The sequence below is a fragment of the Astyanax mexicanus genome, chromosome 6, assembly GCF_023375975.1.
Source record: "Astyanax mexicanus isolate ESR-SI-001 chromosome 6, AstMex3_surface, whole genome shotgun sequence".
In the NCBI taxonomy this organism is placed as follows: domain Eukaryota; kingdom Metazoa; phylum Chordata; class Actinopteri; order Characiformes; family Acestrorhamphidae; genus Astyanax; species Astyanax mexicanus.
The window spans coordinates 57110328-57254506 of record NC_064413.1 but is presented as its reverse complement, the minus strand read 5'-3'; the positions used below and the strand labels follow the sequence as shown (position 1 = coordinate 57254506).

The window sequence follows — 144179 nt, the reverse complement described above, 5'->3', positions numbered from 1 at the left end:
TATTATGCAAATTTAAAAAAAAAATAAGTGGGTGGAGCATAAACAAGAATGACCCAGGCGGCTGACCAGCATGAACAAGAAGGATAAATATGTTCAATTAAGCAAGACAAGCAAGATTGAATAAGTTCAGCAGAGCTTTAATTTAGAATAATTCACCTGTAGCTGTTTCACCAAATGACCACCAGAGCGCAGCAAGAGACCACATATAACCTGCTGGAAATCTATCACTCTATAAGTAAGACAGAACATTCCCTATCAGTGTGTTTCTATTTATTAAAAAGAGAAGAAAAGTCCGATTGGGCTCCAAATTGGTACTCATGATCAAGTCGTCTGTATATACATGTATGTAAATTTGTGTGTTGATAGGGTCAAAGGTTCCTGACTTCTGTCCATTTAGATTTGAAAAAAGCGATAATACAGCCTTGAGGCCTACAAAATCGCTGTAGTTTTCCAGCCGTTGTAGAGGCAAAACATGTCCGATTTGGCTGAAAATTTGCAATCAAGATCAGATTATCAGTCTATATATGTGTATAAATTTGTGTGTTGATAGGGTGAAAGGTTCCTGTCTTCTGTCCATTTAGGTTGGAAAATAGCGATAAATAGAATAAATTGAAAATAGTTATTTTTTCACTGTAGAGCCTACTGAAGACTTATTTGGCTCATACTTGGCACATGTACTTCAAATGTCATTGTTAATTAGTAGCTTCAACAGTTTTGGCATGTTTTAAACTTTGACAGAGTTTTGGCCAAATAACTCTGAAAAGGCTTTCACGTACATGTTTGATCAAGGTTTATGGGCCTCAAATAGTTAAAATGTCAAGATTTTTTTGATAATTATTTACCTACAGCGTCTCAAGATTGCATCAAGACCAAATTTGTTTTGATTGATTAAGGACTTAAAGACGAGTTCGAAAAGAGCAATTTTTACTCTTTTGGCCACTGATGAAAATCTTTGCATTTTTGGTAAACATATGTAATTACAAAGTTGTAAAGGCTACAGCAGCGTATACAACTAAAAAAGAATAACAAGCCTAGGCCACTTGTACCTTTAGATATAACTGATTTTCTGCTATAGCGCCCCCTTGAGGCCAATCAACGCCATATTTTAATGGATGATAGAAGGCCCTGAGATACATGTAGGGTATAAGTATCGTCCTGATTGGTCATTGTTTAGCCTGTCAAAAGCTTGCTGGAATCTGATTGGCTAATAACGATTGCAAAAATTTGCATATCAAATTTTCCTTCTGTAAAACATTAGGACATAGGCCATAGATGATACATGCCAAAGGAGAGCTTCATAGATTGTACGGTTCCTGAGAAACAGATTCTTAGCTTTGGCTCCGCCCCCTGGGGGCGTATGTCTACACAGATTGACAGGCTACCTCAGAATCATGTTGGCATCAAAGTTGTAAAGTGGCATTAGTGTAGGTTTAAGCATTCAAAAGTTACAGCTGTTAGAGTAAATTTGGGTGTGCCACGGTAAGATTAATTTGCATATGGCGGCCATATTTTTTACAAATTTCACAATTTTTTCGATAATTATTGAGGTTGGGACTCTGCTGAGTTGTTTGACACCAAATATGACAGGATTGGTCAATGACCCTAGGACAAGTTCTCAAAAGTAGGTTTTGCATATTATGCTAAATAGCAAAAAATCTAAGTGGGCGGAGCTTAGTGGTTCTATTGACCTTTTTGATTTGCCATTAACCAAGGAATCATATAATGCAAGAATTTTTGCTCGATCTATCAGGGCGTAGGAGTTACGGGGCCAAACGCGTTGACCTTCGCCATAGCGCCCCCTTGAGGCCGATCGGGCTCATCTTTTGAATCTGAGTAGCGGTGAGAAGTACTACCATATGACCAAGTCTCAGCCCTGTAGGCCTTACGGTTTCTTCTGCCCAATCACTTCTATGGCAGAAAAAGAATAAGAATAATAATAATAATAAATATAGCCGCAAGCGGCGATTTACGGGGTTCGAGCGTCACAGGCAAAGAGGCCCCTGGAGGCCAGTTAGGCTTAAAACCTGTTGCTGGTTGACCGTCATCACCAAACTGGATAACCAAGCTGGGTAACCAGCGTGACCATAAAGACCAAAATGACAATGCTAGATGAGTGGTGTGAGTAAACTAGTTGAAAAGCATTGATAAATTGAGCTGTAGTGTTCATCAGGTTTTATGTGGTGTCTTGCTGCACTCTAGTGGGCATTTGGTGAAACAACTTCAGTTCTTAAATTCAAAAAACACAAGGCATAAAAAGGGCATATAAATAACCCATATATAGTGTATAAGTTTTGACCTGATAAACATTCTGCCTGTCAAAAGCTTGCTGGAATGTGATTGGCTAATAGTGACCACAAAAGTGTCCATACCAAATTTTCATTTGGTGTACCATTAGTGCATGGGCCATAGATGATAATTGGCAAGGATGACCTTGATAGCTTGTATGGTTGTAGAGAAACAGCTATTGAGCATTGGCTCTGCCCCCTGGGGGTGTATGTCTACTTAAACTCACAGGGTATCTGAGAATCATGTAATGATCAAAGGACTGAAGTGGTATTAGTGTCAGGTTAAGCATTCAAAAGTTATAAGTGTTAAAGACATTTTACTGCACCATGGTAAAACTAATTTGCATATGGCGGCCATATTGTTTATAAATGTAAAGATTTTTTTTTATAATTATTGAGGAGTAAGCTCTGCTGAACTGTTTGACACCAAACATGTCATGATTGGTCAAGGAGGCAAAGACAAGATCTCAAAAGTAGGTTTTGCATATTATGCAAATTGAAAAAAAATTAAGTGGGTGGAGCATAAATAAGAATGACCCAGGTGGCTGACTAGCATGACCAAGAAGGATAAATATGTTCAATTAAGCAAGACAAAAAAGATTAAATAAGTTCAGCAGAGCTTTAATTTAGAATAATTCAAATGTAGCTGTTTCACCAAATGACCACCAGAGCGCAGCAAGAGACCACATATAACCTGCTGGAAATCTATCACTCTATAAGTAAGACAGAACATTCCCTATCAGTGTGTTTCTATTTATTAAAAAGAGAAGAAAAGTCCGATTGGGCTCCAAATTGGTACTCATGATCAAGTGGTCTGCATATATATGTGTGTAAATTTGTGTGTTGATAGGGTCAAAGGTTCCTGACTTCTGTCCATTTAGGTTTGAAAAAAGCGATAATACAGGCTTATGGCCTACAAAATGGCTGTTGCTCTTTGGCCATATTAGAGGCAAAAAATATCTGATTTGGCTCAAAATTTGCAATCAAGATCACAATATCAGTCTATATATGTATGTCAATTTCTGTGTTGATAGGGTCAAAGGTTCCTGACTTATGTCCATTTAGGTTTGAAAAAAGCGATAATACAGGCTTGAGGCCTACAAAATCGCTGTAGTTTTCCAGCCGTTGTAGAGGGAAAACATGTCCGATTTGGCTGAAAATTTGCAATCAAGATCAGATTATCAGTCTATATATGTGTATAAATTTGTGTGTTGATAGGGTGAAAGGTTCCTGTCTTCTGTCCATTTAGGTTGGAAAATAGCGATAAATAGAATAAATTGAAAATAGTTATTTTTTCACTGTAGAGCCTACTGAAGACTTATTTGGCTCATACTTGGCACATGTACTTCAAATGTCATTGTTAATTAGTAGCTTCAACAGTTTTGGCACGTTTTAAACTTTGACAGAGTTTTGGCCAAATAACTCTGAAAAGGCTTTCACGTACATGTTTGATCAAGGTTTATGGGCCTCAAGTAGTTAAAATGTCAAGATTTTTTTGATAATTATTTACCTACAGGGTCTCAAGATTGCATCAAGACCAAATTTGTTTTGATTGATTAAGGACTTAAAGACAAGTTCGAAAAGAGCAATTTTTACTCTTTTGGCCACTGATGAAAATCTTTGCATTTTTGGTAAACACATGTAATGACAAAGTTGTAAAGGCTACAGCAAAGTATACAACTAAAAAAGAATAACAAGCCTAGGCCACTTGTACCTTTAGATATAACTGATTTTCTGCTATAGCGCCCCCTTGAGGCCAATCAACGCCATATTTTAATGGATGATAGATGGCCCTGAGATACATGTAGTGTATAAGTATCGTCCTGATTGGTCATTGTTTAGCATGTCAAAAGCTTGCTGGAATCTGATTGGCTAATAACGATCGCAAAAATTTGCATATCAAATTTTCCTTCTGTAAAACATTAGGACATAGGCCATAGATGATATATGTCAAAGGAGAGCTTCATAGCTTGTACGATTCCTGAGAAACAGATTTTTAGCTTTGGCTCCGCCCCCTGGGGGCGTATGTCTACATAGATTGACGGGATACCTCAGAATCATGTTGGCATCAAAGTTGTAAAGTGGCATTAGTGTAAGTTTAAGCATTCAAAAGTTACAGCTGTTAGAGTAAATTTGGGTGTGCCACGGTAAGATTAATTTGCATATGGCGGCCATATTGTTTACAAATTTCACAATTTTTTCGATAATTATTGAGGTTGGGACTCTGCTGAGTTGTTTGACACCAAATGTGACAGGATTGGTCAATGACCCTAGGACAAGTTCTCAAAAGTAGGTTTTGCATATTATGCTAAATAGCAAAAAATCTAAGTGGGCGGAGCTTAGTGGTTCTATTGACCTTTTTGATTTGCCATTAACCAAGGAATCATATAATGCAAGAATTTTTGCTCTAGTTATCAGGGCGTAGGAGTTACGAGGCCAAACGCGTTGACCTTTGCCATAGCGCCCCCTTGAGGCCGATCGGGCTCATCTTTTGAATCTGAGTAGCGGTGAGAAGTACTACCATATGACCAAGTCTCAGCCCTGTAGGCCTTACGGTTTCTTCTGCCCAATCACTTCTATGGCAGAAAAAGAATAAGAACTATAATAATAATAAATATAGCCGCAAGCGGCGATTTACGGGGTTCGAGCGTTACAGGCAAAGAGACCCCTGGAGGCCAGTTAGGCTTAAAACATGTTGCCGGTTGACCGGCATCGCCAAACTGGATGAGGATGACCAGCATGACCGTGATGACCAAGCTAGATTACCAGCATGACTAATCTGGATGACAAACTTGTTGACCATATTGACCAAGCTGGAAGACCACCATTACTATGAGGACAAAGCTGAATGACCAGCAGGACCATAATGACCAATGTGAATGGCCAGCATGACCAAGCTGGATGGCCAGCATAACCAAGCTGGGTGACCAGCGTGACCATAAAGACCATAATGGCAATGCTAGATGAGTGGTGTGAGTAAACTAGTTGAAAAGCATTGATAAATTGAGCTGTAATGTTCATCAGGCTTTATGTGGTGTCTTACTGCACTCTAGTGGGCATTTGGTGAAACAAATTCAGTTCTTAAATTAAAAAAACACAAGGCATAAAAAGGGCATATAAATAACCCGTATATAGTATATAAGTTTTGACCTGATTAACATTCCGCCTGTTAAAAGCTTGCTGGAATGTGATTGGCTAATAGTGACCACAAAAGTGTCCATATCAAATTTTCATTTGGTGTACCATTAGTGCATGGGCCATAGATGATAATTGGCTAGGATGACCTTGATAGCTTGTATGGTTCTAGAGAAACAGCTATCGAGCATTGGCCCCGCCCCCTGGGGGGGTGTATGTCTACTTAAACTGACAGGGTATCTGAGAATCATGTAATGATCAAAGGACTGAAGTGGTATTAGTGTCAGGTTAAGCATTCAAAAGTTATAAGTGTTAAAGACATTTTACTGCACCATGGTAGAACTCATTTGCATATGGCGGCCATATTGTTTATAAAAGTAAAGATTTGTTTTAATAATTATTGAGGAGTAAGCTCTGCTGAACTGTTTGACAGCAAACATGTCATGATTGGTCAAGGATCCAAGGACAAGATCTCAAAAGTAGGTTTTGCATATTATGCAAATTTAAAAAAAAATTAAGTGAGTGGAGCATAAACAAGAATGACCCAGGTGGCTGACTAGCATGACCAAGAAGGATAAAGATCTTCAATTAAGCAAGACAAGCAAGATTGAATAAGTTCAGCAGAGCTTTAATTTAGAATAATTCAACTGTAACTGTTTCACCAAATGACCACCAGAGCGCAGCAAGAGACCACATATAACCTGCTGGAAATCTATCACTCTATCAGAAAGACAGAATATTCCCTATCAGTGTGTTTCTATTTATTAAAAAGAGAAGAAAAGTCCGATTGGGCTCCAAATTGGTACTCATGATCAAGTGGTCTGTCTATACATGTATGTAAATTTGTGTGTTGATAGGGTCAAAGGTTCCTGACTTCTGACCATTTAGGTTTGAAAAAAGTGATAATACAGGCTTATGGCCTACAAAATGGCTGTTGCTCTTTGGCCATATTAGAGGCAAAAAATATCTGATTTGGCTCAAAATATGCAATCAAGATCACAATATCAGTCTATATATGTATGTCAATTTCTGTGTCAATGGGGTCAAAGGTTCCTGACTTCTGTCAATTTAGATTTGAAAAAAGCGATAATACAGGCTTGAGGCCTACAAAATCGCTGTAGTTTTCCAGCCGTTGTAGAGGCAAAACATGTCCGATTTGGCTGAAAATTTGCAATCAAGATCACAATATCAGTCTATATATGTGTATAAATTTGTGTGTTGATAGGGTGAAAGGTTCCTGTCTTCTGTCCATTTAGGTTGGAAAATAGCGATAAATAGAATAAATTGAAAATAGTTATTTTTTCACTGTAGAGCCTACTGAAGACTTATTTGGCTCATACTTGGCACATGTACTTCAAATGTCATTGTTAATTAGTAGCTTCAACAGTTTTGGCATGTTTTAAACTTTGACAGAGTTTTGGCCAAATAACTCTGAAAAGGCTTTCACGTACATGTTTGATCAAGGTTTATGGGCCTCAAGTAGTTAAAATGTCAAGATTTTTTTGATAATTATTTACCTACAAGGTCTCAAGATTGCATCAAGACCAAATTTGTTTTGATTGATTAAGGACTTAAAGACAAGTTCGAAAAGAGCAATTTTTACTCTTTTGGCCACTGATGAAAATCTTTGCATTTTTGGTAAACATATGTAATTACAAAGTTGTAAAGGCTACAGCAAAGTATACAACTAAAAAAGAATAACAAGCCTAGGCCACTTGTACCTTTAGATATAACTGATTTTCTGCTATAGCGCCCCCTTGAGGCCAATCAACGCCATATTTTAATGGATGATAGAAGGCCCTGAGATACATGTAGGGTATAAGTATCGTCCTGATTGGTCATTGTTTAGCATGTCAAAAGCTTGCTGGAAACTGATTGGCTAATAACGATCGCAAAAATTTGCATATCAAATTTTCCTTCTGTAAAACATTAGGACATAGGCCATAGATGATACATGTCAAAGGAGAGCTTCATAGCTTGTACGGTTCCTGAGAAACAGATTTTTAGCTTTGGCTCCGCCCCCTGGGGGCGTATGTCTACACAGATTGACGGGCTACCTCAGAATCATGTTGGCATCAAAGTTGTAAAGTGGCATTAGTGTAGGTTTAAGCATTCAAAAGTTACAGCTGTTAGAGTAAATTTGGGTGTGCCACGGTAAGATTAATGTGCATATGGCGGCCATATTGTTTACAAATTTCACAATTTTTTCGATAATTATTGAGGTTGGGACTCTGCTGAGTTGTTTGACACCAAATATGACAGGATTGGTCAATGACCCTAGGACAAGTTCTCAAAAGTAGGTTTTGCATATTATGCTAAATAGCAAAAAATCTAAGTGGGCGGAGCTTAGTGGTTCTATTGACCTTTTTGATTTGCCATTAACCAAGGAATCATACAATGCAAGATTTTTTGCTCTAGCTATCAGGGTGTAGGAGTTACGAGGCCAAACGCGTTGACCTTCGCCATAGCGCCCCCTTGAGGCCGATCGGGCTCATGTTTTGAATCTGAGTAGCGGTGAGAAGTACTACCATATGACCAAGTCTCAGCCCTGTAGGCCTTACGGTTTCTTCTGCCCAATCACTTCTATGGCAGAAAAAGAATAAGAATAATAATAATAATAATAATAATCAGAACAATTACAATAGGGTTTCTAGCACTACGTGCTCGAACCCCTAATAATAATAATAATAATAATCAGAACAATTACAATAGGGTTTCTAGCACTACGTGCTCGAACCCCTAATAATAATAATCAGAACAATTACAATAGGGTTTCTAGCACTACGTGCTCGAACCCCTAATAATCAGAACAATTACAATAGGGTTTCTAGCACTACGTGCTCGAACCCCTAATAATAATAATAATAATAAATATAGCCGCAAGCGGCGATTTACGGGGTTCGAGCGTTACAGGCAAAGAGGCCCCTGGAGGCCAGTTAGGCTTAAAACATGTTGCTTATTGACCGGCATCACCAAACTGGATGAGGATGACCAGCATGACCATAAAGACCAAGCTAGATTACCAGCATGACTAATCTGGATGACAAATTTGTTGACCATATTGACCAAGATGGAAGACCATAATGACCAAACTGGATGACCAGCATGGCAAAGGTGGTTGGCCAGTATGACCAAGCTGGAAGACCACCATTACTATGAGGACAAAGCTGAATGACCGGGAGGACCATAATGACCAATGAGAATGGCCAGCATGACCAAGCTGGATGGCCAGCATAACCAAGCTGGGTGACCAGCGTGACCATAAAGACCATAATGGCAATGCTAGATGAGTGGTGTGAGTAAACTAGTTGAAAAGCATTGATAAATTGAGCTGTAGTGTTCATCAGGTTTTATGTGGTGTCTTACTGCACTCTAGTGGGCATTTGGTGAAACAAATTCAGTTCTTAAATTGAAAAAACACAAGGCATAAAAAGGGCATATAAATAACCCGTATATAGTATATAAGTTTTGACCTGATTAACATTCCGCCTGTTAAAAGCTTGCTGGAATGTGATTGGCTAATAGTGACCTTGGCTAGGATGACCTTGATAGCTTGTATGGTTCTAGAGAAACAGCTATTGAGCATTGGCCCCGCCCCCTGGGGGTGTATGTCTACTTAAACTGACAGGGTATTTGAGAATCATGTAATAATCAAAGGGCTGAAGTGGTATTAGTGTCAGGTTAAGCATTCAAAAGTTATAAGTGTTAAAGACATTTTACTGCACCATGGTAGAACTCATTTGCATATGGCGGCCATATTGTTTATAAATGTAAAGATTTTTTAAATAATTATTGAGGAGTAAGCTCTGCTGAACTGTTTGACACCAAACATGTCATGATTGGTCAAGGATCCAAGGACAAGATCTCAAAAGTAGGTTTTGCATATTATGCAAATTTAAAAAAAAATTAAGTGGGTGGAGCATAAACAAGAATGACCCAGGCGGCTGACCAGCATGAACAAGAAGGATAAATATGTTCAATTAAGCAAGACAAGCAAGATTGAATAAGTTCAGCAGAGCTTTAATTTAGAATAATTCAAATGTAACTGTTTCACCAAATGACCACCAGAGCGCAGCAAGAGACCACATATAACCTGCTGGAAATCTACCACTCTATAAGTAAGACAGAACATTCCCTATCAGTGTGTTTCTATTTATTAAAAAGAGAAGAAAAGTCCGATTGGGCTCCAAATTGGTACTCATGATCAAGTGGTCTGTATATACATGTATGTAAATTTGTGTGTTGATAGGGTCAAAGGTTCCTGACTTCTGACCATTTAGGTTTGAAAAAAGTGATAATACAGGCTTATGGCCTACAAAATGGCTGTTGCTCTTTGGCCATATTAGAGGCAAAAAATATCTGATTTGGCTCAAAATTTGCAATTGCAATTTGAAAAAAGCGATAATACAGGCTTGAGGCCTACAAAATCGCTGTAGTTTTCCAGCCGTTGTAGAGGCAAAACATGTCCGATTTGGCTGAAAATTTGCAATCAAGATCAGATTATCAGTCTATATATGTGTATAAATTTGTGTGTTGATAGGGTGAAAGGTTCCTGTCTTCTGTCCATTTAGGTTGGAAAATAGCGATAAATAGAATAAATTGAAAATAGTTATTTTTGCACTGTAGAGCCTACTGAAGACTTATTTGGCTCATACTTGGCACATGTACTTCAAATGTCATTGTTAATTAGTAGCTTCAACAGTTTTGGCACGTTTTAAACTTTGACAGAGTTTTGGCCAAATAACTCTGAAAAGGCTTTCACGTACATGTTTGATCAAGGTTTATGGGCCTCAAGTAGTTAAAATGTCAAGATTTTTTTGATAATTATTTACCTACAGGGTCTCAAGATTGCATCAAGACCAAATTTGTTTTGATTGATTAAGGACTTAAAGACAAGTTCGAAAAGAGCAATTTTTACTCTTTTGGCCACTGATGAAAATCTTTGCATTTTTGGTAAACACATGTAATTACAAAGTTGTAAAGGCTACAGCAAAGTATACAACTAAAAAAGAATAACAAGCCTAGGCCACTTGTACCTTTAGATATAACTGATTTTCTGCTATTGCGCCCCCTTGAGGCCAATCAACGCCATATTTTAATGGATGATAGAAGGCCCTGAGATACATGTAGTGTATAAGTATCGTCCTGATTGGTCATCATGGCAAAGGTGGTTGGCCAGTATGACCAAGCTGAATGACCAACATTGCTATGAATACAAAGCTGAATGACCAGCAGGACCATAATGACCAATGTGAATGAACAGAATGACCTAGCTGGATGAGCAGCATAACCAAGCTAGGTGGCCAGCCTGACCACAAAGACAGTAATGACAATGCCAGATAAGTGGTGTGAGTAAACTAGTTGAAAAGCATTGATAAATTGAGCTGTAGTGTTCATCAGGTTTAATGTGGTCTCTTGCTGCACTCTAGTGGACATTTGGTGAAACAACTTCAGTTCTTATATTGAAAAACACAAGCCACATTTATCCTGTTGAGAGCCAAGCAGTGAGGCATAAAAGGGCACATATCAATAACCAATCATATCAATAATATTGTATAAGTTTTGACCTGATTAACATTCATCCTGTCAAAAGCTTACTGGAATGCGATTGGCTTATAGTGACCACAAAAGTGTCCATATCAAATTTTCATTTGGTGTACCATTAGTGCATGGGACGTAGATGATAATTGCCAAGGATGACCTTGATAGCTTGTATGGTTTTAGAGAAACAGCTATCGAGCATTGGCTCCGCCCCCTGGGGGTGTATGTCTACTTAAACTGACGGGGTATCTGAGAGTCATGTAATGATCAAAGGACTGAAGTGGTATTAGTGTCAGGTTAAGCATTCAAAAGTTATAAGTGTTAAAGACATTTAACTGCACCATGGTAAAACTAATTTGCATATGGCGGCCATATTGTTTACAAATGTAAAGATTTTTAAAATAATTAATGAGGAGTAAGCTCCGCTGAACTGTTTGACACCAAACATGTCATGATTGGTCAAGGATGCAAAGACAAGATTTTAAAAGTAGGTTTTGCATATTATGCAAATAAAAAAAAAATTAATTGGGTGGAGCATAAACAAGAATGACCCAGGTGGCTGAGCAGCATGAACAAGAAGGATAAATATGTTCAATTAAGCAAGACAAGCAAGATTGAATAAGTTCAGCAGAGCTTTATTTAGAATAATTCACCTGTAGCTGTTTCACCAAATGACCACCAGAGCGCAGCAAGAGACCACATATAACCTGCTGAGAATTTATAACTCTATCAGTAAGACAGAACGTTCCCTATTAGTGTGTTTATATTTATTAAAAAGAGAAGAAAAGTCCGATTGGGCTCCAAATTGGTACTCATGATCAAGTGGTCTGTATATACATGTATGTAAATTTGTGTGTTGATAGGGTCAAAGGTTCCTGACTTCTGACCATTTAGGTTTGAAAAAAGTGATAATACAGGCTTATGGCCTACAAAATGGCTGTTGCTCTTTGGCCATATTAGAGGCAAAAAATATCTGATTTGGCTCAAAATTTGCAATCAGGATCACAATATCAGTCTATATATGTATGTCAATTTCTGTGTCAATAGGGTCAAAGGTTCCTGACTTCTGTCCATTTAGATTTGAAAAAAGCGATAATACAGGCTTGAGGCCTACAAAATCGCTGTAGTTTTCCAGCCGTTGTAGAGGCAAAACAAGTCCGATTTGGCTGAAAATTTGCAATCAAGATCAGATTATCAGTCTATATATGTCTATAAATTTGTGTGTTGATAGGGTGAAAGGTTCCTGTCTTCTGTCCATTTAGGTTGGAAAATAGCGATAAATAGAATAAATTGAAAATAGTTATTTTTGCACTGTAGAGCCTACTGAAGACTTATTTGGCTCATACTTGGCACATGTACTTCAAATGTCATTGTTAATTAGTAGCTTCAACAGTTTTGGCATGTTTTAAACTTTGACAGAGTTTTGGCCAAATAACTCTGAAAAGGCTTTCACGTACATGTTTGATCAAGGTTTATGGGCCTCAAATAGTTAAAATGTCAAGATTTTTTTGATAATTATTTACCTACAGGGTCTCAAGATTGCATCAAGACCAAATTTGTTTTGATTGATTAAGGACTTAAAGACAAGTTCGAAAAGAGCAATTTTTACTCTTTTGGCCACTGATGAAAATCTTTGCATTTTTGGTAAAAATATGTAATTACAAAGTTGTAAAGGCTACAGCAAAGTATACAAATAAAAAAGAATAACAAGCCTAGGCCACTTGTACCTTTAGATATAACTGATTTTCTGCTATAGCGCCCCCTTGAGGCCAATCAACGCCATATTTTAATGGATGATAGAAGGCCCTGAGATACATGTAGGGTATAAGTATCGTCCTGATTGGTCATTGTTTAGCCTGTCAAAAGCTTGCTGGAATCTGATTGGCTTATAACGATCGCAAAAATTTGCATATCAAATTTTCCTTCTGTAAAACATTAGGACATAGGCCATAGATGATACATGCCAAAGGAGAGCTTCGTAGCTTGTACGGTTCCTGAGAAACAGATTTTTAGCTTTGGCTCCGCCCCCTGGGGGCGTATGTCTACACAGATTGACGGGCTACCTCAGAATCATGTTGGCATCAAAGTTGTAAAGTGGCATTAGTGTAGGTTTAAGCATTCAAAAGTTACAGCTGTTAGAGTAAATTTGGGTGTGCCACGGCAAGATTAATTTGCATATGGCGGCCATACTGTTTAAAAATTTCTCAATTTTTTCGATAATTATTGAGGTTGGGACTCTGCTGAGTTGTTTGACACCAAATATGACAGAATTGGTCAATGACCCTAGGACAAGTTCTCAAAAGTAGGTTTTGCATATTATGCTAAATAGCAAAAAATCTAAGTGGGCGGAGCTTAGTGGTTCTATTGACCTTTTTGATTTGCCATTAACCAAGGAATCATATAATGCAAGAATTTTTGCTCTAGCTATCAGGGCGTAGGAGTTACGAGGCCAAACGCGTTGACTTTCGCCATAGCGCCCCCTTGAGGCCGATAGGGCTCATCTTTTGAATCTGAGTAGCGGTGAGAAGTACTACCATATGACCAAGTCTCAGCCCTGTAGGCCTTACGGTTTCTTCTGCCCAATCACTTCTATGGCAGAAAAAGAATAAGAACTATAATAATAATAAATATAGCCGCAAGCGGCGATTTACGGGGTTCGAGCGTTACAGGCAAAGAGACCCCTGGAGGCCAGTTAGGCTTAAAACATGTTGCCGGTTGACCGGCATCACCAAACTGGATGAGGATGACCAGCATGACCGTGAAGACCAAGCTAGATTACCAGCATGACTAATCTGGATGACAAACTTGTTGACCATATTGACCAAGCTGGAAGACCATAATGACCAAACTGGATGATCAGCATGGCAAAGGTGGTTGGCCAGTATGACCAAGCTGGAAGACCACCATTACTATGAGGACAAAGCTGAATGACCAGCAGGACCATAATGACCAATGTGAATGGCCAGCATGACCAAGCTGGATGGCTAGCATAACCAAGCTGGGTGACCAGCGTGACCATAAAGACCATAATGGCAATGCTAGATGAGTGGTGTGAGTAAACTAGTTGAAAAGCATTGATAAATTGAGCTGTAGTGTTCATCAGGTTTTATGTGGTGTCTTGCTGCACTCTAGTGGGCATTTGGTGAAACAACTTCAGTTCTTAAATTCAAAAAACACAAGGCATAAAAAGGGCATATAAATAACCCATATGTAGTGTATAAGTTTTGACCTGATTAACATTCTGCCTGTTAAAAGCTTGCTGGAATGTGATTGGCTAATAGTGACCACAAAAGTGTCCATATCAAATTTTCATTTGGTGTACCATTAGTGCATGGGCCATAGATGATAATTGGCTAGGATGACCTTGATAGCTTGTATGGTTCTAGAGAAACAGCTATCGAGCATTTGCCCCGCCCCCTGGGGGTGTATGTCTACTTAAACTGACAGGGTATCTGAGAATCATGTAATGATCAAAGGACTGAAGTGGTATTAGTGTCAGGTTAAGCATTCAAAAGTTATAAGTGTTAAAGACATTTCACTGCACCATGGTAGAACTCATTTGCATATGGCGGCCATATTGTTTATAAATGTAAAGATTTTTTATAATTATTGAGGAGTAAGCTCTGCTGAACTGTTTGACACCAAACATGTCATGATTGGTCAAGGAGCCAAGGACAAGATCTCAAAAGTAAGTTTTGCATATTATGCAAATTAAAAAAAAATTAAGTGAGTGAAGCATAAACAAGAATGACCCAGGCGGCTGACCAGCATGAACAAGAAGGATAAAGATGTTCAATTAAGCAAGACAAGCAAGATTGAATAAGTTCAGCAGAGCTTTAATTTAGAATAATTCACCTGTAGCTGTTTCACCAAATGATCACCAGAGCGCAGCAAGAGACCACATATAACCTGCTGGAAATCTATCACTCTATAAATAAGACAGAACATTCCCTATCAGTGTGTTTCTATTTATTAAAAAGAGAAGAAAAGTCCAAGACAAGATCTCAAAAGTAGGTTTTGCATATTATGCAAATAAAAAAAAATTAAGTGAGTGAAGCATAAACAAGAATGACCCAGGTGGCTGACCATCATGAACAAGAAGGATAAAGATGTTCAATTAAGCAAGACAAGCAAGATTGAATAAGTTCAGCAGAGCTTTAATTTAGAATAATTCACCTGTAGCTGTTTCACCAAATGATCACCAGAGCGCAGCAAGAGACCACATATAACCTGCTGGAAATCTATCACTCTATAAGTAAGACAGAACATTCCCTATCAGTGTGTTTCTATTTATTAAAAAGAGAAGAAAAGTCCAAGACAAGATCTCAAAAGTAGGTTTTGCATATTATGCAAATAAAAAAAAATTAAGTGAGTGAAGCATAAACAAGAATGACCCAGGTGGCTGACCATCATGAACAAGAAGGATAAAGATGTTCAATTAAGCAAGACAAGCAAGATTGAATAAGTTCAGCAGAGCTTTAATTTAGAATAATTCACCTGTAGCTGTTTCACCAAATGACCACCAGAGCGCAGCAAGAGACCACATATAACCTGCTGGAAATCTATCACTCTATAAGTAAGACAGAACATTCCCTATCAGTGTGTTTCTATTTATTAAAAAAAGAAGAAAAGTCTGATTGGGCTCCAAATTAGTACTCATGATCAAGTGGTCTGTATATATATGTGTGTAAATTTGTGTGTTGATAGGGTCAAAGGTTCCTGACTTCTGTCCATTTAGGCTTGAAAAAAGCGATAATACAGGCTTATGGCCTACAAAATGGCTGTTGCTCTTTGGCCATATTAGAGGCAAAAAATATCTGATTTGACTCAAAATTTGCAATCAGGATCACAATATCAGTCTATATATGTATGTCAATTTCTGTGTCGATAGGCTCAAAGGTTCCTGACTTCTGTCCATTTAGATTTGAAAAAAAGCGATAATACAGGCTTGAGGCCTACAAAATCGCTGTAGTTTTCCAGCCGTTGTAGAGGCAAAACATGTCCGATTTGGCTGAAAATTTGCAATCAAGATCAGATTATCAGTCTATATATGTGTATAAATTTGTGTGTTGATAGGGTGAAAGGTTCCTGTCTTCTGTCCATTTAGGTTGGAAAATAGCGATAAATAGAATAAATTGAAAATAGTTATTTTTTCACTGTAGAGCCTACTGAAGACTTATTTGGCTCATACTTGGCACATGTGCTTCAAATGTCATTGTTAATTAGTAGCTTCAACAGTTTTGGCATGTTTTAAACTTTGACAGAGTTTTGGCCAAATAACTCTGAAAAGGCTTTCACGTACATGTTTGATCAAGGTTTATGGGCCTCAAATAGTTAAAATGTCAAGATTTTTTTGATAATTATTTACCTACAGGGTCTCAAGATTGCATCAAGACCAAATTTGTTTCGATTGATTAAGGACTTAAAGACAAGTTCGAAAAGAGCAATTTTTACTCTTTTGGCCACTGATGAAAATCTTTGCATTTTTGGTAAACACATATAATTACAAAGTTGTAAAGGCTACAGCAAAGTATACAACTAAAAAAGAATAACAAGCCTAGGCCACTTGTACCTTTAGATATAACTGATTTTCTGCTATAGCGCCCCCTTGAGGCCAATCAACGCCATATTTTAATGGATGATAGAAGGCCCTGAGATACATGTAGGGTATAAGTATCGTCCTGATTGGTCATTGTTTAGCATGTCAAAAGCTTGCTGGAATCTGATTGGCTAATAACGATCGCAAAAATTTGCATATCAAATTTTCCTTCTGTAGAACATTAGGACATAGGCCATAGATGATACATGCCAAAGGAGAGCTTCATAGCTTGTACGGTTCCTGAGAAACAGATTTTTAGCTTTGGCTCCGCCCCCTGGGGGCGTATGTCTACACAGATCGACAAGCTACCTCAGAATCATGTTTCCATCAAAGGTCTAAAGTGGCATTAGTGTAGGTTTAAGCATTCAAAAGTCACAGCTGTTAGAGTAAATTTGGGTGTGCTACGGTAAGATTAATTTGCATATGGCGGCCATATTGTTTACAAATTTCACAATTTTTTTGATAATTATTGAGGTTGGGACTCTGCTAAGTTGTTTGACACCAAATATGATAGGATGGGTCAATGCCCCTAGAACAAGTTCTCAAAAGTAGGTTTTGCATATTATGCTAAATAGCAAAAAATCTAAGTGGGCGGAGCTTAGTGGTTCTATTGACCTTTTTGATTTGCCATAAACCAAGGAATCATAAAACGAAAGAATTTTTCGTCTAGCTATCAGGGCGTGGGAGTAACGAGGCAAAACGCGTTTTGCTTCGCCATAGCGCCCCCTTGAGGCCGTTCGGGCTCATCTTTTGAATCTGAGTAGCGGTGAGAAGTACTACCATATGACCAAGTCTCAGCTCTGTAGGCCGTACGGTTTCTTCTGCCCAATCACTTCTATGGCAGAAAAAGAATAAGAATAATAAATATAGCCGCAAGCGGCGATTTACGGGGTTCGAGCGTTACAGGCAAAGAGACCCCTGGAGGCCAGTTAGGCTTAAAACATGTTGCCGGTTGACCGGCATCGCCAAACTGGATGAGGATGACCAGCATGACCGTGAAGACCAAGCTAGATTACCAGCATGACTAATCTGGATGACAAACTTGTTGACCATATTGACCAAGCTGGAAGACCATAATGACCAAACTGGATGACCAGCATGGCAAAGGTGGTTGGCCAGTATGACCAAGCTGGAAGACCACCATTACTATGAGGACAAAGCTGAATGACCAGCAGGACCATAATGACCAATGTGAATGGCCAGCATGACCAAGCTGGATGGCCAGCATAACCAAGCTGGGTGACCAGCGTGACCATAAAGACCATAATGGCAATGCTAGATGAGTGGTGTGAGTAAACTAGTTGAAAAGCATTGATAAATTGAGCTGTAGTGTTCATCAGGTTTTATGTGGTGTCTTACTGCACTCTAGTGGTCATTTGGTGAAACAAATTCAGTTCTTAAATTGAAAAAAACACAAGGCATAAAAAGGGCATATAAATAACCCGTATATAGTATATAAGTTTTGACCTGATTAACATTCCGCCTGTTAAAAGCTTGCTGGAATGTGATTGGCTAATAGTGACCACAAAAGTGTCCATATCAAATTTTCATTTGGTGTACAATTAGTGCATGGGCCATAGATGATAATTGGCTAGGATGACCTTGATAGCTTGTATGGTTCTAGAGAAACAGCTATCGAGCATTGGCCCCGCCCCCTGGGGGTGTATGTCTACTTAAACTGACAGGGTATCTGAGAATCATGTGATGATCAAAGGACTGAAGTGGTATTAGTGTCAGGTTAAGCATTCAAAAGTTATAAGTGTTAAAGACATTTTACTGCACCATGGTAGAACTCATTTGCATATGGCGGCCATATTGATTATAAATGTAAAGATTTTTTAAATAATTATTGAGGAGTAAGCTCTGCTGAACTGTTTGACACCAAACATGTCATGATTGGTCAAGGATCCAAGGACAAGATCTCAAAAGTAGGTTTTGCATATTATGCAAATAAAAAAAAAAACTTAAGTGGGTGGAGCATAAACAAGAATGACCCAGGCGGCTGACTAGCATGACCAAGAAGGATAAAGATCTTCAATTAAGCAAGACAAGCAAGATTGAATAAGTTCAGCAGAGCTTTAATTTAGAATAATTCAACTGTAACTGTTTCACCAAATGACCACCAGAGCGCAGCAAGAGACCACATATAACCTGCTGGAAATCTATCACTCTATCAGAAAGACAGAACATTCCCTATCAGTGTGTTTCTATTTATTAAAAAGAGAAGAAAAGTCCGATTGGGCTCCAAATTGGTACTCATGATCAAGTGGTCTGTATATACATGTATGTAAATTTGTGTGTTGATAGGGTCAAAGGTTCCTGACTTCTGACCATTTAGGTTTGAAAAAAGTGATAATACAGGCTTATGGCCTACAAAATGGCTGTTGCTCTTTGGCCATATTAGAGGCAAAAAATATCTGATTTGGCTCAAAATTTGCAATCAAGATCACAATATCAGTCTATATATGTATGTCAATTTCTGTGTCAATAGGGTCAAAGGTTCCTGAATTCTGTCCATTTAGATTTGACAAAAGCGATAATACAGGCTTGAGGCCTACAAAATCGCTGTAGTTTTCCAGCCGTTGTAGAGGCAAAACATATCCGATTTTGCTGAAAATTTGCAATCAAGATCACAATATCAGTCTATATATGTGTATAAATTTGTGTGTTGATAGGGTGAAAGGTTCCTGTCTTCTGTCCATTTAGGTTGGAAAATAGCGATAAATAGAATAAATTGAAAATAGTTATTTTTTCACTGTAGAGCCTACTGAAGACTTATTTGGCTCATACTTGGCACATGTACTTCAAATGTCATTGTTAATTAGTAGCTTCAACAGTTTTGGCATGTTTTAAACTTTGACAGAGTTTTGGCCAAATAACTCTGAAAAGGCTTTCACGTACCTATTTGATCAAGGTTTATGGGCCTCAAATAGTTAAAATGTCAAGATTTTTTTGATAATTATTTACCTACAGGCTCTCAAGATTGCATCAAGACCAAATTTGTTTTGATTGATTAAGGACTTAAAGACAAGTTCGAAAAGAGCAATTTTTACTCTTTTGGCCACTGATGAAAATCTTTGCATTTTTGGTGAACACATGTAATTACAAAGTTGTAAAGGCTACAGCAAAGTATACAACTAAAAAAGAATAACAAGCCTAGGCCACTTGTACCTTTAGATATAACTGATTTTCTGCTATAGCGCCCCCTTGAGGCCAATCAACGCCATATTTTAATGGATGATAGAAGGCCCTGAGGTACATGTAGGGTATAAGTATCGTCCTGATTGGTCATTGTTTAGCCTGTCAAAAGCTTGCTGGAATCTGATTGGCTAATAACGATCGCAAAAATTTGCATATCAAATTTTCCTTCTGTAAAACATTAGGACATAGGCCATAGATGATACATGCCAAAGGAGAGCTTCATAGCTTGTACGGTTCCTGAGAAACAGATTTTTAGCTTTGGCTCCGCCCCCTGGGGGCGTATGTCTACACAGCTTGACGGGCTACCTCAGAATCATGTTGGCATCAAAGTTGTAAAGTGGCATTAGTGTAGGTTTAAGCATTCAAAAGTTACAGCTGTTAGAGTAAATTTGGGTGTGCCACGGTAAGATTAATTTGCATATGGTGGCCATATTGTTTACAAATTTCACAATTTTTTCGATAATTATTGAGGTTGGGACTCTGCTGAGTTGTTTGACACCAAATATGACAGGATTGGTCAATGACCCTAGGACAAGTTCTCAAAAGTAGGTTTTGCATATTATGCTAAATAGCAAAAAATCTAAGTGGGCGGAGCTTAGTGGTTCTATTGACCTTTTTGATTTGCCATTAACCAAGGAATCATATAATGCAAGAATTTTTGCTTTAGCTATCAGGGCGTGGGAGTTACGAGGCCAAACGCGTTGACCTTCGCCATAGCGCCCCCTTGAGGCCGATCGTGCTCATCTTTTGAATCTGAGTAGCGGTGAGAAGTACTACCATATGACCAAGTCTCAGCCCTGTAGGCCTTACGGTTTCTTCTGCCCAATCACTTCTATGGCAGAAAAAGAATAAGAACTATAATAATAATAATAATAATCAGAACAATTACAATAGGGTTTCTAGCACTACGTGCTCGAACCCCTAATAATCAGAACAATTACAATAGGGCTTCTAGCACTACGTGCTCGAACCCCTAATAATAATAATAATAAATATAGCCGCAAGCGGCGATTTACGGGGTTCGAGCGTTACAGGCAAAGAGGCCCCTGGAGGCCAGTTAGGCTTAAAACATGTTGCTTATTGACCGGCATCACCAAACTGGATGAGGATGACCAGCATGACCATAAAGACCAAGCTAGATTACCAGCATGACTAATCTGGATGACAAATTTGTTGACCATATTGACCAAGCTGGAAGACCATAATGACCAAACTGGATGACCAGCATGGCAAAGGTGGTTGGCCAGTATGACCAAGCTGAATGACCAACATTGCTATGAATACAAAGCTGAATGACCAGCAGGACCATAATGACCAATGTGAATGAACAGAATGACCTAGCTGGATGAGCAGCATAACCAAGCTAGGTGGCCAGCCTGACCACAAAGACAGTAATGACAATGCCAGATGAGTGGTGTGAGTAAACTAGTTGAAAAGCATTGATAAATTGAGCTGTAGTGTTCATCAGGTTTAATGTGGTCTCTTGCTGCACTCTAGTGGATATTTGGTGAAAAAACTTCAGTTCTTATATTGAAAAACACAAGCCACAGTTATCCTGTTGAGAGCCAAGCAGTGAGGCATAAAAGGGCACATATCAATAATCAATCATATCAATAATATTGTATAAGTTTTGACCTGATTAACATTCCGCCTGTTAAAAGCTTGCTGGAATGTGATTGGCTAATAGTGACCACAAAATGTCCATATCAAATTTTCATTTGGTGTACCATTAGTGCATGGGCCATAGATGATAATTGCCAAGGATGACCTTGATAGCTTGTATGGTTCTAGAGAAACAGCTATCGAGCATTGGCTCCGCCCCCTGGGGGTGTATGTCTACTTAAACTGACGGGGTATCTGAGAGTCATGTAATGATCAAAGGACTGAAGTGGTATTAGTGTCAGGTTAAGCATTCAAAAGTTATAAGTGTTAAAGACATTTAACTGCACCATGGTAAAACTAATTTGCATATGGCGGCCATATTGTTTACAAATGTAAAGATTTTTAAAATAATTAATGAGGAGTAAGCTCCGCTGAACTGTTTGACACCAAACATGTCATGATTGGTCAAGGATGCAAAGACAAGATTTTAAAAGTAGGTTTTGCATATTATGCAAATTAAAAAAAAAAATTAAGTGGGTGGAGCATAAACAAGAATGACCCAGGTGGCTGAGCAGCATGACCAAGAAGGATAAAGATGTTTAATTAAGCAAGACAAGCAAGATTGAATAAGTTCAGCAGAGCTTTATTTAGAATAATTCACCTGTAGCTGTTTCACCAAATGACCACCAGAGCGCAGCAAGAGACCACATATAACCTGCTGAGAATTTATCACTCTATCAGTAAGACAGAACGTTCCCTATTAGTGTGTTTCTATTTATTAAAAAGAGAAGAAAAGTCCGATTGGGCTCCAAATTGGTACTCATGATCAAGTGGTCTGTATATACATGTCTGTAAATTTGTGTGTTGATAGGGTCAAAGGTTCCTGACTTCTGACCATTTAGGTTTGAAAAAAGTGATAATACAGGCTTATGGCCTACAAAATGGCTGTTGCTCTTTGGCCATATTAGAGGCAAAAAATATCTGATTTGGCTCAAAATTTGCAGTCAAGATCACAATATCAGTCTATATATGTATGTCAATTTCTGTGTCAATAGGGTCAAAGGTTCCTGACTTCTGTCAATTTAGATTTGAAAAAAGCGATAATACAGGCTTGAGGCCTACAAAATCGCTGTAGTTTTCCAGCCGTTGTAGAGGCAAAACATGTCCGATTTGGCTGAAAATTTGCAATCAAGATCAGATTATCAGTCTATATATGTGTATAAATTTGTGTGTTGATCGGGTGAAAGGTTCCTGTCTTCTGTCCATTTAGGTTGGAAAATAGCGATAAATAGAATAAATTGAAAATAGTTATTTTTTCACTGTAGAGCCTACTGAAGACTTATTTGGCTCATACTTGGCACATGTACTTCAAATGTCATTGTTAATTAGTAGCTTCAACAGTTTTGGCATGTTTTAAACTTTGACAGAGTTTTGGCCAAATAACTCTGAAAAGGCTTTAACGTACATGTTTGATCAAGGTTTATGGGCCTCAAATAGTTAAAATGTCAAGATTTTTTTGATAATTATTTACCTACAGGGTCTCAAGATTGCATCAAGACCAAATTTGTTTTGATTGATTAAGGACTTAAAGACAAGTTCGAAAAGAGCAATTTTTACTCTTTTGGCCACTGATGAAAATCTTTGCATTTTTGGTAAACATATGTAATTACAAAGTTGTAAAGGCTAAAGCAAAGTATACAACTAATAAAGAATAACAAGCCTAGGCCACTTGTACCTTTAGATATAACTGATTTTCTGCTATAGCGCCCCCTTGAGGCCAATCAACGCCATATTTTAATGGATGATAGAAGGCCCTGAGGTACATGTAGGGTATAAGTATCGTCCTGATTGGTCATTGTTTAGCCTGTCAAAAGCTTGCTGGAATCTGATTGGCTAATAACGATTGCAAAAATTTGCATATCAAATTTTCCTTCTGTAAAACATTAGGACATAGGCCATAGATGATACATGCCAAAGGAGAGCTTCATAGCTTGTACGGTTCCTGAGAAACAGATTTTTAGCTTTGGCTCCGCCCCCTGGGGGCGTATGTCTACACAGATTGACGGGCTACCTCAGAATCATGTTGGCATCAAATATGTAAAGTGGCATTAGTGTAGGTTTAAGCATTCAAAAGTTACAGCTGTTAGAGTAAATTTGGGTGTGCCACGGTAAGATTAATTTGCATATGGCGGCCATATTGTTTAAAAAATTCTCAATTTTTTCGATAATTATTGAGCTTGGGACTCTGCTGAGTTGTTTGACACCAAATATGACAGGATTGGTCAATGACCCTAGGACAAGTTCTCAAAAGTATGTTTTGCATATTATGCTAAATAGCAAAAAATCTAAGTGGGCGGAGCTTAGTGGTTCTATTGACCTTTTTGATTTGCCATTAACCAAGGAATCATATAATGCAAGAATTTTTGCTCTAGCTATCAGGGCGTAGGAGTTACGAGGCCAAACGCGTTGACCTTTGCCATAGCGCCCCCTTGAGGCCGATCGGGCTCATCTTTTGAATCTGAGTAGCGGTGAGAAGTACTACCATATGACCAAGTCTCAGCCCTGTAGGCCTTACGGTTTCTTCTGCCCAATCACTTCTATGGCAGAAAAAGAATAAGAATAATAAATATAGCCGCAAGCGGCGATTTACGGGGTTCGAGCGTCACAGGCAAAGAGGCCCCTGGAGGCCAGTTAGGCTTAAAACCTGTTGCTGGTTGACTGTCATCACCAAACTGGATAACCAAGCTGGGTAACCAGCGTGACCATAAAGACCATAATGACAATGCTAGATGAGTGGTGTGAGTAAACTAGTTGAAAAGCATTGATAAATTGAGCTGTAGTGTTCATCAGGTTTTATGTGGTGTCTTGCTGCACTCTAGTGGGCATTTGGTGAAACAACTTCAGTTCTTAAATTCAAAAAACACAAGGCATAAAAAGGGCATATAAATAACCCATATATAGTGTATAAGTTTTGACCTGATAAACATTCTGCCTGTCAAAAGCTTGCTGGAATGTGATTGGCTAATAGTGACCACAAAAGTGTCCATATCAAATTTTCATTTGGTGTACCATTAGTGCATGGGCCATAGATGATAATTGGCAAGGATGACCTTGATAGCTTGTATGGTTGTAGAGAAACAGCTATCGAGCATTGGCCCCGCCCCCTGGGGGGGTGTATGTCTACTTAAACTCACAGGGTATCTGAGAATCATGTAATGATCAAAGGACTGAAGTGGTATTAGTGTCAGGTTAAGCATTCAAAAGTTATAAGTGTTAAAGACATTTTACTGCACCATGGTAAAACTAATTTGCATATGGCGGCCATATTGTTTATAAATGTAAAGATTTTTTTTATAATTATTGAGGAGTAAGCTCTGCTGAACTGTTTGACACCAAACATGTCATGATTGGTCAAGGAGGCAAAGACAAGATCTCAAAAGTAGGTTTTGCATATTATGCAAATTAAAAAAAAATTAAGTGGGTGGAGCATAAATAAGAATGACCCAGGTGGCTGACTAGCATGACCAAGAAGGATAAATAAGGATCAATTAAGCAAGACAAAAATGATTAAATAAGTTCAGCAGAGCTTTAATTTAGAATAATTCAAATGTAGCTGTTTCACCAAATGACCACCAGAGCGCAGCAAGAGACCACATATAACCTGCTGGAAATCTATCACTCTATAAGTAAGACAGAACATTCCCTATCAGTGTGTTTCTATTTATTAAAAAGAGAAGAAAAGTCCGATTGGGCTCCAAATTGGTACTCTTGATCAAGTGGTCTGCATATATATGTGTGTAAATTTGTGTGTTGATAGGGTCAAAGGTTCCTGACTTCTGTCCATTTAGGTTTGAAAAAAGCGATAATACAGGCTTATGGCCTACAAAATGGCTGTTGCTCTTTGGCCATATTAGAGGCAAAAAATATCTGATTTGGCTCAAAATTTGCAATCAAGATCACAATATCAGTCTATATATGTATGTCAATTTCTGTGTCGATAGGGTCAAAGGTTCCTGACTTATGTCCATTTAGGTTTGAAAAAAGCGATAATACAGGCTTGAGGCCTACAAAATCGCTGTAGTTTTCCAGCCGTTGTAGAGGGAAAACATGTCCGATTTGGCTGAAAATTTGCAATCAAGATCAGATTATCAGTCTATATATGTGTATAAATTTGTGTGTTGATAGGGTGAAAGGTTCCTGTCTTCTGTCCATTTAGGTTGGAAAATAGCGATAAATAGAATAAATTGAAAATAGTTATTTTTTCACTGTAGAGCCTACTGAAGACTTATTTGGCTCATACTTGGCAAATGTGCTTCAAATGTCATTGTTAATTAGTAGCTTCAACAGTTTTGGCATGTTTTAAACTTTGACAGAGTTTTGGCCAAATAACTCTGAAAAGGCTTTCACGTACATGTTTGATCAAGGTTTATGGGCCTCAAATAGTTAAAATGTCAAGATTTTTTTGATAATTATTTACCTACAGGGTCTCAAGATTGCATCAAGACCAAAGTTATTTTGATTGATTAAGGACTTAAAGACAAGTTCGAAAAGAGCAATTTTTACTCTTTTGGCCACTGATGAAAATCTTTCCATTTTTGGTAAATACATGTAATTACAAAGTTGTAAAGGCTACAGCAAAGTATACAACTAAAAAAGAATAACAAGCCTAGGCCACTTGTACCTTTAGATATAACTGATTTTCTGCTATAGCGCCCCCTTGAGGCCAATCAACGCCATATTTTAATGGATGATAGAAGGCCCTGAGATACATGTAGGGTATAAGTATCGTCCTGATTGGTCATTGTTTAGCATGTCAAAAGCTTGCTGGAAACTGATTGGCTAATAACGATCGCAAAAATTTGCATATCAAATTTTCCTTCTGTAAAACATTAGGACATAGGCCATAGATGATACATGCCAAAGGAGAGCTTCATAGCTTGTACGGTTCCTGAGAAACAGATTTTTAGCTTTGGCTCCGCCCCCTGGGGGCGTATGTCTACACAGATTGACGGGCTACCTCAGAATCATGTTGCCATCAACCGTCTAAAGTGGCATTAGTGTAGGTTTAAGCATTCAAAAGTTACAGCTGTTAGAGTAAATTTGGGTGTGCCACGGTAAGATTAATTTGCATATGGCGGCCATATTATTTACAAATTTCACAATTTTTTTGATAATTATTGAGGTTGGGACTCTGCTGAGTTGTTTGACACCAAATATGACCGGATTGGTCAATGACCCTAGGACAAGTTCTCAAAAGTAGGTTTTGCATATTATGCTAAATAGCAAAAAATCTAAGTGGGCGGAGCTTAGTGGTTCTATTGACCTTTTTGATTTGCCATTAACCAAGGAATCATATAATGCAAGAATTTTTGCTCTAGCTATCAGGGCGTGGCAGTTACGAGGCCTAACGCGTTGACCTTCGCCATAGCGCCCCCTTGAGGCCGATCGGGCTCATCTTTTGAATCTGAGTAGCGGTGAGAAGTACTACCATATGACCAAGTCTCAGCCCTGTAGGCCTTACGGTTTCTTCTGCCCGATCACTTCTATGGCAGAAAAAGAATAAGAATAATAATAATAATAAATATAGCCGCAAGCGGCGATTTACGGGGTTCGAGCGTTACAGGCAAAGAGACCCCTGGAGGCCAGTTAGGCTTAAAACATGTTGCCGGTTGACCGGCATCGCCAAACTGGATGAGGATGACCAGCATGACCGTGAAGACCAAGCTAGATTACCAGCATGACTAATCTGGATGACAAACTTGTTGACCATATTGACCAAGCTGGAAGACCATAATGACCAAACTGGATGACCAGCATGGCAAAGGTGGTTGGCCAGTATGACCAAGCTGGAAGACCACCATTACTATGAGGACAAAGCTGAATGACCAGCAGGACCATAATGACCAATGTGAATGGCCAGCATGACCAAGCTGGATGGCCAGCATAACCAAGCTGGGTGACCAGCGTGACCATAAAGACCATAATGGCAATGCTAGATGAGTGGTGTGAGTAAACTAGTTGAAAAGCATTGATAAATTGAGCTGTAATGTTCATCAGGCTTTATGTGGTGTCTTACTGCACTCTAGTGGGCATTTGGTGAAACAAATTCAGTTCTTAAATAAAAAAAACACAAGGCATAAAAAGGGCATATAAATAACCCGTATATAGTATATAAGTTTTGACCTGATTAACATTCCGCCTGTTAAAAGCTTGCTGGAATGTGATTGGCTAATAGTGACCACAAAAGTGTCCATATCAAATTTTCATTTGGTGTACCATTAGTGCATGGGCCATAGATGATAATTGGCTAGGATGACCTTGATAGCTTGTATGGTTCTAGAGAAACAGCTATCGAGCATTGGCCCCGCCCCCTGGGGGGGTGTATGTCTACTTAAACTGACAGGGTATCTGAGAATCATGTAATGATCAAAGGACTGAAGTGGTATTAGTGTCAGGTTAAGCATTCAAAAGTTATAAGTGTTAAAGACATTTTACTGCACCATGGTAGAACTCATTTGCATATGGCGGCCATATTGTTTATAAAAGTAAAGATTTTTTTTAATAATTATTGAGGAGTAAGCTCTGCTGAACTGTTTGACAGCAAACATGTCATGATTGGTCAAGGAGGCAAAGACAAGATCTCAAAAGTAGGTTTTGCATATTATGCAAATTAAAAAAAAAATTATTGGGTGGAGCATAAACAAGAATGACCCAGGTGGCTGAGCAGCATGACCAAGAAGGATAAAGATGTTCAATTAAGCCAGACAAGCAAGATTAAATAAGTTCAGCAGAGCTTTAATTTAGAATAATTCACCTGTAGCTGTTTCACCAAATGACCACCAGAGCGCAGCAAGAGACCACATATAACCTGCTGGAAATCTATCATTCTATCAGAAAGACAGAACATTCCCTATCAGTGTGTTTCTATTTATTAAAAAGAGAAGAAAAGTCCGATTGGGCTCCAAATTGGTACTCATGATCAAGTGGTCTGTATATTTATGTGTGTAAATTTGTGTGTTGATAGGGTCAAAGGTTCCTGACTTCTGTCCATTCAGGCTTGAAAAAAGCGATAATACAGGCTTATGGCCTACAAAATGGCTGTTGCTCTTTGGCCATATTAGAGGCAAAAAATATCTGATTTGGCTCAAAATTTGCAATCAAGGTCACAATATTAGTCTATATATGTATGTCAATTTCTGTGTCAATAGGGTCAAAGGTTCCTGACTTCTGTCCATTTAGATTTGAAAAAAGCGATAATACAGGCTTGAGGCCTACAAAATCGCTGTAGTTTTCCAGCCGTTGTAGAGGCAAAACATGTCCGATTTGGCTGAAAATTTGCAATCAAGATCAGATTATCAGTCTATATATGTGTATAAATTTGTGTGTTGATAGGGTGAAAGGTTCCTGTCTTCTGTCCATTTAGGTTGGAAAATAGCGATAAATAGAATAAATTGAAAATAGTTATTTTTTCACTGTAGAGCCTACTGAAGACTTATTTGGCTCATACTTGGCACATGTACTTCAAATGTCATGGTTAATTAGTAGCTTCAACAGTTTTGGCATGTTTTAAACTTTGACAGAGTTTTGGCCAAATAACTCTGAAAAGGCTTTCACGTACATGTTTGATCAAGGTTTATGGGCCTCGAATAGTAAAAATGTCAAGATTTTTTTGATAATTATTTACCTACAGTGTCTCAAGATTGCACCAAGACCAAATTTGTTTTGATTGATTAAGGACTTAAAGACAAGTTCGAAAAGAGGAATTTTTACTCTTTTGGCCACTGATGAAAATCTTTGCATTTTTGGTAAACATATGTAATTACAAAGTTGTAAAGGCTACAGCAACGTATACAACTAAAAAAGAATAACAAGCCTAGGCCACTTGTACCTTTAGATATAACTGATTTTCTGCTATAGCGCCCCCTTGAGGCCAATCAACGCCATATTTTAATGGATGATAGAAGGCACTGAGATACATGTAGGGTATATGTATTGTCCAGATTGGTCATTGTTTAGCCTGTCAAAAGCTTGCTGGAATCTTATTGGCTAATAACGATCGCAAAAATTTGCATATCAACTTTTCCTTCTGTAAAACATTAGGACATAGGCCATAGATGATACATGCCAAAGGAGAGCTTCATAGCTTGTACGGTTCCTGAGAAACAGATTTTTAGCTTTGGCTCCGCCCCCTGGGGGCGTATGTCTACACAGATTGACGGGCTACCTCAGAATCATGTTGGCATCAAAGATGTAAAGTGGCATTAGTGTAGGTTTAAGCATTCAAAAGTTACAGCTGTTAGAGTAAATTTGGGTGTGCCACGGTAAGATTAATTTGCATATGGCGGCCATATTGTTTAAAAATTTTTCAATTTTTTCGATAATTATTGAGGATGGGACTCTGCTGAGTTGTTTGACACCAAATATGACAGGATTGGTCAATGACCCTAGGACAAGTTCTCAAAAGTAGGTTTTGCATATTATGCTAAATAGCAAAAAATCTAAGTGGGCGGAGCTTAGTGGTTCTATTGACCTTTTTGATTTGCCATTAACCAAGGAATCATATAATGCAAGAATTTTTGCTCTAGCTATCAGGGCGTAGGAGTTACGAGGCCAAACACGTTGACCTTCCCCATAGCGCCCCCTTGAGGCCGATCGGGCTCATCTTTTGAATCTGAGTAGCGGTGAGAAGTACTACCATATGACCAAGTCTCAGCCCTGTAGGCCTTACGGTTTCTTCTGCCCAATCACTTCTATGGCAGAAAAAGAATAAGAACTATAATAATAATAATAATAATAATAATCAGAACAATTACAATAGGGTTTCTAGCACTACGTGCTCGAACCCCTAATAATCAGAACAATTACAATAGGGTTTCTAGCACTACGTGCTCGAACCCCTAATAATAATAATAATAATAATAAATATAGCCGCAAGCGGCGATTTACGGGGTTCGAGCGTTACAGGCAAAGAGACCCCTGGAGGCCAGTTAGGCTTAAAACATGTTGCCGGTTGACCGGCATCGCCAAACTGGATGAGGATGACCAGCATGACCGTGAAGATTACCAGCATGACTAATCTGGATGACAAATTTGTTGACCATATTGACCAAGCTGGAAGACCATAATGACCAAACTGGATGACCAGCATGGCAAAGGTGGTTGGCCAGTATGACCAAGCTGGAAGACCACCATTACTATGAGGACAAAGCTGAATGACCAGCAGGACCATAATGACCAATGTGAATGGCCAGCATGACCAAGCTGGATGGCCAGCATAACCAAGCTGGGTGACCAGCGTTACCATAAAGACCATAATGGCAATGCTAGATGAGTGGTGTGAGTAAACTAGTTGAAAAGCATTGATAAATTGAGCTGTAGTGTTCATCAGGTTTTATGTGGTGTCTTACTGCACTCTAGTGCGCATTTGGTGAAACAAATTCAGTTCTTAAATTGAAAAAACACAAGGCATAAAAAGGGCATATAAATAACCCGTATATAGTATATAAGTTTTGACCTGATTAACATTCCGCCTGTTAAAAGCTTGCTGGAATGTGATTGGCTAATAGTGACCACAAAAGTGTCCATATCAAATTTTCATTTGGTGTACCATTAGTGCATGGGCCATAGATGATAATTGGCTAGGATGACCTTGATAGCTTGTATGGTTCTAGAGAAACAGCTATCGAGCATTGGCCCCGCCCCCTGGGGGGGTGTATGTCTACTTAAACTGACAGGGTATCTGAGAATCATGTAATGATCAAAGGACTGAAGTGGTATTAGTGTCAGGTTAAGCATTCAAAAGTTATAAGTGTTAAAGACATTTTACTGCACCATGGTAGAACTCATTTGCATATGGTGGCCATATTGTTTATAAATGTAAAGATTTTTTAAATAATTATTGAGGAGTAAGCTCTGCTGAACTGTTTGACACCAAACATGTCATGATTGGTCAAGGATCCAAGGACAAGATCTCAAAAGTAGGTTTTGCATATTATGCAAATTTAAAAAAAAAATTAAGTGGGTGGAGCATAAACAAGAATGACCCAGGCGGCTGACCAGCATGAACAAGAAGGATAAATATGTTCAATTAAGCAAGACAAGCAAGATTGAATAAGTTCAGCAGAGCTTAATTTAGAATAATTCACCTGTAGCTGTTTCACCAAATGACCACCAGAGCGCAGCAAGAGACCACATATAACCTGCTGGAAATTTATCACTCTATCAGAAAGACAGAACATTCCCTATCAGTGTGTTTCTATTTATTAAAAAGAGAAGAAAAGTCTGATTGGGCTCCAAATTGGTACTCATGATCAAGTGGTCTGTATATACATGTGTGTAAATTTGTGTGTTGATAGGGTCAAAGGTTCCTGACTTCTGACCATTTAGGTTTGAAAAAAGTGATAATACAGGCTTATGGCCTACACAATGGCTGTTGCTCTTTGGCCATATTAGAGGCAAAAAATATCTGATTTGGCTCAAAATTTGCAATCAGGATCACAATATCAGTCTATATATTTATGTCAATTTCTGTGTCAATAGGGTCAAAGGTTCCTGACTTCTGTCCATTTAGATTTGAAAAAAGCGATAATACAGGCTTGAGGCCTACAAAATCGCTGTAGTTTTCCAGCCGTTGTAGAGGGAAAACATGTCCGATTTGGCTGAAAGTTTGCAATCAAGATCATATTATCAGTCTATATATGTGTGTAAATTTGTGTGTTGATAGGGTGAAAGGTTCCTGTCTTCTGTCCATTTAGGTTGGAAAATAGCGATAAATAGAATAAATTGAAAATAGTTATTTTTTCACTGTAGAGCCTACTGAAGACTTATTTGGCTCATACTTGGCACATGTGCTTCAAATGTCATTGTTAATTAGTAGCTTCAACAGTTTTGGCATGTTTTAAACTTTGACAGAGTTTTGGCCAAATAACTCTAAAAAGGCTTTCACGTACATGTTTGATCAAGGTTTATGGGCCTCAAATAGTTAAAATGTCAAGATTTTTTTGATAATTATTTACCTACCGGGTCTCAAGATTGCATCAAGACCAAATTTGTTTTGATTGATTAAGGACTTAAAGACAAGTTCGAAAAGAGCAATTTTTACTCTTTTGTCCACTGATGAAAATCTTTGCATTTTTGGTAAATACATGTAATTACAAAGTTGTAAAGGCTACAGCAAAGTATACAACTAAAAAAGAATAACAAGCCTAGGCCATTTGTACCTTTAGATATAACTGATTTTCTGCTATAGCGCCCCCTTGAGGCCAATCAACGCCATATTTTAATGGATGATAGAAGGCCCTGAGATACATGTAGGGTATAAGTATCGTCCTGATTGGTCATTGTTTAGCATGTCAAAAGCTTGCTGGAATCTGATTGGCTAATAACGATCGCAAAAATTTGCATATCAAATTTTCCTTCTGTAAAACATTAGGACATAGGCCATAGATGATACATGCCAAAGGAGAGCTTCATAGCTTGTACGGTTCCTGAGAAACAGATTTTTAGCTTTGGCTCCGCCCCCTGGGGGCGTATGTCTACACAGATTGACGGGCTACCTCAGAATCATGTTGGCATCAAAGCTCTAAAGAGGCATTAGTGTAGGTTTAAGCATTCAAAAGTTACAGCTGTTAGAGTAAATTTGGGTGTGCCACGGTAAGATTAATTTGCATATGGCGGCCATATTGTTTACAAATTTCACAATTTTTTCGATAATTATTGAGTTTGGGACTCTGCTGAGTTGTTTGACACCAAACATGTCAGGATTGGTCAATGACCCTAGGACAAGTTCTCAAAAGTAGGTTTTGAATATTATGCTAAATAGCAAAAAATCTAAGTGGGCGGAGCTTAGTGGTTCTATTGACCTTTTTGATTTGCCATTAACCAAGGAATCATATAATGCAAGAATTTTTGCTCTAGCTATCAGGGCGTAGGAGTTACGAGGCCAAACGCGTTGACCTTTGCCATAGCGCCCCCTTGAGGCCGATCGGGCTCATCTTTTGAATCTGAGTAGCGGTGAGAAGTACTACCATATGACCAAGTCTCAGCCCTGTAGGCCTTACGGTTTCTTCTGCCCAATCACTTCTATGGCAGAAAAAGAATAAGAACTATAATAATAATAATAACTAGCACTACGTGCTCGAACCCCTAATAATAATAATAATAATAATAATCAGAACAATTACAATAGGGTTTCTAGCACTACGTGCTCGAACCCCTAATAATAATAATAATCAGAACAATTACAATAGGGTTTCTAGCACTACGTGCTCGAACCCCTAATAATAATCAGAACAATTACAATAGGGTTTCTAGCACTACGTGCTCGAACCCCTAATAATAATAATAATAATAATAATCAGAACAATTACAATAGGGTTTCTAGCACTACGTGCTCGAACCCCTAATAATCAGAATGATTACAATAGGGTTTCTAGCACTACGTGCTCGAACCCCTAATAATAATAATAATAATAATAATAAGAAGAAGAAGAAGAAGAAAAATCTTAGCAAAAACAATAGGGGTCTACACACCTTCGGTGCTTGAACCCTAATAATAATAATAATGCTAACTATAATAATCATTATAAAAATAACTATACAAATGCTAGCCATAAGAATAATAAAAATACTAGCTATAATAATAATAATAATATCTAGCTATAATAATAATAATAATAATAAAAATGCTTTTGGTTTAAGCAGGTAGTCTGGTATGAAATGTTTGCTACAGACCTTTCATACAGCGAAATGGTAAAGTGGTCCTGACTGATGTTCATTAGCCACTGTTTATTAGATCACTCTGAGCAGGGAAGCTATGAAAGCCTAAAGCTTCCATAAAACTTAGCAGACGCCATGCAAAAAGGAACACAACAGTGCTGGAAACGGCTTGAAAACTTCACGCTGGATACTCATTTTGACCTCTCGCTAGTAAAAAATGTACGTTTTGCCTATACAGGCGAATGTAAACAATACAACCGGAAATGTCCGAGCCGCATTATTTGACAAATATGCGTCGGAAATGCATTAGAGCCGTGAGTGCAAGGAGCTCATTCAGTTTTGGCCACGGGCCAGATATTTTCTAAGCCATTACCACAAAAAAAATTGTTTTGGAAAATAAAGCAGGTAAACCCAAGAAGAAAGGAAATAAATAAATGAATAAACACACTGCTCCTCACGCAGGATCAAACCCGTGTCGTCAGGGTCGTGCTCCAGTACACTACCACTGCCCCGGCTAGTGAATTGGCACACGGCGGGGAAAAAACGCCCTTATAAGGAGATAAAGAGCACAAGAACGAACAGAAACAAAAATCACGCTGAGCGTGAGAGAGAGACGGGAGGAATGTAAACTAAACTCACCAGAGAAGCATTTTATATTATTTATTATTATTATTTTTTGTTAGTTTTTATTATTGTTCATTATAGTTCAAACAACCTCAGGAGCCAGGAGCTCCTTTGTGGACCCCTGTATTAGAGTGAGATTTTAAGGCTTTTTTTTTTTTTTTTTTGAAAAATACATTTTTATTTAAAAAATGTCAGAATAGAAAAGTCCAGTGTCCAAAGTGGGTCTGTTTGTTTGCTGTTTTAGTCTTGAGTATTTGTTTGTATTAAAGTTCACATTCCTGAATAAAGCACACTTTTGTCTGCTTTCATCACATTTCCCTTTTGTTTTTCTATAGATAAAAAAAAACTTCTTTCTTGTTCCATTTCATTTCATTTTTACATAAAACAACACTGAGATAAAAATACAGCAGGTTAAATGTAACAATAGTGTATGAGCTTTTGCAGTAATATATTGTAGCAAATCTGCGTTTATGTTCTGTTTTACTGTTAATTCACTGTTCTGTGCTGGGCTTGTGATTGGGGGGCAGAGCAGGAAAGCGCAGGTTTCTGTGTGTGTGTGTGTGTGTGTGGTTGCGGCCAACAGCATCCTGTGTTCTAAGTTGGCAGTAAAGCGACTTAAACTTCCTACTCGTTCCTTCTTTTATCATCCAGTATTGGTCCACTGCAGTGAGATTCTGAGTATTTAACAGTATGGTGAATTATTGGAACATAATATCCCAAGGTTTATTTTCTTAAATGAAGGGAAGAAAATAAAACATTTAGGCTGAGCTTGAGCTGCGAAACCACAAAATTAAATTTAAAATAAAAACCAAATCCTACATTATTGTAGGGCTGCAACTAATTTGGAACTTATTTGTTTTATTTTTTTATATTTATGCTCTTTGAGTTGGTGTATACTTCATATTCAAGTTCATAATTGAGTTAAATTTACCCACTTCCACAATACACCGTAATAAAACTATTAAATAAAGATATAAAACAACAGCAAGTTAATAATGACTCTAGTGAGAAATAAACCCAGCAAGATGAAAATGTAAAAATTGAGAACTTTGCTGGACTTACCTTTAATAGATGTATGAACGTCGGTGATCTGTGTGTCTACTCTATGCTGTCTGTCTGCACTGTCTGTCTGCAGTTATAACTTTTTACAACTTTCACTTTCATTTCCACTGGGCGTGAATGTAGTAACAGGGTTTACCTTAATAAAATAACAAATATAAAATAACTAATATATTTAACAGAGTACAGCACTTCATTTACACATTACAGTGATGAGCAAGTTATAAAGTGAGGAATATGGATCTCAGTACATCATACATAACACAGTGAGGAACAGTGTGTAAAGGATACACTGTTTTTACACGTCTGTTGTTTGATCAGTTTTAGGAAAATATACACTCAGAGTTTCACAGGTGCAGCTTTTAGTTGTGCCACAAACCCAGTTCAAGTGAAGAGGCTTTTATTGTCATTATATCTGAGTACAGGTTCACAGTGCAACAAAATTACGCTACCCCGGAACCATGGTGCAAAATAGAACAACAAACAATAGACCACATAATGTGCAACATAAAAACTATAACACTACAGTAAATACAGCAGGTATAATATTTTTAGTGAGAAGGGGCAGAGATATGTAACATATAGAACATACGTGATCGCAGCAGCTACTGGACTGCTGCGTGTTTATTTTTTACAGAGAGGTGGTTAACGAACTCCATCCCAGAGGAACCAGAACTTTGAATAAAACCAACAGAGGATTTTCTTTTACAGTTTAACACAGGATTACTACAGGGTTATTTAATGAATCTTTTACTGATGGAAACTGGAATAGGCCATGATTCTGTTTATGTCTGCAAATTTCTTTGTTCACTGCTTGTAAGTTTATTTACTTAACTTAAAGTTAAGTTACTTTTCTGATAGTTTATACACATATAAAATAATAATCTAATTATTTTCAGATTAAAATTGTAATAAAAATGAAAGCAGTTGAATAAATCCTGTAATATTGTTGATAAGCTGAATATCGACAGTTTTGTTGTTTTTGGGTTGTTTGGTTTATTCTAGCAGTTCGGTTTATTCAGCGGTAGGGGTGCGCCATATCATATTGTACATGATAGTATCTCCAACATTTTTGAATATTGTGAACAATTTTATACCCTGAAATATGGAGCCCTATCACTCACCCCTAATTATCATATCAGGGTTCTGCTTTTTTACTGTTTTTAGTAAAAGAAAAATTCACACTGTTCTCATTTCCCATTATATATTTACTAGAGACTATTATCTCAGTTCGGGCTGTGCCACATCATATCGTATGCAATAATAAAATGTCATTTTCATCTTGTTGCAGTAGTGTATTCTTAAAATATTTTTTATTCAGTTTTGTCATATCACCAAGAGTATCGTTATCGAGAAAATACCATGAAATATTGTGATATTATTTTAGGGCCATATCACCCACCCCTAATCAGCGGTTGGGTTTAATACAACGGTTTGGTTAAATTATTGGTTCATTTTAGTCAGTGGTTTGTTTTAATCAGCGGTTTGGTTTAATCAGCGGTTCTGTTTAATCAGAGGTTCGGTTTAATCAGCGGTTCGGTTTTATCGGCGGTTCGGTTTAATCGGCGGTTCGGTTTAATCGGCGGTTCGGTTTAATCGGCGGTTCGGTTTAATCGGCGGTTCGGTTTAATCGGCGGTTCGGTTTAATCGGCGGTTCGGTTTAATCGGCGGTTCGGTTTAATCGGCGGTTCGGTTTAATCGGCGGTTCGGTTTAATCGGCGGTTCGGTTTAATCGGAGGTTCGGTTTAATCGGAGGTTCGGTTTAATCGGCGGTTCGGTTTAATCGGCGGTTCGGTTTAATCAGAGGTTCGGTTTAATCAGAGGTTCGGTTTAATCAGAGGTTCGGTTTGATCAGAAGTTCGGTTTAATCAGAAGTTCGGTTTAATCAGAGGTTCGGTTTGATCAGAAGTTCGGTTTAATCAGCGGTTCGGTTTGATCAGAGGTTCGGTTTGATCAGAGGTTCGGTTTGATCAGAGGTTCGGTTTGATCGACGGTTCGGTTTAATCAGAGGTTCGGTTTATTCAGAGGTTCGGTTTAATTTAGGGGTTCGGTTTAATCAGAGGATCAATTTAGTCCAGCTTTTTTTTTTGTGTAAAGCTGCTTTGTGGCAACTTTTGTTGTAAAAAGCACTATGTAAATACATTTTAATTTAATTGAACTCTGTCCTGTACATATGCAGTATTTACAATAATTTGACACTATTTTCTATTTTAAATCATTTCATTTATATAGGTGAAGTGCTCATATGGTAAAAATATTATTAAATTCTCATAAAATTATGATTGTTGATTCCAAGTTAGGTCAGAAATTGATTCATATGTATTTTAAAAACTCCCCAAATGATGAGCTGGAAAGTGATCAGTTAGACAGGGTTTATGAATCACTCATCAGGGGAAATCTATTGGACCTAAGTGATCATACATCTACTTCCTGAACTGAGCCAGGAGTGAAAGTAGCTCTTTAAGAGTTAAACAGGTAAAGAAGCCTCACCTGTCGGCAGTAGAGGATATCACACACCTGAGATTTTAGGATTAAATACGGTAAGATTCTACACTAACACACACGTGGAACACAGGAGTTTGTTATTGATTGATTGATGGTTTGAGTTCTAGATAAATTTGGTGCTTGATTATACTTAAAGTCTATTGTTCTAGAATACTAAACACTATTGTGGAACTGTTCTAGCTTTTAGTTGTAGCGAGGCAGCCTGGAGGAACAATGCTGATATTCAGGTGAGACAGGTTGGGTACGCTGGCTGTTTAGATCGGCTGTACTGGTTGTTTTGAGCTGGTTTTGCTGGGTTCTTCAGCACGGCTGTGCAGATTGGATTAATGCCCATCCCAAAGTTTACTGCTGCTGAAGTGAGTGTGCTGTTGCTACATGTCAAATATGAAGCCAATACAGTAATGGCATTATATACTAGTGCTGTTAATCGCTAAAAACATATCACATTAATCACAACAATATTATGTTATTAATTATATACTTGTGTGTTTGAAGAGAGTTAAAGCCAACGTAGCGTGCTGGAATAAAGAGGAAACTTTTTTTATTATTATAAACATCTCAGCTTGGTTGTAAGGATTTCTGAATTAGATCTTAATTAGCAGAGTACTGACACATACTGAAACATACTGACACTTGTGACTCACAAAAAATGCAATTTGGAATTAGGGCTGCAACTAATGATTATTTTGGTAGTTGACTGATCTGATAATCATGTTTTTAAATAGTCAATTAGTCATCAATTATTTCTTCATCAATTAAGTCCTACATCTCTAAAAATGATAGAAACAGCTGAACATGAGATTTAAAATACATTTAAATGTTTAGATGTTGTTTAAACGTGGAAAGTTCTTATATTTAGAGAGTAAATGTGTAATCTATTGTGTTTGGGTACTTTTGGAGACACAAACTAAGTTGAGTGTAAACTGTGTGAGTAAGACATTTACCCATCTCCCATTGCGAATTTGTTTAATTTATTTAATCAACATTGCAGATTATATTGTTGTAGCTCTGTTTGGAATTCATCTGGTTATCATGGGAACTTGTTTGGATTTCTATTTTTTGGTTTTAGTTGTGATTTTTATATTTTCTTCAGTTTTGCAGGTTAGGCTCCTGGAGATGGCATCCGTCAGTGATACTCCCACTCCCATCCATCACTCAGTGTGGGTAAATCTACCCGGCGCCAGTGTCTGTTAGCTGGAGTAACATAAGTAGCAGTGTTCTCCTCCAAGCGTGTTAAGCTCCAGTGGAGTTGTGTTAGCGATATTAGCGGTTTGAAAATTTGTGGTGGAGTTTTATGTGTCTCGGAAAAAGACCCTTCTAGCCTTAACCTCCCAGCACTCATAGCGCTGTGTGATTGGGTGGTTCCAGATAGTTGCTAGTGGACAGGATTAGAAACAAAAAATCTGATGGGAAAATCTGGGAAACTGAGGAACTCTCCATGATGGAGCTTCAGAATTTCAACAGTGGAGGAGGAACCTCTGACACAAGGTGAGGAACTTTTTATCAGAGATTAGAATGACGGTAAAATAACAATGAATAAGTTTATATAAGGTTTAATTAAGTCTTTATCTGGTCAGTAAAACCAGTGTTTAAGACAATTTGAATCAGCTCATGAGAAATCCTTGAAAAGTGATTTGTTAAAATAAGAAACCACTGGAATGTGTAGGGCAGGAGGTTCTCCAGACCCAAGATTGGTAATCACAGATTTATAGGATGTATCGAAACAGCTTGACCTCAGATTTTTTGAGCAATCTTGTTCAGGACATAAACACTAATCATGATGAACCATTCTCAGGATGAAGCGTGCAGGATCTCCAGTGTCCAGCTGTGTGCCCATAAAGAAGTTCCAGTCCTTTTCTGAACCAACGAGCTTCAGTGGAGGAGGAGCTTCTGACTCGAGGTGAACCACTGTCAGCAATAAACTACAGTTTTGAGAATAATGCTGCAGAGCTGAGAATAAGTATTGTTATATACTCAGATATTTACATGAGGAGGTAAAATAATAGTTTAAAAATTGTTTGTGTTCAATAAGGGTTTCTATCTAAAATATCTGAAATTACATTTTCCCTTAGGATACTTTGAACAAAATTGGAAATACTTTTCCAAAGCCTTGTACCTGCTGTCCATTAGTGTTTTTCTCTGTGTTTAATATCAGCAGGACTGAAACACAAAGAGCAGCTTCTCCAGTAACCAGCTGTGTGTCTATGAAGAGTCACTGGTCTCTACCTGAGCCTCCTAGATTCAGTGATGGACCTGAATCTTCTGACCGAAGGTGAGAAGAACAAGAAGTCCACAAAAATTCCTTCATTCCAAAAATACCCTCATTTACCCTTTTCATTTAATTACTGCATCAGTCTTATTGATGACAGGTTTCTTTACTTTCTCCCTAATGATCCCCTCTCTCACTTAATCTACTCTCCTGTAATCTGTTTCTAAACTAAAACTGATTCCTGATGAGTCCTACTGATTGTCACTGATGCTTCATAGGTTATAAAGAGACAAGAAGAGATGTTTTTGGTGCAAAAACTAAAAAGAGGAAAGGGAAGTCCATCCAAAAGAGTAAACATTAAATATTTCATTTTAAAGCTGCAGATCTATTCATTGTTGAATATATTGAATGAATTGTCATTTTTGTGAAATATACTGAAGCATCTTTACTGTCCTTAGTTTCACGAAGATGGTGGTTGGCTAATATATACTATTTAGTGGTAAAGACACAGCAGATTCCCCCAGCCTTGCCCAGCACCTTACAGGTTCTAGGTACAAATACATTAGAAGGACAGGTCATATAAATATGGGGCAATCAATGATGGCAACAAATAAAACATATTTGGCCAAATTAAAGGAAGCTCTAAAATTAAATTTAAAGTAGTCTAAAAATGCTCACGTCAACTTAATTATGTTCACAATGTGTTTAATATAATGCATTACTTTCAAGAATTTAAACCAATAAGAACAAAACTGTTCTATATATTTATATGGAAATTGCGATTGCAATTGGATTATTTGTTATTAAAGATCTTTATATCTAGAGTTTTTGGGAGTCTAAATTATAGCATTTGTTTTTCTCCATCAGGAGCTTTTTTCCAGAAGAAGCACTGCAGGAGAACATTCTGGACATGGGAACTAAAGAACATCAGGAATCTTCACAACTTATGGATGAGCTTCTGCACAGAGTCTTAAAAAGCCACAAAACCAGCATGAAGAACAAGTATGAGAACTTATTTGAAGGAATCAAAGCTCCAGAAAATAGAACTCTCCTAAACAGGATTTACACTCAACTCTACATCATAGAGGGAGAGAGTGAAGAGGTGAATAAAGAACATGAGGTTCTACAGATGGATAAAACACAAAAGAACCCCTTACAGGACTCTCCAATCAACTGCTTAGATATATTTAAACCTCTACAAGTTCCTAAAGAAGGATCAGATGAAGAGAACTTTAGAGGAGAACCAAAACCAAAAGTTCAGAAGCTCAGAACAGTGCTGACTAAAGGAATCGCTGGAATTGGAAAAACTGTCTCTGTTCAGAAGTTCATTCTGGACTGGGCTGAAAAAAAGGCCAATCAGGATGTAGATTTCATGTTTGTTCTTCCGTTCTGGGAGCTGAACTTGATTAAAGATGATCAGTACAGTCTTCATGAACTTCTGTGTGTCTTTCATCCTGAGCTCAAAGATCTGGACCCAAAGATCTATGATGTGTGTAAAGCTGTGTTTATATTTGATGGTCTGGATGAAAGCAGAATTCCACTGAAGTTTGAAGAGTGTGAGAAAGTGTCTGATGTATCCATGACATCATCAGTGAGTGTTTTAATGACAAACTTGATCAAAGGAGATCTTCTTCCCTCTGCCCACATCTGGATCACCTCCCGACCAGCAGCAGCCAATCAAATTCCTCCTCAGTTCATCAACCGTGTGACAGAAATTCAGGGGTTTACTGACCCACAGAAGGAGGAGTACTTCAGAAAGAGGATCAGTGACCAAGACCAGGCCCAGAAAATCATCTCCCACATTAAGAAGGCGAGGAGCCTCCACATCATGTGCCACATTCCCGTCTTCTGCTGGATCTCATCCACTGTGCTCCAGAGAATCATGGATCAAGACAGTGATACAGAAATCCCTAAAACTCTGACTGAAATGTACTCCCACTTCCTGCTCACTCAGATCAACATGAAGAAGGAGAAGTATGAGGAGAAAGATGAGAGAGACCCACAGAAACTGCTGGAATCCAACAGAACCATGCTTCTGAAACTGGCTGAACTGGCTTTCAATCAGCTGATGAAGGGCAATGTGATGTTCTATGAGGACGACCTATTGGACAGCGGCATTGACATCACTGAGGCCTCAGTGCATTCTGGGATCTTCACTGAGATCTTCAGGGAGGAATGTGTAATTTACCAGAGGAAGGTCTACTGCTTTGTTCATCTGAGCTTTCAGGAGTTCCTGGCTGCTCTCTATGTGCTTCACTGCTACCAGAACCAGAACACGAAAGTACTGGAGGTTTTTAAAGCATGGTGCCTACAGTGGTCTGAGAACGTAAAACTGGAGGAGCTGCTGTGTGGAGCTGTGCATAATGCCGTGCACAGTAAAAATGGGCATCTGGATCTTTTCCTCCGTTTCCTGCTGGGAATCTCACTGGAGTCCAATCAGATAATGCTACAGGGTCTACTGACACCCACACACCAACTTAGAGAAAACCATAGAATACATCAAGAAAGTAATAAGATACTATCATGGCCTTTCAATGGACAGATCAATTAATCTGTTTCTCTGTCTGTCTGAAATGTCTGACCAGTCTCTCTCCAAAGAGATTCATCTACAATTAGAGAAAAACTCAGAAGTGAAGCTCTCTCCTGGACAATGTTCAGCCCTAGCCGGTATGATTTTCATCTCAGAGGGGGTTCTTAATGAATTGGACCTGAAGAAATACAATACATCAGTGGAGGGTTATAGGAGACTGGTTCCAGCAGTGCGACTCTGCAGAAAAGCCTTGTGAGTGTACATTAACATAGCATTTTTATTATTAATTATTATTATTATTAGCGAGTTTGTGCTGGCTGCCTTCTATTCCAAGAGTTCTGAACATGTTGTGTGATTGTTGTCTTAATGTGCAACTTATTTAAAACAGAAATTTATAAATAACTATACATTTCATACTATGTTCACATTTTCTTTGTAAATCATTTAATGTGCTATTTATTTGTCTTTTACAGACTTGCCGACTCTTATCTTGATGAAGAGTCCTATAAAATTATCTCCTCTTCTCTACAATTAGTAAACTCCTCCCTGAAGGAACTGGACCTCAGTAGCAATGACCTGCAGGATTCAGGAGTGGTGCTGCTCTGTGCTGGACTGAAGAGTTCACACTGTAAACTGCAGACACTCAGGTGAATTGAATGTAAAATTCAAGAGTAAAGTAACTTATTTTAAAATAAAACTAATTAAAATAGGCCTAATAAAGCATGAACTCAAAATGCATTATTTTGGAATTCCTTGATAATTTTATGTGGCTTTATTATACTACTTTTGTATTAGAATTTATATACACACATGCATAGCATGTAAGTTAAATTAAATTCATTTTAATTTACCCATGTGTAGTACAGGAATACAGCAGGGCAAGGGAACTGGTGGAAACATAAAGGGCTTTAGTCAGGACATGAGAAATGTGTGGCTGACCTGTAGGCAAGGCCAGCCTATAACAATAGCTATTGCAATAGCAAATGCAACAAACCATATTAAAGTTCCTGACAAGGTGCCAGCTACTGGGACCCCTCTCACAGCGGTAACCTGCTGCTCAGAGCAAAAGATCAGGGAACATGAATAGGGCCTAGCTGAACTAAGATTCATATAGGGACATACCCAAGAATGAAGACTAAGTTCACATTCTGTGGGCATATTCCTACCACAAAAGATGACAGGATCAGGAGAAATTACTTAAAGCCAGACAAAGGAAAGGAGAAAAGAAAAGGCAACTGAAGGGAGACTGGTCACAATGAAAAGGGTTCCACTGACGAGAAAGCATCAGAATTCTCATTTTTTTAAACCAATCCATACAGTCAAACAAAATCAAACCAAATAAAAAAATGCCTACCTGGCCTGGTGGGGGTGAGTTGCTTGGTCGGTTAAATGTAGACCAATATAAGAACAATATTCTGTTGGAATAAACCCAGCATAATGGTACAGCATAGCTGTGGTACCCATATTGCTCTGCAGTGGAAATTGGCCAAATTTTCCATGTGTTTTATATGCAAATAGGCTATATTGAATTGCAACCTCTAGATCTCAGTTCAGTTAAATATCTGGGATGTTATGGTAATGTTATGGATATTATTCATAACAATTCTCACCATATTAATTTAGGCAATATCTTTTGAAAAAACAGGCTTCTACCCCTCCAATACAGGCCTAGAGTATGCTGTGTCTGGGTGCACTTAAGCATTGATCTTGTGGCTCATGGTAACATACTAAAATGTGTATTTTATTCTATTGAGTTTACATCAATGTGTCATCTCTTCACCTTTCAGACTTTCAGTGTAATCATTTCTAAATATGAGAGTAATGCTGGAACTGTTCCCTGTACTGTGTTTATTCTGTCTGCAGACTAGCTGGTGTCAAACTTACTACAAACTCTTGTAAACAACTGTCATCAGTTCTACAATCAGCAAATTCCTTGAAAGAACTGGATCTCAGTAACAATTACCTACAGGATTCAGGAGTGGAGATGATATCAGCTGGACTGAAAAGTTCACAGTGTAAACTGGAGACACTCAGGTAAAATTTCTCAAAATTTGTCCAGCTCTCATGCCCCTGTAAGGCAACCCCTTTTTGTTTTTTATTTTCTGTTACTATGTATAGTAGCTAAGAATTAATAGTAAGAAAGAATTTTCTTTTGCCAATCAAAGAATGTCAGTGGTCTTGGTATTGTTTTTTGCAACAGCAGTGGTAGAAAGAAGAATTAGCTTAAACTGATTAAATACCAGCAAACAATTGCTGTAAAAAAGGACAATAAGAAAAGAAGAGAGGCTTCTACAGCAGGATAATTATCCTAAATATATATTAAAATTGGTATTGAACATTGAAGGGTTTTTTTTTATTTATTTTTAAGATTTTGACAAGGGATGCCCAGGCATGTGCAAACCACTCTACATATAATGTCGCAAAGATGATTTACTCCTGAATTTTTAAGTTTTAATTTCTCTCTGTTTGCAGTCTAGCATTATGTGATATTCAAGAAAAAAAAATGTGGAATTCTTGGATCAGTTCTACAATCACCAAACTCATTCTTGAAAGATCTGGATCTCAGTAACAATGACCTGCAGGATTCAGGAGTGGAGCTGCTCTCTGCTGGACTGAAAAGTTCACACTGTAAACTGGCAAGATTCAGGTCAATTTCATTTGAATTAAAATTTACTCTATAATTAATGAAATTCAGATATGAAGGGACATTTAAAAATTCTTAATTTCACTATCAATTGATCTGTAACTAAGTTAGCAGTGAGTTTAACTTTATTGTTTGTGTACAAAACTGCATCTGGTGTATCCTCTGTGTAAATATAATCTTTATTTTTGTTTATTTGTTACAGGCTGTCTGGCTGTTTGGTTACACAAGAAGGCTGTTCTTCTTTAACGTCAGCTCTGAAATCCAACCCCTCCCATCTGAGGGAACTGGATTTGACCTATAACCACCCAAAGGAAGATGGAGTAAAGCTGCTCTCTGATCTACTGAATGATCCATACTGTATACTGGACACACTGAAGTATGTAGATCTTTGTGTGCATTTCAGTTAATGCCATAATCTTAATGACATCATTTCTCCGTCGCTCCATGTGCAATTATTATTATATTTATACAACCCCAAATTAAAACTTCTTTTCTTTTAATTATTTAAACTTTTATTTGAATGCAGATAGTATAAGCCAACCTTTTTGTCTTATCATATCATTAAATTTATTGGATCTCTTCATTATTCATTTACAGGATAGGGACAAAAAGAAAAATAATGAATGAAAAGGCATGTCCAAACTTCTTGTACTGTACATCTATTCTTGCATTTTAGGCCTGTAACACATTTGAAAATGTTTTAACTATCACTGGGTATTAAACCTTTAGTAATAGGGTATTAAAGTCTTTAAGGAGCAAGGAGCAGTCCAGGTTGTTATAGCTGTGTTCTGTGATAGCAGCATAAATGCAGCCTCCATTATTTCATTCCTGCTCGCCTGCATTCCTCACAGAGTATGGTGCAGAATTTCAAAACAACCTGAAAAGACATGTTTGCAGAAGGAATGGGACAAAATAACACCTACACCACTTCACTGTTTGTTATCCTCAGTGCCAAACATGCCAGTGCCAACATGTTTAGTGTTGTGAAAAAGAATTGCAGATTTACAAAGCGGTAAATGCTGTATTGTTGGAATGAGCAGCAGGGCTGAAACAGCAATGAGACTGTCAACACAAGAAACTGCCATTAGCTGCTTTTGCCTGGGGCCAATAGTTCTGAGAGTCAAAGGTGGAAATAAACATTTGTAGGCTGTAGGCTGTAGGATAATCCCAGTGCGGACGAGGGGCATTAGGACCCAGTAGGTGGCGCCAGCACAGAGTAATAAACCAACGCGAATATATTGAGCTCCCTTGAGACCCGTAGTGTGCCGGCATTTTTGAGAAGCGTGCTCAGGACGCCAAGTTAGTCTGGAGCTGCTGAGGTAGTCTGGATTTTCCGACTTTCCCTTGCTCGTTGTGTGTGTGTGAGACTGTGTGCACGCAGGAGAAACACTGGATGCAGTGCTGGGAGTTTGTTCTGCTTATACTGCCAGTAATATTGGAGAGAGGAGTGGAGTTACAGTTATTTAAGGAGACCGAGGCCAGTGGAAGAGCGTGTAGAGGCATTTGCAGACATAATTACTGAGCAAACTACAAGGAGGAATGTCTGGAGACAACCATATGGTGTAGCCACTGTTTTTCCCATATCTGTTTATGCTTTTATTTTATTTTCTTTGACATCTCAGACTCTAAAGGGTATCTTGGTCTTATATAAGAAGGTTCTGCTCCTTGTAATGCTAATGGGCTATTAATGATCATTTTAATTAGTTGAGTACAGTTTAATATTTACAACTATCTATTTAGACCTCTTTTAATATTTGGAGTATATTTTATTGATATAAGGTACTTATAACTTTTGGGCACTGCCTGTTTGTTAGGTGGGCTATTCCCTTAAATTATTTTTCTACTTTTGTATTTTATAATAAATTCTACATAATATTTTGTAAACTATGTTCAATACCCCTTTATATCTTATTATATACTGACCCCTCTATTCAGTCTATTCAGAGTTCAAACTGTGGTTGTTAATTCTAGGCCCATTTGTGTGTGGTGTTTTGGGTGACTTAAAACCTTTTTTTACTTTTGATATTTTGAAGTGGAAAATAGATATCTGGTGTGTGGGTTTAAGTCAAATGGCACATTGATTGCAGTGATATTGTGTATATTGGGCTAGGGGCTATTGCTACCACCTATGAAACCTGTTTTTATTGTTTGACTATAGACTCTGAAACAAAAGGGTAATATTCAAATGTACACTTGATACTCTTTGATAATTTATTAAATAAACTGTTATTGTATTCAAACAGCTGTGTGATCATTTTACATTAAACCTCTGTGTGGAAAATTGCAATTACTATAAATGGTTACATAGGGCTCTCTCACCCTTTATAATTAGAGAGTGGCGTAGTCTATATTTATTGGTACTTAAGTTGTTGAGGCCACACATTGAAAACAGGTCAGAGCTAATGCCTAACCAAGGCATAGAATTAGCCACATAGCTATCAGGCCTAGTGCTAAAAGCCTAAGATACAGCCACAAGGTTACCAATGGGGCATTTTTGAGACCATAGGTGAACATTGTATTAGAACTTATAATAATTCTTATATTAATTGTTATCACAATGTGCATGTGTGTGTGTCTTTAGGGTGGAACATGGAGAGAAGCTCAGGATGAAACCAGGATTAAAGAAGTGTAAGTTCAGTGTAACACACACTAGAGTAAAAAAAATTGGGCATTGTATGTATTGTGTATATATGTATATATGTGTGTATTTGTGTTTGTGTGTGTGTGTGTGTGTGTAGATGCCCGTTATCTCACTCTGGACCCAAACACTGCACACACTCATTTGGTTCTCTCTGAAGAGAACAGGAAGGTGGAGCGGGTGGAAGAAGATCAGCTGTATCCGGATCATCCAGACAGGTTTGAGAACAGCTCACAGGTTCTGAGTGTGGAGAGTCTGACTGGACGCTGTTACTGGGAGGCTGAGTGGAGTGGGAGTGGGGCTGATTTTGTAGTGTCTTACAGAGGAATCAGCAGGAAAGAAGACATAAAGTGCTGGTTTGGAAACAATAAACTGTCCTGGAGACTGTACTGCTGTGGTGCTGATGGTATCAGTTACTCTGTTAAACACAATGGTTTAGATCAATCTGTATGTGTCCCAAACTTCGAGTCCCGCAGAGTGGGGGTGTATCTGGACTGTCCGGCCGGGACTCTGTCCTTCTACAGCGTCTCACCTGATACTCGCAAACTCACCCACCTACACACATTCAGAACCACCTTCACTGAGCCGCTCTACGCCGGGTTTAGCATTTACCAAGAATCTTCATTGTGTTTGTGTGAGATAGAATGATGTGGATTTACACAGATTATAACTGTGTGTGTTATTTCCATTGTGTACATTAAATCTATACCCTTACAACAAACCTCTGCTCAAACAAGATAAGAAAGAACATACATGTTACAAATGTGTTTTCCTGTATTTTCCGAATACAAATGTGTTTTCGTGTGAGGGATTATTCGTCCTCCCTGCCACTAGGGGGAGTATACGTGTGATCTATAAGTATTAATAGTAGAAACCAAACAAGACATGTTTGGAAATGGCCTTGTCATGCACATGCATGCTTTGTGTCTGGATGACTGTGAGGAGTACCTGAACATCTGTGAAACTTTTACTTTATTGTACTTTATTGAATTTTACCACTGCTTCAAGCGCTGTTACACTCCCAGTTCAAATTGCTTATTTATGCTCTTCATACAACACAAGACTCTGAAAATGCTTTCAACAGACTGCTGTCTGACTCCCTAAAGACAAAACACAGACTTTTTACTCACAGGCTAAGATTTTATAAAGACTGGGGATCACCAACTGCAAGACTGCAACTAGATTATTTCTAAAAAAAATTCTAATCATGCTTCTGTTGGAGTTTTCTTGCAACACATATAACATATTAAGTTACAAATAATGTTTATATCAATACTTTGATTTATAAGAGACTTGCAACTTTTATCCCCACCAACAGTTTATTTTCCTGCCATACTGTTAGTTCTTTGTCTTGGATATAAGGAATATCATTCTTGCAAAATGTGTAATTATTAAACTTGTTTGTATAAAAAACAAATAACACTGCACAATACAATAACTTTAAATATAATAACTTTAAAGTGCACAAAGCAATCCAGACTGTTCTCATACAGAGTTCTCCAATGGTGGAACAAACTACCTTCCACTACCAGATCAGGAGAATCTCTCACTATCTTTAAGAGACTCCTGAAGACTGAGCTCTTCAAAGAGCACTTACTCTCCCAACACCTCTAACTAACTACCTTCCACTACCAGATCAGGAGAATCTCTCACTGTCTTTAATAAACTCCTGAAGACAGAGCTCTTCAAAGAGCACTTACTCTCCTAACACCTCTAACTCACTACCTTCTACTACCAGATCAGGAGAATCTCTCACTAACTACCTCCTACTACCAGATCAGGAGAATCTCTCACTATCTTTAATAAACTCCTGAAGACAGAGCTCTTCAAAGAGCACTTACTCTCCTAACACCTCTAACTAACTACCTTCTACTACCAGATCAGGAGAATCTCTCGCTATCTTTAATAAACTCCTGAAGACAGAGCTCTTCAAAGAGCTCTTACTCTCCTAACACCTCTAACACACTAACTACTTCTAACCTCATTTCCTTCTTCCCCTCCTTCACTTCTCTATCCAATTATTTCCCTTTGACCTCCTTTAGGCCCTATCTAAAGATGTTTTATCTTTAACTTCTATTACTTTTGTACTTGAATATTGTAAGTCGCTTTGGAAAAAAGCGTCTGCTAAATGTAATGTAATGTAAAAAAAACCTGTTTAAAATACTGTACATATTAAAGTAAGAACCATATAAATGTCTATTAACTGCAAAATGTGTTCTTTTTCAAATCGTTTGTCACGTTAAATATTCTTGCCTTGCGGCTTTCCATAGTTCTTTTCCTATTGGTTGTTCACATTGTTCACATCACTATTTGCATAAGCCGAGTCTCAAGACTTATGATAATATTAATAACATTAAACACGGTTGATTTTATCTGAACGCAGGAAGAGAAAAGACTGACTTGATCTGTAACTCAGTAAGAGATTTACAGCTGCTCAGTTCGTTTGGTGTAAGTAATATTTAGACTTCATTTTAAGTGATGTTTGCAGGCTACATATTTGTAAATGTAAACTGCAAAGAGTTTAAGAGAGAAGTCAAGAGGCTTTTATTGTCATTATATCTGAGTACAGGTACACAGCGTAATGAAATTACATTCCTCCGGAACCATGGTGCAAAATAGAACAAACATAACGTTCGAATCGAGTATCAGAATGGGGAAGAAAGGTGATTTTGAACGTGGCGTGGTTGTTGCTGCCAGACAGGCTGGTCTGAGTATTTCAGAAACTGCTGATATACTGGGACTTTTTATGCAGAACCATCTCTAGGATTTTTACAGAGAACGATCTGCAAAAGAGAAAATATCCAGTTTTGTGGGAGCAAATGCCTTGTTGATGCCAGATGTCAGGAGAACGCTTTCTAGTAAACTAAAGCTGTTTCAGCCCCAATTAATTGAGTTCTCTTTACTAGATAGATAGATAGATAGATAGATAGATAGATAGACAGACAGACAGACAGACAGACAGACAGATACTTTATTAAACATCATATCCCTGAGTTCTACTGTTGTTTCCAGTCACATTTCTTTTCTGGAAGATGATGTTCCTGCACTATCCTTTTAGTTTTTAATAATAATGCGTTGGACAGTTCTTAACCTAATTTTGGTAGTTTCTGCTACAGTCTCCTTAGATGCTTTCTCTGCTTGATGTGTGCCATTGATTTGACCCTTCTCAAACAGACTTTTCCACGACCACAGGATCACAGTAACTCATTGCACCTGAAATATAATCGCCCATGCAGTAATTATTATCCAATAGGAGGCTCGTAACTATTTGCTTCATTAAATCCATGTAGCAACTTTTTTTTTTGCCCGGGCAGTAAACAATACCAACTGGTGGGCATAAATGTGAAAGTGAAAGTAGTTTTTGATGTATAAAATATACAGACACAGACATAACTGCACACAGAAGGAGAGAGAACACAGCAACACTGAAGGTCTGAGTCAGGTAAGACTCGCTGTTTCTACATCGGTGTTAAAAAAAAAAAAAAACGTCCTTAATTAAATCTGGTCTACTCTAAAAACAATTATATTAAATAATAAGCTTAATTTTTGCAATATACTGTGATTCAAGAAGAGAAGCAAATAGTTAATACACCAAGGAATTAATTAAATAAAATTACAAACATTAATCAATAATTGAATAATAAAGCAGTTTATTCTTAACTCACACTTTACTTTTTACAATCAGTTTGACTGTTATGAGAAAGAATATACGACATAACATATAATAAAGATATAAAAAGAAAAGAAACAACACATTTGAACAATTAGTTTACAATTATATTTAAATAAATTTTGTAAAAAGTGCAATATACTTTATATATCTGGAGGCTAATCTATAAATAGTCTTTTAAAAATATATTTTATTTTTAAATCAAACGTGGAGGAAAAGGATTGTTTGTTTATACACACAATTTATATTGCACTTTAACTTTCTACCTCACAGGTATATCTTAATGTTGTACTCCATTAATTGTGTACCAGCGTGTTTGTTTTTTTGGAGCCACTGATATTTATTTAGTTACTTGAAATTCTCAGCATGGAACCTGGAGGGGCTGTTGTTTACCACATACCTCAAACATGTCTATTGTTGCTTTCCCTCCTACAACAGGCCGAACATCGCATGTGAACAGCAACGCTGCTGTTCACTGAAAACTGTAAGGGGAAGTCAGCAGGAAATGAAACCACAAGAGCAAAAACATACAGTGCCTTGCAAAAGTTTTCGGCCCCCTTGAACTTTTTAACCTTTTGACACATTTCAGGCTTTAAACATAAAAAATATGATATTGTATTTTTGGTGAAGAAACAAAAACATGTGGGACACAATCGTGAAGTGGAACGAAATTTATTGTATATTTTAAACTTTTTTTAGAAAGAAAAAACTGAAAGTGGGTCATGCAATATTATTCAGTCCCTTTACTTTCAGTGCAGCAAACTCACTGCAGAAAATCAGTGAGGATCTCTGAATGTTCTAATGATCTAAGTGATTGATGATAATAAATAGAATCACCTTTGTGTAATCAAGTCTCCTAAATGCACTTGCTCTGTGATCAGAGTCTCAGAGTACTGTTAAAAGAGCAGAGAGCATCATGAAGACCAAGGAACACACCAGGCAGGTCCAAGATACTGTTGTGAAAAAGTTTAAAACCAGATTTGGATACAAAAAAGATTTCCTAAACTTTAAACATCTCAAGGATTACTGTGCAAGAGATCATATTGAAATGGAGGAAGTATCAGACTACTGCAAATCTACCAAGACCCGGCCGTCCCTCTAAACTTTCAGCTCAAATAAAGAGAAGAAGACACTCTAAATCACATGTGTCAAACACAAGGCCCACGGGCCAAATGTGGCCCGCCACATCCTTTTATGTGGCCCGCGAGAGCTTGTAAGATCTTAGTGTCTATAATAAATAGGTCAGAAGCGTGTTTTGACCAAAAACTACATTTCCCACAATGCTTGTCGATTGTGTTACCCACGAAGTTACGCCTTACTGCCACTACACGGCAGTGTAGTCATTGATGTGGAAACCCTGCCGGAGGGAAGGTGTAACTTCACGGGTGGAATTGAGACATACAAATGTTTATCCCATAATGTCCAGAAAAAGAACAGTTGATGCAGACGGACAAAAAAGATAATATAACTTGTATTTGATGTAATTTCTATTCACTTGAATAGTTTGGTTCTTGATTGATGGAGTTTTTGGATTTCATAACATGACATATTAAAAGGATTTATGTTAATAGAGCAACAAGCAAACATTTTTTTTCCATGCAACTGTAATGTTTGGTTGAATAAATAATATATCGAGAGTTATTTAACATTAAGGAGTAGTTACAGTCATTTCATTACATTTGGTTACATTTTATTAAATTTATAAGTTACATCTGGCCCTTAGAGGACGGCCAATATGTCAATGTGGCCCTCGACCAAAATGAGTTTGACACCCCTGCTCTAAATGAACTGCAGAGATCTACAGCTGAAGTGGGAGACTCTGTCCATAGGACAACAATCAGTTGTACACTGCATAAATCTGGATTTTATAGAAAAGTGGCAAGAAGAAATCCACTGTTGAAAAAAAGACATAAGAAGTGCTGTTTGTAGAGCAAACGTGAAAGAAGTTTCTGTGGTCAGATGAGACCAAAGTAGAATTTTTTGTCCTAAATACAAATTGTTTTTTTTAGTGGCTGAAAGTAACACAGCTCATCATCCTGAACACACCATCACCAAAGTGAAACATGGTGGTGGAAGCATCATGGTTTGGGCCTGCTTTTCTTTAGCAGGGACATGGTTAAGGGATGATGGTTAAAATTGATGGGAAGATGAATGGAGCCAAATACAGGAGCATTCTGGAAGAAAACCTGTTAAGTCTGTAAAAGACCTGCGACTGGGACGGAGATTTATCTTCCAACAAGACGATGACCCAAAACATAAAGCTAAATCTAGAATGGAACGGTTCACAAATAAACGTGTCCAGGTGGTCGAATGGCCGAGTCAAAATCCAGACATGAATCTAATGGAGAATCTGAGGAAAGAACTAAAAACTGCTGTTCAGAAACCAACGCTCTCCATCCAACCTCACTGAGCTCCAGCTGTTTTAGTAAAGAAGAATGAGCAAAAATTTCAGTCTCTCGATGTGCAAAACTCTGATAGAAACAAACCCCAAGACACTTGCAGCTGTAATCACAGCAAAAGATGGTGCTACAAAGTATTAACTCAAGGGGGCTGAATAATATTACACGCCCCACTTTTTTTGTTTTTTATTTAAAAGAATAAGTTTAAAATACCCAATAAATCACGATTGTGTCCCACTTGTTGATTCTTCATAAAAAATTACAATTTCATATCTTTATGTTTAAAGCCTGAAATGTGGCAAAACGTTGAAAAGTTCAAGGCACAGTGCCCCCTTGAACTTTTTGGTCGTTTTTAGGGCTAACATGCACATGGCTGAACCAGCTGTGAACACACAGGAGTTGTGTTAAATGGGGTGCTGCACAACTGATGGAACATCCCCTTTATTTCACTGTTTACTGTAACAACATGCTGTCTGAAGTGGAGAAGGACACCTAGCAGAGATGATCCTGATGTTGGTCCAGGGAGGAGCTGTTCGTTCAAACTGCCGCCTTGATGCATGAATGAGCAGTTAAATACAATGCGGTCCTTTCCATTGTGCAGGACCATATGATGTGATAACCCGTGACTGCCTCCATAGGTGCATTGAGTGATGGGCTATCTTCCTTCCACAAGAGAGGGGTTGCGTAGTGATCTACCCCATCAACCTCCACTCTGACAGTCTTCCTTTCCAGCATTCTGACAGCTGCAGCATCCTGTTTCGATCGAGTAATGAGCTTTTCATTTCGGTAGGGCAGGACATTCATCTGCCAGAGCCTGGATACATGCTGAAGTAGCTCTGTTGATGTGGACAGGGTGCTGGTGAACAAACAATCAGATGTGGAGGGCTGTTGCATGACAACCTTGGCTGGGCCTTGCAATGTCCAGCCAAGGCGTGTCTTTAGCGCCACTGGTCCTACGGGTGGAACTAAGTGCACTGGCTCAACTGGAATGGAGAGGCAGACGTCTGAGGTGGCGATAAGTCTTTTGTAGAGCCTCAACGGGATGAGAGTGTGCAGTCAAGTTCAGATGAGGTGAAATGCCCCCTGAATCCAGAACTTTATCTGCGGTTGACTGACTAATGACACATAGAAAGAAACTGACCTCCCAGATACTGCTCTGATGTCTTGGCGGATGGTTCGAAGGGCCAGGTCCTCTCTCTGTCCTTGGAGGCCCAGCTGCTGTACAGCACTGTGAAGTATGATAGTTCGCTCCGACCCATCATCCAGGATGGCGTAGGTCTCCATCATCTTCCCCCCATGATGGAGGCACACCTTCACCATCTTCAGTAGCACACAACCGCTCCTCCTTGCTGGATCCAAGTAGTAGTTTGCTGGTTGACTGGGTGTGGTAGAAGCTACATTTTCTTCCTTGTTGGGTTTATTAACCTCATGTAGTACTTCGAGGTACGTACGTTTGCACTTCTGGCAGCGGGCCTTCAGATTAAAACTGTGCTGCCAGATGGTCCCTTCCACACCTCCAACACCTAGTTCCAGCTTTAATCCAGTCCACTTTCTGTTGTGTCGACAACTGCTTGAAGGCAGAGCACTGATTGAAGTAGTGCTGTACATTGTTACAGAAAATACAGTACTTCTTTAGCTTCTCTGCTTTCTGTGATGGGGCTGAAGCTGGCTTGGAAGGGGGGTCTACTAGCAGGACGGTGGTGGAACGTGTGGCTATTCTGCTTTGCTTATCGACTGTCTGACTGGCTATACGCTGAAACTCTGGAGTGACTGGTTGTGATCTCGTCCTCCTGCACTCTGACTTCGTACTCCAGCCATTCTGCAAAGTCTGAAAGCGTAGGGACAAACCTCTTGGCAAACTTGGCACGAAGGTCACGTGGCAGCTTTGACTGTAGGCGTGTCACATGTGAACCACACTCTAGTTCTATCTTCCCCTCTCTTCCCAGCTGATTTAACATCCCCACTAAGGCCCTCACTTTCAATGTGAACAGCCGGAATCCCCTGATGTCTCCACACTTGACTGGTGGCTCAGCTAGGACTTCATTGATTTGTTGGAGGGCCAACTTGTGAGGTTGTCCATACTGTTCAGTGAGTGAGGCCATAGTTCTGCTGTAGGGGTACCTGCTATTACTGTATGAATCTGCTATGAGCAGAGCATACCTCCAGTTTTCTATGGTCCACTAGGATCTGATATTTGAAGCGCTCGGTGGCGTCAGCAGGCAAGAGATTTTCTAACACCAACTTCAATCAAGCAAACTGACGAGGATCGTCATGCGTGAAAAGTGGGATCTGTGGCTTTGGTCCTCGGTAGGATGTCTCTGGTCGGGGTGGAGATCGAGTTAGACCAAGACGATGAGGGGATGGTGGCGGACTATCCAATCTCTCACTCCATACTCTACGATCTGCAGGTGAGACACAGGAGTAGCCTGACCAGGTTCTGCCAAGACATGGAGACTACGCAGATGCTCAGTGAGTTCTGCTATCAGCTGTGATGATGGATATGGAGGAGGTGGTAGCTGCTGAGGCAAAGGTGGCACAACATATGATACTGAAGGTGGCGGTGGATAAGGGACACTGTCTAGCTGTGATGATGACAGTGGAGATGGGGGTGGCCCAAGTCCATGTACATCTTGCCCACCCCCCTCTGACTGAACAAGGGAGTGAACTCTTGCAGGTTGTCTTGGTGTGGAGGCAAGGGGTGGAACAGGTAACTGTGCAAATGACATGCCACTGTCTGGTGGAAGATTCACCAGGTAGTCATCCAGGTGGCGGGGCCGATGTACGTCTCGGCGAGGGTGGACACTACCATCATGGAAAAACATCTTGGACTGAGGAAACTGCTGCATCCGGCTCGAAGGACCTTGTTAAATGGGGTGCTGAACTTGACGTCAGCACAACAATGATGAAAGCTAGGGCTGATTTAGTAAGCAGCAATCGCCTCAGGTTGTCCGACAAGAACAAGGAGATGTAGGTTCCGAAACTGTTTATTCACACACCCTTATGAACATGCCACTCAGTTACTGTCGTGATCACTCAACAATTGACGTATGTATGTCTGTGGTTTAGTCTCATGGACGCACGATAAACAAATGTCCGTCTGAAATCCTTAATACATCCAAACTTAGCTGCGCTGATATCCATTCACTCCTGCGATCTCCTAACTCTGCACAGGAGCAGATCCAGGTGGCCCCAGTGCTGGCTAATTATTTGAGCTCTCTGATTGGTGCCCGAGCTGCAAGAGCATGAGCTCAGCACGTGAACAAACCCTGGTTTAAACAACAGGGGGGAGGGGGCGCGCTCAGCTGGAAACAGCGAGTATGAGGGACAGTATTTTGAACAAGTTGGTTGTTTGCTTCTATGTAAAGATTTAAAAGGCTGGATTTAAACAAGCTTTTGTGCTATTTGCCAGACAAGGGAACACATGTCCTTAGGAAAACATTCCTGGAAGGGGGGTGGGGCATGTCTTTATTTATGTATTTTGCGTGTTTGAAAGTGAACTGTATAGAAAATAAAATGTATTGTTGAGATTTCGATCAGCACTACAACATGTCTGAAACACTATATAGCTCACTATTCCTGCACCAGTGCAGCAACTCTCATCTTTAGCTACCTTTACAATTATGCATTAATTCATTTGTTTTTGTTTTTTTTACTTCTGTAGACTGAAACATGGGTTCTTTACTGTCTAAAGCTGGTGAGTTTAAATTCTACAATATAAATGCATATATTGAAGCATTTTAATTATAATTACAGACCACATTCAGATGTCTTCTGTATGTATGAAATGTTGAAGCTGAGTTAATGGTGAATTATATGGGAGTGCTCTCAGTATAAACTGATCTGATAACCTGAAATTGAACATACTGTAATTAATCTTCTACTGTAAATAGAATTTGCCACCGTTTTGGCCGATCAGAAGGTGAACTTTGGAGATGAAATCGTTCTTGTGTGTGAGGCAAAGACAGAAGACCTAACAGCAACCTGGCAGAAGAATGGCCAGAAGCTGGACTGTGTTCATGATAAACACATTGTGGAAAAAAGGGGGAATCTGTTCAGTTTGAGAATAAAGAAAGCTGACGAACAAGATGAAGGGATGTACACCATAACCCTGAAGGACAAACAGAAAGATGCCTCCTGCTCTGCCCAGGTCACTGTTGGTACGTCTACAGACTTTATTCAAACATTAGCAGCTGTGTACTAACTCAATACCATCTGCAGCTTCAGAAATAAACACAGTATTTTCAGTAAATCCTAATGTTGTGTGACTCTGTTCTTCATAACAACAACAAAAAAAAACAGATTTGTGAGACCATCCCTACAAACACTTAACATAGAGCTAAAAAGGACAAAGGGGTGCCATTTAAAAAAAAATTGTAGTATTTATTAAATGTCCAGTGTTTAATTTACAGTAGTATGTAAACCTCTGCATTTCTTACAGAACTCAAGGAATGGAGGAAGGTGGAATGGAAGTAAGTCTACTAAGTTATCCTTCAATATTGTATGATGTAATGAATGCATTTTATTAATTCATTCAAGTTTTTTATTCTTTACAATTCTTTAAAATTTACTTCCTCATATGAGCAAACTGCTTCAACAATGTGCAGGTCACATGTACTAATTTGATTTGGTTTATTAATTAAAATCTCAATAAAATACATTTAAGTTTGTAGTTGTAAAAAGACAAAAATGGAGGAAAAGTTTAGATTAGTAAAGTCTGCATTTCTATAATCTTCAGCTGAACTGTAAAACGTCCTGCAGTCATAAAATCTCTTTTTTAGAAGTAATTAACATATACATACATACCTACATACATATATACATACACTAGCGCATTTAAAAATATATATTTAAAAAAAAATATTTCAGTAATTCACTTATATTATATAGATGTATTAAACACAGAGTGAACTATTTTAAGCGTTTTTTTTATTTTATTGTTGATGATTATGAAGCTCAAACTCAGTGTCTCAGAAAATTAGAATATTATATAAGACCAATAGTGCCAAGTCCTGCTGGAAAATGAAATCTGCATCTCCATAAAAGATAGATAGATAGATAGATAGATAGATAGATAGATAGATAGATAGATAGATAGATAGATAGATAGATAGATAGATAGATAGATAGCAGTATAACGTTCTCTATGGCGTCTACAAACTCTTTCACACATGCTCAGTGTAAACCTGCACTTATCCGTGAAGAGCACAGGGCGCCAGTGGCGAATCTACCAATCTTGATGTCCTCTGGCAAACGCCAATCATCCCGCACAGTGTTGGGCTGTAAACACAAGCCACACTTGTGGACGTCAGGCTCATATACCACCCCATTCATCTTGAGCAGAAACGTGGATATTAGTGGCCTGCTGGAGGTCATTTTGCAGGGCTCTTTCAATACTCCTCCTGTTCCTCCTTGCACTTCACTGTGCAACTGGCTGTTAGACTTCCTGACTGGAAGACCACAGGTAGTGCGGGTTGGCAGCAGCACATCCAGCATCACCACACTGAACACAGGGGCTCCCCAAGGATGTGTGCTGAGCCCCCTTCTGTTCACTCTGCTGACCCACGATTGCACACCAGCACACACCTCCAACCTCTTCGTCAAGTTTGCGGATAACACGACGGTGGTGGGTCTCATCAGCAACAACGATGAGTCACATTACAGGAGCGAGGTGAGCCGCCTGGCCTCCTGGTGCAAACACAACAATCTCTCTCTGAACACAGAGAAGACCAAGGAGATTGTTGTGGACTTCAGGAGAACTCACACACTGCACACACCTCTGTTCATCAACGGAACTGCTGTGGAGAGGGTGAGCAGCACCAAGTTCCTGGGTGTGCACGTCACAGAGGACCTCTCCTGGAGCACCAACTCAGCGTCACTGGCCAGGAAGGCAAATCAGCGTCTCTACTTTCTCCGCAAGCTGAGAAGAGCTGGAGCCCCCACCCCCATCATGACCACCTTCTACAGAGGGGCCATCGAGAGCATCCTGACCAGCTGTTTCACCGTGTGGTACGGGGCCTGCACAGCATCCTGCCGCAGGACCCTCCGGCGCATCGTGAGAGCAGCTGAGAAGATTGTTGGCACCTCTCTCCCCTCCCTTCAGGACTTGTACAGCTCCCGCCTCACACGGAAAGCCCTCCGTCTGGCAGGAGATCCCTCTCACCCACTACACAGCTTCTTCACCCTGCTGCCATCAGGGAGAATGTGAACGTGACAGACAACAGAGGAAGGTGCAAAGACCGACAGCAAACGTAGACTAACAAGTACTATTTATACTAAACATGAAACAATGAACACCTGGGGAAACAGGTAACGAGGGGCGGAGCTACAAATTACACACACGTAATGGAAAAGTACAAGAGAAACACACTAGGAAACGGGGAAACAGAGGGAAACCTGGCGAGGGCGTAACATACATATGCAGTATTGACAATAAAACTACTTGACTTGACTTGCACAAAGGAGAAGGTAGCGAACCTGCTGCTGGGTTGTTGCCCTCCTACGGCCCCGTCTGTGTCTCCTGGTGTACTGGCCTGTCTCCTGGTATCTGCTTTATGCTCTGGACACTGTGCTGCTGACAGACACAGCAAACCTTCTTACCACAGCTTGCATTGATGTGCTAATCCTGGATGAGCTGCACTACCTGAGCCACTTGTGTGGTTTGTAGACTCCGCCTCATGCTGCCTTTATGGTGAGAGAACTGACAAAATGCAAAAGTGACCAAAACATCAGCCAGAAAGGATGAGAACAGAAAAAAGGTCTGTGGTCTCCACCTGCAAAACCAGTCCTTTATAGGGGTTGTCTTGCTAATTGCCTCTCATTTCTACCTGTTGTCTTTTCCATTTGCATAACAGCAGGTGAAATTGATCAGTCCTAACTGGACAGGTTGACTTGGAGTTAAGTGTTAAGTGTGTTAAGTGTTCCCTTTATTTTTTTGAGCAGTATATTTTTGTATTTTTCTCTTCAAAGTCAAGACATAATGATCAGAGAACTGAGGGACTTTAACATTCGTAGAGAGGAAGTCGAACAGCTAAACTTCCTTCTGTATGGACCAGTTGGAGCAGGGAAATCCAGCGTCATCAACACCATCAAAACCATTTTTGAAAGACGACTGTATATCAATTGCCTGGCTGCTGAGGGTTCTACCAGTCAAACCATATACGTGAGTACAATATAAACTGATACTGATACCAGCATCTAAAATATTACATATTATTATAAGAATAGCAATAATTTATTCTTAAATAATCTTTCTTATTTAAAGTCATGTTGTGTAATGAAACAACTTATAAAATGTATTTTTGCCATTTGATACATAGTTTTACTTACTTAAATAAATTATACTGTAAAGAAACTAATTTGAACTTGTATATCAACCGTAGCTAATTTATTTATTGTTATTAAATATATCTTTTAATATTTAATATATGCTTTTTATACAGTATAAAAAATGTGAAGTTGGAAACTCAAAAGATGGATTCCTCCCTTTCATCTTCAATGACATCATGGGTGTAGAGGAAGGAGACCAGAGTGGGGTGCACACTGATGACATCATCAGTGCATTAAAGGGACACGTGAAAGAGGGTTACCCGGTAAGGTGAAAAAATGCGCAATCCTGTAATAATAGCGGCGGTGGGTTAATCTCCACTGTTCTGTGTGTTCTAATATCCAGCTCTTATTTTGTACTGCTTTGAACTGAATAGAAGATTAAAATAGCATATCCAAAATGATGCTGATAGGAGGTTTAGGTAGAGAAAAATTAAAAATGCAATTTTCTATTAAATTCATAATTTTATGTATACGGTGCATTTAAAACCTTTAATTTTCCCCAAAATCATCAGAGCTCCTTATAATCCGGTGCTCCTTATGTATGAATTCTATCAGTCAGGTATTAAGGAGCAGTAAAGACACTCCACTGAAGTACAGAGTTATACAGGAGATTCAGTTTAGTTCTCCAGCATCCAGACTGGAGCAGGATTAGCATTAGCATTTGACCATAACCTAACCTAACTAAGCGCTAGCTCTTTCACCGCTCAGAGGAGAATATATTGGCCTATAGCTTGCTACTAACCCCGGCTAGTACTGCTGAAGCAGCAATAGCATTAGCTGCTAACCTCTAACCTAGATATACACTTACTAAAGATTACACTTTCCTAAATTTCCTTCGGGATAAATAAAGTATCTATCTATCTATCATCTATCTACTTACTAAGTTTCTGTGCAGGCTGTGACCACTGACATTTTATTCTGCTGTTTATATTTCCTATAGTTCAACCCCAACAGCCCACTGACTGAACTCAACCACTATTACCTCAAAAATCCCAGCATAAGTGACAGAATCCACTGCCTGGTGTGCGTTATCCAAGCAGACAAGATTTCCATGATGGATGAAGACACCATCCAAAAAATGCAGAGAGTACGAGAAGAAGCAAAGAAAATAGGTGAGTCAGCTTCTTACAAAATAATATATTATAGAATATTATAAATTAATTAATTTTATAAACTAACTTGACTGGAATAAAAATGCTCAGACCTTTCCAGGGGTGTAGTAACCAGACATTCCAAGTTGCAAAAGTTGATTTCAGGGAGGTTACCGCCCACCTCGGCCCGGAACCACCCACAGGCAGAGCTGAAGCCGGGCGGCGACGCGGTCTCCTCAGATAGGAGATAACTAACAGTGCTAGGAACAGCATGCAGTTCATTCCTGTGTTATTTGTGCGAATAACACATCAGTGTTTATATACTTTACCCAGTAATTCAGAGCTAAGAAACAAATGGTTAGAATTAGTCTATGGAGGAAAAACACCACCAGCCAGGTACAACTGAGATAGGTAGGTGTATGTTTAGAACAGTTCTGTTTACACTAGTTAAATACAAGTAAAAATTTCATTATCCACCATTTACAGAGACGCTAAGACTAGGTCAGTGTCTGAACTGCACTTAGCAGGGCATTATTACACATGTTGTAAAGTAACATATAACATTGTAAAGACTGTTATTAGTGTAAATCTCTTTATTTTAAAACGTTTCTAACTGTTGTCCGTCTTGCTGCATTGCAGTGCTGTTAGCCAATCAGAGACGATATGTTTGCACGTATGAATGTTCCCCACACACACTCCTCCACTGGACTAAAGCGGTTTTATACTGGATCACCGGAGCACTTAAAAAAAATAAAAATCAGCTCACATAGCATTCATTCATACTGGAGACACAACTAGACATTTAAAAATGAATTAATAATGAGTAAGACCTTTAAATTAATATAACATTAATATGTGATGCTGCAGCGCTCCCTCACGTGATTTTGATGACCAGAGTGGACACGACCTGTGAAATGACAAAGAAGGATCTGCGCAGTGTTTACAAAAGCAAGAGGATCAACAAGAAAGTGAGTAATTCAGATATTATCTATATTATGGACAGAAATTCTCAGTAAACCTGTAGCTAATAAATAAATGTGTGTGTGTTTGTGTGTGTGTGTGTGTGTGTGTTTGTGTGTGTGTGTGTTTCTGTGTGTGTGTGTGTGTGTGTGTGTGTGTTTTCAGATGGAAGAATGCAGAGTTGCACTGGGTGTCCAGAAGTCTTGTATCTTCCCTGTGAAGAACTATTACGAGGAGAAAGACATCAAGGAGGACATAAACTGCCTGATGCTGGACGCCTTAACCAAGATTGTGCACTGGGCTGACGACTATGTAGCCGAATATTCCAGCTAAGTCTTCTGAACACTGAAATATTAATATATCACACTGATATATTAAGAATTGTGCTGTTCATAATTCATTTCAGTGTTAATTTATCATCAATAACCCATTTTTGTCTCTACAAATTCACATATATGCAACTTATTTCTTTGTTTTCATGCTATGGATAGTTTTTATTTTTATTTTTGAGGCTCTAACCAACATTAGACACAGGTCCAGTTAATATGGTGCCACACAGAAGTTTACCGCATTTTCCGCACTATAAGACGCACTTAAAATCCTTTAATTTTCCTTTAATTCTATCAGTCAGGTATTAAGGTAAAAGTACAATGCTAAAGTACAGAGTTATACAGGAGTTTCAGTTTAGTTCTTCAGCACTGAGGCTGGAGCAGTATTAGCATTAGCTGCTAACTGCTATTTCCCCATTCAGAGGTATTACCAGCCTGTTGCCTGCTGCTAACCCCGGCTAGCACTGCTGGAGCAGCATTAGCATTACCCGCTAGTGGTTAGCTGCTAATGCTAATGCTCCAGCTTTAGTGGAAATCTAAGCTTACTGTAAATAAATGGAAGTGCTTTACTCACCCAAATAAACTGATTTCAGGAGACAAATCTGCATTCTGCAATGTTTTTTTTTTTTTAAAGAATTACAGTTTTGTTTACTTAGCTTAGCTTAGCATACCTGAATTAGAAGGTAAACATGGTGACACCCCTGTTCCTTACTAGTGTCGCATAATGCGCCTTATAATCCAGTGCACCTTATAGTGCGAAAAATAACGTAATCTTTTTGTGTTGTGCGTGAAAGCTATTTAGCTGTGCTGTCAGTAACTGCATAAGGTTAAATAAACTGTTGGAATCCCTAACTCAACTAACTCAAAGTAGTTATAGTAATGTTAGGTAATATCCTATTTTACATAAAGCAGACTTAATCTGTTTGAGTTTAAAGTAAATTAAAATTGTGGGATTACAGTGTAACCAGTAAAAGCTGTTGAAAGAATGATTATATTCGATTTTGCAGGGATCTATCTATCTATCTATCTATCTATCTATCTATCTATCTATCTATCTATCTATCTATCATATTTTATGCCATTTCCATGCTGAAAAATATATAATAATAATAAATACATTGAATGTGTCACTTTGTGGCTCTTCTACTATCTCTGTCAATGTTCTGGACTACAATACCCAAGATTCCACTTACACACATTACAGTCACATGCCCTCAGTCAGCCAATCTGAGACGCTCCTTCTCACCTGAATACTGATTTCCTACACCTGTGTTCACTTCCTGTTTTTAGTATATTTAACTCTGTTTTAGTTCTTTGTGAAGAACTGTTGAAACTTTAGTAAGCGTTCCAGTTGTTTATTATCTGTTTATCTTTGATGGCCGTAATGAAGCTTTTCAAAACTTTAACTCAGTTGAATCAGTTGTAACGTGTCTTGTGAAGCTTTTTAACACATTATTTTATGTTTTAATCACATTCATACAAATACAGTAGTAGTACTGTACAGTAGATCATGCTGCTTCTACATCAGCAGCCAGAGTCTGAGAGAGAGAGAGAAAGAGAGAGAGAGAGTACTGTAGATCATGCTGCTTCTCCATCAGCAGCCGGAGAGAGAGAGAGAGAGAGAGAGAGAGTACAGTAGATCATGCTGTTTCTCCATCAGCAGCCGGAACACACTACGATTAAAGATTAATACACTTTAATTACACACAGGAGAATAGATAACAATACAAAGAAAATAGATGAATATAAAAGGATATAAAACTTAAAACAGGTGGTGGAACAGTGCAGTAATATGTTGCAATCATTAATTTAATCATTCATTCATTCATTTATTTATTTATTTATTGTAAGATAATTTAAAAATTAATTTAGGTTTACACTATCAGCAATGGCCGTGTATTTAATGTAAATAAATAAATACATATATATTTCACGGCCATAGCTGTTACTGTGAACCCAAATGTAATAATAATCAAAGTCACAACCAAATACACAAATATTTAGGGGGGCTTTTATTTTGGAAAACTAAATACGGGAATTTTAATGGTTACTGGAGGCGCTGCGGTTCCTGTATGTGTCCACTAGATGGAGCTGCAGGAAAACTAATCCAGAAACAGCGGCTGGAAATACAGGAACTGTAAATACTGTGGAGAAATGATAAAATAAATGATTAAATAATTAAATGAATGATAAAATAAATGATTAAATAATATTATAAATAATTAAATAATGTAATACATGATTATATAATTATTTTTTCAAATGATTAAATTATGAAATAAATAGAATACATGATTCAATAATGTAATACATGATATAATTAAGTAAATGATTAAATAATAAAATGAATGTTTGAAGAATTCCTGCACTACTTCCAGCACTAATCATTATTACTACACTTCCCTCAGTACTACAGAGTACTGTATTGTAAGTAGTTTACTTTACTCAGTTGCTCTTCTTTGCATGCTGTTAGTACTTTATTTCTTATATTGTTTTTGTTATTTTAAGTTTTAACCACTTGTATATTCTTTTAATTATAGTGTCTTGTAATTTACTTTTAACATTGTCCTGTATCACGTCTTAAATCTATTTCTTATATAACAATTTTATGCATCTCAAAATAATGGCTTAGTCTCTCAGGATAATGACTCTATATCTAAATGATTGAGATAGCAGGGGTGTGAAGTAATGAAATACAAATACGTTTCTTAAGCAGAAATGTTGGTTATCTATACATTACTATCCAGATAAATCTCTGCATCCAGGTTGTGAGTAAATAAGTTAGTAAGTGAATGAGTGAATAAGTAAGTGAATAAATGAGTGCATAAGGAAATAAATAAATTAGTGAATAAATGAGTGAATAAATGAGTGAATAAGTAAATAAATAAATGAGTGAATGAGTGAATAAATTAGTGAATAAATTAGTGAATAAATTAGTGAATAAATTAGTGAATAAATGAGTGAATAAATGAGTGAATAAGTAAATAAATAAATGAGTGAATAAATGAGTGAATAAGTAAATAAATAAATGAGTGAATAAATTAGTGAATAAATGAGTGAATAAATGAGTGAATAAGTAAATAAATAAATGAGTGAATAAATGAGTGAATAAGTAAATAAATAAATGAGTGAATAAATGAGTGAATAAATGAGTGAATAAGTAAATAAATAAATGAGTGAATAAATTAGTGAATAAATGAGTGAATAAATGAGTGAATAAATGAGTGAATAAGTAAATAAATAAATGAGTGAATAAGTAAATAAATAAATGAGTGAATAAATGAGTGAATAAGTAAATAAATAAATGAGTGAATAAATGAGTGAATAAGTAAATAAATAAATGAGTGAATAAGTAAGTGAATAAATGAGTGAATAAATGAGTGAATAAGTAAGTGAATAAATGAGTGAATAAATTAGTGAATAAGTAAATAAATAAATGAGTGAATGAGTGAATAAATTAGTGAATAAGTAAGCGAATAAATGAGTGAATGAGTGAATAAATTAGTGAATAAGTAAATAAATAAATGAGTGAATAAGTAAGTGAATAAATGAGTGAATAAATTAGTGAATAAGTAAATAAATAAATGAGTGAATGAGTGAATAAATTAGTGAATAAGTAAGCGAATAAATGAGTGAATGAGTGAATAAATTAGTGAATAAGTAAATAAATAAATGAGTGAATAAGTAAGTGAATAAATGAGTGAATAAATTAGTGAATAAGTAAATAAATAAATGAGTGAATAAGTAAGTGAATAAATGAGTGAATAAATTAGTGAATAAGTAAATAAATAAATGAGTGAATGAGTGAATAAATTAGTGAATAAGTAAGCGAATAAATGAGTGAATGAGTGAATAAATTAGTGAATAAGTAAATAAATAAATGAGTGAATGAGTGAATAAATTAGTGAATAAGTAAATAAATAAATGAGTGAATAAGTAAGTGAATAAATTAGTGAATAAATTAGTGAATAAGTAAATAAATAAATGAGTGAATAAGTAAGTGAATAAATGAGTGAATAAATTAGTGAATAAGTAAATAAATAAATGAGTGAATGAGTGAATAAATTAGTGAATAAGTAAGCGAATAAATGAGTGAATGAGTGAATAAATTAGTGAATAAGTAAATAAATAAATGAGTGAATGTGTCATGTCTGGTACTGAAAGCACACCTGTGTCCCCCCACACTCAGCTCTACCTGCGATTTCCAAGCTTCCAACTACAATACCCAGAACGCACCACACCATGACATCACACTCACGCCCGATCACATGACACACCACATGACAGCTCCAGGAAGTCCTGAGTATTGATTACCCTCAGTATAAATAGACCACGCTCACGCTCACTCCTCGCCGAGTAATTGTATTGGTTCTACCCTGCATTACAAAGAGTTTCCATTGCCTATTGTTATTTTCCGTGTATGATCCTTTTCCGTGTTTTTCCGACTTTGATTTTTGCCTTGCCCGTGTATTGGATATTCTATGTATGACCTGGACTGTTTCTCATTTGGATTTCTGCCTTCTCTGTGATACTCCCTGCTCGTGTATGAACTCTGGACTGTCTCCCGTTTATGGTATGGTTTCCCTGCTCAATGTTTCTCTGGTATTGACCTGGCTTGTGTTGTTTACCGCTGTCTCTTTGCTGTGAAGATGCTTGAAGATGAGGAAGAAGACACCGCAGACATTGCCTTAAGTGTAATACAATTATTTATTACAAAGACTAAGACAATATCTACAAGGCTTCCTAGGCCAGCCTTGGAGAGAGATGTTGCCCGATCTGATGTTCTGATGTTTCTCTCTCCCGTACACTATGTCGGGACTCCTTTTAAAGGTCTGTGGTACACATCTGGAAACACTTAATCCTACACAGCCATACATAGCCATAGGCGGAGCCTACAGTACATGCATTAGTGAAAGAGTATAAAGAGAAATAAAGGAGAATATAAAGAAAATACATATGCTGAAAATATACGTCACTTGTTTTGACTACCCCTGCTCAATATTTTAATAAAAGATTTTATTTGTCTCTGCTCAAGTCTCCTCCTTGTCTGGCCCTGACATAACCAAACCCTGCTTTAAACTTCTTTTCCCTTTGGTGAGTTTCTTCTTGTTTTTCATGATGCTGTTTGTTCACTAGTGATCACTAACAACATCTGTTCACAGAGAACAGCTGTATTCATACTGAGACTAAATCACACACAGCTGAACCTCAGAAAGAAATGATGGTGAGATGAATGCAGCATTATATATATAAAAAAAAAAGAAATTAAGTGAAGGATCTGGAGTGGACTGGAGCCACTTTGGGGAGATCTCAAACTCAAAGTTCAAGCAAAACACTTCAGTCTTCACTGATGTTAAAGGAGGAACCACACTTTATTCAGAACTAGATTATGGAAACTTTTGATCAGGGTTATTTGGGAAGTTTCTGATGTTATTGGGATTTAAAAAGATCAAACACAGTTTGTTAACAAATGAAGTGACCCAAACACTAACCCTGAATGTATTATCATTAATATTTTCTGAAATATAGACATATATATATATATACTCTAGCTGTAAAAGAGGAAACTTGGTAAGTGACATATATCCGTTTTTTAAAGATGTGTCCTGTGTCCTTTACAAGAGACATCTGACCATCTCCATCCCTTTATGATCACAGTGTACCTGTATCTTCTGATGCTACTTCCAGCAGGATAATGCTCCATGTCATAAATCCTGAATCATCTCAGACTGGTTTCTTTAACACAACGATGAGTTAATTCACTGTACTGAAATCTCCTCCACAGTCACCAGATCTCAATCCAGTAGAGCAGCTTTGGGATGTGGTGGAGTTTTGGGAGATTTGTGGATCATCATGGATGTTCAGCTGATAAATCTGCAGTAACTGTGTGATGCTCTCATGTTAATATGGATCAGAATCTCTGAGGAATGTTTCCAGTAGCTTGTTGAATCTGTGCCACAAAGGATTAAGGGAGTTCTGAAGGCAAAAGGGGTCCAACCCTGTACTAGCAAGGTGTACCTAATAAAGTGCCCGGTGAGTGATATCAATCCAGTGGTGGATTAATTTTTCACCAAGATCTTGAAGCAGCATTGATGATGGCACAAAGCAGCTCTTCTCCATCCAGCACATCCCAAAGATTCTCAATGAGGTTAAGATCTGGACTCTGTGGTGAACTCTCTCAATCCATGTGTGAAAATGATGATCTCATGCTCCCTGAATCACTCTTTCACAATTCCAGCTCCATGAATCCTGATATTGTTCATCTTTGAATATGTCTGTAAGTTGTCCTCAGGCTAAAAACGTGACTTAATTGTCACGTAGGCTAGACAACACTTCTAACCCTGCGTTCACACTGGAACGCGACGAGTCGCTTGTGTCGCCCAGCGTTTGTCGCTTGTGGGCGTCTCAAGCTCAACGGCCGCGTTTATCATGGTCCAGCCTCCGACAAGAAAAAAGGCACAAAAAAGGAATCGCTCTGCCACTTTATTCTCCAGCTATAACTCCCAAACTTGCTGGACTCTTGGGCGTTTCTGTGATTTAACTGCGCTGGAAACGCAGCCGTTCCCGCAGATTGATGCGGGTCCACCCCGTTCAACAGAATGAACCGGGAAAGAAACCAGAAATTCAGAGAGCAGGAGCTTGAGGACGTCGAACCGCCTTGTTTGTGATTGGTCCAAAGAAAAGCTAGGAGCCAATCGGGTTAGAATGTCGCTTCACCGCGTCATAATTCATTTGCATAAAGTTGAGAAAAATTAATCTCCGTGTTGCTCTGTCGCTTGTCGCCTCTCGCGTGTCGCGGCGACAAATCGCGCCCTGCCATAGGAAATGAATGGTCGCCTGTTGCTTTGTCGCTTTCCAGTGTGAGCGCAGGGTAAGACACAGGAAGAAAGCAAAAATACATATTTTTTACTCAGAAAAATGTAACACAGTAACTTGGATAAGTAACTTTAATCTGATTACTTGAGTGGAAATAGTAACATGTTAGATTACTTGTTACTGAAAAAAGTGGTTAGATTAGAGTAACGTGTTACTAAGTACTAAGACATAACAAGACCTGGCCAACTGCAGCAATTCTAGATCACAGCTCCGCCCCCACAGGTCAGTAGCAGTAGGCATGATGGCTAATCACTTTTCCAGATGCCTCTCTTCTTACCCTGATGCTCCATCGCTGTGGAACAGTGTTTGGGAAATCTCTTACTTTCACTATTAAACATCATATCCCTGAGTTCTAGTACTGTGTTTCTTCCATTTGATTTCACCAAATGTTTAAGTGGTCGCCAATCATCATCATTTAGGATTTTTTTCCAGACACATTTCTTTCTTGAAGACGATGGGTTCCCTTCCCGTTTTTTTAAAGTGTTGGACAGGTCTTAACCCAATTTTAGTAGTTTCTGCTACAATCTCCTTAGATGTTTTCTCTGATCGATGCAGCCAATGATTTGACCCTTCTCAAACAGACTGACATCTTTTCCACCACCACAGGATCACAGTGTATTTCCATATAGTTGTTTAAGGAATGAGAAGTAACTCGTTGCACCAGTTGGGGTTAAAAAACTTGAATTATTATCCAATAGGAGGCCTGTAACTATTCGCGTAGTTAAATCCATTTGACAACTTTTTTTTTTGCCCAGGCAGTGTACATACCAACTGATGGGCATATATGTGAAAGCGAAAGTAGTTTTTGATGTATAAAATATACAGACACAGACGAAATTGTGCACACAGAAGGAGAGAGAACACAGCAACACTGAAGGTCTGAGTCAGGTAAGACTCGCTGTTTCTACATCGGTGTTAAAAAAAAAACATGTCGTTCATTAAGTCTGATCTACTTAAAAAACAATTACATTAAATACTAAGCTTAATTATTGCAATATACTGTGATTCAAGAAGAGAAGCAAACAGTTAATACACGAAGGATTAATTAAATAAAACGACAAGCCTAATAATCAATAATTCAATGATAAAGCAGTTTATTCTTAACTCACACTGCACTTTTTTCAGAAGCAGTTTGACTGTTGTGACAAAGAATACACAACCTAACGGTACCACTTTAAAATAAGACTACCTTTATAAAGGGTTTATAAATGGTTTACAATTGGTTTATTAATGGTTACTAATTAGGTTGTAAATGCCTTAAAAATCATTAATAATCACATTATAACACACGTAGAAAGGGCAACAGTATAGATGGCTGTGGGTTCACTATTTGGCAAAGAACAAGTCATCGTTGCCCTTTCTACGTATGTGTTATAACTGATTATTAATGATTTTTTAAGGCATTTACAACCTAATTAGTAACCATTAATAAACTTCTTGTAAACCCTTTATAAAGGTAGTCTACTTTTAAAGTGGTACCAACCTAACATATAAGAAACAACAGATTTGAACAATTAGTTTACAATTACTTTAAAATAAATTTAGCAAAAAGTGCAATATACTTTATATCTCCGGAGGTTAATCTATAAATGGGCTTTTAAGAAATAAGTTTGTTATTTTTAAATCATATGTGGAGGAACAGCATCGTTTGTTTAAACACAGTTTAACTTTCCACCTCACAGGATAATATCTTAATGTATCTGAATGTTGTACTCTGGTAATTGTGCATCAGCATGTTGGATATTGAGAGCCACTGATATTCATTTCGTAGATTTTAGTTTTGGTTCTTTTTTGGTTTTATAACTGGAAATTATCTGCATGGAACTGGGAGGGGCTGTTGTTTACCGCATACCTAAAACATGTCTATTGATGCTTTCCCACCTAAAACAGGCAGAACATCACGTGAAAAGCAACACTGTTCACTGGTAACTATGAGAGAACATCAGAAGGAAATGAAACCAGAAGAGAAAGAACATATGTGGCCGTTTTTAGGGCTAACATGCACACATTTCTGAACACACAGGAACTGGTTGTTTGCTTCTATGTAAAGATTTAAAAGGCTGAATTTAAACAAGCTTTTGTGTTATTTGCTAAAAAAGGGAACACATGACCTTAAGAAAACATTTCTGAAAGGGAGGGGCATGTTCTATCACTTCGCTCTTTTGTGCACATGCCAAGTAAAGATGGTAGCTGTGTTTTGAAATTTTTTACTCATTAATTAATCACTGTATAGCACTTGCTCGATAGTGAACCGACTGGGGAAGGACCACACAACAGTCTTTGTGTATTTTGCGTGTTTGATAGGGAATAAAACGTATTGTTGAGATTTAGATCAGCAATACAACATGTCTGAAACACCATATAGACTCTCTCATCCTTACCTTTAAAATTATGCATTAATTCATTTGTTTGTTTGTTTTCTGTAGACTGAAACATGGGTTCTTCACTGTCTAAAGCCGGTGAGTTTAAATTCTACAGTATGAATGCATATATTGAAGCATTTTAATTATAATTAGAGACCACATTCAGATGTCTTCTGTATGTATGAAATGTTGAAGCTGAGTTAATGCTGAATTATATGGCAGTGCTCTCAGTATAAGCTGATCTGATATCCTGAATATGAACATACTGTAATTAATCTTCTACTGTAAATAGAATTTGCCACAGTTTTGGCCGATCAGAAGGTGAACTTTGGAGATGAAATCGTTCTTGTGTGTGAGGCAAAGACAGAAGACCAAACAGCAACCTGGCAGAAGAATGATCAGAAGCTGAACTGTGTTCATGGTAAACACACCGTGGAAAAAAGGGGGAATGTGTTCAGGTTGAAAATAAAGAAAGCTGATGAACAAGATGAAGGGAAGTACACCATAACCCTGAAGGACAAATGGGGAAGTGAGTCCTGCTCTACCCTGGTGACTGTTGGTACGTCTACAGACTTTATTCACAAATAAACAGCTGTGTACTAACTTATAAACTTATAAAAAATACAGATTTGTAAGACCATCCATACAAACACTTAACATAAAGCATCTCAAAGCTGAAAGAAATCTGCATAGAGGAGTTGGAATGATTTTAGCGAGTGGTAGATGGTCTTAATTGAGTTTTTATATTTCTTACAAAGCTGGAAATACAAGCTATTAGAATAAACCAAATTTCATCATAAGAATATAACATTTTTATTCATTACATTTTAAAAATAAGACATTTTATTCACTTTATATATTGAGTAAAGCTCCATATCCCAATATTGTTTAAATAAAGATACATTTCCCATATGTTTAAATATGTTAAAAAGGACAAAGGGGTGCCAGGTTTAAAAAAATTGTAGTATTTATTAAATGTCCAGTGTTTAATTTACAGTAGTATGTAAACCTCTGCATTTGTTACAGAACTCAATGAATGGAGGGAGCTGGAATGGAAGTAAGTCTACTAAGTTATCCTTCAATATTGTATAATGTAATGAATGCATTTTATTAATACATACAAGTTTTTATTCTTTACAATTCTTTAAAATTTACTTCCTCATATGAGCAAACTGCTTTAACAATGTGCAGGTCACATGTACTAATTTGATTTGGTTTATCAATTAAAATCTCAATAAAATACATTTAAGTTTGTAGTTGTAACAAGACAAAAATGGAGGAAAAGTTTAGATTAGTAAAGTCTGCAGTGATGTAATCTTCAGCTGAACTGTAAAACATCCTGCGTTCAGAAATCCTCTGTTTCAGAAGTGGTTATAGATGTAAACACTTGTGCTGTAAATAAGATAATAGATCAAATTCAAGTAACCTTGGGTTTAGAGTTCAGGCTGGTTTCAGTCAGATTAAATAGATCAGATGTTAAAAAATCCCTCTGGAATTCTGCCCAGCTGGTTTTAATATGATATTATCTCAGTCCATGTCTTCTCCAGTTTTATCGCTTTCAGTTTCCATTACTTTCACTGCTCTGCTCACAGTAACACTACCTCAAACTTGGCACGTTGGTAATGTAACTCATAAACAATCCTACTAAATTATAGATTAAAATATATACACTAGTGCATCTCAAAGAAATAGAATATCATTGAAAAGTTACTTTATTTTAGTTGTAAGGGCCAGTTTTAGTATAACAGTAATGGCATTAGAAATGTGTGTTACCACTAGGCACCTGTAGGTGGCAGTAGTGAGTTAGATTCGGATAATTACGGTGTTTTTTGAAGGTCATTAACAATTCGGCTTGTGCAGGAGAAAAAACAAGACAAGCGGTAAAAAAGCCAAAGGAACCTCACCTTTTCGGACCGCAGTTTTAGGATTTAGGAATTAGAAACATGAATATAAGTACCTAGTTTTCTGTTTATAAGCATTTATAAGCATGGATCTACATCAGTAATTTAGTTTAAAATGTAAAACTCATATATTATATAGATGTATTAAACACAGAGTGATCTATTTTAAGAGTTTATTTCTTTTATTGTTGATGATTATGGGTTACAGCCAATGAAAACCCAAAAATCAGCGTCTCAGAAAAAAGTTTTTCCAAATGAGCTCCTTTAAATGTGGAGAAACGCGCCTCATCAACCGCACTTACTAAAACTGAATTACATTTGTTTTATTTATTTGTTTACAATAAAGCTTATTTATATCTAAAGAGAAGTACAATCTTCTAATAATCCTCACAAACAGTAATTAAGGTACTGTAAATCTCTTTATACATGTGATGGCATGGACCTTTATTTTGCTTTTTGCTGTGTTCCACTTCCTGGAGCGGCCATTTTGTCTCTTCCTGGTTAGGCTTATTAGTGTGATTGCAGTAATGCAATCACAGTATTGTTCTTCTTAAGTCTTATTAGTGTGATTGCAGTAATGCAATCACAGTATTGATCTTCTTAAGTCTGTTTCTTATTATTATTATTCCACCTGTTTTTTGTCCGGTTAACTAGTGCCGCAGTTTTCGAAATATCGACTTCGTTCAAAAGAGAAAACGTGCGTCCATATCGGGAATGGTGTGCTTGTATACAGCTTTCCGATCGGACTTACGTTTTTCGTAAAAACTTCGTAAGTACGCGTTTTTTTGCCCATTGAAAATGAATGGGCAGAACTTTGCACGCCCGTGGACGTCGCAATTTTTGAAATACGAAGATGAAACCAATTGAGGACCTGTAGAACTTATTGAGCTCTTTCCGAAAATATGCGTTACGAAAAGTTACGTCGTACGGATTTCGTACGATTGTCGTACGAAGTGGCCCCATTGGAATGAATGGGGCCAATCGGAGGACGGCAGCTAGATCGAAGGACAGGTAGCTAGAACTCCAGTACTGTGAGTGTATGGAGCAGCTATGGGATAAAACAGCATTAGGTCAAAAGTTTGGACACCCCGGCCCCCCAGTACTGTGTGTAATGGAGCCACGGGTCAAAAGTTTGGACACCCCGGCCCCCCCAGTACTGTGTGTAATGGAGCCACGGGTCAAAAGTTTGGACACCCCCGAACGGCCAGAGCAACCTAGCGTGCATAGCTGATTGATGAATTTGCACGTTGCGTAGCAACGTGCAAACACCATTTAATCTAATTTATGCATATAAATCACCTAGCAACCACCTAGAAACACCATAGCAACCACCACAGATACCATAGCAACACCTTAGCAACCGCCTAGCAACACCTTAGCAGCCACCTAGCAACCACCTAGCAACACCTTAGCAACCTCCCCGGATACCATAGCAACACCTTAGCAACCGCCTAGCAACACCTTAGCAACCGCATAGCAACCACTTAGCAACACCTTAGCAACCACCCCGGATACCATAGCAACACCTTAGCAACCGCCTAGCAACCACCTAGCAACACCTTAGCAACCACCCCGGATACCATAGCAACACCTTAGCAACCGCCTAGCAACACCTTAGCAACCACCTAGCAACACCTTAGCAACCACCCCGGATACCATAGCAACACCTTAGCAACCGCCTAGCAACACCCTAGCAACCACCTAGCAACCACCTAGCAACACCTTAGCAACCACCCCGGATACCATAGCAACACCTTAGCAACCGCCTAGCAACACCCTAGCAACCACCTAGCAACCACCTAGCAACACCTTAGCAACCACCCCGGATACCATAGCAACACCTTAGCAACCGCCTAGCAACCACCTAGCAACCACCTAGCAACCGCCTAGCAACCACCTAGCAACCACCTAGCAACACGTTAGCAACCACCCCGGATACCATAGCAACACCTTAGCAACCGCCTAGCAACACCTTAGCAACCACCTAGCAACCACTTAGCAACACCTTAGCAACCACCCCGGATACCATAGCAACACCTTAGCAACCGCCGAGCAACACCCTAGCAACCACCTAGCAACACCTTAGCAACCACCCCGGATACCATAGCAACACCTTAGCAACCGCCTAGCAACACCCTAGCAACCACCTAGCAACACCTTAGCAACCACCCTGGATACCATAGCAACACCTTAGCAACCGCCTAGCAACACCTTAGCAACCACCTAGCAACCACTTAGCAACACCTTAGCAACCACCCCGGATACCATAGCAACACCTTAGCAACCACCTAGCAACCACCTAGCAACCACCTAGCAACACCTTAGCAACCACCCCGGATACCATAGCAACACCTTAGCAACCGCCTAGCAACCACCTAGCAACCACCTAGCAACACCTTAGCAACCACCCCGGATACCATAGCAACACCTTAGCAACCGCCTAGCAATACCTTAGCAACCACCTAGCAACCACCTAGCAACATCTTAGCAACCACCCCGGATACCATAGCAACACCTTAGCAACCACCTAGCAACACCTTAGCAACCACCTAGCAACACCTTAGCAGATACCAGCCAGCACTGCAATCACACTCGCAGTTTCTGCAGGAACTGCAATCTAGTTCTTCTTCTTCTTCTTATTATTATTATTAGTGTGATTGCAGTAATGCAATCACAGTATTGTTCTTCTTAAGTCTTATTCTTCTTATTATTATTATTATTATTATTCCACCTGTTTTTTGTCCGGTTAACTAGTGCCGCAGTTTTCGAAATATCGACTTCGTTCAAAAGAGAAAACGTGCGTCCATATCGGGAATGGTGGGCTTGTATACAGCTTTCCGATCGGACTTACGTTTTTCGTAAAAACTTCGTAAGTACGCGTTTTTTTGCCCATTGAAAATGAATGGGCAGAACTTTGCACGCCCGTGGACGTCGCAATTTTTGAAATACTAAGATGAAACCAATTGAGGACCTGTAGAACTTAATGAGCTCTTTCCGAAAATATGCGTTACGAAAAGTTACGACGTACGGATTTCGTACGATTGTCGTACGAAGTGGCCCCATTGGAATGAATGGGGCCAATCGGAGGACGGCAGCTAGATCGAAGGACAGGTAGCTAGAACTCCAGTACTGTGTGTAATGGAGCAGCTATGGGATAAATCAGCGTTAGGTCAAAAGTTTGGACACCCCGGCCCCCCAGTACTGTGTGTAATGGAGCCACGGGTCAAAAGTTTGGACACCCCGGCCCCCCAGTACTGTGTGTAATGGAGCCACGGGTCAAAAGTTTGGACACCCCCGAACGGCCAGAGCAACTTAGCGTGCATAGCTGATTGATGTATTTGCACGTTGCGTAGCAACGTGCAAACACCATTTAATCAAATTTATGCATATACATCACCTAGCAACCACCTAGAAACACCATAGCAACCACCCCGGATACCATAGCAACACCTTAGCAACCGCCTAGCAACACCATAGCAACCACCTAGCAACCATCTAGCAACACCTTAGCAACCACCCCAGATACCATAGCAACACCTTAGCAACCCCGTAGCAACACCCTAGCAACCACCTAGCAACCACCTAGCAACACCTTAGCAACCACCCCGGATACCATAGCAACACCTTAGCAACCGCCTAGCAACACCCTAGCAACCACCTAGCAACCACCTAGCAACACCTTAGCAACCACCCCGGATACCATAGCAACACCTTAGCAACCGCCTAGCAACACCCTAGCAACCACCTAGCAACCACCTAGCAACACCTTAGCAACCACCCCGGATACCATAGCAACACCTTAGCAACCGCCTAGCAACACCCTAGCAACCACCTAGCAACCACCTAGCAACACCTTAGCAACCACCCCGGATACCATAGCAACACCTTAGCAACCGCCTAGCAACACCCTAGCAACCACCTAGCAACCACCTAGCAACACCTTAGCAACCACCCCGGATACCATAGCAACACCTTAGCAACCGCCTAGCAACACCCTAGCAACCACCTAGCAACCACCTAGCAACACCTTAGCAACCACCCCGGATACCATAGCAACACCTTAGCAACCGCCTAGCAACACCCTAGCAACCACCTAGCAACACCTTAGCAACCACCCCGGATACCATAGCAACACCTTAGCAACCGCCTAGCAACACCCTAGCAACCACCTAGCAACACCTTAGCAACCACCCCGGATACCATAGCAACACCTTAGCAACCGCCTAGCAACACCTTAGCAACCGCCTAGCAACACCTTAGCAACCACCTAGCAACACCTTAGCAACCACCCCGGATACCATAGCAACACCTTAGCAACCGCCTAGCAACACCTTAGCAACCACCTAGCAACACCTTAGCAACCACCCCGGATACCATAGCAACACCTTAGCAACCGCCTAGCAACACCTTAGCAACCACCTAGCAACACCTTAGCAACCACCCCGGATACCATAGCAACACCTTAGCAACCGCCTAGCAACACCTTAGCAACCACCTAGCAACACCTTAGCAACCACCCCGGATACCATAGCAACACCTTAGCAACCGCCTAGCAACACCCTAGCAACCACCTAGCAACCACCTAGCAACACCTTAGCAACCACCCCGGATACCATAGCAACACCCTAGCAACCACCTAGCAACACCTTAGCAACCACCCCGGATACCATAGCAACACCTTAGCAACCACCTAGCAACACCTTAGCAACCACCTAGCAACCACCTAGCAACACCTTAGCAACCACCCCGGATACCATAGCAACACCTTAGCAACCGCCTAGCAACACCTTAGCAACCACCTAGCAACCACCTAGCAACACCTTAGCAACCACCCTGGATACCATAGCAACACCTTAGCAACCGCCTAGCAACACCTTAGCAACCACCTAGCAACACCTTAGCAACCACCCCAGATACCATAGCAACACCTTAGCAACCGCCTAGCAACACCTTAGCAACCACCTAGCAACCACTTAGCAACACCTTAGCAACCACCCCGGATACCATAGCCATACCTTAGCAACCACTTAGCAACACCTTAGCAACACCATAGCAGATACCAGCCAGCACTGCAATCACACTCGCAGTTTCTGTAGGAACTGCAATCTAGTTCCACCTGTTTTTTGTCCGGTTAACTAGTGCCGCAGTTTTCGAAATATCGACTTCGTTCAAAAGAGAAAACGTGCGTCCATATCGGGAATGGTGGGCTTGTATACAGCTTTCCGATCGGACTTACGTTTTTCGTAAAAACTTCGTAAGTACGCGTTTTTTTGCCCATTGAAAATGAATGGCCAGAACTTTGCACGCCCGTGGACGTCGCAATTTTTGAAATACGAAGATGAAACCAATTGAGGACCTGTAGAACTTATTGAGCTCTTTCCGAAAATATGCGTTACGAAAAGTTACGACGTACGGATTTCGTACGAATGTCGTACGAAGTGGCCCCATTGGAATGAATGGGGCCAATCGGAGGACGGCAGCTAGATCGAAGGACAGGTAGCTAGAACTCCAGTACTGTGAGTGTATGGAGCAGCTATGGGATAAAACAGCGTTAGGTCAAAAGTTTGGACACCCCGGCCCCCCAGTACTGTGTGTAATGGAGCCACGGGTCAAAAGTTTGGACACCCCCGAACGGCCAGAGCAACCTAGCGTGCATAGCTGATTGATGTATTTGCACGTTGCGTAGCAACGTGCAAACACCATTTAATCTAATTTATGCATATAAATCACCTAGCAACCACCTAGAAACACTATAGCAACCACCACAGATACCATAGCAACACCTTAGCAACCGCCTAGCAACACCTTAGCAACCACCCCGGATACCATAGCAACACCTTAGCAACCACCTAGCAACTGCTTAGTAGTGACCTACCAACCACTTAGCAACACCATAGCAACCACCCTGGATACCATAGCAACACCTTAGCAATCGCCTAGCAACACCTTAGCAACCACCTAGCAACCATCTAGCAACACCTTAGCAACCACCCCAGATACCATAGCAACACCTTAGCAACCGCCTAGCAACACCCTAGCAACCACCTAGCAACCACCTAGCAACACCTTAGCAACCACCCCGGATACCATAGCAACACCTTAGCAACCGCCTAGCAACCACCTAGCAACACCTTAGCAACCACCCCGGATACCATAGCAACCGCCTAGCAACACCCTAGCAACCACCTAGCAACACCTTAGCAACCACCCCGGATACCATAGCAACACCTTAGCAACCGCCTAGCAACACCTTAGCAACCACCTAGCAACCACCTAGCAACACCTTAGCAACCACCCCGGATACCATAGCAACACCTTAGCAACCGCCTAGCAACACCCTAGCAACCACCTAGCAACCACCCCAGATACCATAGCAACACCTTAGCAACCGCCTAGCAACACCTTAGCAACCACCTAGCAACCACCTAGCAACACCTTAGCAACCACCCCGGATACCATAGCAACACCTTAGCAACCGCCTAGCAACACCCTAGCAACCACCTAGCAACCACCTAGCAACACCTTAGCAACCACCCCGGATACCATAGCAACACCTTAGCAACCGCCTAGCAACACCCTAGCAACCACCTAGCAACCACCTAGCAACACCTTAGCAACCACCCCGGATACCATAGCAACACCTTAGCAACCACCTAGAAACACCCTAGCAACCACCTAGCAACACCTTAGCAACCACCCCGGATACCATAGCAACACCTTAGCAACCGCCTAGCAACACCCTAGCAACCACCTAGCAACCACCTAGCAACACCTTAGCAACCACCCCGGATACCATAGCAACACCTTAGCAACCGCCTAGCAACACCTTAGCAACCACCTAGCAACCACCTAGCAACACCTTAGCAACCACTCCGGATACCATAGCAACACCTTAGCAACCGCCTAGCAACCTCCTAGCAACACCTTAGCAACCACCCCGGATACCATTGCAACACCTTAGCAACCACCTAGCAACACCTTAGCAACCACCTAGCAACCACTTAGCAACACCTTAGCAACCACTTAGCAACACCTTAGCAACCACCCTGGATACGATAGCAACACCTTAGCAACCACTTAGCAACACCTTAGCAACACCATAGCAGATACCAGCCAGCACTGCAATCACACTCGCAGTTTCTGTAGGAACTGCAATCTAGTTCCACCTGTTTTTTGTCCGGTTAACTAGTGCCGCAGTTTTCGAAATATCGACTTCGTTCAAAAGAGAAAACGTGCGTCCATATCGGGAATGGTGGGCTTGTATACAGCTTTCCGATCGGACTTACGTTTTTCGTAAAAACTTCGTAAGTACGCGTTTTTTTGCCCATTGAAAATGAATGGGCAGAACTTTGCACGCCCGTGGACGTCGCAATTTTTGAAATACGAAGATGAAACCAATTGAGGACCTGTAGAACTTATTGAGCTCTTTCCGAAAATATGCGTTACGAAAAGTTACGACGTACGGATTTCGTACGAATGTCGTACGAAGTGGCCCCATAGGAATGAATGGGGCCAATCGGAGGACGGCAGCTAGATCGAAGGACAGGTAGCTAGAACTCCAGTACTGTGAGTGTATGGAGCAGCTATGGGATAAAACAGCATTAGGTCAAAAGTTTGGACACCCCGGCCCCCCCCAGTACTGTGTGTAATGGAGCCATGGGTCAAAAGTTTGGACACCCCGGCCCCCCAGTACTGTGTGTAATGGAGCCACGGGTCAAAAGTTTGGACACCCCCGAACGGCCAGAGCAACCTAGCGTGCATAGCTGATTGATGTATTTGCACGTTGCGTAGCAACGTGCAAACACCATTTAATCTAATTTATGCATATACATCACCTAGCAACCACCTAGCAACCACCTAGCAACACCTTAGCAACCACCCCGGATACCATAGCAACACCTTAGCAACCGCCTAGCAACACCTTAGCAACCACCTAGCAACCACCTAGCAACACCTTAGCAACCACCCCGGATACCATAGCAACACCTTAGCAACCGCCTAGCAACACCCTAGCAACCGCCTAGCAACCAAATAGCAACACCTTAGCAACCACCCCGGATACCATAGCAACACCTTAGCAACCGCCTAGCAACACCCTAGCAACCACCTAGCAACCACCTAGCAACACCTTAGCAACCACCCCGGATACCATAGCAACACCCTAGCAACACCCTAGCAACCACCTAGCAACACCTTAGCAACCACCCCGGATACCATAGCAACACCTTAGCAACCGCCTAGCAACACCTTAGCAACCACCTAGCAACCACCTAGCAACACCTTAGCAACCACCCCGGATACCATAGCAACACCTTAGCAACCGCCTAGCAACACCCTAGCAACCACCTAGCAACCACCTAGCAACACCTTAGCAACCACCCCGGATACCATAGCAACACCTTAGCAACCGCCTAGCAACACCCTAGCAACCGCCTAGCAACCAACTAGCAACACCTTAGCAACCACCCCGGATACCATAGCAACACCTTAGCAACCGCCTAGCAACACCCTAGCAACCACCTAGCAACCACCTAGCAACACCTTAGCAACCACCCCGGATACCATAGCAACACCCTAGCAACACCCTAGCAACCACCTAGCAACACCTTAGCAACCACCCCGGATACCATAGCAACACCTTAGCAACCGCCTAGCAACACCCTAGCAACCACCTAGCAACCACCTAGCAACACCTTAGCAACCACCCAAAATACCATAGCAACACCTTAGCAACCGCCTAGCAACACCCTAGCAACCACCTAGCAACCACCTAGCAACACCTTAGCAACCACCCAAAATACCATAGCAACACCTTAGCAACCGCCTAGCAACACCTTAGCAACCACCTAGCAACCACCTAGCAACACCTTAGCAACCACCCCGGATACCATAGCAACACCTTAGCAACCGCCTAGCAACACCTTAGCAACCACCTAGCAACCACCTAGCAACACCTTAGCAACCACCCCAAATACCATAGCAACACCTTAGCAACCGCCTAGCAACACCTTAGCAACCGCCTAGCAACACCTTAGCAACCACCTAGCAACCACCTAGCAACACCTTAGCAACCACCCCGGATACCATAGCAACACCTTAGCAACCGCCTAGCAACCACCTAGCAACCACCTAGCAACACCTTAGCAACCACCCCGGATACCATAGCAACACCTTAGCAACCACCTAGCAACATCTTAGCAACCACCTAGCAACACCATAGCAGATACCAGCCAGCACTGCAATCACACTCGCAGTTTCTGTAGGAACTGCAATCTAGTTAGTGTGATTGCAGTATGCAATCACAGTATTGTTCTTCTTAAGTCTTATTCTTCTTATTATTATTATTAGTGTGATTGCAGTAATGCAATCACAGTATTGTTCTTCTTAAGTCTTATTCTTCTTCTTCTTCTTATTAGTGTGATTGCAGTAATGCAATCACAGTATTGTTCTTCTTAAGTCTTATTCTTCTTATTATTATTATTCCACCTGTTTTTTGTCCGGTTAACTAGTGCCGCAGTTTTCGAAATATCGACTTCGTTCAAAAGAGAAAACGTGCGTCCATATCGGGAATGGTGGGCTTGTATACAGCTTTCCGATCGGACTTACGTTTTTCGTAAAAACTTCGTAAGTACGCGTTTTTTTGACCATTGAAAATGAATGGGCAGAACTTTGCACGCCCGTGGACGTGGCAATTTTTGAAATACGAAGATGAAACCAATTGAGGACCTGTAGAACTTATTGAGCTCTTTCCGAAAATATGCGTTACGAAAAGTTACGACGTACGGATTTCGTACGATTGTCGTACGAAGTGGCCCCATTGGAATGAATGGGGCCAATCGGAGGACGGCAGCTAGATCGAAGAACAGGTAGCTAGAACTCCAGTACTGTGTGTAATGGAGCAGCTATGGGATAAAACAGCATTAGGTCAAAAGTTTGGACACCCCGGCCCCCCAGTACTGTGTGTAATGGAGCCACGGGTCAAAAGTTTGGACACCCCAGAGCCCCAGTACTGTGTGTAATGGAGCCACGGGTCAAAAGTTTGGACACCCCCGAACGGCCAGAGCAACCTAGCGTGCATAGCTGATTGATGTATTTGCACGTTGCGTAGCAACGTGCAAACACCATTTAATCAAATTTATGCATATACATCACCTAGCAACCACCTAGAAACACCACAGCAACCACCCCGGATACCATAGCAACACCTTAGCAACCACCTTGCAACTGCTTAGGAGTGACCTACCAACCACTTAGCAACACCATAGCAACCACCCTGGATACCATAGCAACACCTTAGCAACCGCCTAGCAACACCATAGCAACCACCTAGCAACACCTTAGCAACCACCCCGGATACCATAGCAACACCTTAGCAACTGCCTAGCAACACTCTAGCAACCACCTAGCAACCACCTAGCAACACCTTAGCAACCACCCCGGATACCATAGCAACACCTTAGCAACCGCCTAGCAACACCTTAGCAACCACCTAGCAACCACCTAGCAACACCTTAGCAACCACCCCGGATACCATAGCAACACCTTAGCAACCGCCTAGCAACACCCTAGCAACCACCTAGCAACACCTTAGCAACCACCCCGGATACCATAGCAACACCTTAGCAACAGCCTAGCAACATCCTAGCAACCACCCCGGATACCATAGCAACACCTTAGCAACCACCCCGGATACCATAGCAACACCTTAGCAACCGCCTAGCAACACCCTAGCAACCACCCCGGATACCATAGCAACACCTTAGCAACCACCTAGCAACTACCTAGCAACACCTTAGCAACCACTCCGGATACCATAGCAACACCCTAGCAACCACCTAGCAACCACCTAGCAACACCTTAGCAACCACCCCGGATACCATAGCAACACCTTAGCAACCGCCTAGCAACACCCTAGCAACCACCTAGCAACACCTTAGCAACCACCCCGGATACCATAGCAACACCTTAGCAACCGCCTAGCAACACCTTAGCAACCACCTAGCAACACCTTAGCAACCACCCCGGATACCATAGCAACACCTTAGCAACCGCCTAGCAACACCCTAGCAACCACCTAGCAACACCTTAGCAACCACCCCGGATACCATAGCAACACCTTAGCAACCGCCTAGCAACACCCTAGCAACCACCTAGCAACACCTTAGCAACCACCCAAGATACCATAGCAACACCTTAGCAACCGCCTAGCAACACCCTAGCAACCACCTAGCAACCACCTAGCAACACCTTAGCAACCACCCCGCATACCATAGCAACACCTTAGCAACCGCCTAGCAACACCTTAGCAACCACCTAGCAACCACCTAGCAACCACCTAGCAACACCTTAGCAACCACCCCAAATACCATAGCAACACCTTAGCAACTGCCTAGCAACACCTTAGCAACCGTCTAGCAACACCTTAGCAACCACCTAGCAACCACCTAGCAACACCTTAGCAACCATCCCGGATACCATAGCAACACCTTAGCAACCGCCTAGCAACACCCTAGCAACCACCTAGCAACCACCTAGCAACACCTTAGCAACCACCCCGGATACCATAGCAACACCTTAGCAACCGCCTAGCAACACCCTAGCAACCACCTAGCAACCACCTAGCAACACCTTAGCAACCACCCCGGATACCATAGCAACACCTTAGCAACCGCCTAGCAACACCTTAGCAACCACCTAGCAACACCTTAGCAACCACCCAAGATACCATAGCAACACCTTAGCAACCGCCTAGCAATACCCTAGCAACCACCTAGCAACCACCTAGCAACACCTTAGCAACCACCCCGGATACAATAGCAACACCTTAGCAACCGCCTAGCAACACCTTAGCAACCACCTAGCAACCACCTAGCAACCACCTAGCAACACCTTAGCAACCACCCCAAATACCATAGCAACACCTTAGCAACCGCCTAGCAACACCTTAGCAACCACCTAGTAACCACCTAGCAACACCTTAGCAACCACCCCATATACCATAGCAACACCTTAGCAACCGCCTAGCAACACCTTAGCAACCACCTAGCAACATCTTAGCAACCACCCCGGATACCATAGCAACACCTTAGCAACACCTTAGCAGATACCAGCCAGCACTGCAATCACACTCGCAGTTTCTGCAGGAACTGCAATCTAGTTATTATTATTATTCCACCTGTTTTTTGTCCGGTTAACTAGTGCCGCAGTTTTCGAAATATCGACTTCGTTCAAAAGAGAAAACGTGCGTCCATATCGGGAATGGTGGGCTTGTATACAGCTTTCCGATCGGACTTACGTTTTTCGTAAAAACTTCGTAAGTACGCGTTTTTTTGCCCATTGAAAATGAATGGGCAGAACTTTGCACGCCCGTGGACGTCGCAATTTTTGAAATACGAAGATGAAACCAATTGAGGACCTGTAGAACTTATTGAGCTCTTTCCGAAAATATGCGTTACGAAAAGTTACGACGTACAGATTTCGTACGATTGTCGTACGAAGTGGCCCCATTGGAATGAATGGGGCCAATCGGAGGACGGCAGCTAGATCGAAGGACAGGTAGCTAGAACTCCAGTACTGTGTGTAATGGAGCAGCTATGGGATAAAACAGCATTAGGTCAAAAGTTTGGACACCCCGGCCCCCCAGTACTGTGTGTAATGGAGCCACGGGTCAAAAGTTTGGACACCCCAGAGCCCCAGTACTGTGTGTAATGGAGCCACGGGTCAAAAGTTTGGACACCCCCGAACGGCCAGAGCAACCTAGCGTGCATAGCTGATTGATGTATTTGCACGTTGCGTAGCAACGTGCAAACACCATTTAATCAAATTTATGCATATACATCACCTAGCAACCACCTAGAAACACCATAGCAACCACCCTGGATACCATAGCAACACCTTAGCAACCGCCTAGCAACACCATAGCAACCACCTAGCAACCATCTAGCAACACCTTAGCAACCACCCCAGATACCATAGCAACACCTTAGCAACACCCTAGCAACCACCTAGCAACCACCTAGCAACACCTTAGCAACGACCCCGGATACCATAGCAACACCTTAGCAACCGCCTAGCAACACCCTAGCAACCACCTAGCAACCACCTAGCAACACCTTAGCAACCACCCCGGATACCATAGCAACACCTTAGCAACCGCCTAGCAACCACCTAGCAACACCTTAGCAACCACCACAGATACCATAGCAACACCTTAGCAACCGCCTAGCAACACCTTAGCAACCACCTAGCAACACCTTAGCAACCACCCCGGATACCATAGCAACACCTTAGCAACCGCCTAGCAACACCTAGCAACCACCTAGCAACCACTTAGCAACACCTTAGCAACCACCCCGGATACCATAGCAACACCTTAGCAACCGCCTAGCAACACCCTAGCAACCACCTAGCAACCACCTAGCAACACCTTAGCAACCACCCCGGATACCATAGCAACACCTTAGCAACTGCCTAGCAACCACCTAGCAACACCTTAGCAACCACCCTGGATACCATAGCAACACCTTAGCAACCGCCTAGCAACTGCTTAGGAGTGACCTACCAACCACTTAGCAACACCATAGCAACCACCCTGGATACCATAGCAACACCTTAGCAACCGCCTAGCAACACCCTAGCAACCACCTAGCAACCACCTAGCAACACCTTAGCAACCACCCCGGATACCATAGCAACACCTTAGCAACCGCCTAGCAACACCCTAGCAACCACCTAGCAACCACCTAGCAACACCTTAGCAACCACCCCGGATACCATAGCAACACCTTAGCAACCGCCTAGCAACACCTTAGCAACCACCTAGCAACACCTTAGCAACCACCCCGGATACCATAGCAACACCTTAGCAACCGCCTAGCAACACCCTAGCAACAACCTAGCAACCACCTAGCAACACCTTAGCAACCAGCCTGGATACCATAGCAACACCTTAGCAACCGCCTAGCAACACCCTAGCAACCACCTAGCAACCACCTAGCAACACCTTAGCAACCACCCCGGATACCATAGCAACACCTTAGCAACCGCCTAGCAACACCCTAGCAACCACCTAGCAACCACCTAGCAACACCTTAGCAACCACCCCGGATACCATAGCAACACCTTAGCAACCGCCTAGCAACACTCTAGCAACCACCTAGCAACCACCTAGCAACACCTTAGCAACCATCCCGGATACCATAGCAACACCTTAGCAACCGCCTAGCAACACCTTAGCAACCACCTAGCAACCACTTAGCAACACCTTAGCAACCACCCCGGATACCATAGCAACACCTTAGCAACCGCCTAGCAACACCCTAGCAACCACCTAGCAACCACCTAGCAACACCTTAGCAACCACCCCGGATACCATAGCAACACCTTAGCAACCGCCTAGCAACACCCTAGCAACCACCTAGCAACACCTTAGCAACCACCCCGGATACCATAGCAACACCTTAGCAACCGCCTAGCAACACCTTACCAACACCCAGCAACCACCTAGCAACACCTTAGCAACCACCCCGGATACCATAGCAACACCTTAGCAACCACCTAGCAACCACCTAGCAACACCTTAGCAACCACCAAAGATACCATAGCAACACCTTAGCAACCGCCTAGCAACACCTTAGCAACCACCTAGCAACCACCTAGCAACACCTTAGCAACCACCCCAGATACCATAGCAACACCTTAGCAACCGCCTAGCAACACCTTAGCAACCACCTAGCAACCACCTAGCAACACCTTAGCAACCACCCCGGATACCATAGCAACACCTTAGCAACCGCCTAGCAACACCTTAGCAACCACCTAGCAACACCTTAGCAACCACCCCGGATACCATAGCAACACCTTAGCAACCGTCTAGCAACACCTTAGCAACCACCTAGCAACCACTTAGCAACACCTTAGCAACCACCCCGGATACCATAGCCACACCTTAGCAACACCTTAGCAACACCATAGCAGATACCAGCCAGCACTGCAATCACACTCGCAGTTTCTGTAGGAACTGCAATCTAGTTCCACCTGTTTTTTGTCCGGTTAACTAGTGCCGCAGTTTTCGAAATATCGACTTCGTTCAAAAGAGAAAACGTGCGTCCATATCGGGAATGGTGGGCTTGTATACAGCTTTCCGATCGGACTTACGTTTTTCGTAAAAACTTCGTAAGTACGCGTTTTTTTGACCATTGAAAATGAATGGGCAGAACTTTGCACGCCCGTGGACGTCGCAATTTTTGAAATACGAAGATGAAACCAATTGAGGACCTGTAGAACTTATTGAGCTCTTTCCGAAAATATGCGTTACGAAAAGTTACGACGTACGGATTTCGTACGATTGTCGTACGAAGTGGCCCCATTGGAATGAATGGGGCCAATCGGAGGACGGCAGCTAGATCGAAGGACAGGTAGCTAGAACTCCAGTACTGTGAGTGTATGGAGCAGCTATGGGATAAATCAGCGTTAGGTCAAAAGTTTGGACACCCCGGCCCCCCCCAGTACTGTGTGTAATGGAGCCACGGGTCAAAAGTTTGGACACCCCGGCCCCCCAGTACTGTGTGTAATGGAGCCACGGGTCAAAAGTTTGGACACCCCCGAACGGCCAGAGCAACCTAGCGTGCATAGCTGATTGATGTATTTGCACGTTGCGTAGCAACGTGCAAACACCATTTAATCTAATTTATGCATATAAATCACCTAGCAACCACCTAGAAACACCATAGCAACCACCACAGATACCATAGCAACACCTTAGCAACCGCCTAGCAACACCTTAGCAACCACCTAGCAACACCTTAGCAACCTCCCCGGATACCATAGCAACACCTTAGCAACCGCCTAGCAACACCTTAGCAACCGCATAGCAACCACTTAGCAACACCTTAGCAACCACCCCGGATACCATAGCAACACCTTAGCAACCGCCTAGCAACCGCCTAGCAACACCTAAGCAACCGCATAGCAACCACTTAGCAACACCTTAGCAACCACCCCGGATACCATAGCAACACCTTAGCAACCGCCTAGCAACACCTTAGCAACCACCTAGCAACACCTTAGCAACCACCCCGGATACCATAGCAACACCTTAGCAACCGCCTAGCAACACCCTAGCAACCACCTAGCAACCACCTAGCAACACCTTAGCAACCACCCCGGATACCATAGCAACACCTTAGCAACCGCCTAGCAACACCCTAGCAACAACCTAGCAACCACCTAGCAACACCTTAGCAACCACCCCGGATACCATAGCAACACCTTAGCAACCGCCTAGCAACACCTTAGCAACCACCTAGCAACCACCTAGCAACACCTTAGCAACCACCCTGGATACCATAGCAACACCTTAGCAACCGCCTAGCAACACCTTAGCCAATACCTAGTAACCACCTAGCAACACCTTAGCAACCACCCCGGATACCATAGCAACACCTTAGCAACCGCCTAGCAACACCTTAGCAACCACCTAGCAACCACCTAGCAACACCTTAGCAACCACCCTGGATACCATAGCAACACCTTAGCAACCGCCTAGCAACACCTTAGCCAATACCTAGCAACCACCTAGCAACACCTTAGCAACCACCCCGGATACCATAGCAACACCTTAGCAACCGCCTAGCAACACCCTAGCAACCACCTAGCAACACCTTAGCAACCACCCCGGATACCATAGCAACACCTTAGCAACCGCCTAGCAACACCTTAGCAACCACACCGGATACCATAGCAACACCTTAGCAACCGCCTAGCAACACCCTAGCAACCACCTAGCAACCACCTAGCAGCACCTTAGCAACCATCCCGGATACCATAGCAACACCTTAGCAACCACCTAGCAACACCTTAGCAACCACCCCAGATACCATAGCAACACCTTAGCAACCGCCTAGCAACACCTTAGCAACCACCTAGCAACCACCTAGCAACACCTTAGCAACCACCACGGATACCATAGCAACACCTTAGCAACCGCCTAGCAACACCCTAGCAACCACCTAGCAACCACCTAGCAACACCTTAGCAACCACCCCGGATACCATAGCAACACCTTAGCAACCGCCTAGCAACACCTTAGCAACCACCTAGCAACCACCTAGCAACACCTTAGCAACCACCCCAGATACCATAGCAACACCTTAGCAACCGGCTAGCAACACCTTAGCAACCACCTAGCAACCACCTAGCAACACCTTAGCAACCACCCCGGATACCATAGCAACACCTTAGCAACCGCCTAGCAACACCCTAGCAACCACCTAGCAACCACCTAGCAACACCTTAGCAACCACCCCGGATACCATAGCAACACCTTAGCAACCGCCTAGCAACACCCTAGCAACCACCTAGCAACCACCTAGCAACACCTTAGCAACCACCCCGGATACCATAGCAACACCTTAGCAACCGCCTAGCAACACCCTAGCAACCACCTAGCAACACCTTAGCAACCACCCCGGATACCATAGCAACACCTTAGCAACCGCCTAGCAACACCCTAGCAACCACCTAGCAACCACCTAGCAACACCTTAGCAACCACCCCGGATACCATAGCAACACCTTAGCAACCGCCTAGCAACACCCTAGCAACCACCTAGCAACACCTTAGCAACCACCCCGGATACCATAGCAACACCTTAGCAACCGCCTAGCAACACCTTAGCAACCACTTAGCAACACCTTAGCAACCACCCCGGATACCATAGCAACACCTTAGCAACACCATAGCAGATACCAGCCAGCACTGCAATCACACTCGCAGTTTCTGTAGGAACTGCAATCTAGTTAGTGTGATTGCAGTATGCAATCACAGTATTGTTCTTCTTAAGTCTTATTCTTCTTATTATTATTATTCCACCTGTTTTTTGTCCGGTTAACTAGTGCCGCAGTTTTCGAAATATCGACTTCGTTCAAAAGAGAAAACGTGCGTCCATATCGGGAATGGTGGGCTTGTATACAGCTTTCCGATCGGACTTACGTTTTTCGTAAAAACTTCGTAAGTACGCGTTTTTTTGACCATTGAAAATGAATGGGCAGAACTTTGCACGCCCGTGGACGTCGCAATTTTTGAAATACGAAGATGAAACCAATTGAGGACCTGTAGAACTTATTGAGCTCTTTCCGAAAATATGCGTTACGAAAAGTTACGACGTACGGATTTCGTACGATTGTCGTACGAAGTGGCCCCATTGGAATGAATGGGGCCAATCGGAGGACGGCAGCTAGATCGAAGGACAGGTAGCTAGAACTCCAGTACTGTGTGTAATGGAGCAGCTATGGGATAAAACAGCATTAGGTCAAAAGTTTGGACACCCCGGCCCCCCAGTACTGTGTGTAATGGAGCCACGGGTCAAAAGTTTGGACACCCCGGCCCCCCCAGTACTGTGTGTAATGGAGCCACGGGTCAAAAGTTTGGACACCCCCGAACGGCCAAAGCAACCTAGCGTGCATAGCTGATTGATGTATTTGCACGTTGCGTAGCACCATTTAATCTAATTTATGCATATACATCACCTAGCAACCACCTAGCAACACCTTAGCAACCACCTAGCAACCACCTAGCAACCACCCCGGATACCATAGCAACACCTTAGCAACCGCCTAGCAACACCTTAGCAACCACCTAGCAAACACCTAGCAACACCTTAGCAACCACCCCGGATACCATAGCAACACCTTAGCAACCGCCTAGCAACACCTTAGCAACCACCTAGCAACCACCTAGCAACACCTTAGCAACCACCCCGGATACCATAGCAACACCTTAGCAACCGCCTAGCAACACCTTAGCAACCACCTAGCAACCACCTAGCAACACCTTAGCAACCACCCCGGATACATAGCAACACCTTAGCAACCGCCTAGCAACACGCTAGCAACCACCTAGCAACCACCTAGCAACACCTTAGCAACCACCCCGGATACCATAGCAACACCTTAGCAACCGCCTAGCAACACCCTAGCAACCACCTAGCAACCACCTAGCAACACCTTAGCAACCACCCCGGATACCATAGCAACACCTTAGCAACCGCCTAGCAACACCCTAGCAACCACCTAGCAACCACCTAGCAACACCTTAGCAACCACCCAAGATACCATAGCAACACCTTAGCAACCGCCTAGCAACACCTTAGCAACCACCTAGCAACCACCTAGCAACACCTTAGCAACCACCCCGGATACCATAGCAACACCTTAGCAACCGCCTAGCAACACCTTAGCAACCACCTAGCAACCACCTAGCAACACCTTAGCAACCACCCCGGATACCATAGCAACACCTTAGCAACCGCCTAGCAACAACCTAGCAACCACCTAGCAACACCTTAGCAACCACCCTGGATACCATAGCAACACCTTAGCAACCGCCTAGCAACACCCTAGCAACCACCTAGCAACCACCTAGCAACACCTTAGCAACCACCCCGGATACCATAGCAACACCTTAGCAACCGCCTAGCAACACCCTAGCAACCACCTAGCAACCACCTAGCAACACCTTAGCAACCACCCTGGATACCATAGCAACACCTTAGCAACCGCCTAGCAACACCTTAGCAACCACCTAGCAACCACCTAGCAACACCTTAGCAACCACCCCGGATACCATAGCAACACCTTAGCAACCGCCTAGCAACACCCTAGCAACCACCTAGCAACCACCTAGCAACACCTTAGCAACCACCCTGGATACCATAGCAACACCTTAGCAACCGCCTAGCAACACCCTAGCAACCACCTAGCAACCACCTAGCAACACCTTAGCAACCACCCCGGATACCATAGCAACACCTTAGCAACCGCCTAGCAACACCCTAGCAACCACCTAGCAACCACCTAGCAACACCTTAGCAACCACCCCGGATACCATAGCAACACCTTAGCAACCGCCTAGCAACACCTTAGCAACTACCTAGCAACCACCTAGCAACACCTTAGCAACCATCCCGGATACCATAGCAACACCTTAGAAACCGCCTAGCAACAACTTAGCAACCACCTAGCAACCACTTAGAAGCACCTTAGTAACCACCCCGGATACCATAGCAACACCTTAGCAACCTCCTAGCAACACCCTAGCAACCACCTAGCAACACCTTAGCAACCATCCCGGATACCATAGCAACACCTTACCAACCGCCTAGCAACACCCTAGCAACCACCTAGTAACACCTTAGCAGATACCAGCCAGCACTGCAATCACACTCGCAGTTTCTGCAGGAACTGCAATCTAGTTATTATTATTATTCCACCTGTTTTTTGTCCGGTTAACTAGTGCCGCAGTTTTCAAAATATCGACTTCGTTCAAAAGAGAAAACGTGCGTCCATATCGGGAATGGTGGGCTTGTATACAGCTTTCCGATCGGACTTACGTTTTTCGTAAAAACTTCGTAAGTACGCGTTTTTTTGCCCATTGAAAATGAATGGGCAGAACTTTGCACGCCCGTGGACGTCGCAATTTTTGAAATACGAAGATGAAACCAATTGAGGACCTGTAGAACTTATTGAGCTCTTTCCGAAAATATGCGTTACGAAAAGTTACGACGTACGGATTTCGTACGAATGTCGTACGAAGTGGCCCCATTGGAATGAATGGGGCCAATCGGAGGACGGCAGCTAGATCGAAGGACAGGTAGCTAGAACTCCAGTACTGTGTGTAATGGAGCAGCTATGGGATAAAACAGCATTAGGTCAAAAGTTTGGACACCCCGGCCCCCCAGTACTGTGTGTAATGGAGCCACGGGTCAAAAGTTTGGACACCCCGGCCCCCCAGTACTGTGTGTAATGGAGCCACGGGTCAAAAGTTTGGACACCCCGGCCACCCAGTACTGTGTGTAATGGAGCTATCGGTCAAAAGTTTGGACACCCCAGAGCCCCAGTACTGTGTGTAATGGAGCCACGGGTCAAAAGTTTGGACACCCCAGAGCCCCAGTACTGTGTGTAATGGAGCAACTGGTCAAAAGTTTGGGTACCCCGGTCAGCTCTGCAATCACACTCGCAGTTTCTGCAGGAACTGCAATCTAGTTGTTGTTGTTTTCCCCCCTCCATGTAGTGGCTAATTAGCAAAATGGTTTCTTCCATGCTCTGATTGGTTTAGGCCCTGTCAATTAGCCCCTTTGGCCTCTTTAAAGCAGACAACACATGCACCCTTGCTCTCCATTTCTGATTTGCCCCTCTAGCTGCTGCTGGAAGCTCCTGTTTGAAGCCAATGCTGTTCATGCTTTTAAGGTAATGATTACTGTTTTTAAGTACTTGATTAAAAGCTAATGTGTTAGTATTTCTTATCTTTTGTGTTTAATGACTTTGTTTTATTAGGATCAGTTCCTGACTATTGCCTTGATTTTATGTACGGTAGGCCCAGCCATTCGGGTTTTAAGGTAAAAACTAGTTCTTGTTTTTGTTCAAGATATTGTAAGTGATATTGTAAGTCTCTTAACAGTTTTCAATTTCATTCTTTTTGTAGGACTGACCTCTAGCTAGCTGCTGTTTTGTAATTATTCTGTTTTATTTTGATTTGTTTGGAGATCGTTTTGGTTTATTTTGAGTATATTGGTTTGTTTGTTTCTGTTTTATTTGTTTCTTTTGATTAATATTATTTTGTATAATGTTTCGCTCAGTAGACTAAACTAGAGACTTTATGGGCTGTATTAAGTCACTGCCATCATAACACTTTTGCTAGTGGTTCTTGGAAGCCTGGTTAGACCTAAGAGTAACAATTAGGGAAATACTTTTGTCACTTTTGAAAGTGTGAGGTTTTAAGCTGTGAGATCTTTTGTTGGTATTTATAAACACGTGTGACTAATCAGATTTTTGGGTGTTAAATTTCCCTTTCTCTCTTGTCTACCTGTTTATCTCCAGGCCCCTTGGATGTGTGGATTTATGCAGTGGTGTTCAGTTGCCTAAAGAGCCCTGTGTTTTAATTGAATAACTATATTCTTGATTTGGTACCAATGTTTTAATGAAAGTAAAAATAAATGTGAATGAGATTTCTATTTTGTGTGGAAAATAAATTAATTGTTTTGGAAACTTGTCTCTTTGCTCAGAAGTGAATCATTTTACTGTAGCAGTGTACTTTACTGGGTTATTTCTATAGCCAAGGCCAAGTGATTTACATACTGTTACATACAGTTTTAGTCCTGCCATTTTTTGTTTTTCTATAAAAATGATTTAAATATTTTAAAAATTAGTTATTAATTTTATTATTAGTTTTATTTAGCTAGATTGTTTTGTTTCTGAAGAAGAGAAGCTCGAACAGTCCCAAGCCCGTGCATTTTCTCTGCATAACTTTAACATTATAACTTATGCAGCTTTAAAAAAAAAAAAAAAACATAGTTACATGATTTGTTGACTGGAAAGCTATATAGTCGCCCACACTGCCAAAAGTACCAATTGGTCTTATATAATATTCTTATTAATAATCATAATAGTCAACAATAAAATAAATAAACACTTAAAATAGATCACTCTGTGTTTAATACATCTATATAATATATGAGTTTCACATTTTCAACTGAATTACTGAAATAAAGTAACTGTCAGGGCCAGACAGGAACCAGACAAGTGCGCTTACAGTTTACAGACTTCGTTAAAAGGCTGAGATGGTACAGGGGTTATGAACACAAGCAGAGAGATAAACGCTTTGTATTGCAGGTAAACCAAACAAATACTCGTCGAGGTGTGACATGAGCGCGGTCCACTACATTTCTCCGGGTGGCCGTCCAAAATTTCGAGTTTGCAAACAGAGAACCTGGATCCAACAGAAGCGTTTAGGAGTAATAACAGGGGAGGCTACAGGACTGGGTTTTTATACAGAGAGGCCCCGGAGATGCCCAATAATCTCCTTTAGCGGTTGCTGCTGGTTAACCTGCTGACGAGCTAGCTCGTCCACGGCTTGGGTCACACCAGCGAGCGTTGCCAAACCAGATTTAATCGACTCTGTGTCCACTGTCTTAGTCATGACAGACGAGTATTTTGTCAAGGCCAGACGGGAACCAGACAAGTGCGGACACAGTTTACAAGCTTTATTAAAAGGTTCAGGGGTTATGAACACAAGCAGGCACAAAACCAATGAAGGATAGCAGGGAGACACCATACCATAAACGGGGGACAGTCCAGAGTTCATAGGCAAAAATCATTGTCAGAAAAACACGGAAAATAGATCATACACAGAATAATCAAGCAATGGCAAGATAAACGCTTTGTATTGCAGGTAAACCAAACAAATACTCTGCGAAGTGTGAGCGTGAGCGTGGTCCTTAAATAGTGCCGAAGATTATATCCAAGATGGCGGCGCGTGCACATGCAGCGGCTACTCTCTCTCCCGAGGAAACAGCGTTTTCGTGGTTTTTGTCTCGTGAGTCGCAGTGTTTTTGTACGTCTTTGTCGTGCGTTCATGTCCTGAAGCGCACCTACAGCCGTGAGTTTCTGCTTGAGTCGGCAGAAACTCACTTTTGGAGTTAAACCGCGGACTCCGAGAAGATCTGCGAGTCTGCGGCGTGCTCCGGACACCCGCACCCCCACCGACCCCCACCGCTGCAGCTCGCCCACAATGGAAGCGCCACAGGCGGCAGGCAAGAAGGCAGAAACGGGGTAAGCGCGGGGGTATCCGAGCGAAGCTAACGGCTAGCCCACACGAGCCAGCTATCCCCACCATGCTTTTGGCCAATGTACGCTCTCTGGACAATAAACTGGATTACATCTGCTTACTTCAGTCAACTCAGAAGACCGTGAGAGACTGCTGTGTTTATGTTTTCACCGAAACCTGGCTCAACAACAGCGTCCCGGACCACGTCGTTCAGCTGGAGCGGCTAACATGCTATCGGGCGGACATCGCAATAGCTGATGGAGGTAAGAGCCGCGGCGGCGGACTCTGTGTTTACATCAGCGATGCTTGGTGTCGGAACGTTGTTGTGGTCTGTAAACACTGCTCACCGGTAGTGGAACTGATGATTATCAAGTGCCGTCCGTTCTATCTACCGAGAGATTTCTCCACCGTGCTGATCGCTGCTGTTTACATCCCTCCGACCTCCAACAACAGCGTGAGGAGTGAAGCACTGAATGAACTGTACCAGTACATCAGTGAGCAGCAGACAGCGCACCCAGATGCTTTTCTCATTCTGGCTGGAGATTTCAACCATGCAGACCCAAAGAGTGTGTTTTCTGGACTTTTTAAACACACAGACTTTCCAACCAGGAAACAACACATTGGACCAGGTCTTTACTACACACAGAGGAGCCTACCGAGCCTCCCCTCTCCCCCACCTGGGAGCCTCTGATCACCTCACCATTATGCTAATGCCAGCTTACAGACCACTGGTTAAAGTCACCAAACCAGTTCTTAAGCAGGTACGAGTGTGGCCAGAGGGTTCCTCAGAGGCACTTTGGGCTGTTTCAGCACAACAGACTGGGTTCAGAGAGGCTGCCACCCACAACAACTCCACAGACATCCAGGAGTACACAGAAACTGTCTCTGCCTACATCACCAAGTGCACTGATGATGTAACCGACCTCAAGACCATCACTGTTCGAGCGAATCAGAAACCATGGCTGACAGAAGAGGTCTACAAGCTCCTGAAAGCTAGAAATGCAGCCTTCAGAACAGGTGACCAGGCAGGCCTGAGGTCAGCCAGGGCCAACCTGTCCCGCGGGATCAGGAAAGCTAAGAGGCTGTACTCAAAGAAGATTTCCCAACATTTCAGTGACAGCAGAGACACATGGAACCTGTGGCAGGGTATCCAGTCTATCACAGGCTATAAACCACAGCCACAGACCTGCGACAGCGACACATCTCTGCTGAACGACCTGAATGGGTTCTTCGCAAGGTTCGAGCCACTCAACAACACACCCGTCCAGAAATCCATCCTTCCTCCTGGTGACCAGGTGCTGACGCTGTCCCCAGACAGTGTGAGGAGAGCATTCAGCAGGATCAATGCTCGGAAAGCTCCTGGGCCTGACAACATTCCTGGTCGTGTGCTGAGAGACTGTGCCTGGGAACTCGCAGAGGTTTATACTGACATCTATAACACCTCCCTGAGTCAGGCGGTGGTTCCCACATGCTTCAAAGCCACCACCATCATGGGGGTTGAGCACTTCACTGTGCAACTGGCTGTTAGACTTCCTGACTGGAAGACCACAGGTAGTGCGGGTTGGCAGCAGCACATCCAGCAGCACCACACTGAACACAGGGGCTCCCCAAGGATGTGTGCTGAGCCCCCTTCTGTTCACTCTGCTGACCCACGATTGCACACTAGCACACACCTCCAACCTCTTCGCCAAGTTTGCGGATGACACGACGGTGGTGGGTCTCATCAGCAACAACGATGAGTCACACTACAGGAGCGAGGTGAGCCGCCTGGCCTCCTGGTACAAACACAACAATCTCTCTCTGAACACAGAGAAGACCAAGGAGATTGTTGTGGACTTCTGGAGAACTCACACACTGCACACTCCTCTGTTCATCAACGGAACTGCTGTGGAGAGGGTGAGCAGCACCAAGTTCCTGGGTGTGCACGTCACAGAGGACCTCTCCTGGAGCACCAACTCAGCGTCACTGGCCAGGAAGGCAAATCAGCGTCTCTACTTTCTCCGCAAGCTGAGAAGAGCTGGAGCCCCCACCCCCATCATGACCACCTTCTACAGAGGGACCATCGAGAGCATCCTGACCAGCTGTTTCACCGTGTGGTACGGGGCCTGCACAGCATCCTGCTGCAGGACCCTCCAGCGCATCGTGAGAGCAGCTGAGAAGATTGTTGGCACCTCTCTCCCCTCCCTTCAGGACTTGTACAGCTCCCGCCTCACACGGAAAGCCCTCCGTCTGGCAGGAGATCCCTCCCACCCACTACACAGCTTCTTCAGCCTGCTGCCATCAGGGAAGAGACTGAGGAGTCTCGGGGCGAGGACCAGCAGACTGCGAGACAGCCCCATCCATCAGGCTGTGAGGATGCTGAACTCTCTTCCTGCTCTACCCCCCATCCCAATCCTGCCCCCAGCACACACTCACTCAGCATCCTGACCCCCCCACTAATACAGTACTGAAACTCTGCACTACAATACACAAAGTACTGGTCCCTTCCAAACGGACTTGCAGTACACAACACCTGCACTACTGATATACTTGCACTGTCAATACGCACTTTAATTCCACTTAATTAAACTGTGAACTTTAAGAACTTTAGCACCCATTCACTTTACCAGCCTTAAGCTATATACCATATACCGTATTTGCACTACTGTTATTTACTATTTATACTGTCATTCCATCTCAATCACCATCAATATTGCACTATTGTCTTACGTATGTTTATTGTGTCTTGTTGTTTTGCACATATAGTGTCTCCCACTCTTTTATATTATATATCTATTTCTTTTTTTTTTTTTACTTATATTTATATATCTATTTCTCCCCACACCACTGCACCTTGTTTCTGTCTCATGTATGTCTATTTGTGTCCCTGCTGTATTGTACACATAGTGTCTCCCATTCTCCTTTATTATATCTATTATCTGTACTTGCTGTAATTTGGGAAGGAGAGTAACGTAATTTCAATTCTCTGTATGTCCTGTACATATGCAGTACTGACAATAAAACTACTTGACTTGACTTGAGATTAGTACTCAGGACTTCCTGGAGGAGTCACGTGGTGCATCATGTTAACAGGTGTATCCGTGATGTCATGGTGTGGTGGTGTATTGTAGTTGGAGGCTTGGGAATCACAGACGGAGCTGAGTGTGGGAGACACAGGAGCGCTTTCAGCACCAGACATGACAGTACCTCTTTAATGACATTCTAGTTTTTAGAGATGCACCATTTTTAAGATCACAAAACAATAAACAAATAAACGTTTATAAAACACCTGAACCATACTTTTATTTGCTGCATACTGTATAATCAGTCGACCACTATATTTTTGTATTTTTCTCTTCAAAGTCAAGACAGAATGATCAGTGAACTGAGAGACTTTAAAATTGGTGAGGACGAAGTCGAACAGCTAAACTTCCTTCTGTATGGACCGATTGGAGCAGGGAAATCCAGCGTCATCAACACCATCAAAACCATTTTTGAAGAACGACTGTATGTTAATTACTTGGCTGCTGAGGGTTCTACCAGTCAAACCATATACGTGAGTACAATATAAACTTATACTGATACCAGCATTATAAATATTATATATTATTATAAGAATATCAATCATTTATTCTTAAACATTCTCAACCGTAGCTAATGTATTTATTTTTAATTAATATATATCTTTTATGCTTTTTTATACAGTATAAAAAATGTGAAGTCGGAAACTCAAAGGATGGATTCCTCCCTTTCACCTTTAATGACATCATGGGTGTAGAGAAAGGAAACCAGTGTGGGGTGCACACTGATGACATCATCAGCACATTAAAGGGACACGTGAAAGAGGGTTACCAGGTAAGTGGAGAAAATAAGTAATCCTGTAATAATAGTGAGTTTTTCTAGGTGTTTTAATCTCCGCTGTTCTGTGTGTTCTGATATCCAGCTGTTACCTCAATGATGTTTGTGATGAATGAGAATCACACTGTGCAAAATTCTCTACTGCTATGTTTTAACTGAATAAAAAAATATATATATCCAAGATAATGCTGATAGGAGGTTTAGGTAGAGAAAAAAAAATAAATATGATTTTCTATTAATTGCCCACCCTTAGCTATTTCATAGTTCTATTTAAGATGCATTTAAAATACTTACATTTTCTCAAAAATCATCAGAGCTCCTTATAATCCGGTGCTCCTTATGTATGAATTCTATCAGTCAGGTATTAAGGAGCAGTAAAGACACTCCACTGAAGTACAGAGTTATACAGGAGTTTCAGTTTAGTTCTCCAGCACCCAGACCATACTTGTCAAGTTTTGGACTTAAAAATAAGGGAAATTTTCCGTCACCTGCTTCGAGTCGCCCACCAACCCAACCGAGGTTCAGAATCCCTCATATTTTAAGACAGGTTTACAATAAATCTAAAATAACCACCTGGAAACCTTTTACAAACTACAATTAGATTATCAGAATCTGACAGGTCAATCTTTGTTGACACTGAAATGTTGTGGACATTCCTGCATATGTAATTCTTATAATACAGCCTAAGTAAAACCTTTTTCTAGACATTTACATGAAATCATCAGCTTTTACAAAAATGACATGGACCAGATATATTGCATAAGTAAATATTAGTCAAAAGGGGCTTAAATAATTAGTAATCTCATTAATACTTCTTTCTATTGATCAGTCCAGTCCTGATCAATTCAGTTAATTTCAGCCCTCTTCACATTTTCTCTCTCTCCAGATCAACCATCTCTTCTGCCCCTTCTAAATAATAAATTACACCACAATACTCTTAAACTAGCCCTGAACTAATAAAATAAATACAGTTTCGTTCATTATAGCTTACAGTAGGCCTGCAGTCCTAAATTAATAAACACAGTTTGAAAATGAAATAGTTATTGGCTGATCAGGGCAGGTAGAACATCTAATTGTAAAGTTAAGCTAACTGAGTCACAAGCTGTATTTTCTTAAGCACACAGTCGGTTTGATCCGACTGTTTCAGAAACAGCGTCATCATAGTTTACACGTTTAGCTCCGTTACCTCGCTGTATATCCAGATATGCTTTAACGTCAGCTGCTCCGCCTAGCTCTCACAGCGAGGGGGGCGGGGCTTTCCTACATTGCGCTCCGCGAAACTAGGAACCTGATTGGCTGTATCACCTTAAAGGTCACCTTCCGTCGTTTTTTCTTTCATTTTAAAATGTCTAGTTGTGGTCTCTAGTATGAATGAATGACATGTGAGCCGTTTTTGTAAAAAAAAAGTGCTCAGGTGTCTCTGTATAGCTCTTTTTTAATGGACTGTTTTAGGGGTGTGTCCAAAATGACCGGATTCCAGCTTTGCTCATGAATATTCATACATGCAAATATCTCTCCTCTGATTGGCTAGGAGCACTGCGACGCCCCTCCACCGCTCTGCCGCTCACTGCCTCCCACCTCCTAACTGATGAGCGGTGATGTTGCGTCGCTTCAGCTCCGCCTCTGGGAGTTTCTCGAGCCAAGGTGGGCTGGTCTGTGAGTTTCTGCCTACGTAGGCAGAAAGATAATTCAAAATTCACCCGTTTTTCGGAGGGGGGGAGGGGGGATTTCTTTGCTTAGCTCCTGCAGACAATGGGGGCTGCAAAACAGTTTAATGTGCAGGTGTACACATTCAACTCGGAGAGACCTACTGTATTCCACAAAAAACAAGAAAAATCGGATTTTCGCGGAAGGTGAGCTTTAAAGGCGGGACCTTCTCTTTGAACCGGCACTACCATTGGTTTAGAGACACACAGTGACCAGTGCCCTGTCGCCTCAATAATAAAGTTTTTTTAAATTTTATTTTAATATAATACGGGAAATTTACGGGAAAATACTAATACGGGAGGACGGCGGGAAAGAGGAGTAAAATACGGTAGTTTCCCGGCCAAAACGGGAGACTTGACAGGTATGCCAGACTGGAGCAGTATTAGCATTAGCCGCTAACTGCAGTGCTAGCTCTATCACTGTTCAGAGGTGAGTATTTTCAACCTGTAGCCTGCTGCTAACCCCGGATAGTACTGCTGAAGCAGCATTAGCATTAGCTGCTATCCTCTAACATAGATAGATATACACTTACAAAGTTTCTGTACAGGCTGTGACCACTGACATTTTATTCTGCTGTTTATATTTCCTATAGTTCAACCCTAACAGCCCACTGACTGAACTCAACCTCTATTACCGCAAAAATCCCAGCATGAGTGACAGAATCCACTGCCTGGTGTACGTTATCCCAGCAGACAGGTTATCCATGATAGATGAAGACACCATCCAAAAAATGCAGCGAGTACGAGAAGAAGCAAAGAGAATGGGTGAGTCAGCTTCTTAGAAAGTATTATATTATAGAATATTATAAATTAATTCATTGTATAAACTAACTTGACTGGAATAAAAAGGCACATACCTTTCTGGATTATACTGTGATATAAGAAAAAGAGCTTTTAAAAACACTGATTAAAAGATCTATACTTGAAACTATGTTGAGATTTAAAGGTCCCCTTCTGCTAAAATCCTCTTGTTCTTGTTGTTTGTGAAATACAGTGGGTCTCTGAGTTGTTTATGATGCTGCACATGATGAAACTCTTCCTCTTCCTCTGCAGCAGCTGTAACTGAAGTTTAAGTTAACATTATGTATATTTAATTTCTGTCCTGCAGTTTTCTTTTGTTATTTTGGTTTTATTATTGTGGGAAGAATGACTGAAAATATTGAAGACTTTTATTTTGAAACTGTGGGGAAAACGGGAGTGAATGAGTCAGGCAGTTCAGCAGGACAGGCGCGAATGCTGGAGGGGACAGAGAGGGAGGATATTCAGGAGAAACACGGCAATATATGCCCCTAGCTAGAGCGGGAACAAGGTATTTTGTTTGTGACCAGTGTTTTTTGTAACGCATATGTGTATTCTCAGTGACATTTGTGAAATTGTAATTTGTTTTTGTTTCTTTCATAGCTCTTACGGTGTGTTTGTGAGACCAAAAAAGTATTAAATCTTCATAAACCATCAGTTGGCTTTACCATTATCCTTTTTACAGGGATCCTCCCCTGTGTCTGGCGGCGTTTCACCCGGCCGCGCTGCGAATCCTCCCCTGTGTCTGACGGCGTCTCACCTGGCCGCGCTGCGAATCCTCCCCTGTGTCTGACGGCGTCTCACCTGGCCGCGCTGCGGATCCTCGCCTGTGTCTGGCGGCGTCTCACCCGGCCGCGCTGCAGATCCTCCCCTGTCTCTGACGGCGTCTCACCTGGCCGCGCTGCGGATCCTCGCCTGTGTCTGGCGGCGTTTCACCCGGCCGCGCTGCGGATCCTCCCCTGTGTCTGACGGCGTCTCACCTGGCCGCGCTGCGGATCCTCCCCTGTGTCTGACGGCGTCTCACCTGGCCGCGCTGCGGATCCTCGCCTGTGTCTGGCGGCGTCTCACCCAGGCGCGCTGCGGATCCTCGCCTGTGTCTGGCGGCGTCTCACCCAGCCGCGCTCCGGATCCTCCCCTGTGTCTGGCGGCGTTTCACCCGGCCGTGCTGCGAATCCTCCCCTGTGTCTGACGGCGTCTCACCTGGCCGCGCTGCGAATCCTCCCCTGTGTCTGACGGCGTCTCACCTGGCCGCGCTGCGGATCCTCGCCTGTGTCTGGCGGCATCTCACCCGGCCGCGCTGCGGACTAAGTGAACTGGACTGGACTATCTCAGGTTATTTTCATGTTTTCTCTCTGTACTACGAGTTAAAATGCTCTGGTCTGCTTTATTGACAATCTTGGGGTGTCTGTCACTCCTCTGTGTTCTAACTCCAGTTTCCTTACGTTGGTCACAGGTAAATTCCAGATTATTGCTGGAATTCCTGGTCAGTACGGTCTACATGGTTAAATGTGGTGTAATGGAACCACAGTGGCAACCTCCAAACAGAGGTTTTGACCCCATTTGTATGCACAATATGGCATTTCAAAACTGCATTCCATCTATTTGGTCCTACCGTACAACCTTACCACCACGGCGCCATAACAAACCATATGCAAATTTGGCCAACCTTCGTTCTTTCCCCAGGACCTTGGAGTCCAACACACAGCAATGCCACCTGAAAATGGCTTTGCTTAATACTCGCTCGCTCAATACTAAAAGTCTTGTCTTAAATGAATTTATATCTGACAGCAAACTAGATTTTCTTTGTCTTACCGAAACCTGGCAAAAACCTTTGGACTATTATTTGTTAAATCAGACCACTCCTGTAGGTTATACATACATTGTTAAGCCTCGCATGGAAGGGCGAGGAGGTGGTATCGCTGCAATCTATAGGGCAGACATTAAAACAACTACAATTTCCATTCCTGCTGCACTTTCTTTTGAACACCTTGTTTTCAAGCTGTCTGGCCCTACTCCTCTGGTCATTGCTGTGATCTATCGCCCCCCCAAGCAAAACCCCTCCTTTCTTGCTGACTTTTCTGAGTTCCTCACTCATCTAAGTGCCCTTTCTTCATCTGTTCTCCTCTTGGGTGATTTTAACATCCATATTGATGACACCAACTGCAAGTTTGCTAATGAATTTTTGGATTTATTAGAGTGCCTTAGCTTTACACAACATGTTGACTTTCCAACTCATATAAAGGGTCATACTCTAGACCTTGTCTGCTCGACAGGTGTTGCTATAAATCACATCTCCAATCAACAACTTGGTGTCTCTGACCATTTGACGGTCTCCTTTGATGTTGATGTTCCTGCCCCCATCACAAAAACAAAACGTAAAATTTCGTTTAGGAATCTTAAACAAATTTCCCCCTCTGCTCTTACAGACTCTCTTATCAACCAGTTGTCTGTCTCTCCTCCTCTGCCACCTAGAAATCCTTCAGCCCTTGTCGATTATTATAATGACACTCTCTCCTCCTGTCTTGATCAGCTGGCTCCTCTCAAAACCAAAGTAGTTTCATTTTCCCATTCATCACCATGGTACACACCAGAACTCCACCAAATGAAATCTCGGAAACGCCAGCTTGAACGACTTTACAGGAATACCGGCCTAACAGTGCACCACCAGGCATACTCTGATCACCTTAAACTTTATAAAGATGCCCTAAATACAGCCCGATCCAATTACTACTCTGATCTTATTCATGCTGATTCGTCTAACCCTAAAGCTCTCTTCTCCACAATAAACAAACTTCTCAAACCAATGGATAACATCTCCAATTCCTTTACAGTTGATAAATGCAATTCTTTCCTTTCATTTTTTCAAACAAAAGTCGAGACCATTTACAGCTCACTGTCCATCCCTCCTGTCCTTCCTGGCCCTCCATTTGTCTCACCACAATTTATCACTCAGCCTCTCTCGCAGTTCTCACCTGTGTCTCAAATACAGCTGTCAGAGATTGTTGCTAAAACTCAAAGCTCCACCTGTATCCTAGATCCTCTCCCATCTAAACTGGTGAAGGATTGCTTCCCAGCCATCTCGTCACTCATCACAGACATAATAAACTCTTCCCTTAGCTCTGGTTCAGTTCCACATTCCCTCAAACTGGCTGCTGTCACCCCCATCCTAAAGAAACCAGGGCTTGACCCAGAAAATTTGACAAATTTTCGTCCCATCTCAAACCTCCCTTTCCTGTCAAAAATGCTAGAACGTGTTGTTGCGTCTCAGCTTACAAATCATTTAGTTTCTAACAATTTGTTTGAACTGTTTCAGTCTGGTTTCCGTCCCAAACATAGCACTGAATCAGCCCTTATCAAAGTGACAAATGACCTTCTTCTTTCCTCTGACTCAGGACATATTAGTATTCTCATCCTCCTCGATCTTACTGCAGCTTTCGACACCATTAACCACTCTGTTCTTCTTTCACGCCTTAAATCTTCACTCAATATCACAGGTACTGCCCTCTGTTGGCTAAGGTCATACCTCACAAACCGCAAACAGTTTGTTAATATTAACAACTGCAGTTCTGCTATTGCTCCACTATCCCAAGGTGTTCCCCAAGGCTCGGTGCTTGGTCCACTACTATTCATACTTTACATGCTTCCTCTCGGTAACATCATTCGTCAGCATGGCCTTCATTTCCATTGCTACGCTGATGATGTCCAGCTTTACATTTCTACCAAATCCATCACTACTGCATCTCTTTCTGTTCTGACAAATTGCCTCACTGAAATAAAATCCTGGATGAAAACCAACTTTCTCAAATTAAACTGTGATAAATCTGACATGATTATTATCGGTCCGAAATCCCTGACAAAAAACACAACAAACTTCCAGCTCACGATTGACAACTCTACATTGTCTCCTTCCTCAAACATCTGTAATCTTGGAGTCATTTTTGACAGTAATCTTTCATTTGACAATCATGTAAATCAAATCACAAAATCTGCTTTTTTTCATCTAAAAAACATTGCACGCCTTCGTCCATCACTTTCCTTTTCCTCCGCTGAAACCCTGATCCACGCTTTCATTACATCTAGAATTGACTACTGCAATAGCATTCTTTACGGCACATCTAACAAAATCTTAAATAAACTTCAATATATTCAGAACTGCGCTGCACGTCTCCTCACTCGTTCTCCCTCCCGCGACCACATTACACCTGTCCTCCAACAACTTCACTGGCTCCCTGTCACTCATCGTATTCAATTCAAAATTCTTTTATTTACTCACAAAGCTCTCCATAATCAGGCCCCTCCCTACCTCACTGACCTGCTTCATTATCATACTCCTTCCCGTTCACTTCGATCATCTGACGCCAATCTACTGTCCATTGGTAGAACCAAGCACCGGACCTGGGGCGACAGAGCTTTTTCCATAGCTGCCCCCTCCCTGTGGAACTCTCTCCCAAAACACCTCCGCGACTGCTCTGATCTTCCCACTTTTAAATCTCTCCTCAAAACTCACCTTTTCAGATCTGCTTTCAACACATGATGCAATCATTTCTATGTCCCTCTCCTTTTTTCCTTTTCTTCATCTGTTTTTAATCTCTTTAAATTTAAATTTAAATTTTCTATCTTTTATGCTTTGATTGTTTTGCTCTATTTGATTTCTATTGTATGGTATTGATGATGTTGGTGATGATGATGTTGATTATTTTACTATGTATTTTCATATTGTATTTTTTTATGCAATGTAAAGCGTCTTTGAGTATCCTGAAAAGCGCTATAAAAATAAAATGTATTATTATTATTATTATTATTATTATCTGGCTGGGGGGCTACAGTAAGAGCTTCTCCGCACATCCTGGTGGCCTGCTGTGATCTACCTCAAGGGAGTCTACACGGAAGTATCTTCACGGTGCTATGCTGCTTCATCGCCTGGTGGACACTCTAACGTTAGGCACAGCCTCTTTCAAGTTCACTTCTGCAGCATATGCAACAGCAGCCTAAAGGATTCGGTGGAACGGTCGTTTACGGACATAATTGCTACATATCCAAGGAAATTAAAGGTAACAGAACTGTGAGTAACGTTGGCCAAGTGAGGTGCTTTTCAAAGTTCATCATTAAAAGTGGATTGTGAACATTTCCCCCTCATTTCACGTCTCCTGCTCCAAGTAATATATCCAAATCTAATCGGACACTTGTGTAAGGACATTATTGCAGAATCTAATTCAAGTGTTTAAGGACTGGTTTAATTGAGTTTACACTTAGAAACGTCATTACATTGCCTTCAATACTGGTAAATAAGTTGTATAACTATTAAGTATTGTGTATATATTTGTTTTCATCTTGATGATTGTATAGAAGGCCTGTCTGTTTCGTTTCACTGTTAATGTAAGGCAAAATGTCTGAATCAGAATCAGAACAGTCAAATATAGAAGAGTCTGAGGAGCAGGATAGTCTCCAACAAAATATACAAAATTCAGGGGTTAGGTCAACAGAGTCATCTGAGAGGCATTGCCATCAAAAAGCAGTTTCAAGCGAAAGGAAAAATGAATCACAAGAAAAGACTGACAAAACTCCACCTCCTCGCCGTTCTAGTCGACCACATTGCCCTACTGAAAAAATGCTTGCTTTTCAAAAAGAAGAAGCCCAGCGAAAAGAAAAAAGACTGCTTTCCTTGTATGAACAATGGAAAATTCACGCACGCAAAGCAAGAGAACAGCTATTGTCAGAAATTTCAGAGAGCCAGCTAGGACTTCTTATTGACACACTAGAGAAGAGCAAGGGTGATGTTATGAAAATGTATACAGAAATCCGGCACACTGTAACACCACCTACTGAGTTAAGACGACGAGTAGATGCCTGTGAAGCTGTCACAAAGGACATTGTAAAAATTGCCTATGAGAGAATTGTAGAAGTTGATGGCGAGTTTAATGCAGAACACGAAAAGGGTCGTCTACAGGAGCTGCTTAACTGTGACTATGCACGTTCAGTCTATAGGTCAGTTATCTCAAAGAGAAGTTCTAAGTCAAGTCTTTATTCCGCTACATCACTGGTGGTGGCAAAACGGGCAGATGCTGCAGCAGAACTGGCAGCAAAAGAGGCTGAATTTGAGATGCTAATAGAGGAAGAGAAACAACTGGAAAAAATACAACAACAGCAAAGAGCTCTGGAGGCTCAGCGCCGCGAACTGGAGCGATTGCAGGCAGAAAAAGAACTGAAAGCAGCAAGAGCTAGGGTAGAAGCTTATGATCTGGAGGCCACTCGAGAAAGTGTTATTAATATTGGCACAAACCTCAGCAACAAATGTAAAAAGGGAACAAGCACTACACCCCCAACTGCTGTTAGTCAATCTAAAGATACAGCATCTCACCATTTAGAGGTTTCCCTTCTGGCCCAAGCCTTCCAAGATAGTGTGGCACTAAACAGACTTCCTGTTCCTGAGCCATTTGTGTTTAATGGAGATCCCATTCAGTTTATGGAATGGAAGTCAAGCTTTCAGTTTCTTATTGACAAAAGATGCGTCTCTCCTGCAGAAAAGCTGTTTTATTTAAAGAAATACGTAGGTGGCCCTGCTCGCAAAGCTTTAGATGGCACCTTCTACAGGAATGACAGTGTGGCTTTTCAGGATGCATGGTCCAAACTGAACCAACGATATGGCCAGCCATTCACCATCCAAAGAGCCTTTCGGACGAAACTTGCTAATTGGTCAAAAATTCAGCCAAAGGATGCACTAGGGCTTAGAGACCTGTCTGACTTCCTCATTTCTTGTCAAGAAGCTATGCCTTATGTCAAGGGTCTTGAAATACTGAACGACTGTGAGGAGAATCAAAAAATTGTCCAAAAACTTCCTGACTGGATTGTTTCACGTTGGAACAGACAAGTAACACAATCCCTAACTGAGAAACAAGAATTCCCAAGTTTCAAAGACTTTGCTGCATTTGTGGCCATGGAAGCTGAAGTTGCTTGCAACCCAGTAACTTCTTTTCATGCACTCTATTCTCTGGATCCATCTTCTGATAAGCGCAATCCACGAGAACATAAAAAACCCAAGGCTAATGTTCTCAGCAGTCAAGCAGTTACAGACAGTGAGTGTCAACATTCATCCAAGAAAGGTGTAAAACTCTCCTGTGTGCTGTGTCAAGATCATAGACACCAGCTTCATGGCTGCCTCAAGTTCACAGCAATGTCCTTAGAAGAGCGCAAAAATTATGTGAAGGAAAGAAAACTGTGCTATGCGTGTTTGAAATTTGGCCACCATGCAAATGAGTGTCGTCATCGCCATACCTGTAACACTTGTAAAGGAAGGCATCCAACATGTCTCCATGACAACAGTTATGTAAAGAAAGAAGCTCCTGCACCTTCCTCTGACACATCTCTAAATAAAGCAAGTGAAAGTACAACCTCAGTGTCAGTGAGAAAGTTCTCACCACACATCCATGATTGTGCCAGTATGGGTGTCAACAAAGAGTAATCCATGCATGGAAAGGCTAGTGTATGCTCTCCTAGATACACAAAGTGACACCACATTTGTTGACCAGGGAGTAAGTAACATTTTACAAGCTGAGAAGTATCCAGTGAAGCTTAAGTTGACTACTATGAGTGGAAAGGGCACAATCTTCCAAAGTGAAAGGGTATCTGGACTTTGTGTGAGAGGCTATAGCTCAGCCACACACATTGATCTTCCACCAGCCTATACGAAAGATTGTATACCCGTAAACCCCATGCACATCCCTACTTGTGAGTCAGCCAAGAAATGGGCCCATCTTTCAGAGATAGCTGATGAAATCCAACCATACAAAGACTGTGAAGTAGGACTGCTGATAGGCTACAACTGCCCAAGAGCAATGGCACCAAAACAGGTTATACTGGGAGGAGACGAAGAACCCTTTGCCATTCGCACAGACTTAGGATGGAGTGTTGTGGGCCGTTCCACACCCACACTGGTCCCTCCCCTTCCCACTAGCTTATGTCATCGCATTTCTGTCAAAGAGATGCCTCTTGTAACTCCTGCAGATGTCATTCGTGTTCTAGAGTCTGACTTCAAGGATGGAAGGGACGACAGCAAGACGGTGTCCCAAGATGATGTCATGTTCCTGAACAAGCTGGGTAGTGGTATACAGAAGAATACTGAGGGTCATTACGAAATGCCTCTGCCCTTCAAAAGAAGACCCAGTCTACCAGACAACAAAAATCTGGCCATCCTGCGACTTAACCACCTTAAACGAAAATTGTCAAAGGACAAGAAGTACAAGGACCACTATGTTAAGTTCATGGAGGATGTAATTAGTAAGGGAGATGCAGAAGAAGTCCATGACTCAGGCATTGAAGGTGAAAAATGGTATATTCCACACCATGGCATCTACCACGCGAAGAAGCAGGACAAGCTTCGGGTAGTGTTTGACTGTTCAGCACGTTATAAAGGAACCAGCCTAAATGACCATCTCCTCTCTGGACCTGACCTGATAAACAACTTGATTGGCATTCTTATCAGGTTTCGACAACACCCCATTGCATTAATGTGCGATGTTGAAAAGATGTTCCACCAGTTCCATGTATGTGAAACTGACAGAGACTTCCTGCGCTTTCTTTGGTGGAGTAAAGGAGATCTCAGCACCGAACCCAAGGAGTTCCGTATGAGGGTACATCTATTTGGTGCGGTTTCCTCCCCTGGGTGTGCCAACTACGGACTGAAATACCTGGCCAAGGAGAACAAGGACCTCTATCCTCTCGGTGCTAAGTTTATTACAAGGGACTTTTATGTGGACGATGGGGTGGTATCTGTGAATAATGTCGAAAATGCCATTCAGGTCGCAACGGAAGCACGAGATCTTTGTGCCAAAGGTGGTCTTAGATTACACAAGTTTGTGTCCAATAATCGAGCTGTCTTAGAAAGCATACCACCATCTGAGCGATCAGCTGATGTTGGGAACCTTGACCTTACCTTTGATGACCTGCCATTGGAGAGGGCATTAGGTGTCCAGTGGGATCCACAGTCTGACCACTTCAAGTTCAGTGGCAGCCTTAAAGAACAGCCTGCAACTCGTCGTGGAGTTTTATCCACAGTTGCTTCTCTGTACGATCCATTGGGATTTGTAGCTCCATTTGTGCTCAATGGAAAAAGGATACTTCAAGAGATGTGTAGGTGGGGAACAGGCTGGGATGACGACATGGGAGATGAACTTCAACCAAGATGGGAGCGCTGGAGAAATGATCTAGCCTTCCTAAACCAGGTTACTATACCCCGTAGTTATACACCTGTTGGATTTGGTGAGATTACCAAGACTGAACTGCATCATTTTTCTGATGCGAGCACAAAAGGATATGGCCAGTGTTCCTACTTGAGATTTTACAATGCAAAAGGAGATGTGCACTGTGCCCTTGTCATTGGGAAATCCAGAGTAGCTCCCACAAAGGTCACAACTGTCCCTAGGCTGGAATTAACTGCTGCTGTTGTTTCGGTGAAGATGAGTAGCATGCTCAAAGAGGAATTAGCATCTCTTGAGGCAGAGGAATTCTTCTGGACGGACTCAAAGGTGGTTTTGGGGTACATAAGGAATGAAGCAAGACGTTTTCACACATTCGTCGCAAACAGAGTTCAGAAGATTCATCTTGGCTCACACCCGCAACAATGGAGGTATGTTGCATCCAATGAGAATCCTGCAGATCATGCCTCCAGGGGCCTTACCCTCAGAGAACTCCTCACATCCACCTGGCTCACAGGTCCAGAGTTCTTGTGGAAACCGGAATTTCAATGGCCAGCAGATGAGACTCCAGAGCTGGAAATAGGAGATCCTGAAGTCAGAGCTGCTCAGTCCTTAACAACTGAAACAACAAGGCAGTTCAACATAGTTGATCGCCTATCTAAGTTTTCTTCCTGGTCACGGGCAGTTAGAGCTGTAGCACGTATCCTCAGATGCATCCGCAAGAACAAATCAAAAGGCATTACTACAGTGGAGGAAAGAGAAAATGCAGAAAGTGCCATTATCAAGAATCTGCAGGGACAAGTCTTTCAAAATGAGTTGGGTCTATTGAACAAAGACATTCCTCTACCATCCAACAATAGGTTGCACCGATTGAATCCATTCATTGACAAGGATGGGGTGCTTAAGGTGGGAGGAAGATTATGTAACTCGTCTCTTTCCAATTCATTCAAACATCCCATAATTCTCCCCAAAGATCACCACATCACAAGGCTGATCATCGCCCACCATCATGAAAAAGTGGAACATCAAGGCAAGGGTCTCACCCTTAATGAAATAAGGGCGAATGGTTACTGGATGCCAGGAGTCGGGCGTACAGTAGCATCCTATATTCATCGCTGTGTAACCTGCAGAAAGCTCAGGAAACCTGTAGAGGAGCAAAGGATGGCTGACTTGCCCCCTGAGCGTGTGGAACAGTCAGCTCCATTTACCTATTGTGGGATGGACTGCTTTGGCCCATTTCCTACTAAACAAGGGCGGAAAGTGTATAAGAGATATGGTCTTATTTTCACATGCTTTTACTCAAGGGCAATCCACATTGAGATGCTCGATGACATGTCGACTGATGCATTCATCAATAGCCTTCGATGTTTCATTGCTATCCGTGGTGCAGTACGGCAGATAAAATCAGATCAAGGGAGTAACTTTGTGGGAGCAAAACGTGAACTCAAGGAATCTCTTAACGAAGTGGACCCAGAACGCATAGCTACGTTTCTGGCGGAGAAGCAGTGCGACTTTATAATGAATGCGCCTTGTTCAAGTCATGCTGGTGGCGTCTGGGAGAGACAAATCAGGACAGTCAGAAATGTCCTCCGGTCCACAATTGCTCTCTCATCAGACAAGCTAAATGATGCCTCCTTACGAGCCTTTCTGTATGAAGCTATGGCTATTGTGAATAGCCGTCCACTTACAGTTGACAATCTCACAGACCCAGACAGCCTTGAACCTCTTACCCCTAATCATCTCCTCACTCAAAAGTCCAACAAAGCTCTACCGCCACCTGGTGAATTTGTAAGAGAGGACATGTATGGAAAAAAGAGATGGCGACATGTTCAGTATCTAGCTGAACAGTTTTGGAGCAGATGGCGCAAGGAATACCTTGCCACTATTGCTACCAGACAGCGCTGGCACTCACCCAGAAGAAACGTCCAAACTGGTGACGTTGTGATGTTAAGAGATGACAATCTTCCCAGATGTGAATGGCGTCTAGGCAGAGTGTCAGAGACCACCCCTGATAAGGATGGGCTCGTTCGTAGAGTCAAAGTACAATTAGGGGATAAGCATCTAGGTAAAAAGGGTGAACATCTGAGCAAGTTGTCAGTCGTAGAACGCCCAGTTCAGAAACTGGTCCTCCTGCTGGAGACAAGTTAAACTCTTTTTCATTAACTCTGCTCATGACTCCCATTCTTGCAAATGTATTTGTTTACTTAATATTTTGGTACAGTTCGAGTTATGTTCTCCCTCATAAAACAGAATGGAATTAATAAGGGAATCATTCATGCTTATAGTTTTCAAGCTCTGTTATAAGTCATTAATGATTGGTGGGAGTGTAACTGAAGTTTAAGTTAACATTATGTATATTTAATTTCTGTCCTGCAGTTTTCTTTTGTTATTTTGGTTTTATTATTGTGGGAAGAATGACTGAAAATATTGAAGACTTTTATTTTGAAACTGTGGGGAAAACGGGAGTGAATGAGTCAGGCAGTTCAGCAGGACAGGCGCGAATGCTGGAGGGGACAGAGAGGGAGGATATTCAGGAGAAACACGGCAATATATGCCCCTAGCTAGAGCGGGAACAAGGTATTTTGTTTGTGACCAGTGTTTTTTGTAACGCATATGTGTATTCTCAGTGACATTTGTGAAATTGTAATTTGTTTTTGTTTCTTTCATAGCTCTTACGGTGTGTTTGTGAGACCAAAAAAGTATTAAATCTTCATAAACCATCAGTTGGCTTTACCATTATCTGGCTGGGGGGCTACAGCAGCTAGTAAAAGAAAATATTCAGAAAAACGAGTCGATCAGGAAAAGCACCGTGTCTACATCAACCCGTCAATTAGTATTCATGGCCCCGTCCACCTAGTCTCGGGACCGCCCACAGGCTGAGCTGAGGCTGGGCAGTGACGCCGTCTCGTCAGATAGGAGATAACTAACAGCGCTAGGAACAGCATGCAGTTCATTCCTGTGTTATTTGTGCGAATAACACATCAGTGTTTATATACTTTACCCAGTAATTCAGAGCTAAGAAACAAATGGTTAGAATTAGTCTATGGAGGAAAAACACCACCAAGTACAATTGAGATGTTTTGAGGTGTTCTGTTTACACTAGTTAAAAGTGTATCTGTGTGTAACTATAGGTTTAAATAGGATCTCTGGTGGATTTGGTGTTTTACAGAGACTCTAAGACTAGGTCAGTGTCTGATCTGAACTTAGCAGGGCATTAGTACACATGTTGTAAAGTAACATATGACATTGCAAAGACTGTTATTAGTGTAAAAATGTCTGTATTTTAAACCATTTCTAACTGTTGTCCGTCTCGCTGCCTCCTGGTGTCGCAGTGCTGTTAGCCAATCAGAGGCGATATGTTTACATGTATGAATATTCATGAGCAACAGTTGAAATCCTATTGTTTCTCCCTGCCCACTCCTCCACTAGACTAAAACAGAGTTATACCGGAGCATTTTTTTTTTTTTACAAAAAACACATGACATTCATACTAGAGACACAATTAGACATTTTAAAATGAATAAAAAAACAATGGAATGAGAACTTTAAATAAAATAACCTTAATGTGTGATGCTGCAGACCTCCCTCATGTGATTTTCATGACCCGAGTGGACGTGGCCTGCCCAATCACAAAGAAGGATCTGCGCAGTGTTTACAAAAGCAAGAAGATCAACAAGAAAGTGAGTAATTCAGATATTATGACCTAACCTGGACAGAAATTCTCAGTAAACCTGTAGCTAATAAATAAATGTTTGTGTGTGTATGTGTGTGTGTGTGTGTGTGTGTTTGTGTATATTTGTGTGTGTCCAGATGGAAGAATGCAGTCTTGCACTGGGTGTCCAGAAGTCTTGTATCTTCCCTGTGAAGAACTATCACGAGGAGAAAGACATCAAGGAGGACATAAACTGCCTGATGCTGGACGCCTTAACCAAGATTGTGCACTGGGCTGACGACTATGTAGTCAAATATTCCAGCAAACTGTCTTCTTCCGAACTCTGAAAAAATCACACTATATATTAAGAATTGAGCTTAATCATTAACCTATTTCCGTCTCTACAAATTCACATATATGCAACTTATTTCTTTGTTTTTATGCTATGGATAGTTATTTTAATTTAGAGGCTCTAACCATGGTTGGTGTTCCTTTAAGAAGCTAAAAATGCTCAACATTAGACACAGGTCTAGTTAATATGGTGCTCCACAGAAGTTTACCATATTTTCCGCACTATAAGATACATTAAAAAATTTCCCCAAAATCATCAGAGCTCCTTATAATCCGGCGCTCCTTATGTATGAATTCTATCAGTCAGGTATTAAGGAGCAGTAAAGCCTCTCCACTGAAGTACAGAGTTATACAGGAGTTTCAGTTTCTCCAGCACCCAGACTGGAGCAGCATTAGCATTAGCCGCTAACCACTATTTCATCTATAATGATTTTATTTAAGAATTAAATTTTTGTTTACTGAACTAATCCTGCACCTTATGTATGTAAATAGACCAGAAAATAATTTGATATTAATAGGTTAAATAGGCTGTTGGAATCCATAACTAAACTCATTCAAAGTAGTTACAGTAATGTTAGGTTTTATCCTATTTTACATAAAACAGACTTAATCTGTTTGAGTTTAAAGTAGGTCAAAATTGTGGGATTACAGTGTAACCAGTAAAAGCTGTTGAAAGAATGATTATATCTATCTATCTATCTATCATATTTTATTCCATTTCCATGCTGAAAAAATATATAATAATTATAAATACATTGAATGTGTCACTTTGTGGCTCTTCTACTGTCTGTCAACGTTCAGGACTACAATACCCAAGATTCCACTTATAAACATTTTACAGTCACATGTCCTCAGTCAGCCAACCTGAGACGCTCCTTCTCACCTGAGTACTGATTTCCTACACCTGTGTTCACTTCCTGTTTTAAGTATATATAACTCTGTTTGTTTTAGTTCTTTGTGAAGTTCTTTGTTAAAACTTTAGTAAGCATTCCAATCGTTTCTTATCTGTTTGTCTTTGATGGACATGATGAAGCTTTTTGAAACATTAACTCATTTGTGAAGCTTTCTTACACATTATTTTAGGTTATTTTAAGCTCATTTACACAAATAAAGCTTAATTTCAACAATAATGTGCTTGTTGATACGACTCTCCGTTTCAAGATAAAAAAAAAACAATTGGTAGTAAAATATAAATAATCTCATACAGATGACATATGGGATTGTTTAAATATATAACAAAAACACAGAGTAGGTCATGCTGTTTATTAAAACCAGGTGGTGGAACAGTGCAGTATATGGTGCAACCATTCATTCATTCATTTATTTATTTATTAATTGTAAGCGAATCTTAAATTTCATTTGGGTTCACAGTAACAGCAATGGCCGTGTCTTTAATGTAAATAAATAAATACATATATATTTCACAGCCATAGCTGTTACTGTGAACCCAAACGTAATAATAATCAAAGTCACAACAAAATACACAAATATTTAGGGGGTCTTTTATTTTGGAAAACTAAATACAGGTATTTTAATGGTTACTGCAGGCGCTGCAGTTCCTGTATGTGTCCACTAGATGGAGCTGCAGGAAAACTAATCCAGAAACAGCGGCTGGAAATACAGGAACTGTAAATACTGTGGAGAAATAATAACATAAATGATTAAATAATGTAATACATGATTATATAATTATATTAATTGCAAAAAATAAATGATTAAATTATGAAAAAATTATACAATAAATAATAGAATAAATGATTCAATTATTTAATAAATGATTCCATAATGCAACTTGATTATATAATGAAATAAATGATTAAATAATAAAACGAATTGTTGAATAAGTAAATAATTGATTATTTATTGATTAATAAATAATTAAATAATGTGTGTTGGTGTGATTTGGGTGAAAAAAGCTTTTAATACATCTTCACCGGAACTTTCTGTTCCACCTTAAGAGCTGCAGCAGTTTGGGGTCTGGATGTAGAAGATCTAAATCTCGGTTTAATCCAGCGGTTTAGTAAAGGTTTGTTCGTAAAGCCGCAGATCCGTATTCTCTAAACCCGTCTGCGCGCGGCTGTAGCGCAGACCGCGCTGCTCTCGCGCTGCGCTGCGGAAACAGCGGCGGGGTCTCGGGCTGTGTTCCAATCCGCGGGTGGGGGTAGGGCACAGAGTTCCTGCACTACTTCCAGCACTAATATCATTATTACTACACCTCCCTCAGTACTACTGAGTACTGTATTGTAAGTACATTAAGTATTACAATTTTATGCATTTCAAAATAACGACTTAGTATCTCAGGATAATGACTCTATATCTAAAATAGTGAGATGACAGGTGTGTGAAGTAATGAAATACAAATACTTTATCTTTCTTAAATAGAAATTGTTCAAAATACTGTCCCTCATACTCGCTGTTCCCAGCTGCGCGCGCCCCCTCCCCCTGTTGTTTAAACCACGGTTTGTTCACGTGCTGAGCTCATGCTCTTGCAGCTCGGGCACCAATCAGAGAGCTCAAGTAATTAGTCAGCACTGGGGCCACCTGGATCTGCTCCTGTGCAGAGTTAGGAGATCGCAGGAGTGAACGGATATCAGCGCAGCTAAGTTTGGATGTTTTAAGGATTTTAGACAGACATTTGTTTATCGTGCGTCCATGAGACTGTGAGTTTTGTTTATGTGTTTGTGTCTGGACCTGTTTAGTGATATATAGTATGCTGGTATTTGTTTTGTAGTTATTGTTTAGATTAGCTCTGTGTTTAGCTCAGTTTAGTTTTAATAAACAGTTAAATGTTGGTTAGATATTCATTTTGATACCATAGCTGCATTATATTTTTTATGCGGATAGACAGTGTAGTGGTAGTACAGTTACCTTGACTGTGTTGTATTGTCAAATGTGAGATATATTTTAGTTATTATATAACAGCTAAATCTAACTAGTTAGTTATTTTTTTCACTGTATTCATGCTTTACTTGACAAATTGAGGATTTATTTTTTGAAGCACCCAATATTATTTGTTATATATTTGTTTATTGCATTATTGTAATAAGTGTTTATGTGCTATTCATTTCTGTTAATAGAAACCACACATACATATGTCAGTTGTTGAGTGATCAGTACAGTAACTGAGTGGCATGTTCACAAGGGTGTGTGAATAAACAGTTTTAGAACCTACATCTCCTTGTTCTTGTTGGACAACCTGAGGCGAACTAAACTCAGCACTAGATTTCATCACTGTTGTGCTGAAGTCAAGTCCAGCACCCCCTTTAACAAGGTCCTTCGAGCCGGATGCAGCAGTTTCCTCAGTCCAAGATGTTTTTACATGATGGTAGTGTCCGCCCTCGCCGAGACGTTCATCGGCCCCGCCACCTGGATGACTACCTGGTGAATCTTCCACCACGACAGCTAACACAGGTTCACACACCTCATGTCCACTCCAACGTGGGACACAGCAGGCCAAGGGATGTAGATCAAGCTCCCCCTGCTGGACAGACACCCCTCAGTAGCGTCCCAGATTCAGTCCTTACTACCCTGAGGGAGATGCAGCAAGACAATCTTCAGCTTCGGAGAGAGATGCAGGAGGACAATCTGCGGCTGCGGAAGGAAATGCAGCACATCCTTAGCGCTCTCTCACAGCATCCATCCACTGCGCCTCAAGCGGCATCTGCCAACCTCGATGCCCCACCTCCAGAACAGCACCACTTTGCAGACAGTGGCATGTCATTTGCACAGTTACCTGTTCCACCCCTTGCCTTCACTCCCTTGTTCAGTCAGAGGGGGGTGGGCAAGATGTGCATGGACTTGGGCCACCCCCATCTCCAGTGCCAGCATCACAGCTAGACAGTGTCCCTTATCCACCGCCACCTTCAGTATCATATGTCGTGCCACCTTTGCCTCAGCAGCTGCCACCTCCTCCATACTCATCATCACAGCTGATAGCAGAACTCACTGAGCATCTGCGTAGTCTCCATCTCTTGGCAGAAACTGGTCATGCTACTCCTGTGCCTCAAAACTCAGTGTGTACTCCAGAATACATGGCACTGTACACTCCACCTCGTCATTCATCTGCACATCTGCACCAGCCACCACTTCGCTCACTGCAGATCGTAGAGTATGGAGTGAGGGATTTGATAGTCCGCCACCATCCCCTCATCGTCTTGGTCGAACTCGATCTCCACCCCGACCAGAGACATCCTACCGAGGACCAAAGCCACAGATCCCACTTTTCGCGCATGACGATCCTCGTCAGTTTGCTTGATTGAAGTTGGCATTAGAAAATCTCTTGCCTGCTGACGCCACCGAGCGCTTCAAATATCAGATCCTAGTGGACCATCTAAAACTGGAGGATGCTCTGCTCATAACAGATTCATACAGTAATAGCAGGTACCCCTACAGCAGAACTATGGCCTCACTCACTGAACAGTATGGACAACCTCACAAGTTGGCCCTCCAGCGAATCAATGAAGTCCTAGCTGAGCCACCAGTCAAGTGTGGAGACATCAGGGGATTTCGGCTGTTCGCATTGAAAGTGAGGGCATTAGTGGGGATGTTAAATCAGCTGGGAAGAGAGGGGAAGATAGAACTAGAGTGTGGTTCACATGTGACAGGCCTACAGTCAAAGCTGCCATATGACCTTCGTGCCCAGTTCAAGAGGTTTGTCAACCCACTTAAGTTTCCCATCCCTATGCTTTCAGACTTTGCAGAATGACTGGAGTACGAAGTCAGAGTGCAGGAAGACGAGATCACAACCAGTCACTCCAGAGTTTCAGCACATAGCCAGTCAGACAGTCGAAAGAACCCCAGGGCAAAGCAGAATACAGCCACACGTTCCACCACCGTCCTGCTAGTAGACCCCCCTTCCAATCCAGCTTCAGCCCCATCACAGAAAGCAGAGAAGCCAAAGAAGTACTGTCCTTTCTGTACAGTACACGTTGAAGTGACGTTGCAGACATTGAAGACACGCCTGGTCTGGACATTGCAAGGCCCAGCCAAGGTTGTCATGCAACAGCCCTCCACATCTGATTGTCTGTTCACCAGCACCATGTCCACATCAACAGAGCTACTTCAGCATGTATCCAGGGTCTGGCAGATGAATGTCCTGCCCTACCGAAATGAAAAGCTCATCACTCTGTCGAAACAGGATGCTGCAGCTGTCAAAATGCTGGAAAGGAAGACTGTCAGAGTGGAGGTTGATGGGGTACGTCGCTACGCAACCCCTCTCTTGTGGAAGGAATAGAGCCCATCACTCAATGCACCCATGGAGGCAGTCACGGGTTATCTGCGTAGGACAGAGAAGCGGATATGTCAAGATCCAGTCAAAGCAGAGTCATACAACCGTGAGATCACAAAGTTACTGGATGATGGCTATGTGGAAAGACTTACTCCTGCTTCAGCTCAGTGAAGGGACAGATCCTGGTTTGTACAACATCATTTGGTCCAGCAAAATGGAAAGGACCGTATTTAACTGCTCATTCATGCATCAAGGCGGTAGTTTGAACGAACAGCTCCTCCCTTGTCCAACATCAGGATCATCTCTGCTAGGTGTCCTTCTCCGCTTCAGACAGCATGTTGTTGCAGTAAGCAGTGACATAAAGGGGAGGTTCCATCAGGTTCGCCTCTTACCTGAGGACAAGCCCTTTCTATGCTTTATCTGGCGTGATCTGGATCGCAGCAGAGCACCAACAAACAGTTAAATGTTGGTCAGATGTTCATTTCGATACCATAGCTGCATTATATTTTTTGTATGCGGATAGACAGTGTAGTGGTAGTACAGTTACCTTGACTGTGTTGTATTGTCAAATGTGAGATATATATTTTAGTTATTATATAGCAGCTAAATCTAACTAGTTAGTAATTTTTTCCACTTTATTCATGCTTTACTTGACAAATTCAGGATTTATTTTTTGAAGCTCCCAATATTATTTGTTATATATTAGTTTATTGCATTAATGTAATAAGTGTTTATGTTCTCTTCGTTTCTGTTAATAGAAACCACACATACATATGTCAGTTGTTGAGTGATCAGTACAGTAACTGAGTGGCATGTTCACAAGGGTGTGTGAATAAACAGTTTTAGAACCTACATCTCCTTGTTCTTGTTGGACAACCTGAGGCAATTTCTGCAAACTAAATCAGCACTAGATTTCATCACTGTTGTGCTGACGTCAAGTCCAGCACCCCCTTTAACAGAAATGTTGGTTATCTATACATTACTATCCAGATAAATCTCTGCATCCAGATTGTGAGTGAATAAGTTAGTGAGTGAATTAATGAGTGAATAAGTTGGTGAATAAACAAGTGAATAAGTGAATGAATGAATAAGTGAGTGAATAAGTAATTAACTTTCCAATAACTGTTCAATCCATCATCCAAAAACCGATAAACCCAAAAAAGTTATTCTACTAAAACTGTTTCTACAAACCATCCAAGACATGAACCAACCATCAACCCAAACTAACAGATCCAGCAAGGAGAGCACTGATCAGAGAAGCAGCTGAGACCCATGATCACTCTGGAGGAGCTGCAGAGATCCACAGATCAGGTGGATCAGGAGAATCTGTTCACAGGACAACTATAAGTCCTGCTCTCCACAAATCTGATCTTTATGGAAGAGTGGAAGAAGAAAAGCATTGTTGAAAGAAAGACGTAAGAAGTTCAGTTTGCAGTTTGTATCTACAAGTCATGTAGGAACACATTTGGCAAATGTGAAATAACTGCTCATCACCCTGAACACACCCTTATCCCCACTGTGAAACATGGTGGTGGCAGCATCATGCTGTGGGGAGAAGCTTTTCTTCAGCAGGGTCAGATTTAGGAAGCTGGTCAGAGTTGATGGAGGGAAGATGGATGGAGATAAATAAATACAGAACAATCCTGGAAGAAGAAAAGCTGTTGGAGGCTGTAAAAGACTTGAGATCTTCCAGCAAGACGATGACCCTAAACATACAGCCAGAGCTACAGTGGAGCTATAATGATTTAGATCAGAGAATATTCATGTGTTAGAATGATCCAGTCAAGTCCTAAAGCACATCACACAGATTTTTATTTGATAAAACATTTGAACACCATGTTTCATTTTCGTTCCACTTCACAATTATGCAATACTGTGTGTTTGTCTATCACTTTAAATCTCTATAAAATACATTTAAGTTTGTGGTTGTAAGTATTTGTTTGGTATATTTGATATATGAATATGTGAAGTGCTCAATTTTTAAATCATTATCTTCAGTGTCCTGCAGATTCTTAATTGTTGGAATATTTGTCTACATAGTCGTCAGCCCACTGTACGATTCGTGTTAAGGCGTGCAGCATCAGGCAGTTTACGTCCTCGCTGATGTCAGTTTCCTCGTGATAGTTTTTCACGGGGAAGATACAGTTCATCTTGATATCCAGTGCACGTTGGCATTCAAGCATCTGCGCACACACACAAACACACACACACACACACACACACACACACACACACTGGTTAATTTTCCAGTTGATACACCACAATTGGAAATATCTGCATATTTAAACTCTAAAATCTAAAGCGGTCACAATAACCTTGTTTTCAGCACTTGCTCCACTTGTTGTGGTGAAAACGTGCACTATGATAAGACTGGTGACACTTATTGTACTCACTTTATCTTTAATCTTCTTGCTGTTGTAGACGTAGTGCAGATCATTGTTTGTCAGTGTGCAGGCCTGGTCCACTCTCGTCATTAAAATCACTTGAGGGAGACCTAAAGCATCGACAGATACAAATAAAACATTTACTTTTACCCAGTTATTGTTTATAAAACTGTAAAATAATTAGCTGTGTTTTTTCTTTATAGATTAGTTTAGAGTCTGCATTATTAGATTCATTGAAAAAAAAAAGGTAATTTAATTAAATGGATTAAATGTATCATCTAACTACATATCGTCGCTGTCCTATGAAAAACACTTATCTCCATTTTTGTTGATTTTTAGTTTACTACAAAATTTTAAACAGACAAACTGTCTCTTACTCTGTGCCAAAATTTCTTGAAGAACGGATCAATAGAAACTTTTCAAAATGACCTCAAATAAACTCTTTTTACATTGACTTCCATTGAAAGTTTACAAGGTTTTTTCTCTCCTGTAAAGCTGCTGTTTTGGAGATAATCGTTTTTCATTTGACAGCGACGATTTACACACACCGGGTTGAGTGAGCGTTTGATGCTATCCAAATCTGTTAATCAGGGTATAAAACACTACAGTATTATTAAAATTAGTAATAATATTATGTGATAATATCTCCATCTTTTGGTTTCAGCAGGTCCAGCCAGTGGCTAGATCATGTGCTTTGGCTAAGCTCCGCCCCTCAGTCAGGCTCAGAGTTGCCAGGTTCGCGTTTTTCCGCCAAATTGGGCTTGTTTGAAAATCCAGTTGCGGGTGAAAATTCAGGGGTGGTGGGGGTGCGTTTTTTGGGCTACTTTTAAAAATTACTGCGGCCGCCAAAAAAAAAAATCATAATATAACCAGAAATCACCAGGCGATAAAAAAAATGTTAAAATGGAGAGAAGAAAGTTTTCAGGAGGGGCCAGAACAGAAATACCAAGTCGTACACTTATAGTTGTTTTGTCGGTCACGCATTTTTGTTCCTGTTTTTTACAGTTCATAGCCCTTGTTTATTTTCCTTGTTCTGTTTGGTTTATTCTGTCTAGTTTTAGTTCATTGTTTCCTTGCTTGTTTCTTTGTTTATTTATTAAACAACCTACCCTTAGCTGCACTTACGTCCGCCTCCACGTCTCCCTGCCCGGCCTTCCCTGACAGTCAGTGTGTCTTTGCTATCGTAACGACGGGATAATTTCACCTCTGGCGGCTTGAAACACGCGAAAAGGCATGTACTAATTCTCTTAATTAATCATGGGTGTGTGATAGCTCATCACTATCAGAGGCACACTGCTCAGCCCAATCATCCCTCCCTCCTGCCCCGCCCCTAAACCCATACATCACCCAGTGCCCCTCCCAAACTACCCCTCTAATTTTATTTTATTTTATTTTTTTTGAGCTGAGAAGTGGAGTAATTAATGGGACAATGAGGTAACAGATATATTGGTCTGTTTTTGGGCTATATTAGGTGGTGATGTCTTTGTTCCAAAAATATTAGATTGTCTGAGTTGTTTGTAATGAAATGGCTGCAGTGTTTAAAGGAAAATAAAAGGCTTGGAAATGATGGTCTGTCTGTGGCTGAATAATTAGTGAGTTATTGATATAAATGTGAATTTTAAAGCGAGACTGGATTAAATTGATGGTGATAAACTCTTCAGATTCTGACAAGAATGAAATCGAAACATCACAATGCAGAACGCAATGCTGTTTTGTGCATTAGACTTTAGTTACACAGTGTGGACTGTTCTGAACAATGTCAGATATGGGTCATATTAAAAATAAAGTGTGAACAGCCTGAAATCAAAATCCAGTTTAGTAAAAAAAAAAAAAAAAAAAAAGGTACGTGAATGTAGCCTATTTCTGACTCACCCATGGCGGTCGCTGCATTTTTTATGTTCTTCATTTTTTGGATGATGACACTGTCCATCCTGGAAATCCTGTCTGCTGGTATAACAAACACCAGGCAGTGCATCCTGTCACTCAGGCTGGGATTTTCCCGATAATAAGGACTGTTTTCGTTCAGTGGGTTTATGGGGTTAAACTGTAGGAAATATAAAGATCAGAATAAACAGTTTCTGGTAGCAGATTTACTGCATGTCACCATGTGATCCTGAGCATTTGATCTTACCTGATAGCCCTCCTTCATGTGACCTTTAACAGCAGTGATAAAGTCGTCCGGATGCATCCCAGCGTTGTCTCCACTATCCAGCCCCATGGTATCATAAAGGACGAAGGGGAGAAATCTGTCCTGTGCAGTTCCAACTTTACATTTCTGAAACTGAAACAAACAGTAAAGAGAATTTGAATACACCTACTGGTGCTACTTGGACACGTCATCAGTGAAAACTAGATATAAAATAGAGATATAATAAGAGATATAAAGACAAATACATCAAAAACATTTTAACATCAGTAATGAAAATCAGTATCTAGTTCTATATTTGTTTGGCCATTCTGAATGGATGGATAGAAATGTAATTAAGTTAAGCTTAAATGTAAATGTATTGACAATTTGAGCACAAATTGTCCTGTATTTATCTCCATCCATCTTTCAATCAACTCTGACCAGCTTCCCTGTCCCTGCCGAAGAAAAGCTTATCCCCTCAGCATGATGCTACCACCACCATGTTTCACAGTCGTTTTTCACCACGCATAGTGCTTTAAATTTAGGCCAGAATGTTCAACTTCTTTCACATGTTTGCTGTTTTCCTACATGACTTGTAGCTACAAAATGCAAACTGAACTTCTTACGACTTTCTTTCAACAATGCTTTTCTTCTTCCACTCTTCCATAAAGATCAGATTTGTGGAGAGCAGGACTTCTAGTTGTCCTGTGAACAGATTCTCCTGATCCACCTGAGCTGTGGATCTCTGCAGCTCCTCCAGAGTGATCATGGGTCTCGGCTGCTTCTCTGATCAGTGCTCTCCTTGCAGGATCGGTCAGTTTGGGTGGATGGTTGGTTCAGGTCTTTGTAGGTTCGTAGAAACAGTTTTAGTATAATAACTTTTTCAGGTTCAATGTTTTTTGGATGATGGATTGATGGAACAGAGCTGCTTGAGATGATCAAAGCTAGAGAGATGTTTTTATAACCTAACCCTGCTTTAATCTTCTTCTCCGTCTGGTGAGTTTCTTCTTGGTCTCCATGAAGCTGTTTGTTCACTAGTGTTCACTAATAAACCACTAAGTTCTTCACAGAACAGCTGTATTTATACTGAGACTAAATTACACACAGCTGAACTTCAGATAGAAATGATGGCGAGAAGGAATCACACTTTATTCAGAACTAGGGCGTGAAAACTTTTGATCAGGGTCATTTGGGAAGTTTCTGATGTTATTAGAATTAAAAAAGATCAAACACAGTTTGTTAACAAATGGCGTGACCCAAACACTAACCCTGAATATATTATCATTAATATTCTCTGAAATATAGACAGATTTTACTTACTCTAGCTGTAAAAGAGGAAGCTTGGTGAGTGACATATATCCGTTTTTTAAAGATGGTATTGATGGTGTTGATGATGCTGGATTTCCCTGCTCCAATTGGTCCACACAGAAGGAAGTTGAGCTCTCTGACTTCATCACGCTGAATTACAAAGGCTTCTAGTTCAGTGACCATCTGACCCTGACTGAGAAGAAAAATGGCGTAAGTTTGGTTAATTCTAGCATTGCTTTATCCTTATTTTTTGAGTTTAATATAGTTGTAGATATTCCAGAAACTCAATGTTCTCGATGGCAAATTTCTGTGTTAGATGTGAGATTGTTGCAGGTTATTGTTCAGCAAAAATCAAGCTATAATGGCCCTTAAACTGTGTACAATATTATTCAGTATTATTAATCTTTGTCTTGATGTTCTCTGGAAAACTTTATTATATAGATTTAAACTGACTTACTTCCATTCCACACTCCGCCAGTCAGTAAGACCTGCAAGAAATCCAAGAGTTACCTTATTTATACTAAAATATTACTACAATCTAAGGGTGCTTTCACACCTGAAAGTCCGGACCGTGGTCCGAACCAAAGTTCATGTGTTTACTACATAATACTCCTACATCCTTTCATCATCACTTACGTATCGATGCGTTTTCCTTAACCTGACGCTGATTGGTTTTATAAGGACATGCGTCTGACGTTGGCGTGTTGATGATAATTCAGCGGGTGGTTCATTCGGCGGGAAGTCTTTCCAGGATCAGGATAAAATGAATGAACAGATTAATTTCGTCTCCATAGTAGAGCTGCTGCTATTGTGTTTTTATACCAGCAGCAGCAGCAGCTTCAGTACAGTACTCTAGATTAGTTCAAATTCACCAAACGAACGTGTTCGTCCTGAAGCAGCTGAACCACGCCTCATTCTTCCTGCTTTTCTGCTTATTTTGAGAGGGTACTGACTGCAGCCTGCAGGAAGGTGGAGTTGGATGTCCGGTTCGTCCAGCTCCGCCCACTTTGTTAGCGTCATGCCGTCCAGTCCCGCCCACTTTGTCAGCATCATGTCTTAGCTCCGCCTCTGAACGGAAATAAACAATACAGGGCGGTTATCGGAGTTTAAATATAATGTGCCGCGTCGTCCGGATTAAATACTGTGTTACACTACAAGCTTGCGAGACTGACGAGGCGTGGCGTGGACAAAGTGGGCGGGACCGGACGCGCTGGACGTCCGACTCCGCCTTCCCGCAGGATGCAGTCAGTAGTAGTTGGTTATTTTTCTTCTTCTGCTGCCGTTGTTGAGGAACGCTGCTCAGCTTCCTGTAATTGGTCTGAAAGTTAGAACCATCCAGAAAAGCGCTTTCACACTGCAGGAGAACCGGACCATGCTTCAGAAGATCCGGACCGAGTCCACCTCTCTTGGTCGGACCAAAATCTGGTCCTTTGTTCCGGACCGTGGTTCGCGGCCCCTTTCACACCTGCTACTTTGGTTCGGACCCAAACTGAAAAGTCCAAAAGTCCGGACCAAACGAGGCAGGTGTGAAAGCACCCTAAAAAAGAATCGGACTAAACATAAACTTTTTGAAATATTACATGAAAATAATAAACTATAAAAGTTATCAATTGCAAACTCTTCACTTCACTCAATATTTAGTTTTTCTACAATCCCAAATAAAAAAAGAAGTTAGCACAGAATGGAAAATGCATCACAGCCCTCACAGCATGATCAAACCTGGCTTTTGGACTTGTGCTGAGAACAGTCTGGATGATCTGGAGCAAAGTGTTAATTTCTTCCAATAAAAAGATCTGTAACACTGATTAATCTGATCATTTAGAGCATGTGTGATGGTTAATTTCCCCACATTCCTCCCAGAGTCAAGAAGAGAATAGTTTAATGATATTATGGGATGTAGAGGGAGAAATAAGCAAATCCCTTCCCAGTCTTTCTTTGATAATCATTGTTTTTAAACATTTCAATCATTTTCTTACACATTTGTTACAAACTGGAAATCCCTTATGGTTATAGTTATAATGATCTTCTTTAAATCACATAATTATTTTATTTTATTTTTTCATCTTATTACTGGCCCTGAATTTCTTCTGTCTCAACTGGGTTTGGAGTCTTAAAAATGTGTTTTGTGTCTGAAATGCAGGAATAGGTGTTTATTAAAAAAATAAATAAAGTTAAGCAGATAAAACATAAATCATCTTGGGTTCAGACTGTTTGCAATCAAATGTATCTGCCCTAACTCTTTCTGTTGTAATTGGTGATCTGTGGTTGTATTTTTTGATGTTGTGTTAGACATAACACTAATTAAGAAATAATAATATTTATTAACAATGTATTACATTTAATTATATATATATATATATATATATATATTAATAAGACTAGCTTTTGTCCATTAGAACAGAGCATGATCCAGCCCCTGAAAAAAGGACAGTTCAGGCATCTGTCTGTCAGCACTCTAAAGAGTTTTTTTTATTTTTGTTTTATTTTATGTGATTTAGGCATTTTTATTTTCATGTTTATTGTAGTGTGTACAATTGGTTTGTGACATTAAAAAGGTCAATATCAAAAAAAATAATAAAAATGTTAAACACAGGCTTCCAATACAATGGACATTAAAAAAAAATCAAATATTTGAGTTAATTGGATTTAACTGCATTTTATAGTATAGTTTTAGTTTCTTATTTTGTGTGCATTACAGGGAGAAACAGCATTTTTATAGTTTTCCATCACTGAAACAAAAAGTAACTCAGGATTGAAAGGGTTAAAAATCTGTTAGTTGTTATAAAAATTAAAGAAGTGAATAAATTCCTTAATAAATTACAGTACAACACACACTTACCAACAGTGAGTGTAGCAGAGCAGGTGGCAGTACCCTTTGTATTTGTCAGGGTTATGGTGTACCTCCCATCATCTTTCTCCTCAGCGTTCCTGATTTCCAGGGTCAGTAATTGACCTTCCTGCTTCATGATGTGTTTATCGTGAACACAGTGCAGCTTCTGCCCATCTTTCTCCCACATCACCGTTAACCATTCTGTGTTCACCTCACACTGAAGAGTGACGGTGTCTCCAGCTCTTACAGATTTATCAGCCAAAACCTGGACAAATTCTGTTCATTTAAAGAGATTACAAAATAATAAACTTTATTAATAAATAATACATTTTATTAAATGTTCAAAAAATGTCTCAATTATTTTTTAAGACATTTGAGTACTTAAGAATGTTTTAAATAGTAATAAATTAAGAAAAGTGTGAAAAAATGTCATAATTAATGTCTTAAGTAGTTTCAATTAATAATTAGTTCTGTTGCAAAGTACTGCTAATTAATGTACCCTTAACATGCAATTTTTTATAACATAATTAAACTTACCAGGTTGAGACTGCAATAAACCCATGCTGAATCTATGAAAGTAAGGGGAAAAAATGTGTTATTATTATTATTATTATTATTATTATTATTAATTTAGTATGTGTAAGCCAGCAACCAATAATCTACATATATACAAAGCTTTCTTTACATCCCTACCCTGCCCAGAGAAGTGGGCGGAGCTTCTGGTCATGTTGTAAATTGTAAGTGGAGAACATTCGAACATTACTGAAATATTCACTATTCACTGTATACCTGTAACTCTACCTCTTCACTACTTTACTTTAACTGATGCTCTCAAACACTTTATTAAGAAACAAGAAATTCAAGTAATTAACTCTTGATGAGTTCAGCACAGCTGTTAACTGAAAACCTGAATTCCAGGAGACTCTACCTCATAAAACTGACTGAGAAAATCCAGCAGAGATGTTCAAAACTGTAAATCTAAACAAGAGGAGCTACTTTAAAGAATCCAAAATATAAATCATATTCTGGTTTAATTACTAAATAATTTCAGATGTTTTTCTTCATAGTTTTGATGAGAAGAATAAGTACAAACATATGTCTGGAACTGTATATAAGGTTAAAGTACACCTGGCTTGGGGTTGAGTATCTTAAGTAAACATTAAATGGGCGGAACTGCTTCTCGTTTTTATGTGCGGAGTGTTGTTTACTGTATCAGGGTGGTTTACAAAATGTAAAAAAGGGCACTGACTAAAGGACATGGGGCTGTACATGCTAGAGGGACGTGAAAACATAAATGGCCAAACTTGGAGGCAAGTTTAACTATAAGAATGAGTTTTTAAACTTTGTACCATATGACAACAATTTACTCTGTCCTGTACCATCAAATACAGCTTACCCCATTGTGAGGCAACTTTTGGGCACTGTCTAGTTGGGGTGGCTTAGAAGGCATGTTTAATTATCCAAAAGATGATCTGAAACCAAATAAATCCTAACAGGCAGTGTGAACATTTCACTAGTAACTCCATTACTTATTATTCTATCAATATTTAGTGTAATGGTGTTCCTTACCTCTAACGGGCAATGCTTTAATAATTCACTCGTTTTTCATAAAAATACACAATTTCAAACTTTTTCACTACTTTATTACTTTTAGAAGACCTACAGACATATAAAACTCAATAGTTTTACATAACATTTATTTTTTTTGAATATATTTTTATTATTGTTCACAAACAAAACACACAGACAATGACGCACCACAACAAAGTCCGTGACAAATAGATACAAGAAGCTATCAGTTATATAGTCAGTATAAAAATGTAGTAATACAGTATAATATTATAAGTATAGTATAATAATGATAATCACCATAATAATAATTATAATTATACTGCTATTAATAGCGAGAATGATAAATAAAGTAAAATAAATACATACATACATACAAATCAAATCTGCCCTCCACACAGCCTTAGGGTTGATAAGACAAATCCTTGACAAAATCAATAGCATCTGACCACTGTCGAATAGTGGCTGCCCCTGCATGGTGCAATCTGGCAGTGGCTCGCTCCAGTATAAGAACATCCAGAAAAAAATGTGTAAATAATGATTTCAAAAATACACCCTGCTCAATTCTGAACTTTAAAATTGCTTTCTTAGCGGCCATACTAGCAGCCATTAGTACTTTTTTCTCCCAGATATTTATATTAAGGGCAGAATCCTCTCCAAGCAGCAACAAGGCTGGAGAAAGAGGAATGTCCTGATCGAGCAGGGAAGACAACAAATGTGCTACAAAATCCCAAAACTGTTTAACTGGAGGACACTGCCAGAAGACATGCATGAACGTACCAGTAGCTCCCAAGCCGCATTTGTGACAGAGTTTATCAGTAGACAATTTCATTTGGAATGCCCGATGTGGGGAGTTTTACATAACATTGAAACATAACATTGTAATTTAGTTTTAGTTTTTGCAGGGAGTGGCTGCAAATATGTGAGATTAATTATTTCATATTATATGTTGATTACAGTAATTAAGGCAAGCAGACATTTAACACTGAAAAAATACTTTTAACTGTTTTTTCCCAGATCTTCAAACTGGTGGAGTGGGTGGATGCTGGTGTTGTTTGGTCAACACCTTACCAACACCTTAGCAACCACCTAGCAACATCTTAGCAACCACCTAGGAAATGCTTAGCAACATTTTACCAAACACCATGGATCCCATAGCAACACATTAGCAACCACCTAACATCTGCTTAGCACAACCATAGCAACCACCACAGACACCTTAGCAATGCTTAGCAACCACCTAGCAACTGCTTAGCAACACCACAGCAACCACCATGGATACCATAGCAATGCCTTAGCAACAACCTAGCAACACCTTAGCAACCACCTAGCTACTGATTAGGAACCGCCACAGACACCATAGCAACGCCTTAGGAACCACCTAGCAACGGCTTTGCAACATCATAGCAACCACCCTGGATACCATAGCAATGCCTTAGCAACCACCTAGCAAGTGCTTATCAAACACCACAGTTACCACCATGGATACCATAGCAATGCCTTAGCCACCAGCTGGCAACACCACAGCACCCACACACATTTTAGCTGTGCAACAATCCTGCACGTTTCTTGTTATAACTATTATTATTAATATAATTTATATAATATATAGTGAATAGTGAAAGTAGCTTTGAAATTGCTGTTTTATTTAACTTTTTTAAAAGTTGCAACTTTAAACATTGCTGCAGTGTTTTAAGGTTAAGTTTTGGGAATGTTACTCTTAACGTTTCTATAACTTTACTAGCTGGGAATGCTTTAATAACATTATCATTACCATTATTACATCACATGTTTTCAGAACGTTACTGAAAAATTATTTCTGTAATGTTACAGACTAATCTTCCTGTAACCTTTTCAAAACATTTCTTATAATGTTCTCTGTTAGCTGGTTTTTTTTTTTTTAGATAAGATCACGCGCAGGTTTACGCAGAACAACACAGAGATAAACTGCAGCAGGTTAAGGCTAACATTAGCATATCATATGAGCAGTACAGTAATATACTATTGCTGTCTTACAAAAACCTTGTATCTCCAACAGAGCAAAGCTCCTGCTTTCCGACTGCCTGGTAATGGTGGCCACACCCCTTTTCCCGAGGACACTAATAACAAATAAATAACAAATAACAAATAACAATCAGGTTATAATGAATCTAATGATAAATAAATAAGTAAAGCATGGATACCTACCGTTATTAGACGTGTGAATGTTGGTGATCTCAGTGTATCTCCTGCCTGCTGTCTGTCTGCACGGTCTGTCTGTCTGCAGTTACAAACTCTTTTTACTTTCACTTTCAGCTCCGCAGAGGTATGGCACCTCCTGTTTGAAAGTACTGTCGAATTTAGAAAACACTGTATGTACTGCAGTGCTGTGTAGTGATGGGATTTTCGGCTCTATTTTGAGATGCGGTGTTCTGTCGAATTGTTCTACCCATCGATACATGCTTCCCAAAGGTACTGCGCATGCGCTGACCAACAAAATTGTATAATTTCTCGTGTTTTTTTATTTATAAAATCTGTTTAAGGCGGGTTTATGTGCATTTAAGAACCTGGACGCACTGTCACTGCACAAACGTGTAAATCGAAACTAAAAATTACAATTATTATCATAAATAAATACAAAAGCAGTTTGTAATGAGCTATATTTACTATAACTTTGCCATGATACAAATATTTATGCAATCCAAATCTAATAACGTACATCTACTGGAATTTCACTGCGTACACACCCTAAAATAAATAGTGCTTCTTTTGTATTTTTACACTTAAATATACATTAGGGCAGCACGGTTTGACAAGGTAGGACAATTCGACAGACGGCTCCCCATATATATGTTTTACATTATTAATTAATTAATAGCTTAAACCTAACTTTATAATATTTCGTTTCATTATTGACCTTTTATACACTTGTGATGAGTAAAAATGCTGCATAACAATGCTTTATAAATAAAACTTTTATTATAACCAATTATTAAATTATCACAAAATATCACCACCTTCACAAAAATAACTTAAAATAAAAATAAACAGTTATAAATACAATCACCCACCACAATACGAAAAAGTATTAAATCAAATACATTGATTTTAAATTAAAGTATAAAACTATGAAGGATAAAAAAGACCATGTGAACAACACATGAGATGGAGAACTCACTGTATTAAATACAAATACACACCACAGTACGAAAACGTATTAAAGCAACTTCATAACAAAAGGCAGCGAGATACTGAACGGAAAAAAACGGCTCCCATTGTGGAGCCGGCTCTTAGAGCCGCACTGTTCGTGAACGACACATCACTAGTGCTGTGGTACTGTACTTGTAAAATCAACCTAGAAAACTTCACACTGTTTTTATTCAGTATATTCAGGTAGAGTCAGCTGACCTCATTCTTTCAGCACATACTGTTGCTGAATCTAAACCTGAACAGTGATGCAAATTACCATGAAAAGTAATCTGATTACTAATTACTCCTTTAAAAAGTAACTTACTTTATGGATTACTCGATTTTTTAAGTAATTAAGTTTATTATATTATTAGTTACTTTATTAGTTACTGACAACAACAAGAAAGCTTATTTTATTTTATTGCCTTTCCTGTTATTATTATTTTTTTATTATTATTATTATTATAAAAGGGGAAATTCACACCCAAATCAATATTTATTTATAATAAACACTACCATTGAAATATTAAGAAGGCCAGCTAAGTAAAAAAAAAGGTTGGTTTTGACATAACATAATTTCCTCTTATATACAGTGGCTTGCAAAAGTATTCATACCCCTTGAATTTTTTTCACATTTTGTCACCTTACAACCACAAAAGTTGTATTGTGTATTTTAACTTGCAAAAACAAACGTGTAATGTTTTTATTGAGATCTTAAATGATAAACCAACACCTAGTAGCACACAATTGTGAAGTGAAATGAAAATAATACATTGTTTTTTTTAATTTTATAAAATGCAAATCTAAAAAGTATTCAGCCCCCTTACTCTGAACCCACTAAATAAAATCCAGTGGTGTCAATTACCTTCAAGAAGTCTTAACTCAATGAGTTAATAGAGTTAATCCAGCTGTGCGTAATTTACTGTTAGTATAAATACAGCTGTTCTGTGATTTGTTAGTGAACACTAGTGAACAAACAGCATCATGAAGACCAACAAGGAACTCACCAAACAGATCAGAGATAAAGTTGTGGAGAGTTCTACTTCTATACTTTTATAAGGGCCACACTGAGATCTGCTGTAGTTCTGCTGCAGGTGGAGACTGTCCAACTTTGCTTCTCTCTACCTCCACACCTCTGAACTCTTTTTACAAAAAAAAAAATAATAATAATAGTATTACGTAACTTTAATCTGATTACTGGATTGGAAATAGTAACACGTTAGATTACTACTTACTGAACAAAGTGGTAAGATTGGAGTAAAACTTTACTGACATAACTGCAGCAACCCCAGATCATAGCTCCGCCCCCACAGGCTTGTACTGTGGGCACTAGGCATCAATTCAAGAGTCAATAGGCTTTTATTGTCATTACATCTGATTACAGGTACAGTACAGTGTAGTAAACCAATGTAGTAAACCGGAACCATGGTGCAACATGGAACAACAAGCAATAGACAACATAAAGTGCAAAAGTGTAACGATAGTGCAACATGAAACTATAACACTACAACAAATATGTGTTTAGTGAGGATAAGGTGCAGAGATGTGTAACATACTGTAACATATAGAACATATATAATCACAGCAGTTACTGAGGTAGAGAGTTTATAGTTATTGAGTGGCAGCAAATATTGCTGATAGAAATAAAGACATTTCAGTCTCTGTGTGCTGAATGGGCATCTGTGTGTGTGTGTGTGGGTGAAGTACAGTCTCTGTGTGCTGAGTGGGTGTGAGTTCAGTCTTTGTGTGTTAAAGGGGGTGGGTTCAGTTCAGTTTTGTGTGAGTGTGTTGGGTGGGGGGTGGGGTGGGGTTCAGTTCTGTCTTGAGAAGTCTGACTGCCTGGTGGATGAAGCTGTTGCAGAGTCTAGTAGTGGAGGCTCGGATGCTCCTGTATCTTCTGCCGGACGGCATCAGACCGAAGAGTCCGTGTGAGGGATGGGTGGGGTCGTCCACAATGCTGGTGGCTTTGCGGATGCAGCGTGTGGTGTAGATCTCAGCGATGGAGGGAAGAGAGACTCTGATGATTTTCTCAGCTGTCCGCACTATCCGCTGTAGTGTCATGCGGTCTGAGGTGTTGCAGTTCCCAAACCAGACGGTAATGCAGGTGCTTAGGATGCTTTCTACAGTCCCTCTGTAGAACATGGTGAGGATGGGGGGTGGGAGATGTGCTTTCCTCAGTCTCCGCAGGAAGTAGAGGCGCTGCTGGGCTTTCTTGGCTGGTGTTGAGGGACCAGGTGAGGTTCTCTGCAATGTGAACACCGAGGAACTTGGTGTTTTTCACAATTTCCACAGCAGAGCCGTTGATGTTCAGCGGGTGGTGGACACCTGGAGCTCTCCTGAAGTCAACAGCCATCTCCTTGGTTTTATCCACGTTAAGAGATAGGTTGTTGGTTCTGCACCAGTCCGTCAGCCACTGCACCTCCTCTCTGTATGCTGACTCGTCGTTCTTGCTAATGAGGCCAACTACAGTTGTGTCATCAGCGAACTTGATGATGTGGTTTGAGCTGTACTTTGCAGTACAGTCATGAGTCAGCAGAGTGAACAGCAGTGGACTGAGCACACAGCCCTGGCGGGCGCCGGTGCTCAGTATGGTGGTGCTGGAGGTGTTGTTTCCAATCCTGACTGATAGTGGTCTCTCAGTCAGGAAGTCCAAAACCCAGTTACTCAGTTTTCCGATCAGATGCTGAGGGATGATGGTGTTGAATGCTGAACTGAAGTCGATGAACAGCATTCGAACATAGCAGTCTTTATGATGGGTAATCACTTCAGCCGCTTCTCTTCTTACATAATTGTATTTTTTGCAAAGTGAAAAATCATCAAGACATTAACGTTCACATTTATCACACACTTCTAAATCTAGTTTACGTACACTTTCTTATTATTTTTGTTTGAATTAGGAAACATTTAAGGAGTCCCATAGCACATTTTTAAATAGTGTTCATAGATCTTGTTCTATTTAAGTAGGTGATAATGTTTCTAAAAACAGTCTTTCTGGTACAAACTGTTGATCGATAGTCATTCTTGTCCTGGTTTTTCATAGATTGTAGAAATATAATGAACCAACAGAATTCATGAATGTTACACGGTACAGTACTATCAAAAATTTCATAAGCAATAACTTATAGAGAAATGTCAAATTTCAACCTCAAAGTCTTTCATTAGTTTCCAAATTTCACATGATCTGTCTTCTTACCCTGATGCTACATCACTGTGGAACAGGGTAAATCTGGACTCATATGTCTTTCACATGACCAGTGATGGTATAGTTACTATAAAAAAGTAATCTGATTACTGATTACTGATTACTCCTATAAAAAGTAACTTAGTTACTTTATGGATTACTTGATTTTAAAGTAATTAAGTTACTTTACAAGTTACTTTATTAGTTACTTTCAGCAGCTGCAGACGCCACCGCCTTAACATAAAATTTATAACCAGTTTTGCCAATACTCCCTTTATTGGAAAATGCATTTTTAACTGCAACAATGTATCTCTAGACATTTAAAGTTGAACTATTTCCTGAAAAAAATAAGTTTTTATAAAAATAAAAGACCACTTCTCTTGATTTCCCTTAACATAAATATTTGTTTTTATAACAAATATAAAATAAAGAAAGTCTTTCTTGACCTGACATATTTAAAACTGTAAATCTGAACATTGAAGCTGTTGTTCTCAGCAGGGCAGAAAGGAGTGGTTTTATAAAACAAAACCGTGTATATGGTGTAGTCTGACTGTCACGGAGTGAGCCGTGACGCTGACGCCAATCAAGCACACACCCAGTTACTCATGCAAGCGCATAGGCGCATAGGCAGCTTTCTGCCGGCATATTTAAACAGCAGCTGACCTACTGCAGTGGGAAGCGTTTCATTCCCATTCAGTTTTCTGTCTTGGTTTACCCGGTTTTAACATTCCACATTTCACTGTTCACCATAACACTTTACTAGCATTTGTTACCGAGTGCAGGGGTGGCCAACCAGCATTTTGAAAGCATTTGTTTGTTTATTTCACCACTCTTATTTGAACACACCCCATATCTCTAAAAAATTCATTAATCTGTTTAAAACATTTTATCAGTAACAGGAACAAAGCACACTTACACATAGGTCCGTTTTTGCAGTTTAATATTTAAGCAAACTTACAAACACAATTGTTTTCTGTAGACTCACCAGCCTCACTCCCTCACTTCCTCCGACGAAACGGAGGCACTGTTCAAGAGGGTAATTATTCAAATCAAATCAAATCAAATTTATTTGTATAGCGCTTTTTACAACAGGTGTTGGCACAAAGCAGCTTTACAGAAACATGATTACAGGACAAAGAATCAGGCAAAACATTACACATAGAAAATACAGAATACAGAACCCCCAGTGAGCGCGGAGGCAAGGAAAAACTCCCTCAGAGCTGCAGGAGGAGGACGAAACCTTGGGAGGACCAAGACTCACATTTGAGGGGGGACCATCCTACCACTGGTCAAACGGCTTTTAAATTAAAATTTAAAAAGTCTTTTATACATCCATATAGGTTTTATGTACTCAGGAGTGTAATAGCGCCACTAATGGCTTGGATGTAATCTGTAGTGGAGAATAAGATGGATGATGAGCAGCTGATCTGTGGTGGTGGTGGAGAAGAGCTGACTTCAGAAACTTCCATCAGTCTGGCCGGACAGGAGACGCGAGAGCCTGAGGGTCCAACATCGGTATCGGGTCAGACAGGTGGGCAGTCAGTAACTCAGAGGAAGGCAGAGAGATGGAATTAGTTTTGACTGGATTTATGCAAAACTGAGAATATTAAAACATTATCAGAGTGTGGCAAATGACTCCGGCAGAACTGAATAAAACAGCCTAACTAAAGGCAGAGAGCCAGAAGGTAACATAGACATGGAGGCTCCCTGAAACACTGGCATCCACCCACTCCACCCTCCACAAACCTGAGTGACCGTGTGCAGTGGGAGAACAACAGCACCAGCATCTCAGTTTACCCACAATTTCCTCTGTCCATGAACCCCTGAATCTGCAGCCTTATCTAAAGGGAAAAGCATTAATTACCAAAAGCTAAACTAAACAAGTAAGTTTTCAGTCTAGACTTAAAGATTGAGACTGTGTCTGAGTCCCAAACATATTCGGGGAGATTATTCCAGAGTTGAGGTGCTTTATAAGAGAAAGCTCTTCCTCCTGCAGAGCTCCTCTGAATTTTAGGAACTACTAATAAACCAGCACCCTGAGATCTGAGTAATCGCGGTGGTTCATAACAGGAGATGAGGTCTTGTAAATACTCAGGAGCGAGCCCGTGTAGGGCTTTATACGTTAACAGGAGAATTTTAAAGTCTATGTGGAATTTGACTGGAAGCCAGTGCAGTGCTGATAGTACTGGACTAATATGGTCAAATTTTCTAGTTTTAGTAAGGACCCTGGCTGCAGCATTTGGAACTAGCTGAAGTTTATTTAAGTTACTGCCGGAACATCCAGACAGTAGCGCATTACAATAATCTAGCCTTGAGGTAATAAAGGCATGTACTAATTTTTCTGCGTCATGCAGTGATAGGGCATTTCTTAGCTTGGCGATGTTACGGAGGTGTAGAAAAGCTGTTCTAGTAACATTAGATATGTGTTTATCGAATGCTAGATCTGAATCTATGATAACTCCAAGGTTTTTAGCTGCTGAACCAGGTGTGGCTGAGAAGTCAGCCAGATGTAGCATTAAGTCTGATAATTTATTTCTAGCAGCTTTGGGGCCTAATAGGAGAACTTCTGTTTTATCACTATTTAATAGGAGGAAGTTGTGCGACATCCACAATTTCACATCTTTTACACAATCCTCGATTTTCTTTAATCTCACTCTGTCATCAGGTTTGGCTGATATGAAGAGCTGCGTGTCATCCGCATAACAATGAAAATTCACATCATGTTTTCTAATAACTTTGCCCAGTGGGAGCATATATAATGTAAATAATAACGGTCCTAATATAGAGCCTTGTGGAATTCCGTATCTTACCTTGGTATAACTGGAAGACATATCATTTATCCTCACAAACTGATAGCGATCGGTTAAGTATGATTTAAACCATGCTAAGGCAGTTCCGGTTACACCGACCATGTTCTCTAGTCTTTCTAAAAGGATAGTATGATCTATTGTATCAAAGGCTGCGCTCAGATCCAGAAGTACCAGTAGGGAAACACAGCCTTGGTCGGCGGCTATAAGTAGATCGTTTGTTATTCTAACTAAAGCTGTCTCAGTGCTATGATAAGGCCTAAATCCAGATTGAAATTTTTCATAGATCTGGTTTCTTTGCAGGTAAGAGCAAAGTTGTTGGGCTACAGCTTTTTCTAAAATCTTAGAAATAAAGGGTAAGTTTGAAACAGGTCTATAGTTAGACAGTACACTAGGATCAAGATTTGGTTTCTTGATCAGAGGTTTAATTACAGCTGTTTTAAAGGCTTTGGGTACATGGCCCAGGGCGAGCGATGAGTTTACTATCATTAACAGAGGTTTAATTATATCTGGCAGTACCTGTTTTAGTAATTTTGTGGGAACAGCATCAAGTGTGCAGGTTGTGCTGTTTGAAGAGGAGATAATTTTCTCTAGTTCTAGCTGTGGAAGTGGGTTAAAGACTTCCAACCTAACTTCAGTAACAGGGTTTTGTTCTAGATCAGCCAGACCAGATGACAGAGAGGATGTAATATTTATCTGTTTAATTTTATCCCGAATGTTTTAATTTTCCTATTGAAGAAGTCCATAAAAGCGTTGCTGGTGTGAATGGCTGGAATCTGAGGTTCAGTACCTGCCTGGTTTTTAGTTAATTTGGAAACACGGTTGATTTTATCTGAACGCAGGAAGAGAAAAAGACTGACTTGATCTGTAACTCAGCAGCATCGAGAGAGAGAGAGAGAGAGATTTTCAGCTGCTCAGTTTGTTTGGTTTAAGTAATATTTAGACTTCATTTTAAGTGATGTTTGTGTAAAGGCTGCGTGTGCGTGCGTGAAGGAAGACCAGGAGACTGCTCTCTTGTCTTTCTCTCTCTGTACTCTTTATTGTCTCACACTCTCTCTCTCTCTCTCTCTCTCGACCTCTCTGCACACATAGCAAGCAGCAATACAGCAGTTTGATTTCAGCAGCTGCACATTTTCACATTCTAAAGGACAAATAGACATACTTTAAGCAGAGAAGGCTAACATTTTGAGAGGGGTCTGTGTGCAACAAGGGCTTCACAGTGCACATGCACTACCGA

The 144179-nt window shown here is 40.6% G+C and overlaps 5 protein-coding genes and 2 long non-coding RNA genes across 9 annotated transcripts; 6 read left to right on the top strand and 1 right to left on the bottom strand.

The window, feature by feature from the left end:
- Positions 1-8276: 8276 nt before the first annotated feature.
- On the top strand, positions 8277-10780 carry LOC125802506 (uncharacterized). Its single transcript, XR_007439635.1, has 2 exons — positions 8277-8534; positions 10588-10780. It is a non-coding gene; the product is annotated as an uncharacterized LOC125802506 (long non-coding RNA).
- A 27442-nt stretch (positions 10781-38222) lies between these two features.
- Positions 38223-43263, top strand: LOC111196910 (NLR family CARD domain-containing protein 3). Its single transcript, XM_049480757.1, is given in 6 exon segments — positions 38223-38303; positions 39362-39756; positions 40064-40168; positions 40424-40540; positions 41345-42970; positions 42972-43263. Coding segments are annotated over 5 exon segments (2190 nt in total). The 5' UTR covers positions 38223-38303; positions 39362-39706.
- An 88-nt stretch (positions 43264-43351) lies between these two features.
- Positions 43352-48998, top strand: LOC103043682 (NACHT, LRR and PYD domains-containing protein 12-like). The gene is made up of 7 exons (XM_049480931.1): positions 43352-43356; positions 43481-43654; positions 43869-44052; positions 45485-45654; positions 45854-46027; positions 48233-48279; positions 48390-48998. The coding sequence occupies exons 1-7, from the start codon at positions 43352-43354 to the stop codon at positions 48935-48937; spliced, it is 1302 nt and encodes a 433-aa protein (XP_049336888.1). The 3' UTR covers positions 48938-48998.
- A 2597-nt stretch (positions 48999-51595) lies between these two features.
- Positions 51596-119393, top strand: LOC103041414 (interferon-induced protein 44). Of its 3 annotated transcripts, none has more exons than XM_049480759.1 (9): positions 51596-51731; positions 73367-73399; positions 73596-73862; positions 74330-74360; positions 102148-102340; positions 102490-102639; positions 104942-105113; positions 117917-118017; positions 118148-119393. In XM_049480759.1, exons 2-9 carry the CDS (start codon positions 73375-73377, stop codon positions 118334-118336), a joined length of 1128 nt encoding a protein of 375 aa, XP_049336716.1. In that variant the 5' UTR covers positions 51596-51731; positions 73367-73374; the 3' UTR covers positions 118337-119393. The 3 variants fall into 3 exon arrangements, with proteins under 3 accessions (XP_049336716.1, XP_022542039.2, XP_049336715.1); XM_022686318.2 differs by lacking the exons at positions 73367-73399; positions 73596-73862; positions 74330-74360; ... (3 more) ...; positions 117917-118017; positions 118148-119393 and adding exons at positions 58020-58052; positions 58249-58515; positions 58797-58827; ... (3 more) ...; positions 63643-63743; positions 63901-65349 and having other exon boundaries at positions 51597-51731; XM_049480758.1 differs by lacking the exon at positions 51596-51731 and adding an exon at positions 71773-71828.
- Positions 96371-97251, top strand: LOC125802505 (uncharacterized). The gene is made up of 2 exons (XR_007439634.1): positions 96371-96449; positions 96537-97251. It is a non-coding gene; the product is annotated as an uncharacterized LOC125802505 (long non-coding RNA).
- Positions 113556-117091, top strand: LOC125802504 (uncharacterized). The gene is made up of 2 exons (XM_049480756.1): positions 113556-116914; positions 117007-117091. Exon 1 carries the CDS (start codon positions 113651-113653, stop codon positions 116483-116485), a length of 2835 nt encoding a protein of 944 aa, XP_049336713.1. The 5' UTR covers positions 113556-113650; the 3' UTR covers positions 116486-116914; positions 117007-117091.
- A 6186-nt stretch (positions 119394-125579) lies between the features above and the next one.
- LOC111196918 (interferon-induced protein 44-like) lies at positions 125580-132779 on the bottom strand. Its single transcript, XM_022686330.2, has 7 exons — positions 132755-132779; positions 132289-132493; positions 129400-129580; positions 128083-128232; positions 127824-127995; positions 125961-126061; positions 125580-125750 (listed from the first exon to the last, which is right to left on the bottom strand). Exons 1-7 carry the CDS (start codon positions 132777-132779, stop codon positions 125580-125582), a joined length of 1005 nt encoding a protein of 334 aa, XP_022542051.2.
- Between the last annotated feature and the right edge of the window lie 11400 nt (positions 132780-144179).

What these genes read in the sequence shown, in the direction of transcription:
- LOC103043682 (XM_049480931.1), top strand. An exon ending in TGTAAACTGCAGACACTCAG is followed by an intron (nt 43,655 to 43,868) that starts GTGAATTGAATG and finishes ACCCATGTGTAG; the next exon opens with TACAGGAATACAGCAGGGCA. An exon ending in TGTAAACTGGCAAGATTCAG is followed by an intron (nt 45,655 to 45,853) that starts GTCAATTTCATT and finishes TATTTGTTACAG; the next exon opens with GCTGTCTGGCTGTTTGGTTA.
- LOC103041414 (XM_049480759.1), top strand. Translation starts at nt 73,375, where the DNA reads ATGGGTTCTTCACTGTCTAAAGCCG. An exon ending in ACGTGAAAGAGGGTTACCAG is followed by an intron (nt 102,640 to 104,941) that starts GTAAGTGGAGAA and finishes TATTTCCTATAG; the next exon opens with TTCAACCCTAACAGCCCACT. An exon ending in GCAAGAAGATCAACAAGAAA is followed by an intron (nt 118,018 to 118,147) that starts GTGAGTAATTCA and finishes GTGTGTGTCCAG; the next exon opens with ATGGAAGAATGCAGTCTTGC.
- LOC111196918 (XM_022686330.2), bottom strand. Translation starts at nt 132,779, where the DNA reads ATGGGTTTATTGCAGTCTCAACCTG. An exon ending in GAGGAGAAAGATGATGGGAG is followed by an intron (nt 129,581 to 132,288) that starts GTACACCATAAC and finishes TTTTCTTCTCAG; the next exon opens with TCAGGGTCAGATGGTCACTG. An exon ending in AAATGCAGCGACCGCCATGG is followed by an intron (nt 126,062 to 127,823) that starts GTGAGTCAGAAA and finishes TCGATGCTTTAG; the next exon opens with GTCTCCCTCAAGTGATTTTA.
- LOC125802504 (XM_049480756.1), top strand. Translation starts at nt 113,651, where the DNA reads ATGTGCGATGTTGAAAAGATGTTCCACCAGTTCCATGTATGTGAAACT.